At 40.5% G+C, this 108,523-nt stretch overlaps 15 protein-coding genes, 1 long non-coding RNA gene and 1 pseudogene across 39 annotated transcripts; 16 read left to right on the top strand and 1 right to left on the bottom strand.

Annotated features, from left to right (window-relative positions):
- The first annotated feature begins 513 nt into the window (after positions 1 to 513).
- LOC103968580 (serine carboxypeptidase-like 45) lies at positions 514 to 3,782 on the top strand. 2 transcript variants are annotated; one of them, XM_065171060.1, is made up of 13 exons: positions 514 to 633; positions 755 to 823; positions 956 to 1,235; positions 1,435 to 1,536; positions 1,652 to 1,747; positions 1,954 to 2,046; positions 2,136 to 2,215; positions 2,311 to 2,592; positions 2,721 to 2,845; positions 2,993 to 3,085; positions 3,177 to 3,294; positions 3,399 to 3,591; positions 3,661 to 3,782. In XM_065171060.1, exons 1-12 carry the CDS (start codon positions 598 to 600, stop codon positions 3,558 to 3,560), a joined length of 1,536 nt encoding a protein of 511 aa, XP_065027132.1. In that variant the 5' UTR covers positions 514 to 597; the 3' UTR covers positions 3,561 to 3,591; positions 3,661 to 3,782. The 2 variants fall into 2 exon arrangements, with proteins under 2 accessions (XP_065027132.1, XP_018675275.2); XM_018819730.2 differs by having other exon boundaries at positions 515 to 633; positions 3,399 to 3,782.
- Positions 3,783 to 6,545: 2,763 nt separating this feature from the next.
- On the top strand, positions 6,546 to 10,504 carry LOC103968579 (transcription factor ICE1-like). Its single transcript, XM_009381841.3, has 4 exons — positions 6,546 to 8,046; positions 9,230 to 9,466; positions 9,961 to 10,131; positions 10,240 to 10,504. Exons 1-4 carry the CDS (start codon positions 6,910 to 6,912, stop codon positions 10,318 to 10,320), a joined length of 1,626 nt encoding a protein of 541 aa, XP_009380116.2. The 5' UTR covers positions 6,546 to 6,909; the 3' UTR covers positions 10,321 to 10,504.
- A 1,501-nt stretch (positions 10,505 to 12,005) lies between these two features.
- LOC108951509 (uncharacterized) lies at positions 12,006 to 17,052 on the top strand. The gene is made up of 6 exons (XR_010501685.1): positions 12,006 to 12,145; positions 12,243 to 12,314; positions 12,683 to 15,071; positions 15,415 to 15,489; positions 15,958 to 16,422; positions 16,627 to 17,052. It is a non-coding gene; the product is annotated as an uncharacterized LOC108951509 (long non-coding RNA).
- Positions 17,053 to 18,431: 1,379 nt separating this feature from the next.
- On the top strand, positions 18,432 to 30,162 carry LOC135584083 (protein MEI2-like 4). 13 transcript variants are annotated; one of them, XM_065170707.1, is made up of 15 exons: positions 18,432 to 18,857; positions 19,246 to 19,310; positions 19,384 to 19,491; positions 20,458 to 20,799; positions 21,028 to 21,464; positions 21,577 to 21,735; positions 22,985 to 23,101; positions 23,216 to 23,367; positions 25,184 to 25,278; positions 25,398 to 25,835; positions 26,081 to 26,732; positions 26,821 to 26,905; positions 27,002 to 27,070; positions 27,378 to 27,557; positions 29,488 to 30,162. In XM_065170707.1, the coding sequence occupies exons 4-15, from the start codon at positions 20,472 to 20,474 to the stop codon at positions 29,647 to 29,649; spliced, it is 2,874 nt and encodes a 957-aa protein (XP_065026779.1). In that variant the 5' UTR covers positions 18,432 to 18,857; positions 19,246 to 19,310; positions 19,384 to 19,491; positions 20,458 to 20,471; the 3' UTR covers positions 29,650 to 30,162. The 13 variants fall into 13 exon arrangements, with proteins under 13 accessions (XP_065026779.1, XP_065026778.1, XP_065026777.1 ...); XM_065170706.1 differs by having other exon boundaries at positions 18,432 to 18,955; XM_065170705.1 differs by having other exon boundaries at positions 18,432 to 18,974.
- A 1,143-nt stretch (positions 30,163 to 31,305) lies between these two features.
- LOC103968575 (protein Asterix) lies at positions 31,306 to 33,977 on the top strand. The gene is made up of 3 exons (XM_009381838.3): positions 31,306 to 31,551; positions 33,369 to 33,469; positions 33,649 to 33,977. Exons 1-3 carry the CDS (start codon positions 31,399 to 31,401, stop codon positions 33,710 to 33,712), a joined length of 318 nt encoding a protein of 105 aa, XP_009380113.2. The 5' UTR covers positions 31,306 to 31,398; the 3' UTR covers positions 33,713 to 33,977.
- Positions 33,978 to 34,119: 142 nt separating this feature from the next.
- On the top strand, positions 34,120 to 39,276 carry LOC135651137 (extensin-1-like). 2 transcript variants are annotated; one of them, XM_065170977.1, is made up of 5 exons: positions 34,120 to 34,778; positions 34,980 to 35,478; positions 37,288 to 37,404; positions 37,518 to 38,506; positions 38,837 to 39,276. In XM_065170977.1, exons 2-5 carry the CDS (start codon positions 35,047 to 35,049, stop codon positions 39,057 to 39,059), a joined length of 1,761 nt encoding a protein of 586 aa, XP_065027049.1. In that variant the 5' UTR covers positions 34,120 to 34,778; positions 34,980 to 35,046; the 3' UTR covers positions 39,060 to 39,276. The 2 variants fall into 2 exon arrangements, with proteins under 2 accessions (XP_065027049.1, XP_065027048.1); XM_065170976.1 differs by having other exon boundaries at positions 34,120 to 34,875.
- An 85-nt stretch (positions 39,277 to 39,361) lies between these two features.
- On the top strand, positions 39,362 to 43,162 carry LOC135580736 (small ribosomal subunit protein eS19-like). Its single transcript, XM_065170978.1, has 5 exons — positions 39,362 to 39,482; positions 40,232 to 40,395; positions 41,391 to 41,481; positions 41,577 to 41,760; positions 42,877 to 43,162. Exons 2-5 carry the CDS (start codon positions 40,297 to 40,299, stop codon positions 42,968 to 42,970), a joined length of 468 nt encoding a protein of 155 aa, XP_065027050.1. The 5' UTR covers positions 39,362 to 39,482; positions 40,232 to 40,296; the 3' UTR covers positions 42,971 to 43,162.
- A 2,403-nt stretch (positions 43,163 to 45,565) lies between these two features.
- Positions 45,566 to 49,085, top strand: LOC135651830 (UDP-glucose 6-dehydrogenase 4-like). Of its 2 annotated transcripts, none has more exons than XM_065172314.1 (2): positions 45,566 to 45,721; positions 47,429 to 49,085. In XM_065172314.1, the coding sequence occupies exon 2, from the start codon at positions 47,447 to 47,449 to the stop codon at positions 48,887 to 48,889; it is 1,443 nt and encodes a 480-aa protein (XP_065028386.1). In that variant the 5' UTR covers positions 45,566 to 45,721; positions 47,429 to 47,446; the 3' UTR covers positions 48,890 to 49,085. The 2 variants fall into 2 exon arrangements, with proteins under 2 accessions (XP_065028386.1, XP_065028385.1); XM_065172313.1 differs by lacking the exon at positions 45,566 to 45,721 and adding an exon at positions 46,782 to 46,936.
- Positions 49,086 to 55,598: 6,513 nt separating this feature from the next.
- LOC135650921 (eukaryotic translation initiation factor 6-2-like) lies at positions 55,599 to 59,793 on the top strand. Of its 3 annotated transcripts, none has more exons than XM_065170615.1 (8): positions 55,599 to 55,737; positions 56,105 to 56,146; positions 56,567 to 56,663; positions 56,740 to 56,825; positions 56,898 to 56,942; positions 58,829 to 58,959; positions 59,231 to 59,341; positions 59,426 to 59,793. In XM_065170615.1, the coding sequence occupies exons 2-8, from the start codon at positions 56,137 to 56,139 to the stop codon at positions 59,681 to 59,683; spliced, it is 738 nt and encodes a 245-aa protein (XP_065026687.1). In that variant the 5' UTR covers positions 55,599 to 55,737; positions 56,105 to 56,136; the 3' UTR covers positions 59,684 to 59,793. The 3 variants fall into 3 exon arrangements, with proteins under 3 accessions (XP_065026687.1, XP_065026689.1, XP_065026688.1); XM_065170617.1 differs by lacking the exon at positions 55,599 to 55,737 and adding an exon at positions 55,754 to 55,844; XM_065170616.1 differs by lacking the exon at positions 55,599 to 55,737 and adding an exon at positions 55,809 to 55,873.
- A 370-nt stretch (positions 59,794 to 60,163) lies between these two features.
- On the top strand, positions 60,164 to 62,539 carry LOC135651208 (eukaryotic translation initiation factor 5A-2-like). Its single transcript, XM_065171119.1, has 6 exons — positions 60,164 to 60,316; positions 60,432 to 60,559; positions 61,240 to 61,362; positions 61,447 to 61,503; positions 61,587 to 61,661; positions 62,166 to 62,539. Exons 2-6 carry the CDS (start codon positions 60,437 to 60,439, stop codon positions 62,265 to 62,267), a joined length of 480 nt encoding a protein of 159 aa, XP_065027191.1. The 5' UTR covers positions 60,164 to 60,316; positions 60,432 to 60,436; the 3' UTR covers positions 62,268 to 62,539.
- Positions 62,540 to 62,692: 153 nt separating this feature from the next.
- On the top strand, positions 62,693 to 68,048 carry LOC108951457 (GDP-Man:Man(3)GlcNAc(2)-PP-Dol alpha-1,2-mannosyltransferase-like; annotated as a pseudogene).
- A 2,103-nt stretch (positions 68,049 to 70,151) lies between these two features.
- LOC103968567 (cytochrome P450 81Q32-like) lies at positions 70,152 to 72,205 on the top strand. Its single transcript, XM_009381825.3, has 2 exons — positions 70,152 to 71,185; positions 71,452 to 72,205. Exons 1-2 carry the CDS (start codon positions 70,175 to 70,177, stop codon positions 72,073 to 72,075), a joined length of 1,635 nt encoding a protein of 544 aa, XP_009380100.3. The 5' UTR covers positions 70,152 to 70,174; the 3' UTR covers positions 72,076 to 72,205.
- A 3,353-nt stretch (positions 72,206 to 75,558) lies between these two features.
- LOC135650484 (cytochrome P450 81Q32-like) lies at positions 75,559 to 77,610 on the top strand. Its single transcript, XM_065169868.1, has 2 exons — positions 75,559 to 76,521; positions 76,780 to 77,610. Exons 1-2 carry the CDS (start codon positions 75,598 to 75,600, stop codon positions 77,398 to 77,400), a joined length of 1,545 nt encoding a protein of 514 aa, XP_065025940.1. The 5' UTR covers positions 75,559 to 75,597; the 3' UTR covers positions 77,401 to 77,610.
- A 1,907-nt stretch (positions 77,611 to 79,517) lies between these two features.
- On the top strand, positions 79,518 to 80,620 carry LOC103968564 ((+)-piperitol/(+)-sesamin synthase CYP81Q2). The gene is made up of 2 exons (XM_065170431.1): positions 79,518 to 79,646; positions 79,780 to 80,620. Exon 2 carries the CDS (start codon positions 79,819 to 79,821, stop codon positions 80,401 to 80,403), a length of 585 nt encoding a protein of 194 aa, XP_065026503.1. The 5' UTR covers positions 79,518 to 79,646; positions 79,780 to 79,818; the 3' UTR covers positions 80,404 to 80,620.
- A 1,726-nt stretch (positions 80,621 to 82,346) lies between these two features.
- On the top strand, positions 82,347 to 84,726 carry LOC103968563 (cytochrome P450 81Q32). The gene is made up of 2 exons (XM_009381821.3): positions 82,347 to 83,393; positions 83,975 to 84,726. Exons 1-2 carry the CDS (start codon positions 82,437 to 82,439, stop codon positions 84,596 to 84,598), a joined length of 1,581 nt encoding a protein of 526 aa, XP_009380096.2. The 5' UTR covers positions 82,347 to 82,436; the 3' UTR covers positions 84,599 to 84,726.
- Positions 84,727 to 85,252: 526 nt separating this feature from the next.
- Positions 85,253 to 92,698, top strand: LOC103968562 (uncharacterized). Of its 3 annotated transcripts, XM_009381819.3 has the most exons (15): positions 85,273 to 85,629; positions 85,741 to 85,838; positions 85,913 to 86,013; positions 86,107 to 86,185; positions 86,363 to 86,423; positions 87,265 to 87,311; positions 87,413 to 87,505; positions 87,678 to 87,768; positions 90,681 to 90,729; positions 91,189 to 91,305; positions 91,385 to 91,532; positions 91,820 to 91,912; positions 91,983 to 92,051; positions 92,361 to 92,403; positions 92,482 to 92,698. In XM_009381819.3, the coding sequence occupies exons 1-15, from the start codon at positions 85,572 to 85,574 to the stop codon at positions 92,580 to 92,582; spliced, it is 1,248 nt and encodes a 415-aa protein (XP_009380094.2). In that variant the 5' UTR covers positions 85,273 to 85,571; the 3' UTR covers positions 92,583 to 92,698. The 3 variants fall into 3 exon arrangements, 2 of the variants coding, with proteins under 2 accessions (XP_009380094.2, XP_065026258.1); XR_670478.3 differs by lacking the exon at positions 92,482 to 92,698 and having other exon boundaries at positions 85,253 to 85,629; positions 91,806 to 91,912; XM_065170186.1 differs by lacking the exons at positions 86,363 to 86,423; positions 87,265 to 87,311 and having other exon boundaries at positions 85,275 to 85,629.
- A 229-nt stretch (positions 92,699 to 92,927) lies between these two features.
- Positions 92,928 to 98,125, bottom strand: LOC135650672 (uncharacterized). Of its 5 annotated transcripts, XM_065170188.1 has the most exons (11): positions 97,857 to 98,125; positions 97,661 to 97,767; positions 97,396 to 97,573; positions 97,273 to 97,306; positions 97,050 to 97,178; positions 95,965 to 96,145; positions 95,780 to 95,880; positions 94,277 to 95,197; positions 93,781 to 94,187; positions 93,448 to 93,675; positions 92,928 to 93,347 (listed from the first exon to the last, which is right to left on the bottom strand). In XM_065170188.1, the coding sequence occupies exons 2-6, from the start codon at positions 97,740 to 97,742 to the stop codon at positions 96,050 to 96,052; spliced, it is 519 nt and encodes a 172-aa protein (XP_065026260.1). In that variant the 5' UTR covers positions 97,743 to 97,767; positions 97,857 to 98,125; the 3' UTR covers positions 92,928 to 93,347; positions 93,448 to 93,675; positions 93,781 to 94,187; positions 94,277 to 95,197; positions 95,780 to 95,880; positions 95,965 to 96,049. The 5 variants fall into 5 exon arrangements, 4 of the variants coding, with proteins under 4 accessions (XP_065026260.1, XP_065026259.1, XP_065026262.1 ...); XM_065170187.1 differs by having other exon boundaries at positions 95,780 to 96,145; XM_065170190.1 differs by having other exon boundaries at positions 95,780 to 96,141.
- Between the last annotated feature and the right edge of the window lie 10,398 nt (positions 98,126 to 108,523).

Genomic DNA, 108,523 nt, shown 5'->3' with positions numbered 1-108,523 from the left:
TCGGTACGTATATCTCGAGTCTGCTACTACGCGCACCAAGCGTACGAAGCACGTATGTAAGTGTTCTTCTTCCCGGAGACAGACAGCACCGAGGTACATAATAATGGTGGCATCTTTTCAGAACAAAGCGGTGTCTCCTCTCCTTGGAAGACAGGTTTACTTTGCCACCCCTCTCTCTCTCTCTCTCTCTCTCTTTCAGAGAAGTAAAGCGGGAGAGCGGATCAGTCGGAACGAGATGTTTAGCTTAGCTTCAGTCTCTTTGGGAGTTCTATATTCAAAGTATTTCTTGTTGTTTACAACAGTCACAATGCATTCTCCCAGAAAAATGTTACAGATGTCAAGTCTAGGTTAGTACTTGATGCATCAGCCTGCAGCATCAATCAGTCACTTGTGGCAGTTCTTTTGGGGTGGGGAGACAAGACCAATGGAGGGCAGGGCCAGTCCACTGTCCTCTCTCTCTCTCTCTCTCTCAATTTCTTACAATGATGAAATCAGATAAGCAGGAGGAGGCAGCAGCCCCTTCCTGCAGCGTCAATATAAAACCCATTTCTGTGAAGAAAAAGAGAGAAACCAGATGGAGTAGGCCAACCTTTTCACATGTTCCGGGCTTTCTGCTTGGAACTTTTTGTATGCGTAAGTAATTGTTGTCCATTTAGAAAAAGGCTTTGAAGAAGGCTTTTCTGCTTGGGTACAGTCGTATGAGCAATTAGTTATTAACAAGAAGGTTTACTGAACTCATGATCGAATGCTGCAGGATTCAGAAGAGGGTGCTCATTTTTCTATCACTTTTCAGCACAAAAAGGTGTCGACACAAGAAGTTAAGGCAAGACAAACCTTCATCTTTCGACCCCATAACCTTCATCTAGTTATATATATGACGCTTGCCTAGTCTCCACTTAGCACTGACATCCTCCCCATCCCACTCTGTTTCTTCTCTCTCTCTTTCCTCGTTCAGTTTGTGCCTGGTGGTGGCTCCGGAAACATGCATTCTACGGCGTGGAGAGCCGTGGTCATGGTTGCCGCTCTAGTTCAGATTTGCTCCTCCAGGGAGCTGGAGTCCAATCTATCCCACCCAAACAGGATCGTCAAGTTGCCTGGCCAACCTCAGGTCAGCTTCCAGCAGTTCTCAGGCTACGTCACAGTGGATGAGCGGAAGCACAGGGCTCTTTTCTACTACTTTGCCGAAGCAGAGATGGATCCGTCCTCAAAGCCTCTGGTTCTCTGGTTGAATGGAGGTAATACAACATCTTCCTCCCTCTCAAATGGAACAATTAGCTCATATGCTTCTTTTTCAAAGGGAAAAAGAAGATGAACAAGGTTCTGCCTTTTTCATCAATAAGAGAAAAAGTTCTCTATAGAGATCAATATCAGATTTTTTTTTCTCATCTTTCTTTGATTTTAGTTTCTTCGTTGGTTGTGATTTCATCTTCATAGGGCCTGGTTGCTCTTCTGTTGGGGTTGGGGCATTCTCTGAGAATGGGCCTTTCAGACCAAAAGGTGAAGTGCTGGTGAGGAATGAGTATAGCTGGAATAAAGGTATGAAGCTGCAGCATCATTGATTTTATTCTTACAGCTTTTCTTTGTGCTGGATGCACTTTCCTGATGAGAGAAAAAAGAAGGCAGTGGTTAGTTACTTCTCTCCCATCTGCAGAGGCAAACATGCTGTATTTGGAGACACCAGCAGGAGTTGGCTTCTCTTTTTCAAGTGACTCTTCTGACTATGAGGGGGTGAATGATCGGATTACAGGTACTAATTTTGTAGCTTGGAGCTCGATAGAAGCTTTCTGTAAGAAAAAAGTTTCACAAGAGTTTTGTGCAAATTGTTTTCTTACTGATGCTTCTCAGAACACAATCTCTTGTTTCTTCTGGAAACAAAACCAATTACTTGATTCAGCATATCATTTAGCAAGCTGCAAGATGAGGCTGACTCTTCATTTGTTTTCGCTTGTGAAGCCAGGGATAATCTTGTTTTTCTGCAGCGCTGGTTCACAAAGTTCCCACGGTACAAGGGCAGGGATTTATACATCACTGGAGAAAGCTATGCAGGTGATGAAATTGCAAACCTTCACCTATTGTCTTGCTAGAAAAAGTTGGGCCTTTCTTAAATTTCAACAACTCATGACTCTGGTTTTCAGGCCATTATGTTCCACAACTTGCTCAGCTCATGGTTGATTTCAATAAGAAGGAAAAGGTCTTCAACCTCAAAGGCATTGCTGTGAGTACTAGAACAATCGAAATGATTCACCAAGTTGCTACATTTGTGCATAAAAGCAAGTTAATTCTTGCTGTTCTGTTTGATGTCTGCTACAGCTGGGTAATCCGGTTCTTGAGTTCTCAACCGACTTCAACTCAAGAGCAGAGTTCTTTTGGTCCCATGGGTTGATATCGGATACTACATACAGAATCTTCACTTCTGCTTGTAACTACTCACGCTACGTCAGTGAGTATTACAGAGGATCCCTTAGTTCAATCTGTCAAAGAGTGATGAGCCAAGTGACGAGAGAAACAAGTAGATTCGTCGACAAATATGATGTCACCCTTGATGTTTGTATATCATCAGTTTTATCGCAATCCATGGTTCTGAGTCCTCAGGCAAGTTTAGAACCTATATAACAATAACATCAATGCATGTCAGTTTATGTCCTCCGTTTAGTGATCTGCAGCCTCTCTGTATATTGTCTTTGACCTTGCATCTGAGGCATATTGTAACTGTGCTGCAGCAAGTTACCGAGCGAGTAGATGTCTGCGTCGAAGATGAAACCGTGAGTTATCTCAATCGGAAGGATGTGCAAGCATCACTGCATGCCAACCTTATCGGGGTGACAAAATGGACTGTTTGCAGCAGGTATGCAGAAACATTGTCTTGAGATAAAACTTGAGCTCGATATTTCTTGAATTCCTGAATTTAAGATTATTTCTGGTCTTTATCCTTGGTTCAATTTGCATATCTGGAACTATCCTTGATAACATGGTACATTTGGTGGTATTCAAGTGTTATCGAGTATGAGTTACTTAACTTGGAGGTACCAACAATTTCGATTGTGGGTTCGCTTGTGAAGTCTGGAATCCCGGTGTTGGTTTACAGGTAGTTTAGTCCCTAAAGTCCATCATCGTTGAACACATTCAGTGGTTTCAGGAACCAAAAGGATCTTATGCTTTTCATTTTCCGACTGTAGTGGTGATCAGGACTCTGTCATTCCTTTGACCGGTAGCCGAACTCTTGTGCAAAGACTGGCAAACGAGCTTGGCCTCAAAACAACAATTCCATATAGAGCTTGGTTTGAGGGAGAACAGGTAAACAAAATCCAACAGGCAATTTGTTTCACCATGTTCTTTTGTGATTTGAGTGATCAACTTGGAACAAGTGTGGAACTTTGGTGTCGCAAAATTTTCTGCAGGTTGGTGGATGGACTCAAGTTTACGGCGACGCGCTTTCATTTGCTACTGTAAGAGGAGCCTCTCATGAAGCTCCATTCTCACAGCCTGAGAGGTCTCTTGTGCTCTTCAGAGCATTCCTACAAGGCCGACCGCTACCAGAGACATTCACATATGCGCCCTGACAGGTTCTTCAGCAGCATTAGGGTGTGCATTGTAAGTATATGCGAGTTTCGTGTCGATTCCATGGTATTCCTGTGTGCTTGAGCTGATGTCTAGTTTTAGGTAATTAGTGTGGAAAAGGCACACGAATGTGTGTTTTGTCACCGGCTTTTGTAGAATTCTGTCTCGTGGAGAAGCTACTTCATCTGTTCAACATCAAAACAATGGAGTTCAAATTGCATTTCTTCTTTGATTTCAAACTTACTACAATGACAAAAGGATCACTGAAGCTGTTCTTGACTCAGAAGTCAGCAAGCTAACTGTAGCATGATCAGAAAAAGCTTTTTTATTCTTTTCAGTTTTTGCACTTTACCGTCGGTATATGATTGCATACTAATTCCTTAAATTATCTTCTTTGCATGTATATGTGATCTTAAAGGTTGGAATTTTACCATCTTTCTGTTTAGCTTTTCAGTATCAACAACTGCTGTTAGGTTCTGAGTTCATGTGAATGAGATTGAAGAAATTATTTCCAAGTAAGAATTTAAAAGGTTCAGATATTAATGTGCAGAACAAATCCTAACAAAGGGAGCATTTTCACTCATATTTGCAGATCAAAAGAATTCTTCAAATAAGAACAGGGCATATTCATTGAAATCCCGAACTCTAAGCTTCAATTCCTCAAATTAGCTGATGATAGTCTGATCAAACCCCCCATCAGCTTTGATGTTTCTTGCAATCTGATTCCTCCTTTTACAGATCGTAGCTGCCAAATTGCAATAGAGAGATCCAGCAGTAGAATTTGTAACAATGGGACTCAGGAAAATGAATGCCATTAAAACAAGAGAAGCAGCTTCAAAATTATGATTTCATCCTCCATGTCGTATGCACTGTGATATAGAACAATACATCCTTTAAATTCTTGAGATAGAACAAAAGACAAATGACATTGTGGCAGCAGACACGCATGCAGGTTAGAACACCACTCCAGACCTTGGACTGCCAGCTCTTAAATGACCCAACCTAACTTGTTCTTCTCCCACGAGTGTTCCACCGCCAAGTGGCGCTTCATGGATCTCAAAAGAAGAAGCACAGACAACAACCGAGTGCTACTCGAAGAAACACATTGTCCCAAGGCAGATTTGGAATCAGCCAGCTTCCTCGGCGTAAGCAGAGACGAAACCGGTTCTTGATCTGAATCCTGTGGCAAGTTGAAGAGTTAAAGAGTGGCGTGTGGAATCTTCTTAGGTGAGATGGAAAGAGGGCGATCACGAGAACCTTGGGCTTGTTTTCTACCCATTTATTCCTTGCCTGCATTACTTGCCTCCGCTCCCTGTGCTTGTCTCCTCTGTCGCACGACTCGCGCCATCTCCGCTTGCAGCTTCTCTCTATCTCCTCCTCTTTTCTAACCTCGTTGGATGATTGCCTTTTTCATGGAAAATTGGCACTCAAATATGATCTTTAATCAAATGCGACAAAATTAATTTAACTTTTTATTTTATTTTATTTTGTTGCATTTGAAAGTCGAAGTTATAATATGTTATAGAATATTATTTGTTTCTTATCTTACGTTTAAATTGTGTCTCACAGTCCTAAATCATTCATCAAAGTCTTCTCTTCCCTACTTGTGGTATACTCACTGATCAGACTGGAATGCATGGAGATGTATCAGCTGTGAGCAACAACAACAGAGGTTTGAATACAGCTCACTCAATTCCTTGATCTATTTCCTTCCGAATAAAAATAATATTTTTATTTTTTGTTGCAAAGTTACTGATCTCATTAATCTTAGTAGGATGAACTTATGGAACTAATATGACCCATAATTCCCTATATAAATTTTTATGTACAGTATATATATATATATATATATATATATATATATATATATATATATCCTTCCGAATATTTAAATCATCCATCTCTTTGATAATCATAACTACTCACAGTTGACTTCATCTAAAAATATAATAACAAATTTAAATTCCTAAAATACTCATTATTTTCACCTTTTAATGCAGTAGACTAAATTAATATATCTGAGAAATATTTTTATAAACCTCGAACATATATATACATACAATCTTGCCTTTTTTTTATAGATGGATTTGGCATGTATAGTATGTATGCTAATGATAGGAACAACCAAAACTTGCCTGACATAAGGTGACTGCTGCATTTAACTTTAGCTTTCCTTTTGGTTTTCACTGTGCAGATGCTTATCCATAGCTCTGTCGCCTTTGGTAACTGCTAGCAGATTATGGAAGCTGGCAGCCTCACATCCAAATGGCCTTCTGCATTCAACCCGGGAAGAAGGGAATGGCATTCAAGTCTTCCAAGAGATGGCTGGTCCAATCTCCCTCAGCTAATGCTACCCCCTTCTTGTCTTGTGTTCCTTTTTCCCCACCCCAAACAAAACCATTTTTAAGCACCTCATCTCACATCAATCTGACAGACCTTGTGTGATGATTACCGTAGCAATATGGACCACAAGCAAGCAATAATGCTTGCATGATCTCTACCATCTTGTTACCACTTTCTTTACATTTCATTTCATGAGAGATAAAAAAGAGGATAATAAACATATCAGTATATTCTTATTTCAGCTGTTCATGCAGCAGATGAAGGTATCAAAAATTGCATGAAAAGCTTCTGTAGTTTTGTCTGAGTTGTGCCAAAAGAGTTTTTAACTGTCTTCAGATGGAAACAGGGCTTGCTGCGTCTTATCTACATTCCTTTCCCCCTGCTTTGGGTTGGCCACCACCCCGATCTCCCTTAAACAAGAAGCGAAGCAAGATGGTTAAAGCCTCCACGATAACAAGACGAAGCCAAGTCTGTTTTGTGACATGGGAAAACCTTATGATCACTGAAAGAGAAGAGAAGAGAAGAGAGAGAGAGAGAGAGATCAAAACACCCCCTTTGTCACACGAAAGCTTCCTATTGCAGCAATGCCTGCTTGTGAAACCCAGTAAGTACACTGTCAAGGTCACATAATTAAAGAAGAGAGGCAAAGGACTGTGTGAAACTCGATAGTACACTGCCAAAATTCACATCATTTAACTAGCCATGAAGCTGTTTGAAGAAATTGAAGGAGAGAGGAAGGATGAATAGCCTTTACATTATTTCCTTCACGGTCATTTTGGGAGTTCTGTCAGCTAACATGACCAGCAACAGAAGCAAAGGAGAACAGCAGCAGTACGTCGCAACACGTTCCCTTGGAACGACGAAACGTTTCAAACCCATCGCCCTCCAGGTGGAGTGCGAGCTCTGAGGCTGAGAAGTGTTGGAAAGCATCAAAACCGGACCTGGTAGTTGTACATGCATTGTCTTCTTCCCTTCCGCCCGGAAAACAGGTAAGTGAGAAGAGCAGCGATGTTTTCGAGAATTGATGGCGGCTTCTGGATGGATGACGGTGGAGACGACGACGGCCCTGTCGCTTGGACAAGAGGAAACGCCTCCAGCTCTAGCGGAGGGGGAATGGGGGAGCCCAAGGAGGACGAGCTCGGCCTTTCCGGCTTTAAGTCCATGCTCGTGGACGACTGGTACGTCGGCGCCGCCGCCCACCACCCCTTCGAGGCCTTCCAGACTCAGCAGGACCTCAAAGACGTCGCCTTTCTCCCGAATCCCTCGCCCCATGAGGCCCTGTTGCTGCCACCCGTCGATAGCCTCGACCAAAGCCAACCCTTTTTCTCGTCGAGACCTGCCCTTTCGTCTGTCTTCAATGCCTCGAACCATTTCGGCGTTGGGGTTGATCTCAGGAGCGACGCGCCGGGGTTTCTTCCGGCAGTCCCGGTTTTAAATTCCCCTGACTTGATGAACGGAGGAGGTGGCGCCATCGATGGAGTGTTTGGCTTCGTCGGAATTGGAACCAGTGGACAACTCGGTTGTCCAGAGCTGAACCCCGCAAGCCAATTCTCCGGCGCCCTTCTGCTACCTCCTGCCGAGAACTGCTCCGTTTCCAGCTCTGGCACCGCCTTCTGCCCTGTGGGCTTCGACAGCTTGGAGAATTCACCGTTTCTCAACCGGTCCAAGGTGTTGAGGCCTTTGGAGATGTTCCCTACAGCGGGCTCGCAGCCCACCCTGTTCCAGAAGCGGGCGGCCGCCGCTCTACTGCAGAACTCGGTGGCTACTGCAGAAAAAGTCGGCATCTTGGGTCCTTGGGCGTCGAAAGGCAGCTGCCAAGGGAGCAGCAGTGTGGCTGCATTGGAGGAAGAGAAAGAGAGGAAGAGGAAAGGGAACGAGGTCGATGAGTTGGACGAGGGTAGCATTGACGGGTCCGGCTTACATTATGATTCTGATGACTTTGCCGGAGAGTGTGCCAAAGTTGAGGAGAATGCAGGGAATGTATTAGGTGGAGGAGGGAACAGTTCGAGTGCTGATGTCATGGTGGCCGACAGGGGGAAGAGGAAGGGTCTCCCGGCGAAGAATCTGATGGCGGAGAGGAGGAGGAGAAAGAAACTCAACGACAGGCTTTACATGCTTAGATCTGTTGTCCCCAAGATAAGCAAGGTGGGAATTATATGTCACCAGTTCCTTTACATAGCTTGCAAGTTCCTTTACTTTGTTTTCCCTTTCTATATGCTATTGCTTGAGTTCTGCTTTGACTATATGAGATTGATCTGAACTTACACTGAAGCTTTAAATTGTTGTAGTGCATTCAAAGTTTAGCTTCTACCCAGTCGTGCTTCATGGAGTTAGTCTTAAAATTCCATCCTATGAGGGGAACTACTGTCTCTAGGGGATTGTTTCGATCGTAATTTCATATGCTTATCATGTTACTTAAATTGATACTGAATTCTCATCTTCTGTACAAGAAACATAAATTTCCTGTAGTTTCATGTGAACTTGCCATGCTTATGTTTTGTACTTCAGGAATCTACTCGGTAGCAGTAGGCAACTATAAACTTGCATGTGTTCATCATCATCTCGGTTAATTTTAACTTAAGATGGAACTCTAAATCTTTTGCTTCTTATCTGAATCAACTGTTAAAATGACTGTTTCTTCTAGCCTTTATAGCGAATCAATTGTTGGCATTCCCCCTCTGTTATTGTAATAGTTGTCAGATCAGTGCTTGATTGGATGAATGGTTCCTCCTTGTCATTGTACATATTTGTCTTCTGTAATGAAACCGGTGTCCTGTGGGGAAATAATCCTGGCAGCTGCTGACCATTCTTCCTCGGGTCAGAATCTTTTCCATCTCAAATAGAACAAATTCAAAATCCACCTGCACATACATAGGGCAGGTCCCTGCATTTACAGGTGACACCTACCCATTCCAATGGATGGCAGATCTGACCGGGACAAGTGAACCAAATTGAGAAGAACATAACCTTCCTGCATGTGCTCTTTTTAATGTGTCTTCCAAATATTTAAATTAAGAGTTTTTCCGTAACATGCTTACCTTAAAGCCGCATCACCATCATGTAAAAGAATTATGATTGGAGTTCCTATGTCATCATGAATGAACAATACGCATCCTAAGTTCCGCCCAGAAAGTTCAGTACTACTTTCATTTACGATCAATATCTTTGTTAGTGTATTGTCATCAACATATATAGATATATGCTCATTTCATCATCAAGGACCACAAGATTTGGATGACAATGGTGGAATGACAAATTTTTAGCAGCTGTTCACCTCCAATCATGACTGTTTCTTTGTCTTTTGTCTTAATTTCTTGTGTCCTTACAGATGGATAGAGCTTCCATTCTTGGCGATGCGATTGAGTACTTGAAGGAACTTCTCCAAAGGATCAACGACCTTCAAAATGAGCTTGAATCAACACCTTCAAGTTCTTCACTGCCTACAACAAATGCAACGAGCTTGCACCCCTTGACTCCCACACTACCAACTTTGCCATGCCGTTTGAAGGACGAACTCAAGCACTGCTCGAGTTCTTTACCAAGTCCAAATAGTCAGCCAGCAAGGGTTAGTGCCATTAGCTTAAGCCAACTTTTTAGCATCTTGTTTGTTATCCAAAGTTTCAATTACCAACTTGGCTGCTAGAATTGGAAGTTATCTTAATGAACTATCATCATGATATTGTGCAGGGCATGCTTGTTATTTGTCAATTGCAGTCTTTATTTTTCTGGTTTACATTATATATATGTATATACATACATACATATATACACACACACACTATATATATATACATACATACACACACACTATTTTTCTGGTTTACATCACACACACACACACACATAATTAATATATATATATATATATATATATATATATATATATATATCATCAACTAATTAGATTGAAGATGACTTCATAGATCTTGGACATCAGTGGATAGTACCAGCCACGGTCTTCATTATCATGTATTATGCAAAACATAGTGCTACTCTTGATCTGGTTGAATTTGAGCATGGTAGACAGTGTGTAAACTCATCTTGTTGTGCATTCTATAGGTCGAAGTTAAGGCGAGGGAAGGCCGAGCCGTCGACATACACATGTTCTGTGCCCGTAGGCCTGGTCTGCTGCTTTCAGCTTTGCGATCACTTGACAGCCTTGGGCTTGACATTCAGCAGGCGGTCATCAGCTGTTTCAATGGATTCGCGCTAGACATTTTCCAAGCTGAGGTAAGTTCTCATTGGATGATGTTATCACCCCAACAAAGAAGTCACATTGTGTGTATGTGTGTATATATAGCTAAATATATCTCATTCATATGCCCTTATCTTTTTCAGCAATGCAAAGACCCGGGTGTTCTGCCTGAAGAAATCAAGGCTGTGCTCTTGCACTCTGCAGGTTTGCTCAACACAATGTAGTCAGCAATCAAGGTAGCAATTGCTTTGGTTCTCTGAGATGGATCTTGTATGCTCTCATCCCCAAGTGTTATCGGCAGCTCTTAGCATTAGTTATCCAGGGATGCTGCTGCTTGACCCTTATTCCTCTCTTTAATTCACTGAACTAAACTTTCTGTTCAAGAATAATGTATGAATCTTTTCTCAAGCCTTTACACTTTTGTTAATTATTTTTATTTTATTCCTCTTTGTGAACTATATATATATGTATATATATAATGTGGCTTCTTCTTCTTGGATGTGTTCATCCAAAGAAACGACACAGAATGAACAGTTCCTTCAAAAGGATCATTTGTAGGCTTTGTAGCTCACTGAGACTCTGATCCAACATCGGAGTTCTAAATCTATGATCTCACTTTGGACTTGCTCGGACCTTGCAGAGTTGCAGTACGTTTGTAGGGTTCGGCCAGGGGTGACAAAAAGCACTTTACGAGGATTGATGCAAGACCGCCATTGTCGAAGCTGATTCCCTTTTCCTCTTCCTTGTGACATCTGAGAGGACCTTCTTCTTGTGCCGAGAGACTGACAGCCAAAGCAATATTATGCTTATGTAGTTAAAGTATGTATGATATGCGTTTCTGGGAGCTCTTGTCCACATATTTTTGGAACCCATTCACCATCCAATCATCTGCTGGAAACTCGGATCATCAAGTCAACCATTCTGACTCGATATTCCTCTTTGCCTCGGGTTGTATGTCATGTCAGTCTTTCGAGATTTAAATCGTGAATAAAGTGGTGCCGGAATCATGAGGAATATATTCTCTGTCCAACTCTGATATCTTATTTTGTACATCGATTATTAATTTGAGGTGGTAAGTTCGAGGCTTTGAAATTCTTGTTTAATTATGTATATTTATATTCTAGAAAAATATCAAATTTATGAAGATATTTAAGTGCATGACTATTTTTGAATTAATAAATCTGATATACAATCATCAAACTAATATTTTAAATTTCTTTTATCAATGTGTGATGACCAGATATATATATATATATATATGTTCTCCACTAAATTACCTCGAGCAATGTTAATATGTGATTTACACAATGAATCATATTTTACTATGTTTTGCATCAATGATAATATGTGTTGTAATGATAAAATTTTGTTGTTTGATTGGGATGTTGACTTGGAGACAATCGAGATCTTCGTTTGCGTTCGTTTCTAAATGATATTAAAAAAAATTAAATCTTGTCTAATTATGTTAGAGTGTTTTAAGATCTCTTTGATGCTTAAATTAATTCAATAAATAAAATTTAAGTTTTTGAATCGTTAGGCTCATAGATACATTAATCTCAAATACGATTACGTGCATCTTTCATAGAGTCATGTTGCATCAAATGTGCGATAATTATAAGATGATTAATAATGTCTTGTACGAGATCATATTAGTCATATGTGGCTGAAGTAGTATTAAAATATCGACTGATCAAGTGTCGATCACGTCATTATTTTCTATTTAAGTTAATTTTTTTATGTTTTGTATCATTATGCGCGTTAAATTGCGAATATTTCGGGGTTTTTTACCTTTCTCTAAATGATAATTTATCCACCGTCAAAGCTAAGCCATCAAGACGATCAAGACCGTCGGATCCAGAAATCCTCAGAATTTTGTTCTCCCGCGCCAAGGATCGACAAGAGAGCACTCCGCTTCCATGCCTGTTCACTTCACACGACGACGACGAGGACGACGGTGGAGATGGCTTAGACCTGGAGAAGGAAACGGAGGCGGAGGAGAGGGCGGAAATCCTCAAAGACTGCTTTCTCCTCTTCGTGATCTCAGCCGAGGTTCCGTTTCTTCTGCTGCCCTTGTGCTCTCCTCTTTGCCCTTTCCCCATTGCAGAATCCTCATCGATCTTTCATCCGAATTCTTTCGTCGGAACAGCCAAGAAGGTCGATGTGGAGGTAGCGAAACCCATAGTTTCATGCATCCCCGACCTAGATTCTCAGTACGCAGGTGATTGCTGAAGCCGTTGCCCTCTTCCCATTGGTTTCGCCTTCGTCACCAATTGTTTTCTTATCGCTTCTAACGTTGATTTCATCTAATTCGTTGTTCATTGTTTTTCCAAATTCACGATAACGCTTCATGTTGCTGCAGTTTCAGATGGAAGTATGATGGAAATGGAAATCCTGCTCTTGTTATGTGATTAGGGTTCTAATTCTGTTATGTGATTGGGTGTTAATTTGTGATTTCAAATGCTGCTTTCAGTTTGTCTTTGTAATTAGGTGTAATATATCTGAGGACGCCCTTAAAGCTTTGGCTTTGCTCCTTGACATTGCTCTTATTTGGTAGAGAAATTGATGTATTTTCCTGGCATTTTGCAGACTTATCATCTACCGGACCTTTTTCTCCAGGGTGCTGGAAGACTTTTGACCTTGCTAAGATGTTGAGTTGTTTACACAACATGCTGGCCGAAAATCTATGGACATGGAAGATGTCATACATACTATCAGGTAATATGCCACATCAAACTCAGGCTCTCTTCTAATTTGTGTGCTATATGTTTTGTACCGTAATTCTATAGTTTGACATCCATTCGACGAGTGCTGCTTTCTGTTAGATTAATTCATCTTAACTAAGATTTGTCCATGCATAAGATTGTTAGCTTTCTTCCATTTAATATTTATGTTTTTGCGATATTTCTACATCTTTTTTGCTTCCAGGGAAGATATTACTTGTTTACTTGTATGTTATCTCACAGTGAAAGTAAATGTTTGTCTCCTTTCTGTATAGCACTTTGGATAATGGTAAGAAGTAATCTATGTGATGCCCCTCTTCCTGTTAAAAAGTCAACCATAAGACAGAATGAAACTACAAGTTTTTACTGCTGATGAAGGCAATCAAAGCATATTTACCGACATTTTCCTTTTAATTTCGTATAATTTACCCTTTAATACTAATGGCATGCCAAGTGCATGGGTTTCTGCCAATGCAAGGTCTAGGAAGGCAATATACATAATAGGTTATTTTCATGAATTGAGCCCTGATCTCTCAGGACACAAAAGAGCAATGTTGCTTGCCTTAGTTTTATTGTTTAATACTGTAAAATTAAAATTTCTCTTTGGCTTTACTTCTTTGGAGCTCTCAATAAATATACTGGAGAAATTCTTTGGCTCTAATTTCTTTGAGACTCTCAATATAGATATGGGATGGATAGTAGATTCTTCTTAATAATTTCTTATTGTGGCCTGTAAACCTTTTCTTCTGGTAAAAACAACTGTCTGCTCACATTCATTAGAGTTGAGTTGCAACCTGTTGACTACCCTGAAATTTTGATGGCCATAAAATCAGCCAACATTTGCATATAAGAATAATATTTGCTTCTTAGTTCCTATCAAATCTCTGTGTGTTGGGTGCCACGATTATGTTCTGAACATAATTGGTACTTTGCATATTTGCTTTTTATTACTTTTATTATTAATTGTGGGAAAATAAATATTTCCACTATGTTTACATGTGTCTCGCAAGAGAGGAACTATCTTGATATATTCCATAGCGGTGCTATCTTGATATATTCAAAAGGAAAGATGCAGTGTAATGCTACTATACTAAACTATGTATGTTTCTTGTCCTGTTTTAAAAGTTGGCATATTCTATAGATTCCAAAATTTGTAGTTCAGAATTCACATCACCTAGATAGGCTCTCTGGTGGTTTTGAGTGGGTGTACTGTTTGTTATATTGCTAACTTAGTTAGGTTTTAAGCTCCAATCTATGACATTCCGTATGAATCACAAGCTGTTCCGTTTTTGGTTTTAGCACTGTGATCAGGTATCGACATATTCTGTGACGTCTGTCATTTTGTAAAGGTTGTTGTTTGAAAGACTTGATTTTCATGCATGAAGATATAACTTTTATGCCTTATCCAATGACTTTTCATGTGACTTGGCAGACTATCATTTCTGCTTTTGGTTTGTGAAGTGAGGTTTGATTCAGCATTTGATGTCTGTCAAGCTGAAGTGGGTGTTCCTTGGGATGCCCAGTGCTCTTGCCTTTCCAATTATCTTGTATTTTGTTTTTGTTCATCTTTAGATGACAAATCATCCTTGAGGTAGTCTTTTCTATTACGTTTGTGCAATTGTTTTATAGAAGCAGCTGATATCTTGATTTGACATAGAAGCATCTGGCGTGGGGCTTGCAAGCTCATAGACTTGTAGTAGTGATTGAGATGTATCTGGTTGATCAAGCTATTGGATTTGTGGATAAATGTGAATTGGATTGGGACATTGTGGAGAAAGGTTGGTTGCAAATGTAGATAGATGGGTGGATGTGATGTGGCAGTCAAAAAAAAAAAAAAAGGAAAAAAGAACTGTGTGGTGAGATGATGTGATTGTTATATTTGAGCTGTTTGGTGGCTATTATTCAGTTGTCCTTCATGCCCAATTCTTCAAAGAAAACCTTGACCCTCATTCTTAATACAACTACTGTGGCAGTCTCATGTCATATGCTTTTTTAGGTTTATACCATTGTATATGTAATTCTTTAGCCTTTGCTTGGTACATATGATTCTTAATCCAGAGGTCACAATATGAGACTCATTCCTTGCTTTTGCTTTCATTTGAATCATAACATTTATATTTCCTTGGAACTAAACTCTACTGTGGCATTCCTTAATTTTAATTCTTCATATAACTAATATTTGCTTCAATAATTACAGCATGCTTTGACTTTGTTGACCTGTATGTAACCAAGCAGCAGATCTGGAGAAAGAAAAGGTTATCAATGATTGCTTCATTATTTTGTCTTTTTAAATCATGCATTTGTGGCTCTTAACATGTCATGCACATAGATAGCTCTTTATAACAGGGTATTTAATTTTGATAGCAATTGTTAAGACTTTTTTGTTTTAGGAGTACAATTGCAAAGGCTTCACATCAACTAATTAATTGGTATTTTTGGTGCTCTCTCTCCCTCTATCTTTCTAATTTTTGAAGATTCACATCAATTAACTATTGTTGGTACTCTCTCACACACAGACACACATGCACTAAATAATGCGACTGACTTTGATTTGAATCATATAGTTGGATCTGAATTCCTCTTTCATTTTTCCTGTAGGACTACTACATCTGTGTAATTGGATAAAATGGAGACACGTGATCTTGTACTTGAGTTTCATGGAGCACAAAGAAGGTAAGGAACCCTCATGCCGCCTTTAAGTGATGCTTTGACAACTCCATGCCATCCACGTGCACTCTCATTAGCATTCACCTGCAGAGGAACATAACATATTCCACGAGTAAACATAATATAACGGGTGCTATGAATCGAGCTACCTTCTGAACTACTCTGGGCAACAGCTTTGTGGTTATGAGGTTGTCAGTCTTCAAATATTAATTATATCACATTTTATGAATCTCTACGTATAGGTATAAAATATCTAAGCCTAGGAAAATATTTTATCCTGCATGCAGTGAATAGGTCCATATATGCTATCACAGCGCCCGTTTGGCTGTTTGAGATGAATAAAACAGTAACTCTTCTTCATCATGGAATTTGTCAATTTTGTACCAAATCTTTTAAATAGCTTCTGTGGAAAGATGTAGTGGAGAAAAATGTGATAGTAATTGCTAGCTACTAATTCTATTTATCTTTGAACAGGGAACTCTGTAAATTTCTCGAGGAGCTTCGTACTGTTTAACCGCAGAGGAAGATGGGACGATCTAATTGCTTGTTGCTTGTTAGGGACCAGCAGCATAAATTTCAGAGATGACCTTCTATTGGATGCAATGGTACCACCCCACCTGCTCGAGTTATGGATGCCAGAAAAGAAAATTAACAGGTATGACAAAACCAGTCTACAATTGCACCAGTATGCAGGTATGTCATCTACAGCTTAAATTCCTTCATAATTAATGTGACATAAGCCTCAAATTTGAATTCAAAGAGCTACTCTTTATCAGTCCTTTCTCTCAGAGACTCTAGTGCAGGTATCAGGAATCATGTAGTAAAACTAAAGGCAGAAAGAGCCGACGTTGGATCCCAGCACATGTTTCATGCTTCCTCGTTTTAGGGCTGCACGACGTTCCCGGACCACCCAGAGGTGACGAGGATAACGAAAAGAAGGTATAATTTTTTATATTACCGGCCTACTCTGGCTCCTATTTTTTAAAGACAACTAATTAATAACCGAAATAAGAAGAAGGTAAAGAAAGTTTAGTCCATTGTGAAGGACACTAACAAACAAACAAAAAAAAAGTAATTTACCAAATCTGATCCAGAAAAATATGATAATATAATCCTTCTGCCGTTTTCTACCATATAAAGCAGACCGGGAGGCGCTACAAGACAAAGGGCCGGGCTGAGCTTTAAGCGAAACCCGATGCGGGCACCCACTGGTGCACCCATCACTCGCGCACCGAAGCCCTCCAAATCATTTCCCGTCGCTTATTTAAACGCGGCTGAGCCAGGAAACGGGAAAGGGGGTCACCGGGTGCACCACCCACGAGGCGAGCGTGTCATCTGATCTTTTTCTTTTGCATACAGCCCGGAGAAAGAAAAAGCAATGTCTTTATCTGCTTTGTTATGTTCCGGCTTATTCTGGCGTGGTATTATGAAATAGGCGCCTCAGGTTTTACACGGAGATGCTAATTGATCGATCATTATATCATAAAAAATATACAGGACTATGAAATTTAATTTCTTAAGCACATGAGATAATATGAGAGAGCAAAAAAAAAACAAGGTTCATTGCAACAAAGCGATACGGGAGATGTGAGGAGGTGAGTGAACGAGATTTGTTGATTGAAGTGGACACGGATGACGGAAATGGGTAGGTCCCTCCATCTATACTTATCTGTCCTTCGTCAGACACTGTACAGCTTTTTTTCTTTCTTTTTTTCTTTTTTCGGGTGCTTTAGCAGGGAAATATTCACTTGTGCTGATATTTATTTTTGTGGGAACAAGTAATTACTATGGGTTGGAGAAATTGTTACGACTAAACAGAACAGATTCATAAATTAATTTGCAAAAATTATTTTGGAAACCAATCAGTAACATCGTCGATGTTTACAGATATTTTCTATACTATTCATATATATTGTCAATATTTGTAGAGATTATAGTAATGTCATATTCGTTGATCCACATAACGACAAGATTTTATCCACACACCTATAAACCAGTAAGTGGTTGATATGTTTTCGTACATCGTATTTAAGACTCATACATTGCATGCTTTCTTCCATAATGGTTGAAATAATTAATTTATTATTCTTAGTACTACAAATAATTCAAGTTGCACTGTTTGCAATCCATGGCACGATAAATATGTGATCATATGAGACAGTGGGAATAATTACGATTAGTTTGCTTAGGTATCATTACATGTAGCGCATATCAACGATACGTGCAGCAGAGCCAATGCAACTAAACTCTTAACCCAACATAATAGAATTGAGATTTGATCTGGTCCCTTCGTCCCCCATCGGACGGCGGTAGCGGGTCAGAGTTATGGCTTCCGCCGTTACAGCTTGTTGCCTCCCGTGCCTATCACGTTCACGCTACCTTCTCGAGATTCTTTGTACCGTCACGAACAGAAAGCAGACTTCCATCTCGTCGTGGCTACATCGAGAAGGACTAACTGCGGGACCCGCGACAAGGAGAATCCACCGCCGTTTTTGATACAGACAGCGTAGGATTTGGGGTTTCTGGATCCGCTGAGAGAGCGGGGGTTTTAATTAGCGGTCGGCCAGCTTTAGCAGGGAAAAACAGGAAACAGCCTACTTATGTCCCGCAGCGAAGTGCCACATCGAATGTTCGATCATTGAAATGACACTTATGCTCTTTTACGATACCCAAAATTTTCGTTTTGGGCTCAGGATGATGCACGTTCCACGGCCCCGTTGAAGGGTAAGTTAGTAATCTGACTGCAACAGTTGCTGGAGGCGGTAGACGCGCCGATCCGACCCACCCCCACCCCCGCGACCAAGGGGGCGACGCCGTTAGGACCGTAACGGCGCGCCGTCTCCGCTTCCGTCTCATTCTTCGCCGTTTACCCCCTTAATCTCCGCCCCGCCCCCACCATTCTCTCTCTCTCTCTCTCTGCCCCCGAGGCCTTAAATACCAAACTTTCTACGTCTCTCTCGTTCTTCTATCTCGTGTTCATCTCCCTTCGCCGGCCGGAGGAAGAGGCGGATCGCTGTAAATTCCGGCGTCAGCCCGCCTTAAGCCGCCAAGATCCCCGCGGAGGCACCCACTTCGGGGGATCATCTCGAATTCATACGAAGACAAGATAGTACTTTTTTATTCGGTAGCGGCTGGCGGGACGTGGCGTGGCGCTCTTGCTTGCGTTAGAGGGGAAAAGGAGAGGGCGGAGGGGAGATGGGTGGGCATCGGAAGGGTTGGATGCTCCCGCACGGCACGGATGCCGAGGTGATCCCTTAGGGGATTCTCCTTGGCCACCGCCTCTTTGCCTTGTGCAGGGGGGTCGTTGCCTTTAATTTCTGCTCCGCCCTAGCTCTCTTTGTGCCGGTCGGCGGTGGCTCTTGGTGAGCGAGAAGGTAAGGCGGGGTGATCCGGTGAGGAACCTTCTTGTCAACCTCGTTTTGTCGGTTCTTTGATGGAATTCTGATGTTCGTCTGCGATCTGCTTGGACTTGGTGAGGATCTTGACTCGAGGTACTTAATCTGGGTTTATCTGTGTCTTTCGATTTCTGTTCATCTCATGCGTTTTCTCTGAGTTCTCTTTGCCTCATCGGTTGTTGGCATTTGGTTTGCTAAGATGATCTCGCTCTTCTTTTGTCCTTAAAAACATTAATTTTGGTTTGGGATCTTCTCAGCGGGAAAAAGATTTGTATTTTTTTCTTTGTTTTTTGAATCTCGAGAACATCGGCTATTTGTATGTTGGAATTTACTTTCTTTTGTTTTCTTTTCCTTTCTGGCTTGATAGGGGTCAATCCTTTATCTGGAGAATTTTAAGGAGAGGGCCCTCCAACCGAGGGCATGGGGAATAAGGTAGGGCCATGTGAGGGACATCCGACCTTCTAAATTTTGAACTTAGCTCGCGTCTTTTGGTTCGGAGCTGCAGGATGCCAATTAAAAACATGGATCAGAAGCGGCTATCTCCATTCAGCTTGCACTCTGAGACATGATATTTCTTTTTCTCTGAGAAGCCGCACGTCGTGTTGCTGCTGAGGTAGCAACCGCCTCTCTATTTTTCCTTTTGGTTTTTGAGAATTACTGAAGCTTCAAACGCACATAATTGAACACTGTCTTCACAAGGACTTAAGCCTAAAACCTTTTCGAGATAAAAAGGGATCCGACCACTCGTTCAAGGCGTTTTTGGTCACAATTGCCTTAGTTTTGGCCTATGATGAGTTCTCTTCTGCACATTAAGAAACTCACCAATTTATCAGGAATCAAGTCATTTATTGCTTTTAGTGTCGTCTCGTTGTTTAATTTTTTAATTCATTGTTACGACGAGGTTTTTGAGAAAAAAAATGGTGGGGCTCCTTCAGTTCGCATCAAAGAATTGTTCTGTTTTTTTCTCCTTCCAAATATTTAGTTTGGCAAGGACTTCGATGCATGAATCATGTTTAGTGTTTGGCTTTGAAACTAATATATTTTCATTGCATCCTTGTGCAATAGAGCTCTATATATTGTTGTGTTTCCAAACATCTATTTATTACTATAAGATCTCTATCTTAATCATCTCATTGATTGAGACAGGAGGGTTTAACCCATCACGTCAGTTTCTATTAGCATGGCCAACTTCCGATTGCTTGGAACTCTTTCCAAGCATGCCTAACATTCTGCCAACTGCTAACCATTTTAAGAGATTTCTACACTTATCAATCTCCACTTTCAGTGTTTAGCATGAACATTTTGAGGGGTCCTTTAGATGAGTTTTGGGTTTTTGGACTGACCAAATAGTTCTACTTGAAGCCAGCATTCATATCATACTTTCTCTATCATTCGGGTTGGATAAATGTATGCTGGCCTGATATCTTCTATGTATTTGCCAGATAAAATCAGAGTGTATTGTCTATATCTTAGTAAACTGGTTCTAGATGCTGTTCAACTGTAGTCCATTGTTTTATTTGTTTCTACTATTGAACTATGGCAGATATGTAATATGTGCATTCCAATTTATCTTCTGCAGAGGGAATACAAGTAATGTCTGGGGTTAAGTCTGTTTCTTCTTCTCCATTTGATGAGCTTCATAAGACTGGAGCAAACTCCACACGGTGGTTAGGACTTCCGCAGCCTTGCATTCTCAAGGACCAGAAGACTGAATCTAGTCTTGAGCATTGTCTGGTCGGGCCACAAAGGATGACCAGCATATCTACCATGGCCAGAGTTGCTGACCATGTTTCTAGATCCCAATCTGATCAGTTGGTTGTACCTCCTTTGTTTAGCAAGGGAAACTTAATGGATCGTAGTGAACCACACCATGAAAATGGACTTTTCTCAAGCTCTTTGTCAGATATATTCGACAGAAAATGTTTGTTTTCCTCCTATGTTTTATACTTTGATACTTTATTTAGATAATGCTGCTAGCTAGATATCTGAGTTCTTCTGAGATTAATGCTGTTTTCTGTTTGAATAATTTCCTGGAGTAAAGTTCCAGAAATTACATGTTAAAATATCCTATATTTTCTCATAAAACTTTTTTGCAGGTTACCTTTTGTTTTGGATTGATTATGCTTATTATTGTTGAATTCCCTGGCAGTGAGATTGTCTTCAAGCATTGTTCCCTTGGATCAGTCTATTAATTCAGTTAACTCGAACTCTGGTGAAGATGAGCCTTTTGAATCCATGGAGGAAATTGAAGCTCAAACTATTGGGAATCTCCTTCCTGATGATGATGATGACTTGGTGTCTGGTGTGATTGACAATATTGGATATATTGGTCGACCCAGCAATGGGAATGATATTGATGATGACATATTTTACAGTGGTGGTGGTATGGAACTGGAATCTGATGATAATATCAATGGCAACAGAACATCTGAATCTGTTTGGGGAGGGACATCTAATGGTCAACAAGAAGAACCAAATGGCCCATTTGCTGGTGAACACCCATACGGTGAACATCCTTCTAGAACACTTTTTGTTAGAAATATCAACAGCAATGTTGAGGATGGAGAACTGCGGGCTTTGTTTGAGGTGCGTTTTTACTCAATCTGATTCTTCTTTCTTGGTAATTCTTTGATTTAGTGGTTTTGAGAGTGTCCATAGATTTCTTAATATCTGATTCTAATCTTCTTGATCTCTTCAGCAATATGGGGACATCCGCATGCTCTACACCACTTGTAAACATCGTGGTTTTGTTATGATATCTTACTATGACATAAGGGCAGCACGAAATGCAATGCGAGCACTTCAAAACAAGCCATTGAGGCGTCGGAAACTGGATATTCACTTCTCTATTCCAAAGGTAACAATTTCATGACTTGTCTTTTAAATGGTAATGGCGTTGCAGTTCATTACAGGTTCTAGGACTACGTTGATCCTCTAACCAGCCCTTTCAGATTATTTTTTAATATCTCCTGCTCTCTTATTTTTTATGAGGTCTTTTGAAAACTAATATGAACCAATTGATGGTTAGAAAAACGTTGAGAACCTGAATGTTTGAATGTACAATAGTACCAAATGGAGATGTGATATAATTTGTATAACCTATCACCTATTTTATTTTATTGAGGAAACCATCAAAAGTAAGTCATGAATAATAGAAATCATCAATTGTGATTGTCCTCATACTTATGCAAGTATAGTTCATACACTGGACTGTACTTCCTGGTCCATGGTTAACCTAACATAATCTGGAATAAAATCCGAATTGGTCTACTGCAAACCACTTTTGTGTCGATGTATGAAGCATATGAAGCTAAATGAGCCTATCTTCATTGTCTGGCTTCTTTATCAGTTGCTCAAGATTTTTGGCAATGACCTTGGGTGAATTTAGCTGAGATGGATCTGAACCAGCATAGACATGCAATCAACTAATTCACATGCCTCATAAACACCAGAGATCCAAATTGGTTTCCCTTTTGCAATCTATGATGGTGCTTCTGCTGGTATAAAAGTTGAGCTTAAGGCTAAGTAACAGTTCAACAAATTGTGTGTAAATAACATAACATATCTGTACTCAATTGTGCAAAGGGTTTGGTTATGATCAGTTGTAAGGTAATCTCCATTCTGAACCTAACTGGATCTATGTCCACCATTCAGCAAATAAAAAATTTATATCGTATATGACTGTATATTTTATATGGACACATTTATTAAAAAATATAGATTGCACATATTTAATTATAATTTTGTACAGACTTTATATTTTATATAAATGGACAAATAATGATGTCACTGTAAGTAATGTTGATTCTAACAGGATTTCAATTCTTATTTGGTGGTGAAACTGAGAATTTTATTTTCTTTTTCTTCAACTTCACTCAGGGAAAATGGAAAAAGTCCTGTTCTTATTATCATGATATTTCTTGTCATCTTTACACTGTCATTTTATTGCTTGCCAAGAATGTTATTGTGAAGGTCCAACCATACTAAGAACTTCACATACCTCTTGCAAGGCAGGGATGCACCTTTATTTCAGCTATTTCCTATGACATCTGTAAATGTCTATGAATTACAAATTTTCTTGTAGTGACATACCTATGTGATATTAGGACAATCCTTCGGATAAGGATATGAATCAGGGTACTCTTGTGGTATTCAACCTTGATTCCTCTGTTACAAGAGATGATCTCCGTCAGATATTTGGTATCTATGGTGAGATCAAGGAGGTGATGTAGCTCTTGTGCTCTCATAATGTCATGGCTTTGGTACTAATCTCAAGTTTTTTTCTTTATGTAATGGTAAAGTTGATATTAATGTTAATCTTGAATTTGATCTTATAGATACGTGAAACTCCACACAAACATCATCACAAATTCATCGAATTTTATGATGTTAGAGCCGCTGAAGCTGCTCTTCGTGCCCTAAATAGGAGTGATATTGCTGGCAAGAAAATTAAGCTTGAGCCTAGCCGTGCTGGAGGTGCAAGACGGTGGTACTATACAAACAAACTCACTTTTGCTCCCACATTTCTAGATATGTAACTGTAGCAAACTTAGCCTCTGAATATTTTTCTTTAGTTGATGATGTTTGGAAATAACATGGAAATGGTTATTTATAACTCCATTTAATTTCCTGCAGTATTTTTGTCTTAATTTGTAATTTTGTATTATCATTGTTATTAATGTTCTTAAGTAGAATCGGGTTGAACATTATCTTTATTTTTCACTTTTGAGCTTTAAATAGTCATTCTTTTAAGTTCTTTTTTATGTTGTGTCAGCAACTCAGCTCTGATTCATGTGATTGCAACCGTTGTTGATTAATTTGAATTACTAGAAACTTGGTGTTTGATCTAGGTTATGTCATTTTCTTGAATTGTATGTGTATGTTTATATTTGAAGTTCATCAAATTTTTAAATGTGAATCCATCTTTTTCGTTGGTCTTCCTTTTATAGACTACTCTAGGATTCAATTGAGTTTTCATGATCAAGGGTCGGCCGATAAGCCGACTAATGAATAGTGTTTTACCCTTCTGAAGCTTATATTCTTTTCACGAGAAGATTATATCAACACCATTGTGCAGGATTGAGGAAGCAATTTATAATAGACTGGCATTTTGATCATTATTAGAACACATTATATTATACAGCATGTAAAAATTATTGAAGTTATGACTTTAATTGCCTATGACATGAATATCACGGGACATCAAGGGTCCAATCACTGATCAATCTACAAAAAAAAAGGGCTCACATCTCTGAAGGTTAGGGAGCTCCTTTCGAATCTATGTATTGGTAGTGCATATAAGATGGCAGAGGTAGCCTGTCTATAGACCTTTTTCCATGTCAACCCAGTGTAGGAAAACATACAATGGTCAGATGACGACAATGATATTAGCCATTACATCAAAGAATTTGGAGGACAAAATGCACTTAATCATGGTCGTTAGTTAGATAAACTCGCAAAAATCGCTAGAGTTTTTGTTTGATGTAAGCATAGTTTATATTGCCAATTATTAGAACTTATTTTTGAATATATTAGCATAATTTTGGAGAGAAAATTTATACTGAAGCTTCAGGCAAATTATCTTCTCTTACAATATAACATATCTTATTTTCTAAGTTATGTTTTTTTCTCTGCATAACTATTAAATTTAGATCACTTCTATTATTCTCCTTTTCAATAGTAACAATAAATTATCTTTTTTTTTCATTATTTGTGTTCATCTACAGTTAATCTCTTATTTTTCATAGGAAATTAGTCTTTAACAGTTTGTTGTAGTTAGCTTTCTAAATGATAATTTCTTTCTAAGGCTTCTAATAATTATTGATCTAGAAGAACATATCAATATTTTTAAAATGGTATTTGAATAGTTGTCTAGTTACTTCTGGATTCCCTAGTGATAAATTCTGGCTCTCCTTGTGTAGTTATATTTATTTATGTTGGCATCTTAGATAAGATCCCAGTGATTCAAGTTCAGAGTTGTGTGTTTCTCAGGGCATACAATATTTTTTATTTACTAAAAAATAGGGCCAATATTTGAGGAATTCGAATTTTTATTCTGTGATATTGTCAGTATTCTGTATTGCTTTCACAATAGGAGCCACATATATCTACTATAGGTATTTGATTCTAAATGTGCTTCTCTCATGGACATTTCCCTAGAAAGATTATGCTTTATTACTATTGGCGGAACCTGAGGGTTGAAGACAGCACAAATTGTATTGTCATGGCTTATCCTACTAAAATTTGATGTTTGAATTTATATCTCTCTTTGGCTTATTAATCAGTGACAAATATTTCTTTACCAGCAGCTTGATGCAACAGTTATCTCCGGAATTGGTGCAGGAAGAATTAACTGGATGCTGGCAGGGAAGCCCTAAGAACTCTCTCCCTGGGTGCTTTGGTATGATATTTGTGAGTTTTTCATTTCAAGGGACATGTTGCTAGTTGTGCCTTGTATTTCTCATGTCAGGTTATGCTTTTGACCTATGAAGGTGACCTAATGCATGCCAAAATTTTCAGGTTTATCCTCTCTGGGAACAATAATACCCAACAGTCTTGAAAATGGAGCTATCCAGGGTTTAAACTCGGCGGTTCGGGCACCATTTACCCCACTTATGGGGGCCACATTCCATGGAATCTCATCTAGTGTGCCACAGAATTTATCTCCCCCTGTAAAGATTACATCTATCAGTGATCATACCAATCAAGCCACTCATGCTGATGTCAACCATTCAATGGGCCAGATGAATTTTGGATTTCAAGGCATTGCTGGTTTCCATCCTCACTCCGTTTCAGAATATCACAATGGAGTAACTAATTTTTTTCCTTACAACTCAAATACTATGTCACCCGTGGGTATTGGTGTCATCTCTAGACCGTCTGAAGGAATTGATAAAAGGCAACTACACAAATTAGGCTCCGGTAGCTTTGAGGGGCATTCTTTTGATCCTAATGAAGGTACCAAGTCGAACTGAGTTTCATGTGGTCAAATTACTGTTATTCACATTTATATATGGTCATTACCTTTTTTCAAAGTTGGAAATAGCTTATGGTAACTAATGGTGCATCATACTTTCTTGATATTCTGATGACATATAGTGAATGCTGGTAGTTTTGAGATTTGTGATTTTTTTTTTTTTTTTGAGATCCATTTCCCTTTATTGTTTGCTTGGTAATGAGCTAATTCATTCAATTAATTTCAGCTTTTGGTGTCTCCTCAAATGGAAGCTGTCCTCTTCACGGGCATCAGCATGTTTGGAATGATACAAATGCATACCACCAAAAAACCCCTAGCACAATGTTATGGTCAAATTCTCCATTTATAAGCAATATTCCAGCTCACCACCCATCTCAGATTCATGGAATTCCTAGAGCACATTCTCATACGCTAAACACAGTTCTTCCATTACACCATCATGTTGGTTCAGCACCTTCAGTCGATCCATCACTTTGGAATAGGAGGCCTGCCTATTCTGGGGATTCCATTAAACCTCCTGCTTTTCATCCTGCATCTCTTGGAAGTATGGGGCTTTCTACGATTTCTCAGTTGAAATCACTAGAACTTGCTTCTTGTAACATCTTTTCTCACTCTGGTGGTAACTGTCTGGACCCTTGTATTTCTCCCGCACATGTTGGAATTGCCTCACCGCAGCAAAGGGGTCAGATGTTCCATGGAAGGAATCCAGTTGTCCACATGCCTGCTTCATTTGATGGTCCTGACCGGATCAAGAACCGACGAAATGACACAAATACTAATCAGTGTGATAATAAAAAGCAGTATGAACTTGACATTGAAAGCATTATATGCGGTGAAGACTCTCGAACAACACTAATGATAAAAAACATCCCCAACAAGTATGTTGAATTCTTCCCTTTATCTGCATTTTCTTTCTTTTTGGCTGTGGATGAAACATATTTACTTGTTACCAATTGATTTATATAGGTATACATCTAAGATGCTGTTGGCTGCTATTGATGAAAACCATCGAGGAACTTACGACTTTATTTATTTACCAATTGATTTCAAGGTACAATAGCATCTTTTATATGACTCCCTATTGCTGTGTATATTAGCCTCCACCATTGATCAACTAATGGAATATGTTCACCCTTCTATTTTTCAGAACAAATGCAATGTTGGTTATGCGTTTATAAACATGATCAATCCTCAGCATATTATTCGGTTCTATCAGGTTTGTTTCTTCTCATGGATTAAGCCACTGAAGAAATAGGTTGGACTATCCATTAAATATAAGTATAATACTTATTATACATCTTTAACATGTTCAAGATGCTTCCATCAGTTAGCTTTTTCACCCAAGTTCTTGCCTACTTATTGGTAAGGTATTAAATTGTCTTTTGAGGGAACTATCTGGAATCATCTTTTATCTGTGTACTTTTGCTTCCTTGAATCATCATTCTGTTTATTTAGTGTTGCATGAGCAACTCATTTTCCAAATTTTAAGTTGTGAGTTGCTAAAAATGTTGGATCTTCTGCAGTCATTTAATGGTAAGAAGTGGGAGAAGTTTAACAGTGAAAAGGTGGCATCACTTGCATATGCCAGAATACAAGGGAAAATGGCTCTTATTGCTCATTTCCAGAACTCAAGTCTGATGAATGAAGATAAGCGTTGTCGTCCTATCCTCTTCCATACAGATGGTCCTAATGCTGGGGATCAGGTATGAAGCATCAATGCACTATTATTTTCATCATTCAGATTTCTCTCTTATCCTGTGTTGTTGATTGCTGGTGGTTTATCCTGAAATTTTATTTGTGGGTTGTGTTGACAAAAAATTGGCATGATTAACAAAATATGTTTATTTTATTTTATTTTTTCGTTTAATAATTACATAACATTTGTGCGACAGACACATACAATATTTTTATTTTTTTCGTTTAATAATTACATAACATTTGTGCGACAGACACATACAATATTTTTATTTTTTTCGTTTAATAATTACATAACATATTTAATTTTCGTTTTTCGAACCCCTGACTGTTTGACTGTGCATAGTAACCAGCAGAATGTCTCTTCAAAGACATTACTAACAAAATATGTTGACCACATTGTCCCTTCCATTGTCATAATCTTTTGCTATAGCAGAACTAACATACTTTGACTTTCATTCTATTATATATGGCTCAACAATCCAACATGTTGTCTTTCTGCCAGAGTCGGTTCTTGAGCAGTGTTAGGGCCAAGATTTCACTCAAGGGTAGCAACAAAATCTATTTGAGGACAATAAGCGTAGATCTCAACCATAGTCTGAGACCTTCTTGTTCGATTGTATTTGCATAAAAAAATTAGGTGAATGAAACTTCTGATTAAATAAAGTATATAAATACTCATCAATGAGAAGACAAGTATTTAACAAAATGATAAAAACAAATGAGTTCTCCAGCGAACTCAGGAAAAGAATATTATTGACTTGTCACATATAATAGTATGTGACTTAACCATAAGCATGTCACATATAATAGTAACCTACTTGACCAACTCAACTTATAAACTTGTATCAATCACTAGTAACCTTTTCGAATTATGAGATACATCCTGCAAAATCGTCAGCTCCTTCCTCTGCTAGACAGTTTTGTTCTTTCTACCAATGTAATTGAGCAAGAGCCATAAGGACAGTCACTTATATGGCAAACTCTTGGTAATTTGATAGAGTTCCATCTAATTATTAGCAAAAATAATAGATGCCTTTATTTTATGATGGTCTAATATGCTCCAGATTCCAGACATGCTCAAATGAAGCTGAAGCCACAATTATTTAAGTTAGACAATTACTCTTTATTGAAAAGTTAAATGGAACTATAAGCTGATATTTAATAATTAAAATTTTAAAACAACAGTTTAGCAATGGCAGTGTCATCCTTCCTCTTCTAATCATATTAATTGTGAAGATCTGAAAAAAACTTGTACTCAGGAATGAACTTCCGTTAATAATGTGCTCTGTTGTTGTCTGTGCTTCTTAAGAACTCCATCATCTAGTTTGCGATCTATAATGATAATTTTCTGTCAATATATTTCTCTATTTAGATGCTCTAATCATCATGCATCGTAACTAAAATGTCCATATAGGACATTAGTATACTGCATAGTATCCCCATAATTTGAGCAAAGTCATTTTAAAACTCTATATGGAGAAAACAGAAAACTAAAAGAGGGACAAGGAACTTTAGATTGAAAATTAAGGGGGTAAAACATCATTGGTTTTCATATAAAAACTGGAAAACCAGGGAAGAGGAAGGGTCTGGCCATTTTTCTTTATCATGTTTGTATCTTCGGATGTCTAATATCAGGGCAAACTCATTTAGTTGGTTCCTACCTATGAACCATATTGAAGTATACTGAACAACTTATAAGCTATCTCAGCCTCGTAGCAAGCATTATAACCAGTATCCTTCTGATGCTGCTTGATAAACACATTTAATGTTGGAAAATCCGAAAATACATCTACCTTCTAAGTCATATACTCCATGTTATGTGTATTAAAGAAGAGTTCATGCTGCAGGCCTGAATATGTCATATTATGCCTGGTCAGTCTTTTGTATTGCAGTTTCTCGGTATGGTATTTTTATGTGTTTGGATTTTTATTGTAGGAGCCCTTCCCTGTGGGCACCAGTATCAGGTCAAGGTCGGGCAGCTCGAGGACTGTCAGCGGTGGCGAAGAGAACCATCAGGGATGTCAGTCCACCTCCACAAATGGAGAAGCTTCTTGCGTTGTGAGTGCTGCTCCAGGATCTACAAAGGATTCAGAGTGACCCAAGCCACCTATGCTAGGTGGTACTGACTGAGTCCAAACTTGAAACACAATCTGGTTTCTCTCTCTCTCTCTCTCTCTCTCTCTCTTTATATATATATATATATATATATTGTTGACTAGTGTCTAGCAATTACTCCTGCAATATGGTGGGTTGTGGTCGCCCTTGGATTCTATTTTGGAGTGCGATACCGAGGAAGGGGCTTCCAATTTTCTTGTGTTATCAGTGGAAGTCAAATTGTGAAAGGAGCTGTGAGGGCCTCGAGATTTTGAACTGCCGTCGGAGGGAAATAACAATGTACAGAGATTTCAAGAGGACTTTTGCGGTTTTGGAAGACCTCCATATTTCCTCTCCTTTCTGTTTTTGCTTGTTGAGTCCAAAGCCCATTATTTGTACAGGGTTCTGCTAAATTTTTTGGAGCTGTGTTGTGAGTGTTGAGATCTATCCCCGGCACCTTGTCTGTTATATCATTGTACATGTCTATATATCATGAATTTTGAAGTGTTCTGAATCTTTTTGGTCTTGTTGTTTGTTGCAATTTATTCTTTCATTTCTAACTTATATTTGTCGTGCGTTACATAATTTGATAATGCTTCAGTTTTTTTTGTTTATAGTATCTGAGAAAGTTAGCTTAATATTTTTATCGTTTGTGGATATGAGTTTTAGCCGATAGGCTATCAGCACCTTAATCGATTACTTTGTATTTTCGGTGGAACCGGATTTGCTGGAGATAACAGCTTGGTGTTATTGTTATTGTTAATTATTCTTAATTAATTATACTTAAGTATAACTTGAATATTTTATAAAGAAAATATGTTAGATGAGATTTTGAATCCTTAATTTTTGATAAATGAGTCCGGTGTCAAATATTTTATGTGTTAAAATAAATCGAACGGAGGTTATGATTTTTAATCCTTTGGGACTGCTACGCTTTTATGTATTAAAATAATCTCCTGCTTTACAGAACATCTACACACAATCTTTTGGGACAGCTGCGGTTGCTCTAATAGGAGTGAGTGTTTACGAAGCTATGTCGAGTCAATCTACAAACAATTTCATGCCAGAGGACAGCTGAAGTGGTCATCCAAGAAGGTAAAAGAAATAATTAGAACATCCTCATGAAGGATTACTTCTTAAGATCCCAATCCCAATCCCAATCCTCATGAAGTTAGTCGTACATTCATAAAAATAATAAGCAGTTCATTTAGTAGGGTGAAAATTTCTACCCAAAAAGAAGGAAAAAAAGTTCACAAGGAGTGCTGTTTTATGCTTCAACCTTTCGAAATTTCGCATTTGCATCATCAGTCTTTAGATCACAAGTAGCCTAGAAAATGTGTCTTCTTTAGTTGTGTATATAAGATGATATTATAAGAGGAATATGTGATAATTGTTTTATGTAAGAGAGAAGCTTTGTGCTATGTGGTTGACTAGTTTATAGATTTAGGATAGATACCCATTCGTATTAGTTAATGCTTCTTTGTTCGACCAAAAACTATTAGTATTATGTATTATTAGTAAAGGCTTCATCGTACGTTTAGTCATTATCTATTACTCTCGGGTCAGATGGTGCCACGTGCACGGCTCGGGCCGGGTGGGTTCGAGGTTGTGGACCGGCGTGATTGGGCTCACTTATTAAGCTGGGGGGGGTTAGTTACATTACGCCCATCGCGTCCGGATCGGTTTGGGCGCTTTGTATCGAGATCTAGGACAGGAAAAGGCTAACCGGCGACGGGAGGAGAGCGAGCCGCGATGAAGGAGACGACCAGCTCTTCCGCGAACGATCCGAGGCTGCCGTCCGCCGCGAAGCCCTACGTCCCTCCCACCTTGTCGCCGCAGGATCTCCCCATCGACTACGCCGGATTCCTCGCCGTCGTCTTCGGCGTCGTCGGCGTCACGTTGCGCGTATTTCTTCTTTTCCTTTTCTCCCTCTCTCTCTCTCTCTCTCTCTCTCTCTCTCTCTCTCTCTCTCTCTCTCTCTCTCTCTCTATTACGTATTAGCTATTTATGGCATTAGATCAGAAATTTTATGCGTAGTTTTTGGTGTTATTCAATCGTAATACTAAATCTATTTGATGAATCGATCGATGAGCACAGACGGCTGGTGGCTCCACACAAGTGGATGAGTTGGTGATGGTTGAAATTGCGGCATTCCTTTCATACGAAAGGAATTTCGTTGATGAGCACAAAGGGATTGTTTTTTTCTCCGCGTTGTTGAAAAACCCTTCTTAAAGGGAGTTAGAATCTGGTCATTGATGCCCTGAATCGAGGTAGGACACCCTGATCCTTGTTCATGGGAAGAAAGGCTGAAAATGACATCTGACCGTGTAATATCAATTACTGATGGTAAACAAAATGGTCTCATTTCTCATACTTAGCTATGAGTTTTGACCTTTAGACCACACAATTCTGGACCAGACAAAATTAGCCATTTTGCTTTTTTCTTCTTCCTCTCAACCAATTCCATAAAAACAAATAATTTAGGAGTAGATAAAGGCTTAGGATGTATTCTTCCTCTTAAAGATGTTGATGCCCTAGATTGGCAGTATTCTGATTTTTTTTTCTTTTCATAAAGGGTAAGTCTCGAAGGCAGGATTTGAGCCCAGGTATTCTAATTCTTGGGCATGGATGAAGGCTTAGGATCATATTTGATCATCTTATATTATTTGTCTGCCTAAGTGAAATGGTTTCACAATCAACCACAATTGTTGACCTTTAATTTCATCCATTTTGGGCTCTCTCGTGGTTGAGATTCCACTAGTAGTTGTGTGTAATATAAGAAAAAATTACTAAAAGAGATTAATTAGGTACAAAGAGCCTTGATTTAGAGCTGACAGAGTGCTTTTACGAGTATACATTGCCTTAGTACGTAGGGAATTATGAAAGGATCAATTTGTGAAATTTTGTCTTGAATTAATCTTTCACAAATGAATTAGTTAAATATGTAACTTATGTGCTTTATCGAGCTGAAATTCTATTATGATCATTGGACCATTTGCGTGATGTTCTTTATGTTCTTTATTCTATCAATGGAACAATTTAGATGTAAAGTACATTGCTTTTAAGTGTTAGTGTCAGATGAAAAATTAAACTTCTTAAATGCCTAGTTGGGAACGATAGAATTGTAGGTACAATTTACCTTAGTTGTGGTGGTTGAGAATATCAACCACCTAGCAGATCAACATGTCATGGTTTCCTACCTCATGGTGATAAGCAAAATGTCAAATTAAGCTGAAATATTATAATAAAAATATCATTAGGAGATTTTAAAAGGGTCCAAATACTTTCTTGGGTATCTACCATATGTCATTGGCATATACTAGTTTTCTCCATATTAAGGGCATATGTGTCATATCGTCATTGTATATCAAATACATATACAAGACCATATTTTGTATGCTCTATTCAATCTAGGATGATTTATATAATTGCTGTACTTTATCATTTATAAAAATTGAGACAGAACTTTTAAACTCATAAATATTGTCATTATAGCGTTTGTGTTTTGTTATTTGGTGCTTCCGTAGTTCATACCATCTTTCTTCCTTTTCTCTCCCCAGCAAGGGGCCCAAGCTTGATTGCTCATAATCATGATTTCTGCGATCATGATCATTTTTGTTGAAGAAGCTCATTAGATGGTCAGCACTGCAACAAATTATGAGATATTCATGACTAGTTATTACATGTATACTTCACAGTAATGAATTTTTCTTTCTCTGCAGTACAAGCTCTGTTCGTGGCTGGCGATCATCTTTTGTGCTCAGTCCCTTGCAAACATGAAGAATTTTGAGAATGATTTTAAACAGTTATCTATGGCTTTTATGTAAGTGACTGTTTGGATCGAGTGCTCCTCTTCTTAAATCACTGTTCATTGGTTTTGCCAATGGTATCAGATATGCAAAATGTTGCATTGTGTGAATATCAATTGATGACTGATGTAGCAACCACAGCTTCCATGATGTTTTGCCAATATCAAACTAATTACTTTTAAACTTTTGCCAGGTTTGGAGTCATGGGGTTGGTTACTAATTACTTGGGACCTTCTCGTGCTGCTAAGCAACGCTAAATTCAATCTCATGCAATTATCAGCCATCGTCTTTTATGCGACTCATGAGAGTTAAATTTCAAGTAATGGTTTTCAGGTTTTAGACTATATAATAGCAGCATCAGGCTTCTTGTGGTGTATCCTATGCGTATCCACTGAACATTTTTCTGTGTCATGCAAAGCTACATATCTCATGAATATCCTATGCCTATCCAGAGAACATTTTTCTCTATGTCATGCAAAGCTACATACCTTATGCCTTATCCGATGTTCATAAATTTCTTTTTGATTTGTGTTTTCTCCTGAATATTCAACAAACATGTTTTCTAGTTAATTGTTCCTGTAAATCTGCAATTGGTGCCGATTGACATACTTTGCTGTCGAGGATAAAAGATTTCATGTGCAGGAGGTGCAGACTCTTTCTGGTATGTGGCTTGCTTGAAAATTATATCTGAGCATGCCCACAAAAGACTACTTTTGATGCTCATTTAATAAAGTTTGCTACTATATCTACTTGATTGATGATTTTTTGCCACCAATGCTTTTAGTTTGCCTTATGCTGCTTGACAGGATGCATGACAATGTACAGAATTGTGATTCACACACTATATGCGTGTTGTCGTCCGTTAGTTTGATCTTTTACCCACCTCGTACAAGATGGTTCACCATCATGCGTTGAAGTTAATGGATCTTCCAATGTTTTACTTGACTCGCACACATCATCTCTGCCCTCTTTTAACTGCTACTGGGGTTGGCGTTATTACGGGTTTCTTGATGTGCTACTTTTCTTGTTGTTTGCAAGCCATGGCCCCACGAGGACTTATGATCACAGGGTTTAAGATCCGAAACCGGGAGGTCACCTGCTCGGGGTGGCATATATGCATCCGATCCGTTTCGAACTCCGAACCCGCTAATAGGTTCCTAATTGCGAAGGGTTTTCGTCAGTACGCGCTCGAGTCCTTAGGGCTTCTGCAGGCCGGCGACGGGGAGTGGATACACGTGGCTTCCATCCGTTGCCAGCTCGGCCACTCGCAGCCGTTCATCGCCTCATCCCTGCTATATAGTTCCCCCGTCGCCAGTCTGCCGGGTTCGGCCACTTTCCGATCATCTCAGATCGTGCGCCCGCGCGCGCGTTCTTTCCGTTCCTTCCTTCTCTCATGCTTCCAACAATTTGAATCGTTTTGGTTCGCATTGTTTTTTCCTTCTTCGTTATGATTAGGGTTTACGTTCTTCTCCAATTTAGGGTTTTATAGAGCCGTTTTTTAAATCGATGTTGTGGTTTGCATAGGATGGAAAGAATCGCCGATCTCAGCGTTATTTGATTTGGTTTCTTGACGATCACGTATGCTATAGCGATGGCGAAAAAGAAAAGGAAGTCGAAGAATGGAGAAGCGGCGGCATCATCCGCTCCTCCACCTCCTTTAAAGAAGATAAAGAAAAATGATAAGAAGAAGAACAAAGGTGCAGTTGCAGCACCTGCCTCGGCGTCTACGGCTTCACCCGCTGCTAATAATAGCGCGCCTGAGGGTAAGAAACAGCAGGTGCCCGTAGAGAAGAGCTCGGGGTTCATCTTTATGTGCAGCGGCGGGACGAAGCCCGAGTGTTACCGGTACCAGGTCTTTGGGCTGCCCAAAGGAAAGAAAGAGTTAGTCGAGAAGATCAAGCGTGGCACCAAGCTTTTCCTCTATGATTACGACCTGAAGCTTCTTTACGGGGTCTACAGAGCGGCCTGTCAGGGAGGGATGGACTTGGAACCGGACGCATTTAGAGGGGGTTTCCCAGCTCAGGTAACTCAAGTTCTGGGGTGCTCCGCTCCCTCTTTAGCTGCTTTTTGGTATGTCAGTGTTTTTGACGTTTAAGACAGCCTATACAACTTTGATTCTCGGGTTTCTTCATATTTGCTGCGTCAGTAGACAGCAGCCTTTAGAGAGAAATTATCTGCATGTTGGAAGACTAGATGACCGGTATATGATTGACTGGTTTTACAGTAACTAAAAATCTGAACATTGCTTGAGATAGTAGGGAGAGATGCTTGTCTTTTTTATGCGGTCTTGGTGTTAGATATCACTGTAGATTGCTGATAGAGATAGTTGGAATAATTTTTTATGTATTAAAATATGAGGGTGATTGAGTCTCATGTTTTTGGCTGAAATGTCAACTACATGAAAGGTCACCTTAGTTTTTAAAATCGGCTGATTCTGATCCTGGTTGTCTGATTTTTGGATTCGGATTAGGCTTCTCGATCCAAGAAATCTACAGTTCTCAGGATGATAAATGGACATAGGTGGTTGGAACTCCTCAGGATCGGTTGATTTGTTTCATATTTAGCCAATTCTGATGATCTAGAAATAATTCCAATCGATTCTGTCTTGAAATCTTGTCATCTTGTTGCCAAACTGGATTCAGATCGAGTAAAGATTGGAAAAGAAAGAAGAGAAGAATAGGAAGAAAGAGGAGAGAAAGAGGGAGGGGTAAATCAAAGAAAATATGAGAAAGGAGAGACAGAGAGGAAGATGAGGGGGGCTGGAAGAGTTGAGCAGGGAGAAGGGCTCCAAAGGAGCGGAAGCAGAAGATTTACATCAACCTGTTTGCAAGGCATTCATTTGCTGCTCGCTTGCTGGTCACCGTATGCTTAATTTCTACTTCTCTGGCGGCCACTCTCCAGTCATTATCAAGCATGTTAATATATAAATTGTAATATAAATTGTAAATAATGTTATATGTATCTATATAATAATATATAGCTATATTCATGAACACAGATAGTCATGTGTAGGAAAATGTGCATTATTGGTTGATGATTTATGTAACTATGTACAACATAATTATATGTTATTAACTAATTATGTATATCATTAGTAACTTGCATTTATATAATTATTTTGGTAGATCCTGATCCCAGTTCCGATTTTATGGACTATGAAAGTCAATGAGGCATGATTTACTGTAGAAAAGTACTTGGTGTCTCAGATGCAAAGCATACTAAACCTGGATTCTTTTGGCTGATGCCTCAACAGGTAGGTAAGTTGCTCATTTTGATAACATCCAAAGTAAGAAGCTTTTGTGATTATAACAATATGCTAAAATAAGGATAAAAAAATAAACTTTGCTAGATAAGAAGGCGGCTGCAGACTTATTGGAACAAGAAGGAAAGATTTGTGCACATGTAGACTTTTTAGCATTTCCCCCTTTTATTTTTTATTGTTTAGTTTCATTTTTTTAGCCAAAAAACAAATCAGTTTCCAAGGTGACACAGCATACAACCTCATTGGGGCCCATGTATATCATGGGCATTCTCTTTTTGTATTTCATTTATACTTTTCATTCCTTTCCACTTACACTTTTCATTCCTTTCCAGTAAATTATTGATTTTAGAAATTCTATAGATATGAAAGTTATTGTCGTAGAAATTCTATGCAATATGTCTGATCTGCTTGTGTCAACATGGGTTCATGAGCAAACCATAATAAGCCTTATCATTTTTTTTAAAGTTTGGAGTTATTTATTTCTTCATGGCCACTCATCGAGCAGGAGACTAAATCTTAAACATTCATTTTTTAAGCTTATAGCAATTACTTGCTTTTGTTTCGTTGTAGGTGAAATTCAAGATTGATAAGGATTGCCTTCCTCTTCCTGAAGCTACATTTAAACTTGCTATTAGAGATAATTATAACTTTAAGGGCAAGTTTACCCCACAACTGAATTCAAAACAGGTACTTTACAATGTTCTATATTTTCCTTTCTTGAAGGTACTGTTACATGTCTATGTTCCACATTATTTGGTGATAAACTGCATTTTTTTGTTCCTCTTTGAATTGAAATTCAGGTCCATAAATTGTTGTCGTTGTTCCGTCCTGTTACTCTGCCACCTGAGCCTGCACCTGCCATTCATTATGTTGAGAATCACCGATCCCCAGCTCATTATTTACCTCCTGCGGATCCAAATGGGTCACAATATTTGGCACGTACTCCAACTCCTGAGCGGCGCTACATCTCTCAAGTTCCTCTTTCTGCCAGCGGTCCCTATGCACGCCTCCGAGTAGTTCCTGCAGTTGAACCTGGACGTGTGCTTTCATCTTTTGAGCCTGCTGCTGATCCATATTGCCCGGTACCTCCAGTCGCGTCATATTTTCCGGCACCTCCAGCCAAGTCGTATTATCTGGCACCACCAGCTGATTCATATCACCAGGCACCTCCAGCCGAACCATCTTATCGGGCACCTCCACCCGATCCATCTTATCGGGCACCACCAGCCAATCCATCATATCGAGCACCCGCAGCCGCACCTCCAGCTGATCCTTCTTATCAGGCATCTCTAGCTGATCCATCTTATCAGGCACCTCCAGCTGATCCGTCTTATCGGGCACCTCCAGCTGATTCTTATAATCGGGCCCCTCCAGCTGATTCTTATTATCGAGCCCCTCCAGCTGAACCGTATTATCGGGCACCTCCAGCTGATTCTTATTATCGGGCCCCTCCAGCTGATTCTTATTATCGGGCCCCTCCAGCTGATCCTTATTATAGGGCACCTCCAGCTGATTCTTATTATCGGGCCCCTCCAGCTGATTCTTATTATCGGGCCCCTCCAGCTGATCCTTATTATAGGGCACCTCCAGCTGATTCTTATTATCGGGCCCCTCCAGCTGATCCATATTATCGGGCACCTCCAGCTGATCCATATTATCGGGCACCTCCAGCTGATCCATATTGTCCAGCACCTCTAGCCGATCCATATTATCAAGCATCCTCAACTGATCAATATCAAGTGGAGTCTGTGCAAGCTTATTATCCAGAAAATCCTGTTCGATCTGCAAGGTAAGTAATTGTTTGGAGACATTGCCGGTGATGGCAAACGTGCTTGATTCATGCTTTATGTTTGTGCTTGTGCTGTTTCCTATAGATCTCTTTCCTCTCAGCACAATTTTAGATCATAAACACTTGAACAATTTTAAGATTCTAGCAATTACTAAAGATTCTTTTGTACCTTCTGGGTTTTCTGATTATTTTGTGACTGCCAGATTGATTACCTCTCATGACCTGTGCTCTTAGACTGGAAATACTATAGATGACATTGATTGATATTAATATTTTTGTGTTTTGTTTGCTTTGATATTCTTGATGCCAACTGAAGTTCTTCTGCATCAGGATTCGTTATAGGATGGTGCCTGAGATAATTCCAAGTGATCCCCTCCTTGCAAGGGACTATGACACTGTAACATCGAGGGAGGGAGGACTGGCTCCACAGACAGATCGTGCTGCTGACGATGAGCTCTACAACCCTGACCATGCAACCTCAAGCAGGGTGGCTGCGTCATCCATGCCTGTTACTTCACTCTACCCATTTGTTGGTGCAATGCCATATCGCTAATTGTTTATGACTGGTGAATGTTTTGATGCTGTCCCTTATCTGTTGCTTTCATATGTTGGACTCGACCAGTGTTATGTTTTGTAAGAAGGTAGCTAGCTACTCTAGATGTTGTGATTAAAGGTTTCCTGTGAACCATTGTTGCAAATTAGTGAAACAACTATTGTTAGGACAAAACCTGAACCGATTAAAAAAAAAAAAAATCTTGTTGTTTTCTTAATTATGCTGCAATGTAACTCGTTCGATTTGGTCATGTACCTGTTCAAAGAATTGCTTCACCATTTATGTTATTGAAAGCCTAATTTGACAGATGATTTTTTCTTTTATTTTTGCCTCTGCTGATGTGTCACAGGACCATATAAAGTTCCACTCCATTTTCACCTGAGAAGATGCATGTGGTATGCCTGGCAGGAAAAAAGAACAAAGGTTACTTGCATTCTCCTTAGTCTCGGTATAATTTTTCCTTTAATTGAGATAAAGAGCTGGTTTGCCATCAGTTAGACCAATGATTTAATAACAACTCTGATTAAAATTCTTTTTTGTCTTTTAAAGACTCGAAAGTTATTAGCATTTCTGAAGTTGGCTTCAGTTTTTTAGTTGCTGGTCATTATTGATTTGACTGAATAATTCCAGGAATCATTTGAGCAGCTAAATCTTTTCAATACCACAGAATTCTATAATTAACAGCACATAGTCTTTTAATCGATAAATACTATTTTTTTTAAACTTAAGATAATATATATATATATATATATATATATATATATATATTATATTGTTTCTGTGGCTTTTCATAAGTACTTCTATAAATTAGGTGCATAATCGTCTGGAAACCATTAATTTAGGGGACCTCTTCACTTCCTTTCTATTTTTTATATCCGATAGTAAAAATAGCTGAGATTTTGGTTTTTCTATTTACTAGCTGAGAACCCCTTTCGCTACCTTTTCTACTCTATACTTCGGTGAACACGGAGCAGTTAACACGCACGTCTTATGAATCAAAACTGCGTTTAGTAAATAATAATAATAATAATAATAATAATAACAATAACTGCGTTTTATTTTCAGTTTCGTGACCTCAAGCCCTGGTTCGTTTGTAGAGGGTATTCTAGTAATTAAGTATTCAGTTATTACCCTCTTCTATAAATTCGTAATTCTTGGTGGTTTTGACCCAGAGAAGCCCTAGTTTCGGATCTCTCGCGGGCGCCCTGGAAAGCAGCGAAGCGGTGGGGCAAGGCACATGGAGCAGACGCCGGGGGCCGTGTCCAAGACCGTGAAGGATGTGTCTCCCCACGAGTTCGTCATGGCGTACTCAGCCCATCTCAAGAGATCCGGCAAGGTTCCACCATATTCTTCCCTGTTCACGCGCCGCGCCCTCTTTTTTTTTGATCTATTACTTGAATCGTTTATTCTACTATTCTTGCATCTATCTATTTTTCCCCGTCACGGACAATGCAATGTCAGTTGAGCAAATAAAGGTTATAATGTACTGTTGATCTTGTGGAACCTTTATGATGAGTTCAGTTTGTGGCTGGGCGGTTTCCATGATTCTGGTCATGGCAAGAGAATTTCCAGCTAGAGGGATGGTACACACGTCTTGCCGCAAAGGAAGGATTAGGGTTTAGTCCCCAAAGAGAGGTACAAGGATTGACGAGGGATTTAATATTTGATATTCCCGAAAGTAATAATCAAGTGATGCCAAAAGTGTCTCGTAGCTTAAAAGGTCTTAGCTAGAAATTACCCCAGGTCTGATCGTATTAGATTTTCATCAATTTCCTAGTAGTTTTTCTCTGTATTTATAATTCACTTTTGCATAATTTTTTTGTGATACTTATAACATGCTTACTTCTCAAAATATCATATGATGATTGTTAACCTTAGGAATATGTTGATTTCTATCGAGCATTTGGCTATGTTGCCAATTGTGCCTTAGTGACAGTAATGGGGCATCATGTTTTCTTTTCTGGGGAGCCACTTTTTCTCTAATTTGTGCTACAGATGAAAACTATAGTTGTTCTGAACCTCCAGTTAGGTTGGCCTGAGAAATTTGTGTCATTAGGCATCTCTTTTGGATTCACCTAATTCTGTGCATTTGTAATGTTGGAGACTTCAATTGTTCTTGGAAAAGTGATGCATCGCCTTTTTAAAATGAATAAACCTTGGAAAAGCATTTGATTTAGCATTAATAGAAAAGTTGGCCATCACTTTTTGCATCAGTTCAGTTGCATGCTACATCAAAATAAAAGACAAAGCAAAGTTTGCTGCATGTTTCTGTTGCTTTATTTGTTTGTGTTATTTATATTTTAATTGATTTTTTGTCGCTTCAATCGATAGCTCGAGCTTCCTGAGTGGATAGACATTGTGAAGACTGGAAGGTTCAAGGAGCTTGCTCCTTATGACCCGGATTGGTACTACATCAGAGCTGGTAATGGCATGCTATTTGTAACTGGTTTCTTGAATTCAGTATGACCTCTTACAAGTCTTTTAAAGCCCTTAATTGTAAATTCAAATAATTGGCAGCTTCTATGGCGAGGAAAATTTACCTGAGGCAGGGCATTGGAGTAGGAGGCTTTCAGAAGATCTATGGAGGTCGCAAGAGGAATGGTAGCCGCCCACCACATTTCTGCAAGAGCAGTGGGGCAATTGCTCGGCATATCTTGCAACAATTACAAAACGTGAATATCATTGAAATTGACCCCAAAGGGTAAGCATCAATTGCATTTTGTTATTAACCTTCTGCTTAGGTTGCTCTTTTATTGGACTATTTACTTCCCATGGTTTATGACATTGGAAAACCGTTTTCTATCTATGTGACATACCTGATGGTGATATGGCATGTGTTGGAAGTTGAGAAACATCTGTTGAAATCTCGTAAGGTGATCATTTTATGGCTTATCAAATGTAATGACATTCAAGCACTTGTTCAATCTATTGGATTAGGTAGTCTCCATGTGTTTGGAAGGAAATGACTCAGAGGTTATAAAAACAAGTATTGCTATATAATCCTAATAAACTAGAATACCATAAGTGCATTTTAATATGGGTGAATACTCGAAAAAAGCCCCTAAGTTTGAGAATTTCTCGGATGGTGCCCCAAGTTTGAAAAATTCTTGCGGGGCACCCCTTTTCTTCAAAATGACCATTCTTTCCTTGTCGGCCATCGCCCTCCGCCTAGTCCTTGGTCATGCCTTCGCTCCGCCGGTCGTCCCCCTCCATCGGGTCGGCAACCCCCCTTCGTCAAACCTGCCCAGCGATGGAAGGTGTAGCATCCCTTGTTGGACCTGCGACAGAGGTGCAACCTCCGCAGCCCCTCTGCGGCCAGCGATGGAGACTGCAAGCGCAGTCAATGGCAAGGAGGGGGCACGAGGAGACCGTGATGGCGAGGAGGCTTTGCTGCCCCTCCACAATTAGCGATGAAGGTGTGACAGCGGGCCCTCGCGCAAGGGCTGCAGGTGGAGTGGGGCGGCCAGGATTGCTGGCGGCAACAGAGGGCCCTCACACGTGGGTTGCTGGCGATTGCGGTGGTTGTAGGTGGTAGTGCAGGGCAGAGGTGGCAGTGGCAGCGGGTCTGGAAAGAAAGTATTTTTTAAAATTTTCTAGGGGTAAAAGAGCCTTTTCATGCAATCAGGGATGCATTGCGGGAATTTTTCAAACTTGGGATGTTATCTGAGAAATTCTCAAACATATGGGCTTTTTTTGAGAATTCACCCTTCTAATATTACAGAATTTGTACCCTACTCTATACATCATGTCTATGCTTACTCGTCAATATCGCTCTATACAACATGTCTTCTTACATCATGTTTGTTAAATGTTTCAGTGGGAGGAGGATTACTTCTCAGGGGCAGCGAGATCTTGACCAAGTTGCTGGATGTGTCTGGGGTACAAGCATAACTTTATCATCAGTAACGTAACTTTCTTTTTATCATGGATTATCGGGAATCTGTTTAATTTATCAAATGTGAAATTCATTTTCTTGGCAGTTTCGACTTGATTTTGTTTCTTATATTCAACTTTGTGAGAGGCTTGAGGTTAATATAGGTTTTGTTTCAAAACTATGCTCTTTACAAGAATGTTGCTTAAAATCCTGAAGCTTTAATGACTTATTGTCACGGACAAACTTTGAAACAGGGTGTTTGATGTAATGCTTATGTATGTCCGTGTCTTTTGGCATGTTCATGCCTTGTACAGAATGTAAAGGGGCGGCCGAAGGCTTAATAGTCCCATTTTAGTTGGGTTGGTGGTCTCTTTAGGCTTGTAAATAAAGGTTGTGTCATGTGGACATGTGCGAGAGCTTTTCGGTCTGTAATGGACCATTTTACCCTTTGTTGTGCCACTGTTCAGAGCTTGTAAAGTCTGTTTGTATTTTGCATTGTCTATAAAGTGTTTTTCGGACATGTCTGCTTGTGGATCCCGATTGAGGCGTTCTTTTTAACCCGTTCTCTCTTTGGTTGATCCTAAGGGACAATGGGAGGCTTCGGGGAGGCTGACCTTTGCGGACGGACACGCAAGGGTGTCGCACGACTTAGGCAACTCCAGCTAAGTCTGTGTCATTATGGTAAATGTAGCATCAACTTATATTCTTTTCTCGATGATGTCTGTTTAAATTCACACCTAGCATCATGGATTAGAATTTTGCTGCATGGTGGGATATTGAGCCAACTTAGTAATATAGGGCACATGATTTGATTGTGATATGTGAATTGTAGCCTTTAATAAGTGAATTTGGTGGTTTCATTTTACAGCATATATGATGTTGTGAAGTGAGACAATATCAAGGTGAAGAACTTGGGTAGTAAGGATCAAAATAAAAGTAGCATAAGGAAGAAATGATGATTTCAAGAAGAGCAATTTGGGGGGGTTACAATTTATTACAATCATTTAGTTGCGATGCTCAGTGTTATCTGCTGTCGAAACCTCTTTGGATGGCCAAAATAATGCTAAGTATATTATTGAATCTCATGCAAGTCGAAACCTCTTTGGGTGACCAAAATTTCCACCCCAGATTTCTTGTATTCATTGAAAATCTCTGTAATGACATTTTGAACGAAGCCAAACGCATAGTTGATTACCTTGCTTGGATTTTGGATTCGCTCGAAGTTTCTGCTGGTGAGAATTATTTCGTCATTTTTTCTTGGTCCTTGATCAACTATGTTATGTTTTTGGTTGTCATCTCTGAATCGTATGAGCATATAGCCAACTCTGTAACTATCATATGATCAATCATCTGGACGCGGACTATGATCAATGTGAGTGAGTAGTAGTGAAGATTTTGCTGTTGGAAAAAGCTCGTTGGCAGCCATAAAATAGAAGTCATACATAACACAATATTATTGCCTGAGACACTCATCGTCAACATCAATGCCTGCTGTTTGTTTCCTCCATTTTTTGTCTTAGAATGAAAGTGACCAAAATGCTTTATAAATGGAACTGCATTACTCCTGACAAAACCCATTCACCAAGACTTGCTGGGTCTTATCGAATCCCAATCAAACACCTAATAGTAAGGCACACTCCCAAGTGTGGTAGGTTGCGACACCCTGGAATTTAGTAGACGAGTGACCCACCACATGGTCTCTTGCAAGTCAGCCAATTCAGCTGCAACTTGCAGCAAGCGGCTGAGTACTGTTACCAGGCTGTCACCGCTTGTTTGGCCGTGGCTGCCAACGGTGGACTGCAGCATTATTTTTCATGTCGCTCCATGTACGGTCGTTGATCTTAGTACAAGTACAAAGTTTGATTGCACATGGCCATGGGATTCGGTGGTGCATTTCTTAGTAGTCCCATTTGGCGGTCGCAAACGCGCACTATATTTTTGGGGGGGCGGGGGTCGTCAACACTTAAGACACTGTTGACAAGTGCAGCTACTGCTTATCTGCTTTTATATAAAGAACACCTACCTATATGATGTCATTTTTTTTTCGGATTAAAAAATATTTATTTATTTTTTATATCAAATGTTTAGGCATATAATCCTCTCAAGTTCGATAATCAATGATAATATCTGTGCTAAAAAAAATGAATTAGATCCAAAACGACAATTGAATCCGACATAATTGACTTTCAAATATATTTTAATAACATAATTTTTTTATAATATTCTAATATTAATTTTAATATGTCCACACACAACTCTATAATCGTAGGAAATGCTATTTGAGTGGAGCAAGTGACTTGTCAAATTCCTACATAGTGATGCGCTTATCTTAAAACCCATATTTTCTACCCAGCCTTGTTTTGCTCGATAAACGCAAGTATATACACGTGCGTGGAATAAGAATAGTCTCTCCCAGTAAAAAGCTTACCCGCCTAAGCATGGTGAGAAAGAAAGAAAAAGAAAAAGGGAAAACATAAACAGGGAAAATGACATTTTGGGATTTCTTTCCCTTTTTTTTATTTACATTTGCTCAAAATTCACACCACTGGCGTGACCGGCATTGTGAGGAAACAAAAAAACAAAAGGATTAAGGCCCTAAATTTACTCGTTTCCAAAACCACACAGGAAAAGAAGGGAGAGGATGGCAAGAGAAGCCTCGGCGATACATCTCTCGGAACACCGTGCGCATTAGTAAAAGCCCTAAATCTCCATCCCGGCTGCCGTGCCGCAGACCAGAAACTCTAATCTCATCACAGATCGCTCTTTTAATTTGCCTGAAGAAAATAAGGTGCCTCTTTTCGTTCTCAATCTTTCCTTTTTTGTTTTCTCTTTTGATTTACTTTTCGGTTTCTTTTGTCCATCCATTGCGGTCGATTTGGTGGCAATTACCTTCCGGTCATCTTGAAATTTGGGTTTGTAAACAAGTGATACATTTGATCGCTTACATCTTACTCAAAGACCCAAGTTGTTGCTAATGTCAGGTTTGGAGTCGCTCTCTGTTCTTGAATTTGAAGTTTGGTAGCGGCAAACGTCTCTTTGTAGCGATTTCTTTTCATAATTCACCTGAATTCATAGCGATTTCTCCTGTCTAAAAGAAGGGTATCGGTCGCTTATCTTAAAAAAATTGCACCTTTGGCTGTTCTATGCCAAGGGCTTTGTTGGCAGGGTTCATTTTTACTCTTACCCTCTTTTCTCTCTGTTAATATTTATTTCCAAGTTGCAGTTTCCATGGTTTTTAGTATTATTTTTCCTGTCAATGATTTCTCCAATTTTTGTGTGTGTGTGTGAATCAAGTGTTGTAGTTGGACAAGGTCTCTGTTGTACACTTGGAATGTGTCTGTTGGTTGGTGTGTGTCACAGAAATAATTGTCTTTTTAGGAACAGGTACACTGTTTGGATTTTGTATTTGACTGTGAATTGTAAAAGGATAAATTAGGATGTTTGATCTGTATCCAGACGGACATTTGCCTTTGTGAAAGCTTTGAATTTGATGTTTGATGCTATTTGATTTCTGTCTGCAGTTCTTGTTGATTTTGTGTGCATATATTACCATCTTATACTTGATGAATTGTTTGGCTGTAGAACAGGACAATAATATGGCATTGCAGTGTGTGTTTATGGTAGATATGGATTAGAATCATATGTTTATTGATTTCCTTTGCTTCTGAATGCTACTGCTTGTTGGAATGCGTGCCTAAATACCTAACCCTTTCCCATTCAAGTTTGGTGGACTGTGATGGATGCTCAAAAGCGTGTTGAACTGTCTTCCTATGCTGGTAAAACGTAAGGCTTTTCATGGTTAGTTTTTGGAAAGCGAGAGAGTAGATCTCGATGAGACTCTGTGTATTTAAGGAGGGGAGTCACCTCCTCCTTTCGTCACCACAAGTCATTTCTTTCTCTTCTTCCCTCTGGTAGCACCTTTCTCTCTTTCTCCTTCCATTCTCTTCTCTGTACCCCCTTGTTGGAGCCAGAGCCAGAGCCAGAGTGTGAGCACTTTGGGAAGGTGATTTCGTTAGCTAATTCCTGCAATTTGGTTTTATGATCTCAAGTTGCCAATTTCACGTACTCAAGGGATTTGTTCCTTTTCCTTGGACTGTTCTTTGAACTTTCTGCTGGCTATGTTGATTTATGGTAGATGCATCTTCTTTTGTTTTCATTTTCTTCTTCAAACTGTTACCTTTAACATCACAAGATCTCTTGCAAAACGAGACGGATTCAAGTTTGCTAATGCGGATATGCTGGATCTGTTTTCAAGTTCTGTTCTTGCCACCGGTTTCATTTACTGAGTGAAGCTTGTTGACTTGTTCTGTATTTGACTTATGGAGATGGGAATTCTCTGCTTATTTCCATTGCTGATTCCTTGTGATCTTTTCTGCAATCAGAGCTGTGTTCATGGCCAGCCACATCTTATGGATCGAAATCCCATTTTGGAGATTTTTTGTTAGTTCCTCCCACACGAGTTTCTGAGCATTTTTTCTGAAATCATTCTTTCCAGGCTCTCGAGATCACAAACATGGTGAAGATATGCTGCATCGGAGCTGGCTATGTAGGTGGCCCGACCATGGCCGTGATCGCCCTCAAGTGCCCCTCGATCGAGGTGGTGGTGGTCGACATCTCCGCCAGCCGGATCGCTGCATGGAACAGCGATCAACTCCCCATCTACGAGCCAGGCCTTGACGACGTCGTCAAGCAGTGCCGAGGGAAGAACCTTTTCTTCAGCACTAACGTCGAAGTGCACGTCGCTGAGGCTGACATCATCTTCGTCTCCGTGAACACCCCCACCAAAACCCGCGGCCTCGGAGCGGGCAAGGCCGCCGACCTGACCTACTGGGAGAGTGCGGCCCGCATGATCGCGGACGTCTCCTGGTCCGACAAGATCGTGGTCGAGAAGTCCACGGTCCCGGTCAAGACAGCGGAGGCCATCGAGAAGATCTTGACCCACAACAGCAAGGGAGTCAACTACCAGATCCTGTCGAACCCGGAGTTCCTCGCGGAGGGCACGGCGATCCAGGATCTGTTCACGCCCGACCGAGTCCTCATCGGTGGTCGGGAGACCCCGGAGGGCCGCCGGGCTGTGCAAACGCTGAAGGATGTCTACGCCCACTGGGTACCCGAGGATCGCATTCTGACGACCAACTTGTGGTCCGCGGAGCTATCCAAGCTCGCCGCCAACGCCTTCTTGGCGCAGAGGATCTCCTCGGTCAACGCCATCTCCGCGCTCTGCGAGGCCACCGGCGCTAACGTCTCCGAGGTGGCCTTCGCCGTGGGGAAGGACTCCAGGATCGGGCCCAAGTTCTTGAACGCCAGCGTCGGATTCGGAGGGTCCTGCTTCCAGAAAGACATCCTCAACCTGGTCTACATCTGCGAGTGCAACGGGCTGCCGGAGGTGGCCAACTACTGGAGGCAAGTCATCAAGATCAACGACTACCAGAAGAGCCGCTTCGTGAACCGGGTCGTCTCCTCCATGTTCAACACCGTGTCGGGGAAGAAGATCGCGGTTCTCGGGTTCGCCTTCAAGAAGGACACGGGGGACACACGGGAGACGCCCGCCATCGACGTCTGCAAGGGTCTGCTGGGGGACAAGGCCAGCATCAGCATCTACGACCCGCAGGTGACGGAGGAGCAGATCCGGCGTGACCTCGCCATGAACAAGTTCGACTGGGATCACCCTGCGCACCTGCAGCCGACGAGCCCGGCCGCCGTGAAGCAGGTGAGCGTGACGTGGGACGCGTACGCGGCCGCCAAGGGGGCGCACGGCGTCTGCATCTTGACGGAGTGGGACGAGTTCAGGGAGCTGGACTACCAGAGGATCTACGACAACATGCAGAAGCCGGCCTTCGTGTTCGACGGCCGCAATGTGGTGGACGCAGAGAAGCTCAGGGCAATCGGCTTCATCGTCTACGCCATCGGAAAGCCTCTGGATTCATGGCTCAAGGACATGCCCGCTATTGCCTGACACTAACAAAGGAAGAGAGGGAATCACAAGAGCGTCAAATTGTCAAACGGATGATTCTTCATAGTTACTGCTTCCCTAATGTTTTCTTCACCCAATAATTTATTTGTTCTGGAATTATAGTCAATTAGGCTGCTTGTATTTTTGGGTCAACGTCGTGTTTCTTTGCAACGTCATTAAGTCAATCTAATTGTACGCATGTCTGTGTCAGTACGACGAAGGGTTCGAAGCTGATGGGTTTCGCACTGTTACGATCCTTGTTTTGCAGATGCTATCGGCATTCTTGCTTTAAATTGCGTGCAAGATATCTAAAGTTGGTTGAAAAAAAAATGTCCTTATATGAAAAGTTAATTTTTTAAAAAACGTTTTTAAGTTTATTATCGGAAGGTGTTTCCGACTGAGGCAAATAATAAGAATGCATTTTGCTTCAACACTCCTATTATTAGTAAGAATAATGTGGTCGAAATGTCAATACGTTAGCTCCATTTCGATGCCTCTACTTCGCGAGGTTGATACAAAGAAGCAATCTAATCGACATGATGAGGGGATGTGGTTGACAAGCCGACTTGGTCGAAATGTCAATATCATGCACTCCGCACGTTAGCTCCATCTCGATGCCTCTACTTTAGAGGCTGATATGAAGAAGCCATCTAATCGACATGGCGAGGGGATGTGGTTGATAAGCTGATTTGGTCAAAATGTCAATATCATGCACTCGGCATGTTAGCTCCATCTCGATGCCTCTACTTCGTGAGGTTGATACAAAGAAGCCATCTAATCGACATGACGAGGGGATGTGGTTGACAAACCGACTTAGTCGAAATGTCAATATCATGCACTTGGCACGTTAGCTCCATCTCGATGCCTCTACTTCAGAGGCTGATACAAAGAAGCCATCTAATCGACATGGCGAGGGGATGTGGTTGACAAGTCGACTTAGTCAAAATGTCAATATCATGCACCCGGCACGTTAGCTCCATCTCGATGCCTCTACTTCGTGAGGTTGATACGAAGAAGCCATCTAATCGACATGACGAGGGGATGTGGTTGACAAGCCGACTTGGTCAAAATATCAATATCATGCACTTGGCACGTTAGCTCCATCTCGATGCCTCTACTTCAGAGGCTGATACAAAGAAGCCATCTAATCGACATGGCGAGGGGATGTGGTTGACAAGTCGACTTGGTCGAAATGTCAATATCATGCACTCGGCACGTTAGCTCCATCTTGATGCCTCTACTTCACAAGGCTAATACAAAGAAGTCATCTAATCGACATGGCGAGGGGATGTGGTTGACAAGCCGACTTGGTCGCAATGTCAATATCATGCACTTAGCACGTTAGCTCCATCTCGATGCCTCTATTTCAGAGGCTAATACGAAGAAGCCATCTAATCGACATGGCGAGAGGATGTGATTAACAAGCCGACTTGGTCGAAATGTCAATATCATGCACTCGGCACGTTAGCTCCATCTCGATGCCTCTACTTCATGAGGCTGATACGAAGAAGCCATCTAATCGACATGGCGAGAAAATGTGATTGACAAACCAATCCCACATGTCGATATGATGAACCCACGTAGAGGATACATCAACACATCATGGTTCATCATGGTTGATCGATTAGCCGCCATGTGGTTCACATAGCGGAGTCATGTGATCGACACCTCAGCTGTATGTGATCAACATGACATGGCCTCGCGTTCCACCCCTAAGTGCCGCCTCAACATTGCACGGATGCCAAGTAGAGTGGACCCAGTTGGCCATGCCTGATCGATAACATGTGCTGGAAGCTTATGCTATCTACATAAGCAAGTGACAATTACGAGCAAATTTCACGCTCCTGTAATCATACGATCCACGCAATAGATGATTGTGATGGCTCCGAACACCCACTATAGAAGGAGGAGGGCTCATAAGTACATTCAGATACAACGAACTAAATATATTGGTCTGATTTATTCAACTAGTCAACTGGCTTAGGCATGGAATGGAAGAGGCATCGTCAAAGTTTTATAGGATTTAGATGACTCTCAAAAGAGTTCATCTTGAGATCGACTTAAAAAGGAAACAAGATTGGATCCGAATTAGCTTCCAACTTGGTTAATCAAAAACTTCTCTAACAGTTTGGCACTATAAAGAGGGTTTACCATGATGTCTCAAGCGAACTTTGCAGCTGTCTCGGTCGAATCCCAAGGCCCTAAACCCAAATGGGTCAAAGTCTGATAGCACCGAACTTGCTAGTATCAATGACTTAACCCCGTTTAAGGTTACTCGGGGTGTTCCGATTCCATCTCCAAATCCTTAGATGACTTTTCCAAAGCTTGACTTTTAACTAGCCACTTCCATCCTAGCAACCAGCACGAATAACCCATTCCTTCTGAGACCATGCACACTCTAGTTTAAATAAGTGCAGGATTTAACAACCAGAATCATCCATACCATAATTTCATATCTTCCCCCACTCAACCCAGCTAACCTAACATGGGAAATAACCAGAGGTGGAGTTGCACATATGATCCCTCTTTATGAAGAATATAAATAATGAACCGATTCCTCAAGGTTTTCGATTACCCACTCTAGACTTATATGATGGAAAATCCAACCCCTCGAAGCACATTATCATGTTCAACTCCTAAATGATGCTCTCTAAGACCACAAATTTTCTCATGTGTCAAACCTCCTTTCCCATGATGCTAAGAGGCATGACCTGTGAGTGGTTCACTAGGCTCCCTCTAGACTCGATCTCATCCTTCAATTAGTTGGTGAAAGAGTTTAAACTCAACTTTGTCACCACAAACTCCTAAAGAAGCCTATCACTTTCCTTCTCACCGTACAACAAGAAAAAGGAGTCATTCGAGAGCTACACAAGAAGATTTAATAAGAAAGTTTGATTGGTCACTGACCCAACTCCCTCGTCCTCATCAATGCACCATCGGTAAAAAGGAATATGTCAAAGTATCATCGTTTTCATCAAAACAATGGGTCGAAGCCAAACCCCTTACATTAATTACGGAGAAGTAGGTTGAAAGATTCATTTAGAGAAATATTATCTCTCGATTTGGAATTTTGTATACTTTTATAACTCACGATAGGACACAATTTAATAATATCAAGTTTAAAGAGTTTAACGACTTTTAAAATCCATTTGAAGTTCACTTTGGTGGTGTAGACATAGGCTAACGGTCAAGTAAAAGTCACCAATTAGGCTATACTAGAATGATTGAAGAAAAGAATATGTTAAGCTAAGGGTGCATAAGTATATGAGCTCCCGAGTATTTTATAGAATTATTGGACTATACCAAAGGTCTCTATTGGATAATCGTCTTTTCGTCTAACATATGGAACCAAGATTGTGCTCCCGACCGAGTTAATATTATCAACCATCTTAACCTAACACATCTCTAAGGAGGGGTTGGATAACAAGTTAAGAGCAAAGTTAGGATCTAACTGATAAAGTCAGAGCACAAGCCTATCTTAGAAACTTAGTTTACAAAAAGATCGATGACCAACACTCTTCAATGATCAAGTTCAACCTTGTTAGTTAATGGCGACAGACTTGATTTTGAGGTGAGCCAAAATCAACGATCTGACTCATACCAAGAGTAAGTTGGTACCGACCTATAAAGGCTCATATCGAATCTCAAAAGAGGTCGGATCAAGAACTTATCGACTCCAGACTCTGGGTAGATCGGAGATCCCTCGAACATGGCATATATCACATATGAAGAAGTACTATCTTTAATTTTGCAAGATTTTATAACAATTGCAGTGCAAAGTTTGTAAAAACACTTTAATTAGAAAAAAAAGGATAATTTCATATGTAAAAGAGTCTTTACATTATTTTTGAGAATTCTTACATTCCAAAACAAACCTCCCGATTATAATAATAATAATAATAATAAAAGATAAATTAGATAAATCAACTTGACTACTCCTCTAGTATTTGTACAATGCCATCTTCAGGGGTTTGATTTAAAACTAGAGTCATAGCTAATGGGGTTGGGATTTAAAACTAGATGGCAGCATCTAGATTTGGCTTGTTAAGTGGGGCACCACCCGTTGGGTCCTGCGTCGTCGACAAATCTTCAGCCTCATCACCAACCTCAACCTCCTTATCTTTTGCATAGACTGTTATCTTAGCTTTGATCATCTATGCCATCAACTTTGACCATTACAATCTTGCTATCAGTGGGATACCCAACAATGGAGTCCTCGGGAAGTGCAATATCAAGATGGTCATACTTAACCGGAGAGATAATTAGTTAGTCTCCGAAGGAGTTAAGCCCCAACCACATCAACCCCATTTTTGAACCCCCAAAAGGCCTTGTACTTAGACCACCCATTGGGTTTCTACCTCTAACTCATGTGCTTCAGCCTCCTTCAACTACCGACTCTGCTCTTCTATGGTGTATTAGAGATTATCAACCTCTATCTTCTTCAGTATCGACCTCTCCTATCTAAGATGATTAAAGATTGTACAAATGTTCCCCTCCTCCATCAACTATCGCATCATTAACTCGTAGCAATAGAAGCTTTGCTAGATCGAAATCCCAAGCACTAATAAGGTTGGCACGCCATTGCGAGTTGTCGATGGCCTCGCACCTGAATCATCCAAGAGATGAGAGGTGGGTTGGTGGGATGATTGTTGTTGCTATTGGTGCCACTATTGGGAAGTCTCGAGCTTATATGGCTCGTCTGGTTGAGGCTCCCGACGAGACTCCTCACACCGATCTCTCGAGCATGGAGATTTGGATCTCCTAGGAGGCCTCACCATTGAAGGAGCATCTTCCTATGCCTCCACTGGCTTGGAGGCAGTGGCAATGAACCCCTTGCCTAACTTGGGTGCTAAATGAACCCCTCCTATAATAGATTAGTAGTATTCTCTACCAACCTCCTCCTCCCTTCATGCTCGGGCTGACTCAAGATTGGAGATGACCTATTTCATCCTCGCACCTCAGCGATAAGCATTCATCTCGAGAATATTTTCATGAAAGTCCATACTTAAAAAAAGAGATTAAAGTTCAGACATCCCAAACATGCCCTCGAAAAATGAACCATGATATCTTACCCTGAGGAGTAAGGCTAAGTCTTACGTTAATGAGTCACTACTTGCTCATCTGAAGGATGGTAGTGGACTCGGACATGGATATAGCGAATCATTAAAACTTCTCTTTTTTTGACCCATAAAACCTCAGGGTGGCATTAAATTTTTTTTGAATGAACTAATCTAAGTTGATCGTCTACTTGTTCCTCAAAGAAAAGAAAAAAAAAAATCTTCTCTTCCAACCCTTCCAAGAGTTCAGTGCCCCATTTACCTAGTATCCGGGTCATATAAAAAGAAAGTACGTCGATCCCTTAAAGCATAGAATATAGCAAGTCATTAGGAGGGTTAATGTTAGGGGGATGTGGAGCCTTCAACACTTCTCGACAAACATCACAAGAAAGCTTCACAGATTTGGCACCATCTAAGTAGGTGAGAACTTCCAAAAGTTGAAAGTCTCAATAAAATAAAGAGTGGAAGTGAAAATAATGCCCCATCTCCAATACATCTATGCATGAGCAAAACAGATAATGTGATACATAAGGTCGATCACCCGCTCGAGGAAACACCAAGTCGAACACTATTAGTATGTGATAGATCATCTAAAATACCTCTAAGTCAAAGACTGATGCTATGAAGTCCAAGTTAGAGGACTATGTCATAGTTGGTGGAGCCACACCACTAGGTGGATTCGCTTCCGAAGGGATAACCTCTATATGACCGACTCGACTCCCTTTAAGGATAAAACACTTTCATAACACCGAGAGTGGTGATGGAATCGATAACCTATCCAAGAGGTATGTGTATAAGAAGGTTTAAGGAGGATGACATCACGGACCTTTAGTTGTTGAGTGGTCGAAGTTGAAGTCGTTGTACGAAGATGTCTGAGTTGCATGCAGGTGCAAAGGAGCAAGTGTTGCGAATAGGCCATGATTTATAGAGGCCGAGAGTGACACTTACACTACCCGGCCACCTGTTCAACTTTCAATAGCCTCTAAGAGAGGGAGACACATCGATTCAATCCAGGATGCCTCCACGCAACTGCCACATGGAGCCTTTATACTTTGTCATGCCAACCCAATCATAGATGATTATGACATGTGGTTGGTTGTTAAATCACACTTTAGATCCACCTTGATTTTTTCTCCCATCGAGAGAGAGAGAGAGAGAGACATACCGTACGCCACACTCGGTCGTGTCGACCCAACATGTGCCATAGCGGCCCGCCGTGTTGACCCACTCTGTGTCACCACGCCCGACCTCATCAGTCCACCATGCGCCTCGATACCAACCTCAATAACCCACTACCCTTTCCTTTGGCCCATTAACCATTTCCCCGACCCTCGGCCTGGTCGAAGACCGTAGCAACCGCCTAACACTACCCTGGACAATGTGATTCTCATCAATCGTAGGAACCAAAACACTACTTCCCAACCTGATTCAAGTGAGAGACCTGATCGGATCCGACCTCTTTTCTCGATCTCTCGAGTTAATGGGTCGGATCTTTTAAGCTCCCGCACCGATCCGACTCTTATCTATCTTGTGTTTACGACAACATACGCTACCCAAGTTGGTCGCTTCAAGGAGCCCATGATTCCTTTCCAATCACGGCTCGGGTGACCCGTTATGCGTAACAAAAGAATTAAACAGTGTAATAACCAGATGCGCGAAGACGTGAACCCCAACCCGAACCCTGGACGAACCTCCAAACCCTAACTCGCGAGCGGCAGTAGCATCGGCATCTTACCTTCCCTTTCACCCCCTCGGCGCCTGGATCTCTTTGGGATTCGGATCCTCCTCTTTCAGGTCCCTCCGATTCGCGTTCCTTTTTTTCTTCGTTTTTCTTTTGGGATTATTTTGTATTTCTTGCGGTTTACGCGGTGACAAGTAAAATGATCGAAACCTTCTAGGAGGTGGAGTCTTGAATCCTTTAGTTGACTAGGTTCCTCCATGAGCCTAAAATTTACAACTATTTTTCATTTGTTGTTAATCTGTGATGTTTTGATCGATTGGTTTCGTTCTCTCGCCCGTCGCCACCGAATCTGTTGATTTAGCGCTGCTAAATTTTCATTTTTCTGGCATCTTTGTTGATGATTCAATGAAATTTGTTCCAGTTTATCCTTACACTTCATGAAATGTTCCAATTCTGTCTTCTTCTTTGCGGTGATCACAGGCCAATAAAGGGTTTTTTGGCAGCCAGCTGTCATGGCTACTCGTAAGTACCAAAATCCGCTGCTCCACTAAATAGTTATATTATCTTTTTCTTTTTTTCAAAGATTTCTGTAGTTAATGAAAACGAAGAACTAGTGTGCTAATGTAAACTAAGATACTAATGAAGGTAAATAATTTGGCATATTACAAAAAATTGACAAATCCGCTTAACTGTGTGATTTCTTTAAATCCTTATTATTCAATTGAAACTCTAAAATTGTTCTACAATTCTATTTTTCTTCCATTATTGAAAGATCGTTAGATGGTGAACTGGGTGGACAAGCAGTGCTCACCTTTTCATGTAGCTACTTGAAGATAACAACTCCATGCTTTTCTAAATATGCTATATGATGCTTGCGTTATGTTGTTAAACAGTCTGACTCTTAAAAGATCCCCTATGAGATCGTCATCTAACTTTTTACAGGTATTCAATTTGAGAACTCTTGTGAAGTTGGGGTTTTCTCAAAGCTGACCAATGCCTATTGTTTGGTTGCGATTGGAGGATCAGAAAACTTCTACAGGTTTTAACACTTCCATTCTTTCTCTTGCAATAGTTCCTGTATCTGTCGCTGATGATCTAGATTGGATGACATGCAGCATGTTTGAAGCCGAGTTGGCTGATGTTATCCCTGTTGTGAAGACCTCTATAGCAGGCACTAGAATAATTGGGCGACTTTGTGCTGGTAAGTGCTAAGTTTATCCAAAGTTTATATGATGACTACATATTTCTCATGCATTATCCCACTTCAATGTAGGAAATAAAAATGGGCTTCTCTTGCCTCACACCACGACGGACCAAGGTAAGAATTCATTGTAGATGCTTTTGCAATATAAATTAATCATAAGTGATGTTGAATTTTGGTAGCTATTTGCCCTAGTAGTTTTAAGTACGTGGACCCTGCACATTCAAGTCTAGCCATTTAAAAGACAGAGAAAAACATAATCAAGGTGGTGTGAGTTGTTTCCTTTAGAAACCCTGATTGGAAAGAAAACACTGATTGGAGATGAAGCCATTGGGTTTGCACAAGGCTTGCTACCTAGCCTATAAGGTAGGTCCATAGTTATTGTTTGTACTTGCATTAAGAAATAACATGAGGTGATCTTTATAAAATGGTGGTTTGATCCATTTTATCACTGTCACTTAATAGCATGATCGGTCTAATACTGGAACGATGGAGAAGGGATGGAGCCGTCTTTGAGACTGGAACTATTCTATTGCATGGAATTGTATTATCTTAACTGAAATTTATACTGGTGTCTTTGAAATCTTACAAGGAAAGTAGATCCATAACAGCCTCCCACGTTTGAGAAAGATAATTATTACTATGTGGCACAACCTTGAAATCTATCCTGTTCGCCAAGGATGTAGCGAAAGCCTACTCGACCCTGTCGTAGCCTTCTCGATTGTTAACAAGACTCAATATTGAGCGAATTCAACTTTCTTCTACTTGTGACAGCTTGTTCCACCATTTTGATGCAAAATCCACCACAGGAGTCCAGTCCATATTGGCTTGAGTCATGGCCAGCCTCGTCATCTCTCAGTAAAAACTGTTCTACATAGTTTTGAAGAAGGAATTTAAACTTATCTAAATATGCAAGAAAGTGGCCATTAACTTTACCCCCACAATTTTATATATGTGTGTGAATTGTTAAATCTTAAGACCATGATTGGATATTGTTCCATTTTTATGCAATAAATTTATCACAAACAATAGTTAACATATCTAGTTTTTAGCTTTCGAGATCAATATGTGCAGTCTTATTTTGGCAATCAAAAATTATGTTTACATGACTTGAATCAGCAATATAGGCTTTGGATTTTGGCAACATTGTAACATCTTTTGGCTCATTTAAGATGTTTATCTGATCTAAAACATTGTGTTGATGTTGGTTATGAAATGTAGCTCTGTAGTCAAAACAATGATGTACGATCAAATTTTTAAATAAATCATATGACTCTGGATATTTTTAATTTGAATTTTTCTAGGATTGTGTATCTTTAAGTCCTTCTATTCAGCTGCAGTAGTAACTTCATATCCATCAAAGGATCTTTTTTTGCTTATCTTTTGACTTTGAAAAAATCTGTTGACTTAAGTGAATTTTAGGTGATCCTTTCATGTATCTAACTAAGGAAATATCAAGTCCAAAAAAGAATTCTCTTTTCCTTTTTCTTTTACATGTCAAAGAAGAGGTTGGACTGCCAATTATGAGTGCATAATTGGTGATTGAACCGGCAGAGCTGGATAAGTTTTTGCAGCAATAGTTGGTGATTGGACTACCCATTAGCTGTTCACAGATCAAAATCAACAATTTTTGCTAAGGTTAAAAAGTCGAGGCTATTTGACTGACAATTTGGATCCCTATTCTCAATGAGTATATTTACATGGTTGTGTAGGATTAGTAGACAGTGAAGAATAATTTGTTAAATAATCTTCTTTCAGGAATCATATTTAGTTTAGGGGAGGTTTAGACAGACTGCCTTTCTTAGAAAAACCGTTTTCTTCTCATATGATTTCTAATCAGGAAAACAAATTATCTGGGGGCTTTTTAAATGAAAGAAGGAAGAGAATTTTATCTAAATATTTAATATGATTTCTTTTTTTTTTTAAATTATGTTATCCTCCAAAGTCACTCATGTAACCAAAGGGGACTATTCTAATTGATTTTTGTTTAATTGTTTTTTCAGAGCTCCAACATCTGAGGAATAGTCTACCTGATCAAGTGGTTGTTCAAAGAATAGAGGAAAGACTATCTGCTTTAGGCAATTGCATAGCTTGCAACGATCATGTTGCTCTCACACACCCTGATCTGGACAGGGTAAGCTATTTTCGTACTTACAATTTGCGAGGGGATGGTATCCACAGATATGAAACATGACATGCAACTAGTTTTTCCTAGAAAAGAGAAATCAAATCCTGACATGACTTCCATTTTCGCCCTATATGGTTCAGTTCACATGTTGCTTTTCTAATCCCTAGTTACCTTTTTTACTGTACCTTAAATCTTGTGTCGCAGCTAATTCATTTTTTTTCCCTCGATGTACTCCATGATCGGATAGGTTACATCATTATATGGTCTTTTATTTCAGGAAACTGAAGAGCTCATCGCCGATGTACTTGGAGTAGAAGTATTCAGGCAGACAATTGCTGGGAATATACTGGTTGGCAGTTATTGTGCAATTTCGAACAGAGGGGGTCTGGTAAGTTAGTGTGGCTTCCACTGAAACACGAGGCAGACAAGTATTGTTATTGATATCATCTTCTTATGTTGGATTTCCTAACAGGTTCACCCGCATACATCCATTGAAGACCTCGACGAGCTCTCCACTCTTCTCCAAGTCCCACTCGTTGCCGGAACAGTGAACCGAGGCAGTGAGGTAATTGCTGCTGGTATGACTGTGAACGACTGGACAGCCTTCTGTGGATCCGACACCACTGCAACTGAGCTCTCTGTCATTGAGAGCGTTTTCAAACTAAGAGAAGCCCGGCCAAGCTCTATCGTTGATGAGATGAGGAAGTCACTCATCGACAGTTATGTTTAGGATTCTGAGATTATATTTCTTCCAAAGTAACTGCTTGTATTTATATAACTAGATGTGCGTTACCAATGTGCTGACATTCTCTCAACTACAGCTTTCATTGAACTCTTTCACATTATTTTCTCACCTTGCTCGATAATTCCTGTTATGGTTCATTCAACTCATCCTTTCATTTCTTACACTTGTTACCCTTAACGAGCGACAAGCAAGCGAGTGGCGTCTTTAACAGAAAAGCAAATCCCAAAGCGGGATAAGTGTCGATACTGGATTCGATTGAGGGTCATCAATTGTATCCATCTGGGATTACCCGACGGGCCCACCCGCCTTGGGATTGGAAGCAGTGAATGGGTCGTATTCGGATGGGTATCGATGTTTTGCGTATCGGTAGAATTGAATTGCCTAAAAGGTCGCAAGCGTCCGATGTCAACACAGATGGAACGCAAAACAATGCTTGTACGTATCAGACCGTCCACGTGTCGTACTCGATCGCACGGCCATCGTTACTCGGACGCCACAACGTTGGAGTTATTTATTAAAAGAAACCCTAGCCCGCGGCGGATTCCGGCGTTCTTCTTCTTGCTCCCCGTTTCCATTCGCTGTTATATTTCTCGCTCCGCCTCCGTTAACCACGAGCAGGTACGAAACCCTTGTTACCATCTGCCGGTTCGATTCTTTTTCCCCCTCTATCGATCATTCTTGTTGTCTTCTTGGATCGTGATCTGTTTTTTGTTTCTTCGATTCTTTGAATCAGCGATCATGTCGGATGAAGAGCATCATTTCGAGTCCAAGGCCGACGCTGGAGCGTCCAAGACCTACCCGCAACAGGCTGGGACGATCCGGAAGAATGGGTACATCGTGATCAAGGGGAGACCATGCAAGGTCTCTTGTTCATTCCGTCGTTTGAATCAATTACTATTTCTGTCATATCTTGATTTCTGGATTTGTTAATTCTTTGCATGGAATATGTGTTTCTCCGTTAAACTTTTGGGTCTGTTTATCCGTTAATTGGTGTGCGGTTTTCCGCGATTGTTTGCAATGAGATATTGTATAACGTCTTCTGGTTTTCTTTTACTTATATGCTTTCATTACCTCCATCTACATTAGGTTGTGATGGTTCCAATATGGGTTTCTTGGTTAATTACGGTTTTGATAGTGTTGATGGATCTGATTCATTTCTGTTAGTCTTGTGTGACCATCGATTAAAACTAGTAGATTTGTATTGACGAAGATTTGATATATGGAGGTCAGGAATCTGACGAAGATATGCAATTTTGTCATATGATCTGGTCCCTTAATTCATATGATCTGTTTGTATTTTACTACAATTCCAAATGCTATCTGCAGGAAGTGAAAAACAAGGACATATTTTTCATGGACATAGGGAATAAACTGAACTCATGTAATGCACCTTATTCCATGATTTTTGGGATTGTTCCACTGTAAAGACAATCTTTGTAGCAATCTAGAATGCGTTTAATGTATGTGTTTGTGGTTCTATAATTCCATGCCCTTTTTGTTATTATGATTGTAAACAGCATATTCTCTCTTTCAATTTTTAGGTTGTTGAAGTTTCAACCTCCAAGACTGGGAAGCATGGCCACGCAAAATGTCACTTTGTTGCCATAGACATCTTTAATGCAAAAAAACTTGAGGATATCGTGCCATCCTCCCACAACTGTGATGTTTGTCCTAGAACATATCATATTGGATTTTTTTTTTATTCGGTAGTTTTTAAAAAAAAATTAATTTGTTTGGTTTGTCTGCAGGTTCCTCATGTTACTCGCACTGATTATCAACTGATCGACATATCTGAAGATGGTTTTGTATGTTCTATCTTCGTTTATATGTCATGTTTCTCCTATTTGATTGATGGGTTTTGTAATTAATATTTGGTCGCACATGGTAGGTGAGTCTTTTGACTGAGAGTGGCAACACCAAAGATGATCTGAAACTCCCAACTGATGAAAATTTGCTCGCTCAGGTTTGTCATGAGGATTGATATTTCCAATTCATTTACTTCTAAGAAACCTGAAGAAAGTTACGCAAAATGAAATTAACTTGCAACATCCAGATACTTAGTAATTTATGCTCTGCGTAAATTGCACTGATGTTTCAGAGAGACTGAACGTAGTTAGACAAAGACGTACTACATGATTTGCGACTCCAATCGTATTGTACTCTAGAGGCAATTATATGAAATTGGGAACATTAGATTTGATGTTATTTGTTATGTTAATTGTGTGTATCATATGACATGCTGAAAAACATGCTTAATGATGCAACAAATATCACGAGTAAAAATCTGACATGTAGAGTGAGTCTAACTAGGATTTTCCAGTGCATGAGACACCTTCTGATGTGTAGCTTATGAGTTTCTCCTACTCATCCTTCTGTGGTATCATGGACTAGATAGAAAAGCCTCTGAAAGGGATACTTCCCCTTAGTCTGACATTGTTTAATGTTGGGCCATCTGAATGCATTGCAGCTCAAGGATGGGTTTGCTGAGGGGAAGGATCTGGTTGTTACTGTGATGTCTGCAATGGGTGAAGAACAGATCTGTGCTCTGAAGGACATTGGCCCCAAGTAAGTTTTTCTTGCACGCTGATTTTTATGCAAGCGACCCTGTAAGAGATGTAACGGAGATTCTTCAGTCTTGAAAGAATACTACATGGTTTGCTCCTTTTACTGCCTTGCCTCTGTAGCGAAAGAGAAACTCATGCTTTTGGTACTTCTATTGGTATTTCTGTACTTGGTTCAAAACTGTTTTCTTTAATCCAAGTCCTCTGAACCGAGCATTTGTAGAAACAATTATGTCATCACTTATTGTTTCTAATAGTTTACGTTTATCTATCTTTTTAATCTCTCGGTTTTTCTCATTGCTTTGACTCTTAACTTCATTAACAGCTACTTCTTGTGGTATTTAAAGTTATTTAATCTCTTTATCCTCCAATAGAGCGCTGCCCGAGGATCGCGCTCGTCAGTGTGAGAACTGTTTTGGCTATTGAAAGGATTCAGGATCTTTAACACAATAAAAAGTGACCGAGGACGGTTCAGGTGACAAGAGAGGCACGATACTACTATGATCCTACAGGTGCATTGGTTGCATGATGCCTTGAAATTGCTCGAGCGAAGAACGAATAGAAAAGTCTCCGCTGTTGAAGAGGCTGTCTATTCGCGCGATCTTGTTTGGACGTTACCTGAGTGGGAATATGGCTATAGAAATCTGAAAAACCCGTCGGTAGTCATCGTCGAGGCCAATGCGGTTGTAATCCTTCCCCTCACAAACACACGGACGTCAACGAGTGCAAACTGCCCACTTCGCTACGATCGACGGGCTGTATATCTCGGATGCATCGGCGATGCCTACAACATACATAATGAAACCGGCGGCGGAGAGCAAATGGGCAGAGCTATTCGAGGTGAGGCTAGCAACATCCGCGGCACCAGAGACAAGGAAAGCAGCGAGCATCGTCAAGGGAGTCGAAGAGATTAGTGTGGAGGAGAAGACTTTTCGGAGGCGCAGGACGTCTTGCAGCTCTGGCTAGCCACCGGCAGCGATCGGAGAGTAATATGGAGGATGAGCGTCGAAGAACACCAAGCGCAAGCGACCGTCAATTCTTCAGGGTGAACCGGTCACGCTGATTTGTGCTACTCCGATGCGACCCACTTGTGGGGTCGCTAGCTGCATCCAAGCACAGTGTGGGTGGATGGTATTGTGGTCCATACGTGTACGAAGCACGGATGGTTTCTTTTCGTGTAAACAAGACCACATACCTCGCCCGCCGAGACCCAAACCCGGTGGGCGGCGAGAAGTCCGAGAGTGATCCATGGCGCTCTGGGTCTTGTTGTCGACCACCCTGCTTTCTTCCCTTCTATCCCTGGTACTCTTCTCCGCCGTCGCGGCCGTGATCTCGGGGCGGCGGAGGGCAGTGTGGTTCTTCCATCCCTACACCAACGACGGCGGCGGCGGGGAGAGGGTCCTGTGGTGCGCCGTGAGGAGCTTGCAGGAGGAGAACCCCGATCTCGACTGCGCCGTCTTTACTGTTGACGATGCTTCCCCTCAGAGCCTGGCCGCCCGCGCCATCGATCGGTCCGGCGTCAAGCTCCTGCGGCCCCCTCAGGTAGCCCTTGCGCATTCTGAGGCGAGGCCTCGCCGACGTCGTTTCCGTCTTTAATTTGTGCTGAATTAAACTCAGAAATCGACCTTTGCTCTTTTCGTTTAGTCCAGCGTCTTAAATTTGCGTTAAATGTCAGGACTACCAGCTAGTTTCAGATCCATCATATCAAAATTCTTATTGGTTCTTGATCTGTGGGCACGCACTAGTGTTTTCCTGATGGAGGCCGTTCACTTTAAGGAGACATTCAAGAACCATATGTACTAATGACATATAATGAATATAGGCCTTACGATTATTTTTTGGTGCTGATGTTGGGATGTTCTATCCTTACAAATAATATATGTTAGAGTCAGACACCAACGATCAGGATGACTAGTAATTTACATTCTGAAATTGGTGAGGATGTTAGGATGTTTTGTTGCTAACCACCATTACCTTTGACCTATGAAACGAAAGAAGGAAGAGTGTTTAAAATCTTAGGTTTTAATTTGATAAGAAGGAAGAGTCCATCATCAGGACCTATTGTTCTTTTGTATTTTTTTTGCTAAAAATAAGTTCATCCTTTTCTGGCACTTCAGTTTTTGTTAAATGATCTCATAGTTTAACTTGCCAACCTGCACTGTTAGGTCGTTTGTTTGTACAGAAGGAAGTGGATTGAAGAAAACACACATCCTCATTTTACTGCGATAGGACAAAGTCTTGGTTCAGTGTATCTTTCGTGGGAGGCTCTGTGCAAATTCACACCTCAATTCTATTTTGATACTAGTGGTTATGCTTTTACCTACTCACTTGCTTCGATTTTTGGGTGCAAAATTATTTGCTATACTCACTATCTGACCATCAGCTCGGATATGGTTTCTCGTGTTCTCCAGCACAGCTCAATGTACAATAATGATTCTCTAATTGCTAGCAGGTATTTGCATAGATAGTATCTTCAATTGACAGCAGAAATAGTTGCTTCCTTGATGTTTGAAATCTTTATCTCTAGCAATTTGTTTATAAGAACTGGTACAGCTTAGACCTTTGTTCTTGATCATGTTCATGAGCTAAGTTCTAAAAATAGTTGCTTATTTGGTGTCCTAAGCTACCTGTAAACGTATGTTGTTTTGGCAATTGAGTATCACTCTAAAATCTGTTTCACAAGATATGACTTCTGGTAATGTTGCTTAAAGGTCATGTTTGTTAAATTTTTATTGTTAAATGGACACACTTTCTGCTTTAACCTCTGGATGCAACTTTCTTTGTAAGTTCTAGTTAATCTGTACTATATTTTCTTAGAATTGTGTGATGACATGACATTTGGTTTATTCAACAATAACGGGAGTTTTTTAAACAAATTGGAGCACACATATGAGAACATGGTCATTCTTTTTACTCCATGTCCTGCTTTTTCCTAGTGCTTATTCTGTATTGTATGTATGTCAGAATTTATTTGCAACCAATTTCCATGTAAATATTTTATGCGATGAACACTGCTTGTTATTGTTCTCCACTTTGTAGACGAGGTCAGAATGCTGATACTCTGACTTAAAAGAAATAAATAAGCATTAAATTGCATGGATTTGGCTGTTTTTGTATAGGAAATCTAGTCTTGGATGGAATAAGCAGAAATCTTTTTTTCTTTGACTAGTGGTGCTAATCATCTTATGTCTTCTTTACTTGTGAGGCAGCATTCTGCTATCAAGGTGCAAAGTGGTGTACTAAACAATATTTAGTTGGTTGTATGGGTTGCTGGGATCCTATGCACATCTTGCAATGGTAAGTTCCTCATGGACCAGATCACATATAGATTATATGTGGAAGATTCCTCAACGCATTAAGAGATTGTACCCTCCCTGTGATACTTCATCCCTGCAGGTATATATTTAGTTCTTGTAAATTGTCAGCCTGGCTTATAGCTGACTGATGCTTAACAATTTTAGCATTCATGACAAATTTCCAAGCCAATTATATTTAATTTTGATGTCTTATTTCTTTATAAAACTAACTTTAGAGAGTTAAGTTTCACGGTTTAACTAAATGTGTCTTATTGCCTGCAATTGTTTAAAAGAATTAGCAATTTGGACATTTCAAAACATCCTATATTATCATCTGGCTCCATTTAATTGTTCACTGCTAGAGATTTATTCAACCATCTTTGATGAAAGAAAGTCCTGAATGTCCAAGCAGATGCTTCCTCTGGAAAAGCCAGTTAGGAGTCCTGTGATCATATCAGTTGCCCAGTTTCGCCCAGAGAAGGTAATGTCTGTGAATGCCCTCATCATGTGGTCATATGGTTAGTTGATTTCACAATATTAACTGTAACACTTGATTCTCATCAAGGCCCATAGCCTTCTGCTGGAAGCATTGCACATGCTGTTGGAATACTAGATCAGGGCATGCCTAGACCAAAGCTCCAATTTGTGGGTAGCTGTCAGAATAAGCAGGATGAAGAAAGATTGCAGAAGCTCAAAGAGAGATGCAGGGAACTAAATTTGGATAATTTTGTGGAGTTCCGCAGGGATGCTACGTATAGGTTCGATCTGCAGTACTAGTTTTCTTTCAACTTGAAAATTCCTAGCTGCTAGTATATTTAAAGTTTTGGATTCCCTTTCTTGTCTCTAGATTTGTTTTCACTGTACACAACTAACAACATTCTCTGGTTTTTTCTTAAATTTTAGTGGATCTAAAACAGAGTTAGTGACATCTACATTTTTGTTTAGATGCACCAAGTAGAATTTCCCATATAAGGACTCCATTATCCTTTATATACTGTTTGGTTTTGTGCTACCCTTTTATGTTATTGACTAATCGAAGCATATCCAGAAAAAGCGTAATGAGTAGCTTGATGCTGGAGATGTGCAGGAGGATAATGACTTCAACATTCCATATGTTCCTTCTTTGGCTCTTTTTATTCTAGAAGGCCCAGGGTTATTTACTAAAACAAAGCTGAACTTATAAAGTTTTAGTGGATCTTTCTTTTCTACCCTTACGGAAACCAGAGGTCAGTTCCATAGTTTGCAGGTGGAGATGTACGACGACAGATTTTCACTCCACCATTAGCATGGATGGAACTCCCATTAATGGTCTACTCATTTGTCTGCCATGTCAGAACTTTGACCAGTGGTCAATTTGAAGTTCCAGTGGAATCGATCTAGAACTGTTCTAAGCAATACCATTCTTTCAACTAGTTTGACAGTCTCCTGCAAACTACAACTGACCCATTAATGCACAACTGAATATAATGTCCAAAGGATAACAAGTTATTGGATACCTTCAAACTCGAGGGAATATCAAAGGTCTTCTGAGAGAGGGAACAAGAAAGTTTTAGATTCGTGGCTATGCATCGGAGGTGAAACTTTGACATACTATTCGCAGAACATGCGATTTTGGATGTCAGCATATGCCTGAACTTTATGTTTAGTAGTTCTTGAGACTGGAGAGGAATCTTCAGTACATTTTCTAATCCTCTACTACCGCCAGTGCACAAATGATACACAGTTTCTTCTATTGTATGCCATGTTTACAGCTGGTCTCTTTGAATTGTTCACCGTAACAGGGACTTGGTCCAACTTCTGGGAAGTGCTGTTGCCGGACTTCACTCCATGATTGATGAACATTTTGGAATTAGTGTTGTAGAGTACATGGCATCTGGTGTGATACCAATTGGTTGGTGCATGTGAGCTCCCATCCTACTGTTTATCCGAAAGCTACGCATGTTATCCACTGACATTCTTTTCTTCCCATCAGCTCATAATTCAGCAGGTCCCAAGATGGACATAGGTTTGAATGAAGGTGGACGTCAAACAGGATTTCTAGCATCAAACAAAGAGGAATATGCTGAAGCTATCCTCATGGTGATTAAGATGCCAGAGGCAGAGAGACTAGCAATAGCTGCAGCTGCTAGAAAGCATGCTCAAAGGTGTTCAGAGCAGAAATTCTTCGAGGACTTCCAAGGCTGCAGTTCAGCCTATCCGATGATACTGTATTCTTATCCGATGATAACATTTTCCATGCATGCTGAACATGGAAAAGAAAATTATTACCTAGAGAACAACACCGATTTTTGATAGATTTAGTAACGGTGATGACTATTTTATCAACGACTCTTAGCAACTGGAAGTAATACTTGGCATCAGAAGTTGTTTGTGCTTCAGCTGCAATTGATGCCTAATGTTAATTTGAACTGTATTGATAATTAGCCATAGGCTGACAATTTGTAAACTATATGTATATTACTAATGTAGCTTCTTGGAATTGTTGCAGCTTTACATCCTTTTTGAGGAAATCCAAGCCAAGTTTTCTGGTTAGACGATTATGTGGGTATATTTGCAAATAATCCTTCTATGTATCTCTTTTCCAAAAAAATATATATATTTTGAGGATATATTTGTTATCATCACTGAGTTTGAGAGTAATTTTCTTGTGTTGAGGCTTGTTCTTGGGTTATATTCAAACTGATACTTTTTGTTGGAATTATTCTGTTTCAATTTTATATTTTTGTTGTAGAATATTCCTTTTTCATTTGTTTGCCTTTATAATTATTAAAAGGCTACATTTAAAATATAAAAATTTAACATATTATAATGATATATTTTTTAAATTTTTAATCGGGAAAAATTAAAATTATTAAAATGATGCATTTTGTTTAGTGATATCTGAGAATTAAGATATATATAGATTTGATTTGTTTAGTGAGGGACAAAACCTAAGCGGTAATCATATGTCATTCTTGAGGATCCAAAGTCAACACTCAAACCTCATTCTTGTGTAAAAAATTTAACGAAAAGAAAAGAGAATCTTTTGAAACTTCTCTCAAAAAAGACGGCCCAATGGCTAACGTCGTTTTTGGCTCATACGGAATACAAGGAATAGGAATAATCAATGAGATCTAATTACATATATTTATTTTGATTTTTAGAATTAAAAATTTTATAGTAAAATTTATATAGTTATAAAAGTGAAATATTTAGTTCTATTTATCCTAGTATGTTAATTTTACTGACAGAATTATACAAATAATGAGATAAAATATAATTTTAACATTCCAATTATGTTTTCGATATTGGCGGACAACAATATCGCTAGGACCGCGAGCGGTTATTGTGGATGAGAAGGGAGAGTGACGATGTTGACGCTTTACATTTGTATCGGTATCGTTCGGTAATTGCATCAGCACCGACAGCACCGACGTAGATGTAGAACAACAAAAGGGTTATTCAGTATCTACTTTGTCACTCGGATACAGAGGGCAATGCAATTATCATGCGACACCGACCCAGAGCAATGTCACCCTTCCTTACATCGTTGTTAGTGCCAACAAAGATACTATGCATTTGCATCTACATCGATGTCAATGTAGATATCGAATGACCCTTTCGTCACTTTGCATTAGTGTCGATGCTATCATCGACATTTGTACTCTTCCTCCTCTTCTTTTGCCTCAACTTTTATTATGGCTCTCTCTTCTCATCCACAATAGTTAGCCTTCGTCACCATCCTTAATCATTAAAAACATAATCAAAATGTTAAAATTATCATTTTATCTATTATTTTCATGTTTTCGTCGGTAAAACCGACGATGTTATGATAAATAAAATTAAATATTTAACTTTTATAACTATAAAAATTTAAATATAATTTTTTTTAAATCTAAAGATCGAAATATAAAAAAGTTTAACTGTAGGATAATTTATAATTAGCCTCTCGGTCGTGACAATCAAGTCTCATCCTATTGGTAAAGACGAATTCTTCACTACCTGCTGGGATAAGCAGGTAGGAGTCATCCTAACTGATGGAGGTAGGAATCCAAATCTTCAAAGCACCCACTGCAATATTTAAATGTTAGCACGCACGAGGGCAACGAGTTACTCATTGTTGATGATCGATAATGGTGTGGAGGCATTATACCATAGCGCTTAAAGGCAACCTCTGTCGGCAACCATTTCAGGCAAACCTTTCATCATCGGGGGACATATCATGATGCCGACGACTCCTCCTCTCTCCCTCTCCGCTCTTATCTTCTCTTCTTATCCCTCTCTTCCTCTTGTTCGCATTCCCGTCATTTATGAATTCTTCGCTACCTGCAGGGATAGGAGTCATCCTAACCGATGGAGGTGGGAATGCAAATCAGTCAAAGCACCCACTGCAATATTTAAATTTTGGCACGCGGTCAACGAGTCACTCGATGATGATGATCGAAAATAGTATCGACACAAGGAGGCATTATCCTATCTGCTGGGATCGGAGTCATCCGAAACGATGGAGGTGGGAATCCAAATCTGTCAAAGCACCCACTGAAATATTTAAATGTTGGCACGCGGGCATCGAGTTACTACTCATTGTTGATGATCGATAATGGTGTCGACTCAAGAAGGCATTATCTCATCGCGCTTAAATGCAACCTCTGTCGTCAACCATTTCACGCAAAACTTTCATCCTCGGACGACATACCATGGCCGACGCCTCCTCCTCTCTCCCTCTCCTCTCTTCTCTTCTTATCCCTCTCTTCCTCTTGTCCGCACTCCTGTCATGGCGATGGACCAAGAGTGTTCGCAAAAACCTCCCGCCAAGTCCCCCTTCGTTCCCCATCATCGGCCACCTCCACCTCATCGCCAAGCTCCCGCCTCATCGCGCCTTGGCTGCCATCGCCGCCGCCCGCGGCCCCGTCGTACTTCTCCGCCTCGGATCACGCCCCGTCCTCCTCGTCTCCTCCGCTCCCGCCGCGGAAGAGTGCTTCACTGCTCACGACGTCGCCTTCGCCAATCGCCCCAACCTCCTCGTCCCTGAGATGTTAGGCTTCGTCTGCACAACCATGGGCTTTACCCCCCACGGCCCCCACTGGCGCGACCTCCGACGCATCTACGCCGTTCACCTCTTATCCTCGGCCGCCCTTCGCTCCTCCTCCGACTCACGGACCCGCGCGGTCCGGTCGCTCGCTAAGGCCCTCTTCCTCCAGCCCGGAGATTCTGAGCCGGACGGTCCGCGGCGGGTGGAGATGAAGTCGAGGTTCTTCAATCTGGCGTACGACGTGATTATGACGATGGTGAGCACGGCCCTCAAGGAGGGGTCCGCGGAGGAGAGGCAGCGTTTCCGGGAGATAGTGCAGGAGACGTCTGCGGTGAGCGGGGCGGCAAACGTGGCGGACTTCTTTCCGGCGCTGCGGAGGCTGGGGTGGCGCGGACCGGAGAGGAAGCTCGCGAGGCTCCAGCGGACCAGAGACGCACTTATCGGAGAACTGATCGAGCGTCGTCGCGTCCGCCGGCGTCGGAGTGGCAGCAACGGAGAGGCAGCGGCGGCGATAGGGAACGGAGATAAGGGGAGGGCAACGGTGATCGACGTTATGTTGTCTTTGCAGGAGAGCGATCCGGGAACTTACACCGACGTCACCATTAAGGGCCTCATTGCGGTACGTGTCGTTTCTTCGGTACTCGTAATCTTGCGGTTATGTTCATCTCTCCCCGCTTCGACTCACGACTAAAGTTCATTGAGGGACGCAGAGCGGTAATAGAAGCGCGATTACACCCCTCGCCACAAGTTAGTTGTGATGTCGAGCAGCTCTATGCTTTTAGTAACGTAACAATAATTAAGTTCTAAGAATTAGTAAATAATCATTTATTTTGTATTCACTAATTCCTAAATAGTAACTAATACACACACTACTATCATGTGTAGGAATTACTGGCAGCAGGAACAGACACGTCGGCCGTCACCATGGAATGGGCCATGTGCCTCCTGCTCATCCACCCCGAAGTCCTGCACACGGCGAGGGCCGAGCTCGATGCCAAGATCGGCCAAGGGCGGATGGTGGAAGAAGAAGACATCCCCAATCTCCCCTACCTCAACTGCATCATCTATGAAACCCTCCGGCTGTACCCCGCTGTGCCGCTCCTGGTGCCCCATGAGTCTTCCCAGGACTGCACCGTCGGTGGCTACGACGTGCCTCGCGGCACGATGCTTTTGACGAACGCGTGGGCCATCCACAGGGACCCTAACACATGGGATGAACCCGAGGAGTTCAAGCCGGAGAGGTTCCAGTGCGAGGGAGGGAAGGAGGAGGCAGGGCTTAGGATGCTTCCGTTCGGGTCCGGGCGGCGCAAGTGCCCCGGGGAAGGCCTCGCCATGCGAGTGATCGGGCTGGCACTCGCGACCTTGATCCACTGTTTCGAGTGGGAGAAGCTTCCGGGGGAGGAGGTGGACATGACTGAAGGGCAGGGGCTATCCATGCCCAAGGTAAAGCCATTGGAAGTCGTGTGCACGCCACGCCGCACCATGCTTCATGCCCTTACACAGCTCTGAGAATTGGCAAAGAGTATGGCAAATACGTTCCTCCTATTCAAAAGCTGCTTGTGGGTTCGTTGTTGATACGTGTGCTTTTGTAGTTATCCACGCTTTTGTTCGTGTTGGTTGGCGTCTTACCTGTGTTTGTGGCCTAATTAGTAATTTACAGACTCAGATAGGTGTTAGTGTAAATAACTTTAAGCCGTGGCCTCGGGGCCGACGCGGCTTGGTTCAGGTCCGGATGATGGGGGATCTCCCTGGGACGTTCCTCGAGACTACTGAGGTGGTCGATTACGGTGGTCCGATCGGGACGGGGTCACCGTTTTCTCTGTGAAGGGGTTCCTCGCCTGGGCATTTAGTGGGAGACTTCTGCCTTCGCACCTGCATAAAGGTCGGGTCGGGGAGTTCGGCCCGACCCCTCCGACGATCAAGTTAGTGGATAGTCGCAGGGGGTTTTGATAGCTAAGTTGTGTCTTCTTGTGTGCCTCTTTTTTTTCCTCATTTCCTCCGAGCGCGAGGGTTTTTATAGTGAGGATTACCGTTGCCTGATGTGCCTGCCTGCAGAGAGCAGGGTCGTACTTCTTGTTGCGTCTGACATCGTCGGTGGCGTGGCGTGGCGTGAGGGATTGAGCTTGAGCAGGGTGTTAATGTGCCTTGGTCGGCGTTCCGGTCCAATTGACCAGGTGCTGACAGGTCAGCAGAGGCGTCATTTGGGGCAACTGACGTCACCCGAGTCTTATCGCCATTATTACACTCATCAATAGGTATGACCGTCACTTGTATTATTTATCTGACTCTATATAAATCTAAAAACGAGGTTGGTGCAGTGTCATTCTATTTGAGTGTCCTGTTACATCCATTGCGACAAATCCATCAAAGAATGTCGTACTTTATTCCCTTCTATAATAGGGATAATTCTATATTGCTTATATATGTACTTAGAACTTATTAGTATCATGATTTTTTATATTTAAAAAATTTATATTAAAAAAAATATATTTATGAAAAAAAATATTTTTATTTTATTTTTTTAACATCACTAACTGTACTTAAGAAAGACGTTGCACATGACATTAATTTCAATAGAAATGAGGTGGCTTTTTGTACGGCGACGATAATGTTGTTGCTACTATTGTTGTTGTAACGTCGGAGTTTGTCAACGAGGGTGTTGGGTACTCCTTTGCCTACATCTACCCTGACATGCGCCACCTCATTAGTTCTGATACCAACACCTCCTCCACTCGCATCCACCGCTCTCATAAGGGCACTATCATATTCGATTGCATCCGTAAGCACAAAAATTGGCACCCTTCTTAATTTTATACCGTTCATTCTTCGAAATGAGCTGGCCTACTCCTATCCTCTTTCGTCTTCTTTGAGAGCTCCTCCTCCTTCACCTACGTCCCTCGACAACCCCAACACTCCGTTTCACTCTCCCACCCCATCAGATCCAATCGCCTCATGTCTTTTTGAATTGTTCACCGTAACAGGGACTTGGTCCAACTTCTGGGAGGTGCTGTTGCCGGACTTCACTCCATGATTGAGAACATTTTGGAATTAGTGTCGTAGAGTACATGGCATCTGGTGTCGTACCAATTGGTTAGTGCATGTGGACTCCCATCCCATGTGGACAAACAGTGATTAAGATGGCAGTACCAATTGGACTGCCATCTTAATCACTGTTTGTCCGAAAGCTAAGCATGTTATCCACTGAGAATACTTTTCTTCCCTTCAGCTCATAATTCAGCAGGTCCCAAGATGGACATAATTTTGAATGAAGGTGGACGTAAAACAGGATTTCTAGCATCAAACAAAGTGGAATATACTGAAGCTATCCTCAAAGTGATTAAGATGGCAGAGGCAGAGAGACTAGCAATAGCTGCAGCTGCTAGAAAGCACGCTCAAAGGTTTTCAGAGCAGAAATTCTTGGAGGACTTCAAAGCTGCAGTTCAGCCTATTCTAGCACCCAAATCTTCTTCATGAACTTGATTCAATGATACTGTATTCTTCTCGGATGATAACATTTTCCATGCATGCTGAGCATGTTCTGTGGGTAATAATTTCCTTTTCTTTTGATAAATCTTGAAATATACAACACCGATTTTTGATAGGTTTAGTAATGGTGATGACTATTTTATCTAAGACTCTTGGCAACTGGAAGTTATACTGGGCATCAGAAGTTGTTTGTGCTTCAGCTGCAATCGATGCCTAATGTTAATTTGAACTGTATTGATAATTAGCCATGGGGTGACAATTTGCTAACTCTATGTATATATCTAATGTGGCTTCTTGGAATTGTTGCAGCTTTACATCCTTTTTGAGGATATCTAAGCCAAGCTTTCTGGTTAGACAATTTTGAGGGTATATTTGCAAATAATACTTTTATGTATCTCTTTTCCCAAAAAAAATAATATTTTGAGAATATATTTGTTATCAACTCTGAGTTTGAGAGTAATTTTCTTGTGTTATAGTTTTTCCTATCATCATTTGTTGTCTTAGCCGGTCTATCGTTGCTGGACAGTATCAAATTAAATCCTTAAACGTTAGAATTAGTCGGTTTCAATTTTATATTTTTGTTATAGAGTATTCCTTTTTTATTTGTTTGCCTTTATAATTATTTAGATGCTACATTTAAAATGTAAAACTTTTAAGATTTTATAGTGATATATTTTTTAAATTGTTAATCAGGATAAAATTAAAATTATTAAAATGATACATTTCTTTTGGTGATATATGAGAATTAAGATGTAACATATAAGATTTTATTTGTTTAATGAGGGACTAAACGTAAGCGTTAATCGTATATCATTGTTGGAGGATCCAAAGTCAATAGTAAATAAATAATATTTTGAAACTTCTCTAAAAAAAGATTGCGCATGTCATGACCCGAGCCCGATGGGCTAACTAACCTATCGACTTCGTTTGGTCTAAATCATTGATCAAAATGCTTAAGCTAAAGTTAATAGTAATACACTTATCAGATCCTTATAAGTCAATCTTAGTATTTACCTCGTTTTGATGTGAAACCAATGGGATGTTACGGATCATGACAGCCCATCTTCTGCTACCGGCCTTTTGAAACTTCTGCTGAGGGGTCCACTGGATCAGCGAATCCAACTTTGTTAGATAAACGTAGGCATTCGGGCAACAGTCTCTTTCCAACGTTTGGGACAAGTCACTCGTTGATGATGATTGATCGATACCGGTGTTTGACTCAAGGAGGCATTGTCCCATGACACTTCAGCAACCTCTGTAGGAAACCATTTCACGCAAACCTTCCATCATCCGACGTGTTCTCCTCTCTGCCTCTCCTCTCTTCTCTTCGTATCCCTCTCTTCCTCTTGTTCACATCCGTGTCATTTATGAATTCTTCGCTACCTTTTGGGATAGGAGACATCCTAACCGATGAAGGTCCGAATCCGATTCTGTCAAACCGCCCACCGATGATGATCCATAATAGTGTCGACTCAAGGAGACATTATCCCATGGGGCTTATAAGCAACCATTTCGCGCAAACCTTTCATCCTCGGACAACATACCATGGCCGACGCCTCCTCCTCTCTCACTCTCCTCTCTTCTCTTCTTATCCCTCTCTTCGTCTTGTTCGCATCCCTGGCATGGCGATGGACCAATAGTGTTCGCAAAAATCTCCCCCCGAGCCCCCCTTCGTTCCCCATCATCGGCCACCTCCACCTCATCGCCAAGCTCCTGCCCCATCGCGCCTTGGCTGCCATCGCCGCCGCCCGCGGCCCCGTCGTACTCCTCCGCCTCGGATCCCGCCCTGTTCTCCTCGTCTCCTCCGCTCCCGCCGCGGAAGAGTGCTTCACTGCTCACGACGTCGCTTTCGCCAATCGCCCCAACCTCCTCGCCCCTCAGATCTTAGGCTTCGTCTGCACCACCATGGGCTGGATGCCCCACGGCCCCCACTGGCGTGACCTCCGACGCATCTACGCCGTTCACCTCTTATCCTCGGCCGCCCTTCGCTCGTCCTCCGACTCACGGACCCGCGTGGTCCGGTCGCTGGCTAAGTCCCTCTTCCTCGAGCCCGGAGATTCTGAGCCGGACGGTCCGCGGCGGGTCGAGATGAAGTCGAGGTTATTCAATCTGGTGTACGACGTGATGATGGGGTTGGTGGCCACGGCCCTCGAGGAGTCCGCGGAGGAGAGGCATCGTTTCCGCGAGATAGTGGAGGAGACGTCTGCGGTGAGCGGGGCGTCAAACGTGGCGGACTTCTTTCCGGCGCTGCAGAGGCTGGGGTGGCGCGGGCCGGAGAGGAAACTCGCGAGGCTCGTGCAGAAGAGAGACGCACTAATCGGACAACTGATCGAGCGTCATCGTGCCCGCCGGCGTCGTAGTGGCAGCAACGGAGATAAGGAGAGACCAACGATGATCGAGGTTATGTTGTCCCTACAGGAGAGCGATCCGGAAACTTACACCGACGTCACCATTAAGGCCCTCAGTGCGGTGCGTCTCGTTTCTTTGCAATTCGTAATTTTCGGTTATGTTAGTCTCCCCGCTTAAATTCGTGACAAAGTGCATTGATGGACGCCGAGAGGTAATAGAAGCGAGATTACATCCGTCGCCGCAAGTCGGTTATGATGTCAAGCTGATCCATTTTTTCAGTAATAATAATTAAGTTCTAAGAATTAGTAAATAATCGTTTATTTTCTATTCACTAATTCTTAAAAAGTAAATAATGCACACAGCACTTTTCATGTATAGGAATTACTGGGAGCAGCAACAGACACGTCGGCCTCCACCATGGAATGGGCCATGTGCCTCCTGCTCATCCACCCCGAAGTCCTGCACGCGGCGAGGGCTGAACTCGATGCCAAGATCGGCCAAGGGCGCATGGCGGAAGAAGAAGACATCCCCAACCTCCCCTATCTCAACTGCATCATCAATGAGACCCTCCGGCTGTACCCCGCTGTGCCGCTCCTGGTGCCCCATGAGTCTTCCCAGCACTGCACCGTCGGTGGCTACGACGTGCCTCGCGGCACGATGCTTTTGGCGAACGCGTGGGCTATCCACAGGGACCCTAACACATGGGACGAGCCTGAGGAGTTCAAGCCGGAGAGGTTCCAGTGTGAGGGAGGGAAGGAGGCAGGGCTTAGGATGCTTCCGTTCGGGTCCGGGCGGCGCAAGTGCCCCGGGGAAGGCCTCGCCATGCGACTGATCGGCCTGGCACTCGCGACCTTGATCCACTGTTTCGAGTGGGAGAAGCTTCCGGGGGAGGAGGTGGACATGACCGAGGGGCCGGGGCTAACCATGCCCAAGGCAAAGCCATTGGAAGTCGTGTGCACGCCACGCCACACCATGCTTCATGCTCTTTCACAGCTCTGAGAGTTGGCATACAGTGTGGCTAATACGTACGTTCCTCCGGTTAAAAACTTGCTTGTGCTTTAGTAGTTATCGACGCCTTTGCTCGTGTCGGTTGGCGTCTTCCCTGTGTTTGTCGCCTAATGAATAATTTACACGCTGAGATAGGTATGTCCATCTCTTGTATTATCATAATCCATATAAATCTAAAACCGATGTTGGCGCATTGTGTCATCCTATTCGAGTGTCTCGTTACATCCATTGCGACCAATCCATCAAAGAACGCCGTACTCTATTCCCTTTAATTACATATCACTTATCCCTTATTTAACATGATTTTTATATTTAAAATATTTATCATTGGTGCATCCGTGAGCGCCAATGCAGCACACCTTCTCTCCTTTGCACCGTCCATCATTCGAAACAAGTTGACCTGTTCCTCTCTTTCACCTTCTTTGAAAGCCCCTCCTCCATCTTCGTTCCTCTACAATCCCAACATTTCAGTTCACTCTCCCGCCCTATCGAATCCAACCTACTTTAGCTTGGGACACGTTGATCTGGGATTCCGTTTTGGCCCCATAGAGAACCAATACATTTTTTGTGTCTTCTCCGGTTTGCTCGACTACCTCCTTTCATTGTCGTCCTCCTTCAATCACTTCTATCACACTCTATCCTAGTGCCTCCCAATCCATCGGACTGCCAATCATAGTCTTACTTTGCTTGCCCTCATCCTTTGCTTTACCAAGGACCTCTCCAAAATTGCCACTAAGTTTGGCTGTATAGCTATACCGTTGGAGACCTCTAAGAAATTGGACAACAGCAAAGTTCCCAACCTCATCGCTAACCTCAACGATCAAAGAAAATAAAGAAGGTTAGGAAATAAATAAGCAGTCAAAGGAACAACTTGCGCACCAATGGTGTGGCCGACCATAGGACAGTACCGAAGGCAATCTCAAAGGTCTTAAAAGAACAAAGGAGGCATATTGGCATATGGCTAACAAGATGGCGTATGCAAACCTCGAGCCGACATTAATGGGATAATGTGTTCTTTTGATGTTGTTGGGGGAGGACATGTGTTCATATTCTATAGCTTTTCTTATCATCACTTTTGTCTCATCCGATCGATCGCTGCTAACACAAGGAGCACCATATCAAATGATAGAGGCTCTCTCCAATTACATTCAAACTGATTTTATTTTTTGGCGAGACAAATTAAATCCTTAAGCGTTGGAATTATTATGTTACAATTTAATATTTTTGTTGTAGAATATTCCTTTTTTATTTTTTTTAATCTTTTTAATTATTAAAATACTATATTTAAAATATAAAATTTTAAAATGATATATTTTTAAAATTTTTAATCTGGATAAAATTAAAATTATTAAAATGATACATTTTTTTTTGTGACATCTGAGAATTAAGATGTAATTCTTATATAAGATTTCGTTTGTTCTAATAGGACACATTCTCGTATACTCCAGTGGTAACAGTCAACAGTCATGTCAAAGTTAATATGGAGCATTAAGACTGATATGACACATGCATCGACACAACACCTCAGACTTAGATGCGACAACCACCTATTCCTACGTTGTTCGACCTATTCCTACGTTGTTCGAAGCCGTACAAGATGCGTGGGCAATGAAAAGTAAGCAACGGTCTCTTTCCAACGTTTGGGAAAAAGATTGCCCATCTGCTAACGGCCTTTTGAAACTTCTGCTGAGGGGTCCACTGGATCAGTGAATCCAACTTTGTCAAGGAAAACGGTGTTGACTCAAGGAGGCATTGTCCCATGGTGCTTAAGCAACCTCTGTCGGAAACCATTTCATGCAAACCTTCCATCCTCGGACGTGTTCTCCTCTCTGCCTCTCCTCTCTTCTCTTCGTATCCCTCTCTTCCTCTTGGTCACATCCGTGTCATTTATGAATTCTTCGCTACCTTTTGGGATAGGAGACATCCTAACCGATGAAGGTCCGAATCGGATTCTGTCAAACCCCACCGATGATGATCCATAATGGTGTCGACTCAAGGAGACATTATCCCATGGGGCTTATAAGCAACCATTTCGCGCAAACCTTTCATCCTCGGACAACGTACCATGGCCGACGCCTCCTCTCTCCCTCTCCTCTCTTCTCTTCTTATCCCTCTCTTCCTCTTCTTCACTATTCGTAGTCTTCCGGTTATGTTCCTCGCCCCGCTTCCGTTCACGACTAAAGTGCATTGATGGACGCCGCGCGGTAATAGAAGCGGGATTACATCCCTCGCCACAAGTCAGTTGTGATGTCGAGCAGCTCTATACTTTTAGTAAAAATAATTAAGTTCTAAGAATTAGTAAATAATCATTTATTTTGTATTCGCTAATGCCTAAATAGTAAATAATACACACACTACTTTCATGTGTAGGAATTACTGGCAGCAGGAACAGACACGTCGGCCGTCACCATGGAATGGGCCATGTGCCTCCTGCTCATCCACCCCGAAGTCCTGCACACGTCGAGGGCCGAGCTCGATGCCAAGATCGGCCAAGGGCGCATGGCGGAAGAAGAAGACATCCCCGATCTCCCCTACCTCAACTGCATCATCAATGAGACCCTCCGGCTGTACCCCGCCGGGCCACTCCTGCTGCCCCGTGAGTCTTCCCAGGACTGCACCGTCGGAGGCTACGACGTGCCTTGCGGCACGATGCTGTTGGTGAACGCGTGGGCCATCCACAGGGACCCTAACATATGGGACGAACCCGAGGAGTTCAAGCCGGAGAGGTTCCAGTGCGAGGGAGGGAAGGAGGAGGCAGGGCTTAGGATGCTTCCGTTCGGGTCCGGGCGGCGCAAGTGCCCCGGGGAAGGCCTCGCCATTCGACTGATCGGCCTGGCACTCGCGACCTTGATCCACTGTTTCGAGTGGGAGAAGCTTCCGGGGGAGGAGGTGGACATGACTGAAGGGCAGGGGCTATCCATGCCCAAGGTAAAGCCATTGGAAGTCGTGTGCACGCCACGCCGCACCATGCTTCATGCCCTTACACAGCTCTGAGAATTGGCAAAGAGTATGGCAAATACGTTCCTCCTATTCAAAAGCTGCTTGTGGGTTCGTTGTCTGATACGTGTGCTTTTGTTGTTATCCACGCTTTTGTTCGTGTTGGTTGGCGTCTTACCTGTGTTTGTGGCCTAATTAGTAATTTACAGGCTGAGATAGGTATGACCGTTACTTGTATTATCTTACTCCATATAAATCTAGTAATTTACATGCAGTGTCATCCTATTTGCGTGTCATGTTACATCCATTGCGACAAATCCATCAAATTATGGACTACAATAAGGAGGGTTCAGAAATAAATAAACGGTCGAAGGAACAACTAACAGAATTGAGCAATGATGATTATTTGTACCCCATTTTAAACTATAAGATCAGTCTGAGAGTTGACAAGGTGAAGCTGCTGCAAGTGCAATGGCCGGTCGCCGTCCAGGTGGACCAGCCTTTGGTGGCCGTGGTGGAAACGGCACCCGGAGACGGTGGCTTACCATATCAGTTACCGTCGTGCACGATTTAGCCTCATCCAGAGGCGCGTATGTGGGTGGCTTCTCCCTTCATTTTCGACTTCACAGCTTCGTCAATGTCTCGAACGTCATTCCAATGGGAGTCGTAAGTCTTTGCCTCTTCACAATCCATCTCCGTCTAAAACAAGTCTATTGTTCTCGACGAAGCGGCATCAAAAGACTTTGAGCACCACTGTGTCTTTTCCTGGTTCGATTTTATTTTTTTTCTCATTTAAGTTTTATTGCTGCTTCATATATATATATATATATATATATATATATATATATATATATATATATATATATATATATATATATATATATATATATATATATAACGAAGATAATTCGTTTTGTTTTTAAAAACAAAGGTGTTGATGAGGGTAATAATGGCAACATGACGCGCCACGACGCCAGCCATGCCTGGACGACACTCTGTCGGAAGAAGGCAATAATACCGACGCGATGTGCGCTGACGTCACCCGCTCTCAGACAACGACTTCATCGTTGTATGACCCAACACGCTTGGTCGAGACAGAGGAGAACGACGACGGAGGCACGCCCATGCCCTACGGCAGTTCGGTTCTTCACGCAACGCCAACAACAATGTCAGACGCCATCAGAGGTACGATCCTGCTCCTACGAGCAGGCACATTAGGTAACACTAAACTTCCCTATAAATACCCCCGAGTTCTATATGAAGGGGGGGGGGGAGAGAAAAAGAACAGACCACTTCCCGTCACTAACTTGATCGTCGGAGGGGTCGGGCCGAGCTTCCGACTCGACTTATGTGCAGGTGTAAGGACGGGGTTGCTTCTTCCCGACACTGCGGAAAAGCTTCCCACCCGACGCAACGTCCCGACCGGACCACCGTAATCGACCACCTTGGCGGTCTCGAGGAACGTCGTATAAGATCCCCGCCTATTCGAACCCAAACCAAGCCGTGTTGGCCCCGAGGCCACGGCATAAAGTTGTTTACACTAACGGATGTGATCTTTTTTAAATTAAAAAAAAAAATTAATTTCATTCCCGTGTCAATTGATGTTTTCTTATCAGCTATAAAATTCCTGCTTATTTCAGTGGCGTTTAGTTATCGACTCTGAGATTGCGAGTAATTTCTGTAGCTTTTCTTATCACCACACGTTGATCGTTACCAAGACATGAAGCACTGCATCGAATGGTTAGAGGCCGTTTCTCCAAATATATTCAAACTGATTTTTTACAAGAAAATGTTCAATTTTTTTTTCATTTTTGTCGTAGAATATTCAAGCACGGCAGACGGTGACTGCATCAGGGTGAAATTAATTTTTTAAAATGATACATTTATGGTGATATCCGATTTTTTAGATAATAGATGTGTTCCAAGTGGGACGAAATCAGACATGCTTCTGTTGCCCAGGCGTTGATCAGACGGTGATCTCGGAGGACCCACGTCAATAACCTAACCCCATCCTTGAGCATACAAGGCAGGGCTGCTTCATCATTTTGGTTTCAGCCCATCCCTGCAAAACCGCTCATCTTTGGACAAGTATGGCCGACGACGCCTCCTCTCTCACTTTCCTCTCTTCTCTTCTTTTCCCTCTCCTCGTCCTGTTGCTCGCATCCCTGTCACGGCGATGGCTGAAGAGTGCTCGCAAGAATCCCCCGCCGAGCCCCCCATCGTTCCCCTTCATCGGCCACCTCCACCTCATCGCCAAGCCCCCGCTCCACCGCGCCCTCGCTGCCATCGCTGCCGCCCGCGGCCCCGTCGTACTCCTCCGCCTCGGATCCCGCCCCGTCCTCCTCGTCTCCTCCGCTCCCGCCGCGGAAGAGTGCTTCACCGCCCACGACCTTGCCTTCGCCAACCGCCCCCGCCTACTCGCCGCTCAGATCCTAGGCTACGGCTGCACAACCATCGCCTGGTCCCCCTACGGTCCCCACTGGCGCAACCTCCGCCGCATATCCGCCGTCCACCTCTTATCCACGGGCGCCCTCCGCTCGTCCTCCGACTCACGGACTGGCGCGGTCCGGTCGCTCGCGAAGTCCCTCTTCCTTGAGGGCGGCGATTCGGGGCCGCCCGGCCCGCGGCGGGTGGAGATGAAGTCGAGGTTCTTCAATCTTGCGTACGACGTGATGATGGGGGTGGTGGCCACGGCCATCGAGGGGGAGTCCACGGACGAGAGGCAGCGATTCCGGGAGGTGGTGGAGGAGACGTTTGCGGTGAGCGGGGCGGTAAACGTGGCGGACTTCTTTCCGGCGCTGCGGAGGCTGGGCTGGCGTGGGCATGAGAGGAAGCTCGCGAGTCTCCAGCATAGGAGGGACGCGTTAATCGGGGAACTGATCGAGCGTCATCGCGTCCGCCGCCGTCAGAGTTGCCGCAACCGAGAGGCGGCGGCGGCGGCGGGGAAAGGAGACGAGGGGAGGACAACGGTGATCGACGTTATGTTGTCCTTGCAGGAAAGCGAGCCGGAAACGTACACCGACGTCACAATTAAGGGCCTTATCGTGGTACGTGTTCTTTCTTATTTCTTCGTCATTAACCGGCTATGTCACCTCCCGTCTCGGAGCCGAATTACCGGCTATGTTCATCTCCCACCGAGCAGCGGAACTATCGCTGTCGCCATTTCGAGGGATTAGTTATCTTTAACATTGATCTTTATAATTTCAAAAATTATTCATTGTTCTAATAAAATTTATTTTTTATTTTTTATTTTATAAAATTATATTTTTAAATTTATATAAAAGTATTGATATTTTATTTTATAAATATAAAATTCTTAATATTATCACGTAAAAAATTATATGTAAAGATAATTAATTACGGAAGGATAATGTATAATTAGCTTCACTTTAATAAAAATATTAGTCATGGCTTAAGTCGGCATATGAAGCAACAGTCTTATTAGTTAATTTTGTACCGTGCCCACTAAATATTGACTGCCATAAAAAAAAAGAAAAAAAAAAGAGTATATGACCCTCAACCTCCAATGATAACATACTAACAAATGATAGAATTTGATCCTATTGGAGGGTTGTGATAGAGGCAGACACGAGGAGAAGGAAATAATACACGCTCTTTTCATGTTTAGTCACTATTGGCAGCTGGAACAGACACGTCGGCCGTCACCATGGAATGGGCCATGTGCCTCCTGCTCAACCACCCTGAAGTCCTGCACGCGGTGAGGGCCGAGCTCGATGCCAAGATCGGCCAAGGGCGCATGGCGGAAGAAGAAGACATCCCCGATCTCCCATACCTCAACTGCATCATCAATGAGACCCTCCGGCTGTACCCCGCCGGGCCGCTCCTGGTGCCCCATGAGTCTTCCCAGGACTGCACCGTCGGTGGCTACGACGTGCCTCGCGGCACGATGCTGTTGGTGAACGCGTGGGCCATCCACAGGGACCCTAACACCTGGGACGAGCCCCAAGAGTTCAAGCCGGAGAGGTTCCAGTGCGAGGGAGGGAAGGAGGAGGCAGGGCTTAGGATGCTTCCGTTCGGGTCCGGGCGGCGCAAGTGCCCCGGGGAAGGCCTCGCCATGCGAGTGATCGGGCTGGCACTCGCGACCTTGATCCACTGTTTCGAGTGGGAGAAGCTTCCGGGGGAGGAGGTGGACATGACCGAAGGGCGGGGGCTCACCATGCCCAAAGCAAAGCCACTGGAAGCCATGTGCACGCCACGCCACACCATGCTTGATGCCCTTTCACAGCTCTGAGAGATTGGGATACTTGGCAATGTAATAATAGGTCGGGTATGATCTTTACATAAAAGTGTCGTATGCACACGATTAGTCATATCTCAACCAGACTAATTAATCCTAATGTAGTTCAAAGTCTACTTCTATTGTGTTGTAACCATACTGCTCGCTACATTACCTTCCTCATATTACCTCCTTTCGAAGCCTAATTAGCGTGCTGAGATATCGACATCTTACCTCGCTACATTACCTTCATCCTCTTCTTTTTCTTTTTCTTTTTTTCCTTTTCCTTTTCTCCAAATTAGTCATGGCATCTTCTTTTGTTCCTTTATTGTCACCCCCATCTCCATCCTAGTTTATGATTCTACACTCCCATCAAAAGAAGTCATTATTATGATCTTTATCATATGCTTTTAGATACTGTCTTATAATTCGAAGTATTTTCCTATATGTCTACATATGTAGTTCCTTATAATCCTAAGTATTTTTTCCTATGTCATATATTGTACTTTACGTGTACAATACCCTCAATCGATAAGAGCTACATGGTTTTGTACACCACTGATACACGACGACAAGAAAAAGAGAGAGGGCAACGCAGTATTTACTCGAAATGGAAGACATTGGATCAGTGATCAAGAAAGAGCTTTACATGTTTGATGAAATGAAGGACAACACAATACATCATTCTCTCTCTCTCTCTCTCTCTCTCTCCTTGTCGAGTAGTTTGGTTCTTGGATCCTCGGATCCCACATAGAGCGACTACTCGCGAGTCCGTGGGCGGTCGGTGGCCACCAGCCCATCAGGAGCGCCGTACCTGGGATTGGACTTCCCACCCCATTCGCACTCCACCGCGTATCCTCTCTTCCTTTGCCCTTTCGTTTCGTTCCATGAAACTGTTTCTTTCCCTCTTCCGCCGCCACTGCCCATTCTTGGCGGCCCCGAGTACGTCCTCTCCGTTTCTTCTCCTCCTCGCCGCTACCAGATCCACATGGCGAGTTCCCAAGAGAAAGCGGTGGCGGTGATCTTGATGGGAGGTCCGACCAAAGGTAGGTCTACGCCTCCCCCTCCCCCGTGTCCGATCCTCTCGTTGCTCTTCTCCGTCAACTTGAGGATCCAAGTTCTTGATTCTTGCTTTCGTCGTCGTCGTCGTTGTTCAGGGACCCGGTTCAGGCCGCTGTCGTTGAACGTCCCGAAGCCGCTCGTTCCTTTGGCGGGGCAGCCCATGATTAACCACCCGATCTCCGCCTGCAAAAGAGTACTTCGTCGTTCACTCGATGCTCTCTCTTTTTTATGCATTACGGTGTGACGCATGTTCTTGGAAACCTTTAGATCCCAAATTTGGCGCGGATATACCTGATCGGCTTCTACGAGGAGAGGGAGTTTGCTCTGTACGTCTCGTCCATCTCCAACGAGCTTAGGGTTCCCGTGCGGTTTGTTCTTTGCTATGTGTTTGCTATGGCTTCTTGTAGGTTTAGTTGATTCAAGAATCTTATTATTGTGTACTCTTTCTTTTTAATCGTTAGGTATTTGAGAGAAGACAAGCCGCTTGGCTCGGCAGGAGGGATCTACAAATTTCGGGACCATATAATGGAAGAGAACCCGGTTAGGCGTCTTTTGATCTTGGTCATAGATTTTTGTTGATTCTTGAAATTGAAAACTAGTTTGATCTTCTAGTTTGATTTCATACCTTGTAAGTTCTGGCGTGCTGTATTGATAAGTTAGAGAAAACGCAATACGATTGTTTTCTGATTTGTCTCGTGTTTTTCTTTTGGGTGACAGTGTCACATATTTCTGTTGAATTGCGATGTTTGCTGTAGTTTTCCTCTGTCAGAAATGCTAGGTAAGTTCCTTTTGAAGCTGTAAGATGTTTTAGTGTTCATGTTTCGATCGATCTTGTTCTTAGATAGTTAAATCTTTCATGCTATTGAACATCATTTATGCAAAAACAATTGTCTGTAAAATCTTATTGGGATCTGCAAGTTTTAGGCCAAGAGAACTCAATTCCACTCGCATACTCAAAATTTTCATAATGTTCAGAGTTGCAGCGTGATTGCTTCACGAGTCTCAATTGAATATAAATAAAAGGATATCGAACATGTGAGAAAGTAATAAGTAGAACCAAAGGTAACGAGAGACGTGAGAGATTTATGTATGTTTTAAAGAATGATAGAATTGTAAAATGAAAAAAAAACTCTTTAAATGTGACTAAATACAATGTTTGTGATAGGTTTCATGATAAGTCAGATACTAAAGTTGGGGGAAAATCATCCATTAACACATTAGAACTAAGGAAAAGATAGTAGATAATATTAGATGTAACAAGGATGAAGATCAAATGGTGTTTGTTAATAATAGATAGGTTAGGGAAATGTGGAATATTTATTTTTATGTTTCTAACAAGCAGTCTAAGGTAATTACTATCTGTGGCAGGAGGAAGTGACAAGTATAAAAATAATAGATTTATTCCTTGGACTAAAGCAAGTTAGCCAAAGGAAGCTTCAAGGAGGATTAAATAGGACTTTGATAAAAAGAAAATGTGGGGAAGTAGCCAATTCTACTTTCAAGTATACCATAATATTATACAATTATGTAGATTCCGGAGAATATCATATTGCTGGACCATACCTCTTCCTCATGTCACATTTGTATGGTTTTACATTCAATTGTCTAAATGAACACAGATGCACATAGAAGACATGGTGGTATGGGTACTATTTTAGTAATCAAGGTAAAGTGTGGTTAGTTTCGAATTTGATTTCATCTTATGCTGCTTCCTTTAGGCAGCACCATATGACTTCTCAATATGCTTGCATTGGCTCCTCTGTTTAGGTCTCTGCTGAAACAGCCAACCAGTTTGGTGAGCTGGTTGCTGATCCTGTCACAAATGAAGTCTTGCACTACACTGAGAGGCCTGAGACTTTTGTATGTATGGGTTGTCATGTCATTTAATTTTGACTTCTTTCTTTGGGAGTTGCAAATTCATCTTTTTCCAGAGACTCATAGTGCTTATACGCATGCACATGCATCTCTAGGAGGCAGTTTAACTGGTAGTTGAATCATACCCATCTTACTTTTTATTGCTGTGTCTTTGCAGGTAAACGATCTTATTAATTGTGGTGTATATGTATTTACACCACAGATTTTTACCATCATCCAGGAAGTCGTTTTGCAGGGGAATAACACAGGTGCCACTCCTTTATGCATATTCAGTATTAACACAGTTGCCTAGTTAGTAAAAGTACAAAAGATTAATATAATTGTTTAGTCATTTACTTTAACTCCTCAGGCTACTATCTTTTGCAGTAGTTTGAGTCTCATTAATGGTTGGTTCTTATGGAACTTCTCTATTTTATGTATAATGCGTGTTTTTAGCACAGAGTAATCTATTTTAGCTTGTAGGTTTTACTTGATTGTTCAATAATCTAGCAAAGTTGTCTATGGTAACATAATTTTTGGTTTTAGGTCTTGTAAGTTATTTATTTAAGCAAACTAAACCATTTCAGAAATAGTTTGTATAACACCTTGTTGGGGATATTATAGATGCCTAAAGTAACCTTTGCCTCTCAATTAGTGAAGCCACTGGTTTATGAGAATTGATGAGTTATATGAATATTTTATCTAAGAGAATACATACTAAAACCATGGTTCGCCTTATCGGTCCATACCGGTGTACCGACCGACAATTGGTATGGTATATACCAATGTATTGACACATGGTACGATGAGGTGTACCAATCTCTTACCAATAGATTGGTATGTACTATCCATGTCGATCTCCTGTTGAATCGGTATGTACCGCCTGTACCGAGTGGTACATCATGGTACGACGAACCTTGACTAAAACTAATTATCTAACTTCCCTTTGTCTTGTCTATAATGTTACTCTGTCTTGATGCATAAATTGGCATTTCCACATTAAGTATGATGAATAGTTGAAGAACTGTAAATTGTTGATCTTGTCTAAGTTAAATTTGAAGTCACCTGAGAATATAGTCCACATGTTTAAGAAAATAAAATTGAGCTAGAATTGTGGGCTGATAACCTACTAACTTTAGGATTTTGGGCTATAATACTGTCTAAATTGCCATAATAATTCAATTGTCAATTTGGCATACTCATAATCAATAATTAGTACTAGAGCCCATAGTTTGACTTAAGCTTGGTGAATGGTGGACGCTATGCAAGTTAAGGGCTGACTTAATTGTGGCTGTATGTTGAACAATTGATGATTGGTTGGTGCTTAGTTCAATTGTTAAATTGAGGAGAATTGAACATATACACTATGCAAGATGAAATTTATGCATATACACTCTCTGTGGATGAGTTAGCAAGGATGCATATAAGGCCACATTTCATTGGTGAATTGGTAGGTTCCATCCATTATGGCAGTGATGCTTTTGCTCTCTATTTAAAATTCACCTACCAAAATCTCAACAATCTAAACCCCTTCCTGTGTATAAGATAATTGACCATGATTAGGAGCATTTTGGTTGTTTTGGTAATATTTTTAGTTAACTCATCACCTATACCAAGTTAAGTGCAACTTTAGTGAATGGTAGCTACAAGTTTAAAGTGTAGTGTCTTTTGTTTCAAGGTAGCTACAAGTTTAAAGTGTAGTGTCTTTTGTTTACAGGGTCATACAAAATACTTGAATCTTTGCAGCGGTTAAGAGGTTTTTATTGATATTTGCAAAGGGGAATTTAACCTAGAAATTATGGTTCCACATGACTGAAGTGATTGAATTATTAACTATAACTTTTTTTGGTCTTAAAACCTACTAACTTAAGATTTTGAGTTAGCATTTGTCCAGATTATATCAGTTCAGTGCATGTCCTCAAAATATTTTTTCTACCAGTTGGCATAAGATCCATGGTTTGGTCTGGGCTCAGAGATCATTATTCTATGTCGATTTAGTTTTGGATGCTGTGATAGGCAATTCGGTATATTTTTTTTCAATTTTTCATGGACTAAAATTCTCATTAGTACCAGTAAAGAGAATGACTTTATGGCCACAAATTTATGAATTCTTGGCAGGGATAAAAATCCTCTCTAACTTCCAGGAAGTGAAAAATATGCAATGATCTATTCGAGGAAATTCCCAACAAAAATCCCACTATTTCTTCTATTGATTTGGTCATAATCGCTACCTACACTCTGTGGAACTGTTCTCCAAAAATAGGAGCTAACAATTAGACCCAGGTTCCATCGAAAGACATCCCAATCCCTAGGTAACATTGCTCGAGTATGTAACCAGAGATGGATACTAGATGGCAAAATGGATTTTGGATTCTGTCTCATTCCTCTGAACAGGAACTGTTAGAAATTTTATTAATACTGCAATCATTAGAGGAATACCCGATGCTTATTGGGTGTGAGGTATTTCAAGAAAAAGAAGTACCACTCATGTAATGTTTCTATTTGCAATTGCAGATGATTCTGTTGGTTCATTAACAAATGATGTTTTCTAGCATCACTAATTCTACATCATAATCTTGTGTTTAATTATTTTTTTTAATAATTATGTGACTATCCTTTTTCCTTGAGATAATAAGTAGCACAAGTTGCTAGACCTAAGCCAATAAGGAAGTATGTGGTTAGCTCATTGTTGTTTGGTGTGACATTAGTTTTCTAGTGAGGAGAATTTTATGATTTTATGCTGAAGGTAATAAATGATAGGCTACAGATATTGATGTTGACCCATAACTCTCTAGATTAAACCTTTTGGTTGCCACATTGCCGAATGTCAACCTGTAGTGAAATCTCCTCCAGCAGTTACAAGCGAATATTCTAGATGATAATATACGATCTTTTCTAGATGATAATATTCTAGATTAATCCTTTTGTAGTCTTTTCTTTTATGCTCATCAAAGTTAATTGAGATTTTTGATCTCATATCTTAGATGGCATTTCTTTTCTTTGGCACTGTTGCCACTGCAAGTATTATGGTCCATAAATACTGTTTCTACCTTTATTTGCATAGTAAGATGTGTAGTTTAATTTGCTTTTGTTTTAGCTAAGCAGATAATAATATAATGCTACTCTACTTATATGAAAATTAATCGAATGTTAATGTATTCCCTACTTTCTTTTGTTTCAGTTAATTTGCGCCGTGAAACCAGCTTAGAAGCATTCCAGTCAGTGGCTAAGTATGAATTCGTGGAACTTATCTGCAGTATGAAAATGGAATAAGCCTGTATCGACAAGTTGATTCATTGTCGTCATTTGCTACTATAATAGGACAGTGCTGGATATTTCTAATGGACAAATATATTTTTAGGATGGGTAATTATAATAAGGTCTAGGAAATTGATCGTTGTTACTATTATGTTGTCTGCAGGGCAAAAGTAACTTGGGCAGAATCAGTCATGATGTTTTAGACTTAGGAGCAAGGCACTTCTTCCAACCTACCCACCACCCTCTTCCTTAGGAAACTATTGTGGATAGGTTGCTGGATGTTTGTCATAGTCATTGTCAAAGATTAGGCTCCTCTCTGGACAGTGTCAAAATATTTTAGTTTTAGTCAACCAGTTTGGTTGTCAAAATAGTCTTTTTAACTTTTGAAGAGGCTCAGTTGTGTTGGAATTGGTACTGACATCTCTTAACAGGGTGCTACCGCCAGAATTTGTTCGGCTCGATCAGGATATCCTGACTCCTCTTGCTGGAAAGAAAAAGCTTTATACATATGAGACTGTTGACTTCTGGGAACAGATCAAGACTCCAGGGTTTGAACGCCATGGCCATCCCACTTCTTATGCCTGATCCTGCAACAGCTGAATGCACTGACATTTTTTCTTCCTTCAGGATGTCTTTGAGATGCTCTGAATTGTATCTCTCCCAATTTCGTCGTACCGCTCCACATCTCCTAGCAACTGGAGATGGCACCAGAAGTCCAAGTATTACTGGTGATGTTTTCATCCATCCATCAGCAAAAGTGCATGTAACTGCTAAGGTAATGTTTTTTTCTTGAATATTACCACATAGCCAACTCGGACCCCTCTCTGAGTTGTTCCTTAACAAAATTTGATTACTGAATGTTGTGACTGTGATCCATAAAGCTTGGGAATGCATCTTATATTTCTGCTGTTTAATTTACATCCAATGATAGTCAAGTTAAAAATGTACAATAAAAGTGTTTATGTGAAGGAAAAAAGGGTTGACTAGTGTGCTGAATGGACCAATGACAATAATTGTAGGCCATATGTGTTGTTACTAACTTGTGCAGTTAAAAGTGAACAGATTGGACCTAATGTCTCTGTTTCTGCAAATGCCCGTATCGGAGCTGGTGTGAGACTTATCAGTTGCATCATCCTAGATGATGTTGACATTAAGGTATGAAACTTACAATACTAACTAAGCTCAGTCCTGCATCATCTTTTACACATTTCTGTTCTTATTACAGGAAAATGCAGTTGTTATTAATTCCATTGTTGGTTGGAAGTCATCTATTGGAAGATGGGCTCGTGTGCAGGCAAGCTTAGTTTATTTGTTCCATTGTTTTGATGATAGTTTATTTCTGGACTAAAAATTACAGGACAGATAATAAAAAATTATATGGAACTTGTTAAGATAGAAACAACCACACGAACCTCTTGAAAAAGAAAGAACAATTATTGAGTCCTCTAGGAAGCACTGGTTATATAACAACCATAGTTGTCTTGCACTGGTTGTAGAAGTAGGATTACTTTGATTGCACTTGCCTAGGTGGTTGCACGAATTCGATTGTAGAACAACCATAGTGTTTTAAGTGAATGATTGGGAAATACCGGCTGTCTTTCAGGGTGAAGGAGACTACAATGCGAAACTAGGGATAACCATTCTTGGTACTACTACTCCTTGTCCACCTTCTTTTGTTTTTTGAAAATTGTTTTGGAGATGTTACTGTTAATTCTAATTTTCAGGTGAAGCTGTAGCAGTTGAAGATGAGGTGGTTGTAATCAACAGCATTATTCTACCAAACAAAACCTTGAGCATTAGTGTACAAGAAGAAATCATCCTGTAGTTTGGTTTGGAGAACAAAAGTTGCAGGAGATGTTTTGAGTTTGTATTTCTGAATAATATTTTTTTGAGGAAATTTCTTACTGCAAATATATCTCTCGAGGAACCATTCAAATTGCATGACAAATTTCTCATTTGAAGCAAATTTACATAATTTTATTTTAAATTGTACGAAATTTTTTTTATTAGTTCCGAGGAGTCAAACTTCTATAAGTACGAAATAAATAAATTGCATGAAAACATTTCTCTATAGCATTTTTCAATATTGCAAGAAAAAAATTTTCAATATCTTTCAGTATAGTTTTCCAATTACTACTCTTTTTAAGTCTCTGGATTAACGAGGGAATTATTGGCAACCCACAATAACATCTCATTCAGCCTTCTCAGGGAAACTACCCTGGGTTAGAATAACCTGTCAACATATATAGATGTAGTTCTGTATGAAAGATAAAACTTCGTCGCGACAGTATCTGTTGCCCATATAGTGGGATGTTTCCTCGTTCAAATGCAAATCATGACATGCAAACTTGAGATCAATCACATAATAACGAGTGCACGGTTTCAAGTTTTGGCATCCAGCAAAACGCACGACACTTTGAGTAAACTGAAAGTGTCTTACCCAGGGATGACTTCTCGGATCGAGCGTGAATCTAGCAACGAAAACAGCAGAAGCTGCAACTACCGATGCCAAGAACCAAAGACAGCCATAGTCCATTAGAGTCAACTCTCCAAAGTAGCTCGCCAGGAATTCTAAGTTCGCATACAAGTACTGTTTCAGAGTTAATATATACCATCAGAATTGAAGCTATAATGTAACTATTTGGAAAGAGATTGCACCCTACAAGAAGAACAAACAAACAAACACTCACTTTGCCATCGTCTCTACCAGCCTGTGTGAATCTCCTATAACCACAATATAGCAAATTTAATTAGCGATCAAAGTTATAAGAGAAGAGAATTCACCAGACGCTTAACGCTGCGCAAAATCTCATGACACTATAAGGACTCGAGAAAGGGCATCCGAGAAATGTCTTGACCGTGGGACTGCCCATATCAAATCTCATATGTCTTAGAATGCTGATCTCCATGTTCAACACCTGCACGCGCATGAGCACCAAAAAAACACAAAAAAAAGAAACTGCCATAAGTATCACCTTTAAGAACAATTAACGAATTCAAGAAGAGGGTGAACAGAAGGTTACTTCGTCCTTCCGGTAAACATCATGAGCTATATGGCACATGTGTTTCATCCCAGGGTTTTTCTGCTCTGCGTACTTCCTGCATGCATTGGTGGAACCCCATGCAACAAGTTCCATCAACAAGATGACCAAATGACGCAGCAAAAGATATTCAAGGGGGAAAGAAAAAGTGAGTGAGAGAGAGAGAGAGAGAGGATCTTGAGACAAATAACATTCCATGCAACGCAAATGGCAGAAGCCCCAAGCAGTTGAAGACGAGGTCCTATAACGGTGAATGAGGAAAGGGATCTATCAACGTAAGAGACAGCAAGGCAAAGGATATCTTAGCGCAGACGGAAGTAGTTCCTCATCGTGGCTGTGATTCCGATCTGAACTGCCTCCAAGTAGTTCATTAATGGCCTCAGCTTCACCTGAAACCAACAAAGAAACACGAAGAAGAAGACGAGTTGTGGATAGAAAAGCGACATGATTTCAACAATCTATGTCGTGGAAGACTAACCTCCCTTGATCTGAGGTAACCATAGATATCAGACACGTAAGGTATGCACATCTGCGAATCATCAACATCTACGTAATCTCCTTGGGTGCAGTCCGCACAGGTCGAGGGGGCAGTCGCTGCCTGAGAGGTGCCAGGGAGATCCGATGGCCTGAAATCGTCTTTCTTGGAATCCTAATCTCCCGACGCTCCTTGGGTGCAGTCCGCACAGGTCGAGGGGGCAGTCGCCGTCTGAGAGGTGCCAGGGAGATCCGATGGCCTGGAATCGGCTTTCTTGGAAGACTGATCTCCCGACGCTCCTTGGGTGCAATCCGCACAGGTCGAGGGGGCAGTCACCGCCTGGGAGGTGCCAGGGAGGTCCGACGGCCTGGAATTGTCTTTCGTGGAAGATTGATCTCCCGACGCTCCTTTGGGTGCAATCCGCAGAGATCGAGGGGGCCGGCTCCGCCAGTGAAGGTGCCGAGGATGTCCGGCGGTCCGGTGCCATCTTTCTTATGGCTGGACTGATTACCCGACGCTCCTTGGATACAGTCGGCAGCAGTCGAGGGGGCAGTCCCTGCCTGCGACATGACGGGGAGGTCCGGCTTCGCCACCTCTTTCTTGGGAGACTGAAACCCCGGCGCTCTTTGGATGTGCTCTACAGTGATGGACGGGGTGGCACTCGGTGCCTGGGGCGTAACACGGACGTCCTGCTACATGACCACGTCTCTCTTGGGAGACGGATCCCCCGACACTCCTTGGACGCGGCCCGCAGTGGTTGAGGGGAGATCTCCTGCCTGAGAGGCGGCATGGGAGTCGGGCGACCTGGCCACGTCTTTCTTGGGGGACTGATCCATCGTCGGCGCTCCTTGGATGTAACCCGCAACGAAGGAGGACCGGCGATCTGGTGTTGCCTTTCCTTATATTTCTTGTTTCTTGATTCCCCTACATAGATCCCAAGAAGAGGAAGCAAAATATATATATATACATACATATATATATATATATATATATATACATGGTGATAATAAACCAAACATATTAATACTTAAAACTAAGGTACATGTAACTGAATAATCACTCACTTTGCCATCTTCTTGATTCCCCTACATAGATCCCAAGAAGAGGAAGCAGAATATATATATATATATACATACATACATACATACATATATATATATATATATATATATATACATACATATATATATATATATATATACATACATACATACATATACATACATACATACATACATATACATACATACATACATACATACATACATATATACATACATATATATATATATACATACATATATATATATATACATATATATATACATACATACATACATATACATACATATACATACATACATATACATATATACATACATATATATACACACATATATATATATATATATATAATATATATATATATATACACACACATGGTGATAATAAACCAAACATATTAATACTTAAAACTAAGGTACATGTAACTGAATAATCACTCACTTTGCCATCTTCTTGACCGGTCCGTGTCAGAAAGCTTTCCGATGCTGGTTCTCCCACGATGCAGCCACGTCAGCTTCAGTGTGGGCTCCCCCTGCAGGCATCTTCAATCCCCCAATACGGTTATTAAAGAATTACTGATTAGAACCATTTGGAAATGGTTTCACAAAATAGTAAAACGTAACAACCTGATAGAAACTAACTTTCTCGAAGTAACTATCGAAATCAAGATTAACTTCGATCGAATAATTGCTACTCTTAAGTTCTATTCGCTCACAACGCAAATAGATAGTTTATGATGCGATGCCTTCTCGAGACTAACCGTAGGTATTTCTTCAGATATGTCAAACCCAACTGACTGCCACCTGGCTAGTTTGCAAGAAACAACCAATGTAAACTGAAATCACAGTCCATTATATAAACAGATTATAGCGTTTGTCAGATGGTTTGGCTTTGAAGTGTGAATAATAATAGTATGATCAAATAATTTTTAGAATTCAAACATAACAGATCCATGATCGAATTATAAGGGGAGAATGTGTTCAGTAGAAATTCTAATTGGATCAATCACTAACAAGGACTAAATTAACAGCTGCCAGCCAAAACAAAAACAAAAAGCATCTCAATACTATAATAATGAGAAATGAATTCAAGCACAGATGTTATGTCAAACTTCATCATGTAAAGCAAGAAGTTGGAAGGAAAATTCACCAATTGTAGAAGTTGAAACGGATGACAAAGAAACACATGCCAGTGATTAAAAATGACAAAATGGTTAAAGCTAATTGCAGTACAAATAGACACGATTCTTATTTTAATGCTAAGTATAGTCAACACGCTGAGAAAAAAATGTCTAATAAAGCAGCTGTGAACATTGGGTTCTCACTTGGAGACCCATGCAAATTTCTAGTAGTTCCCTGCAACATAGCTTCATACTTGAGGCTATGCTTCTTGTGTATTTTCTGGTATTCTCTTTTTTGTGGGTTTGGCGTTTCTAAACTAGAGGCTCTTAGTCTGCAGGCTGTGATGGAACCCCTAGAGAATTCCCTCATGGGAGAGAAAAATGGATTGTTCAAAATCATGCGCAATTTTATATTCTGTGTCAACATTAGCATTCTTTGGGGCTCTCTTGAGGGACTCAAACACACCTTTAATTTTAAGATGCGAGAGGTATCAATAGGCAGAAGAACACAGTCAGACAGATGCAATGAGATCAAGATTGTTGTACATGTATCCATCACATAGAAGTATTTTTTGCTTGAAAGACATGTACCTGAGGCTGCTTGTATTGTATTCTGGTAGTCTTCCATCGGATTGCTTTCTCGTTCAGCTGCAAATCATAGTCTATCAAACTCAACTCACCGAGGTTGCTACCTAGAAACTCTAACAGCTGGCTTGAAAACTGTGTCAGATTAGCGTAATAAATCATGAGAAATGCAGCATGCAAACCAACCAATGGGCACCACTCATTCTTGATTAGCCTAATAAACACTCACTTCGCAATCTTCTTGACCACATAGAATGAACTTCCTACAAGAGTTCAACATTAACTTTGATTAGCCTAACTGGACTGCGAGGAAACCGACATGCTTTCAAGAATCCTCTTGTGGAAGGCCAACCTCCAATGATCTGAGGTAATCATAGATATCAGTCGCGTAATGAGTACACGTTTGCGGATCATCAACCTTGGATGTAGTCTCGACAATGATGCCCGCAAGGTCTGGCAAACTGGCCTCGACTTTTCTTGGGTGACTGATTTCCCAACGCTCCTTGGATGTCGTCCTCGATTCCTACAACCTAGTGAAATTTGAGTTTAACCCAAACGAAAGAGAAGGAAGAGGAGATGAAAAAAGTGGCGTGCGCGAGGGAAGCATGAGCTCGTACATGAAGAAGAATTAGAGGAGAGAGGCGACGATGATGGCAATTTCTTTTCTTCTTTTGGTAGGCGGTGATGTTGTTCCTCCATATCTTTCTTGCAATTGCTATTCCTCCTGAAGAAAGAAGAAGAATAATTATAAGAGAGAAGAAAAAAAGAAAACAGATACAGCATCATCTAATCCAAACCATTGCATGTCAATACCCAGGATGACTTCTTGGATCGATGGTGAATCACCCAACAAGCGCGATCGAAGCAGCGATTACAGAAGGCAAGACCTAAAGACAACCATTATCTCCGAAGGGATACAATCTTTAAGTAGCCAAAGAATTCGCATCGCCGTCGAGAGGACGGAATGAATGCACAGAACCGCGCGATCCGTCTCCAGCCCTGTTCGCCACCATCTGGGTGAGGCGGGGGTCGGCGTTCTTCTTGTCCGCCTTCGAGTCGGGTCTCTCTCACCCTCTATTGGCTTCTTCTCTGGGTTGGAGGTTACGGCACCCGCAGCATCACGTTTTATGCGTTCGGAAAGTTCTAGAAATTGGAAATGAATCGGTAGGAACACGCCGACGTGGCCATCTGACACGACTATATCAGTGGAGCCCGCAGTGACCTTAGATGTGGGCTTCGCCGGTCAGGTGAGCGAGTCGGAGAGCGCAACTGCTTCCCGACTCATGCTTTAAAAATCGCGCAATTGCTGATTTCATTAGATCTCGATCGAGGTTTACGTTGTGTAACGATAATGATACTGACACATCGTGAAACGAAATCATATATACGCTTGCTTCTCTTTTGGCGTCGGGCAATACTTTGATTAAGCCTCTACTCGATCTTAAAGTCAGGAGGGAGTTTTGATCTCAATAGGATGATCGAGAACCTTAAGTCATGATTTTGTGTACCAGCTAAAAGTTTTATTCATAATTTTGCTAATGCTAAATAACTCCCAATGAGATCCATTACTAGCAAAATCAGAAATTTTATACACTTCCTCGTGCTCTAGAAAAGTTCATGAAAAGACATTGTTGAACTAAAATTATGATAATATCAAAAATAATTTTAAAAAATATATTGATTTTAAAATTCATATTATATATGGGATCACACATCCTAATTAGATATTGATAAGAACATTTAGTGTCACATTAGTTAAGGAGTAAGTGAACCAAAAGCTTACCCTTAGAGACGACTTTTAAACTTATAAGTCTCCAAAGACAAATAGTGCAAACACATTTAAAACAAATAGTTCCTCGAAAGCCTAAAGAGTCACACATCAAATATGATAATAAAATATTAATAATTTTTTTAAAAATAATATGAAACTGAGCAACATATATTGCTTAAATTATGAGAATGATTCTGTTTATCTATGAACCTCAGTGTTCTAATCATTAGACTTGGATTCCTCATCCCTATGATATTATAATCTTTTGATCAAATCAAATAAAAAAATATAAGGATCTAAAAATGACTCGTCACTATTTTTTAAAGATTATTATCAAATAATTTACCTTGTCATAAGTGAATCACTAAGCACCAACTTCTATATGTGTTTCTCACTTTTCTTTTTAATTTCCAGCTTCATATGTTATACTCCAATGAGCATGGACTGCACGATGACACAAACAACGAAAACTTCATCTATTATCAGGATCCGTAAAAAACATAAAGCCTAATATAATTGTCAATATAAAAATTATTAACATTCAGAAGGATTCCATCATAACCATTCAAGAACGACTCAGAATGGTACTATGTCAAAAGATTAAACGTCCAAATATCTCCAAGCCATTTAAAAAAAGATCTAATATAGTTGTCAACTATCCCTATGTGTTACAACTGCAACCGTCAGTTGATATGGATAGATCCTGAATGTAATTTTGTTTGTCCTACCTATGTAAGGCCATGTTATATATTGCAATTAAATCAGTGATCTTATGGAATCCAGAGTGAGATGTCATAATGTTATCACAAGTGATCCGTCCTAGATGAAGAGCAAACCTCATCGGCATTCCACAAGTTTAAAATACCACATGTACAGGTTAGCTTCCTTTGCTAAAAGATCTAAAATGGAGCATGTAGAGAGTAACTAGCTTCGAAAACTTTCTTCTGTGTGCCCTGATCAGCATAGCTTGGGTTGTTATAGACAGTTAGGATACAGTTATGTTAATTAAATAAGAGATTGGCACAAATGATCGACGATTAGGATATAGTGTGAGCGATCGGATAACAGAAGCATATGCAAAGTTCCGATCAAGGAGCCAAAATTGCCGACGCCCGATAATGGTGATCGATTTTGATACTTTTTTATTAGTCAAGGCAAAAAAAGAAAATCAAGGTGGTCTATAAAGAGTCAACTAATTAAACGACCAAATTAAGCCAATTTGTTACAACAAAGCAATGCAATTTTCCATTTCGAATAATCAAACAAGGGTTGAACCAGGCATTTTATGGATCATATGTAACAGGAGTTTTACATGTTCTCCATTTCCTATTTTGATGATTTTTAATTTCTCAAAAATAATGACACAACAGAAAATAGTAAATCATAAACCGATCCAATTAGTCAGATTTAACCATAATTAGTAACTATGCGCTTCATAAAAAATTAAGTTAAGTCATAATAGGACAACAAATTGAAGGAAACAATATAATAATGTACCCTTTAATATATTTTCTTGATATACGATTTAACCTATTGATTCACAGATCTAAACAATTATCCAATAAAACTAAGATTGGTCGAGTCAATGATCAATCGGTTTTGGTAACTACGATTCAACAATTGGAACTGTAACTGTTAAATCGAAACCATCGACAGAAAAAAAAAAAAAAAAAAAACTACTACGTGAACAATTGGTATTGTGGATAAGACTGCCGAAATCATTGGTCCAAATGAAAAAAGACGTGAGATGCAAACAAATCTATATGGATGTGAAAAATATAAGCTAAATAACTTAAAGTAACGAACGTGTCACTAAATTGCATATGCGGACATGGTTTTTACAGAGTACGTCCACCAAAACAGTAACAATCCAGCAATTATTTTTCCTAATGACTGAAGAAGAAAGCCAAAAAAAATTTACCAGCAACTAAACTATATATATCAAAAGCTAACAATTTAAAGGTACAAAAACATTCACAAATCCCTTGTATAACATAATTTAATAAGATCATTCACAAAACCAATCATATGAAGATATCCATAAAAATTATCATTATGCTTACAAAGTTGATGCATTCATACCAATCCCTTATATATCACAATTCAATAATATCATTCATGAAAACAATCGATGATGATTCTTATGTTTGGGGAAGGAAAGAAACATGTGAGCACCTTGATTGACACATTATAAAATAAAAAATTATAATTTAAGAGAAATTACATTTTGCATCATTTAGCTCACCATTATCAACACCACAAACTCAAACCCTAAATTTTAAACAAACATATGACATATTATAAACAAAGATGCATCTGCTCGGTATGTGGCATATCATTCAAGCAAACCATAATATTTAAACAAACATATGACACATTATACAACAAAGATGCATTTGCTGGGGCATACCATTCAAGCATTCAATAACAAACACATAAAATCCCACATATGCAGCTATGTAATTACAACTCATAAATTTAGGATAAAATCACCTTCAATAACAAACACATAAATCCCACATATGCAAACATGTGATTATAACTCGTAACTTTAGAATAAGATCGCCGCTATAGTAAATTAGTAATAATAGACTATACACAATTGCACATAAACATAACAGGTTCACCACTGTAAGTGCTCTTAAAAGAGAGAATATAGGTGACCCTCATGTTTGGGCCAAATAAAAAACTCATGACCCTTAATTAAAGTAAACTAAATTCAATATGAATCTCAACTGAAAAACAAAAAATTACTGAAGAAAAGTCGTCTAGAGCAGACATTATGTTTTACATCATCAAGCTCAACAGTATCACTAACACAATCCCAGGCCCTGATAACAAAAAAAACATTTGTGCAAATTATACAACGATGCATTTGATGGGCATGGAGCATACCGTTCAAGATTTCAATAACAAACACATCGTATCAAAAGCTAACAATTTAGAACTACCCAAACATTCAATCAAATACATCGACGGAGAATGTAAATTATGTAGTGTCACAAACATTGCAATGAATACGAGCATGCTAAGGTGTCAAAACATCTTCCACAATCTCAAGACGAAAGACATTCACATAAATCCCACATGTAGCTAGGTGATGAAAATGACCAACACTTGTTTCGACAAAATGCACAAATGAAAAAGCTACCATATTTTAGGTCCTTTAGATATACATAACACTCGATTGAACATTTACATACCAATACAAAACCACAATATCTTACTCACATATCGGTGCAGATTATTTTAACTTCAACGTTGAGGGAGGGGCAAATGGATCACAAGAAAAGAATTAAGTAGCAAGATATCCAAACTTAACACATGGATATATTTGGACCCACCATTATTGTAGGACAATTGAATGTGATCATTGGAACAAAAGAAGTTCCTAGTAAATAACCATAGATATGTAGCTACTCAATTAAAGATTTTCAACCTTACAACTAAAATGGAGCAATCTTCAAATGTAACCATCCACAATTTCTATTCATTTAAATAAGGATTCAATATAAAATTTGAAAAACTAGAGAAGAATATGTTGCTGAGCAGACAACATTCACCAGTTTACATCATCTAGTCCAACCAACAAAAGAAAAGAGGGGAATGATTTCATCATTTATACAAACCATAAAATGGATCATTTACTTTATGAGGTGTACCATCCAAACCTTGAATAACAGACAAACATCAATAGCAACACAACAAACAAAATAATAGCTTATCTGAAACAGAGAGGAAGCAGCCAACAACGACACACACACTTCCTCTAGATGCCTCATTACTTCAAACAATAATGATGCATCCAAACATAAGCTTTGCAAGTTTAGATCCATGAGGAAGTGAACAGAAAAGACCTCCCAAGGAACGTTCATTCAAACAAGAAACCCTATTACCACAGAACACGTCACACATTCTGCGTATCGAGTAACAACTAGAGAGAATATTAAGCTAGACTTGAGCCATTGGTCTCAACTTGTTTACTTTCCAACAAACTCATAACAAATAGCCAAAGCAACAGAGAACCAGAGTAGCAATGTACTGGACACCCAAGTTCGAACAGCAACAACAAAACGATGCAATATTTTTTATCAAAAAAGGTGATATAAACCTGTGTCAAACATATGTATCTAACATAACTCATGGTAGTATAAGACACTTATCAATCACACAATATGCTCAAGTTTCATTTAAAAAAAAAAACATATTCTAGAGCACTATAACATATCTGCACAGACACAATATGCAGGCACTATGCATAATTCCAACATGAAGCTTATCAGAGAAAATATCTGAACAGCATGTTCTGCAGCACTCCTTTGCAAACAATGTCTTTTTTATATGAATCTCAAAATGACAAATACTACATCCATGGAGAAGACATTACGTTTTTCATCATCTAGCTCAACAATATTATCAGCACAATCCCAAGCCCTAATAATGTTGAAAATAACAAGTAAACTTTTTCTTAAAAGCATATAATGAACCGAATATTAGGAAAATAACAAAATTTAAGAAAAAGAAGAAATATATAAAGCACACCAAAAATATAAACAATAAAAAATAATCCTATTATTGAAAAGTAAACAAAAAACAAGTCTTTAAATTGACATGTAACCTTTTCTTAAAGGTCCATCAGAACAAACTACAAACAGGAATAACATAACTTCAAGAAGCATAAATTATAGAAGAACAACGATCATGAAAATGTTCAAAGTAATTTATCTTAAAAGAGATAAAAGGAGAAAAGAAGGATTGATTGGGTATCAAACTCTTTTATAAATTTGAAGGGTAAACATAATCGAAACAACAATTAAAAAAAATTGTAAGAGGTTCAGATTCATTTTCGTCCAACATGAGAAGAAGACATCATATGTCTACCTTCTTCTTGCCTAGATCCAACCTAAGAGGTACACATGGCTGCGGTGGTTGCTACATGGGCCATCCAAACTGCCCCGCCATCAACCTGTTTTGGTTGGAAAACAGAGCATTGAAGAGAGCAGACAATGATCATGCTTCATCCATACCATATGGATCTAGGCTTCAGCATCACCATGAACAGTCAATCGAACACCAAAATGGTGAATGATCGAAACCATCATTTATTTTAATTTCATCATCATCACCTCTTAGTGAATCAACAGAAGTAGTAAGAAATTAACCAAGCACTATGAAGAGAAAATTAGGGAGAAAATAAATCTTCAATATTAGAAAGAGAAAAAAGAAGAGCGAAGTCAATTATTTCAAAAACATCAATTATTTCCTCATCGCAAGACTACATCTTCAGCATCACCATGAACAACCAATCTGAGTTCGAACACCAACATGGTAAATGGTCGAAACCATCATTTATTTTAATTTCATCATCATCACCTCTTACTGAATCAATAGAAATAGTAAGAAACTAAGCAAACAATGTGAAGGGAAAATTAGGGGAAAAATAAATTTTCAATATTAGAAAGGAAAAAGAAGGATGAGAGAAGACAACCTTTTCAAAGCTGTCAATTATTTCCTCTTCGCAAGACTACATCCTCTGATCCCCAAATGTCTTATGTTGTGTACTAAACTAACCAGCTAGCAAGGATGACATCACCACAATCCAAGCCAACCATTGTAATTACCTTTCCTTCCCCCATTATCAGATAGATCCCTTTGATTATTAACAAATATGATACTCCCAATAGATCCTCCTCTTTTCCATTACATTTTTAATTGTAGTAATCATATGAGTGAATAGACAAGAAAATCTTGGTTCCAACAAATTAATTCACAGAATAAAACAAAAAAACAAATTCTGCACAAGAGAACAACAAGACCAAATCGACATAATGAGCAGAAACACCACAGACTAACCAACCGAATTCCAAAAACAAAATCATGATACCACAAAAGTTTTCACTGATATCATGACATGGACTTATACCAAACTTTTGCATACGATAGCTCATGGTATAAAAAGATAATAATTTTCCCAAACAATATGACCAACTGTTGTTTCAATAAAATGCACAAATGACAGACTATAAAATTTCATGTCCTTAAGAAATACACAACACTTAATTGCACATTTACATAACAATTCACCACTACACAGATATTTAACTTAACACAACTGCAAGATCATATGACGTAATAAATTCTGAATAGTATATAAACTCCAAACAGCAATAAATTCTGTACTACTTTGCAAACAGTGTGTAGATTCACAAACACTAAAATTATGTGTCAAACCTTCACTCAAAGGGCATTATTTGTTGTCAATTCCAGACAAATTCCTAGGAGTAACATATATTATGGCCAAAACAACTACTATTTATAACTTGCATCAATATGTCTTACTCACATATCAGTGAAGATTATTAGAAAAACTACATTGTTGAGGGAGAGGCAATTGAAAGAAACAAGAAGAATAAGTAGCAAACATCCAAACTTAACACACGAATGTATTTGGACCCACCATTAATGAAGGACAATTGAATATGATCATTGGAACAGATGTTCTTGGTAAATAACCATAGAAGTGCACTCAATTAAAGATTTTAAACTATACAACTAAAGTGGAGCAATCTTCAAAAGCAATCATCCACAATTTCTACTCAATTAAATAAGGATCCCATATAAAATTTGAACCACTAGAGAAGAATATATTGGCTGGGGCAGACAACATTGATCAGATTATATCATCCGGTCCAACCAACAAAAGAAAGAGGGCAACAATTTTATCAACACAATTCCAAACGACGCCGACTGAACAAACATTTATGCAAATTGTAAAAATAATCATTTTACTTATGAGATGCACCATCCAAACCTTAAATAACATATAAATACCAATAGCAGCACTACAGCAAATAAGAGAACAGTTCATCTGAGAAAGAGAGAAGCAACCAACAACTACCTGCACACTTCGTTTAGATGCCTCATTGCTTCAAACAATAACGACACATCCAAACATGAAATCGCTTTGCAAGTATAGCTCCGCGAAAAAGTGATAAAAAAAAAAACCTGCCAATGATAGTTCATTCAAACAAGAAACCCTATTACCTCACAGCACATCACACATTCTGCATATTGAGCACCAACTAGAGAGAATAACAAGTCAGACTCAAATCATAAGTCTCATCTTATTTACTTTCCAACCAATAACAAAGACCCAGCTTAATAACATACAGCCAGAGCAACAAACAACCAGAGTAGCAATGTATGAGACACCCAAGTTCTAACAGTGATTAAAATAGCATAATATTTCTCATAAAAAAGGTGACATGAACCTGTGTCAAACATATGCACATAGCATAACACATGGTACCATAAGATACTGATAAAGTCACACAATACGTTCAAGCGTCATTTCAAAGAAATAGCATATGCTAGGGTGCTATAACATATGTGTGCAAAGAGAACAGATTATCCGAAAAGGAGAGAAGCAACCAACAACTACATTGACACTTCCTTTAGATGCCTCATTGCTTCAAACAATAACGATGCATCCAAACATGATATTGCTTTGCAAGTATGGTTCCACGAAAAAGTGAAAAAAAAAAAATACTTCCAATGATAGTTCAAGAAACCCTATTACCTCACAGCACGTCACACATTCTGCATATTGAGTACCAACTAGAGAGAATATGAAGCCAGACTCAAGTCATAAGTCTCAACTTATTTACTTTCCTACCAAAGAACAAAGACCCAGCTTCATAACATACAGCCAAAGCAGCAAACAAGCAGAGTAGCAATGTATGAGACACCCAAGTTCTAACAGTGACATTAAAATAGCACAATATTTCTCATCAAAAAGGTGGCACGAACCTTTGTCAAACATATGCACATAGCATAACTCATGGTAGCATAAGATACTGATAATGTCACACAATACGCTCAAGCGTCATTTCAAGGAAAAAAGCATATGCTAGGGTCATATAACGTATGTGTGCAAAGAGAACAGATTATCCGAAAAAGAGAGAAGCAACCAACAACTACATGCACACTTCCTTTAGATGCCTCATTGCTTCAAACAATAATGACGCATCAAAACTTGAAATTGCTTTGCAAGTATAGCTCCATGAAAAAGTGATAAAAAAAATACCTCCCAATGATAGTTCATTCAAACAAGAAACCCTATTACCTCACAGCACGTCACACATTCGGAATATTGAGTACCAACTAGAGAGAATATGAAGCCAGACTCGAGTCATAAGACTCAACTTATTTGCTTTCCAGCAAAATAACAAAGACCAAGCTTCATAACATACAGCCAAAGCAGCAAACAACCCGAGTAGCAATGCATGAGACACCCAAGTTCTAACAGTGGCATTAAAATAGCACAATATTTCTCATCAAAAAGGTGACACGAACCTGTGTCAAACATATGCAACATAGCATAACTCATGGTTGTATAAGATACTGATAATGCCACACAATACGTTCAATCGTCATTTCAAAGAAAAAGCATATGCTAGGGTGCTATAACGTATGTGTGCAAAGAGAACAGATTATCTGAAAAAGAGAGAAGCAACCAACAACTACATGCACACTTCCTTTAGATGCCTCATTGCTTCAAACAATAATGGCGCATCGAAACATGAAATTGCTTTGCAAGTATAGCTCCATGAAAAAGTGATAAAAAAATACCTCCCGGTGATAGTTTATTCAAACAAGAAACCCAATTACCTCACAATATGTCACGGACTCTGCATATTGAGTACCAACTAGAGAGAATATGAAACAAGACTCAAGTCATAAGTCTCAACTTATTTACCTTCCAACCAAATAACAAAGACCCAGCTTCATAACATACAGCCAATGCAGCAAACAACCGGAGTAGCACATACCATTTCGCTCGACAGCAGAGACTGATTGTTTGTGTGTGTGAGACCTACTTGCACTTCTTCAATACAAGCATTGTTGGTCTTAAATATTTGATGATGTCAATACAAGCATATGCTAGGGTGCTATAACATATGTATGCAAAGAGAACATATTATCTGAAAAAGATAGAAGCAACCAACAACTACCTGCACACTTCCTTTAGATGCCTCATTGCTTCAAACAATAATGACGCATCAAAACATGAAATTGCTTTGCAAGTATAACTCCACGAAAAAGTGATAAAAATATACCTCCCAATGATAGTTCATTCAAACAAGAAACCCTATTACCTCACAGAACATCACACATTCTGCATATTGAGTACCAACTAAAGAGAATATGAAGCCAGACTCGAGTCATAAGTCTCACTTATTTACTTTCCAACCAAATAACAAAGACCCAGCTTCATAACGTACAACCAAAGCAGCAAACAACCAGAGTAGCAATGTATGAGACACCCAAGTTCTAACAGTGACATTAAAATAGCACAATATTTCTCATCAAAAAGGTGACACGAACCTGTGTCAAACATACGCACATAGCATAACTCGTGGTATTATAAGATACTGATAATGTCACACAATACGCTCAAGCATCATTTCAAAGAAAAAGCATATGGTAGGGTGCTATAACATATGTGTGTAAACACAATCTACAGGAATATGCAAAATTCCAAAATGAAGCTTGTCAGAAAAAATTTCCAAACTACAAGTACTGCAGCACTCCTTTGCAAACAATATCTTTTTTAGGTAAACCATAAACGTCTCCTTAAAAGCATACAATGAACCAAATATCGGGAAAAATAATAAAATTTAAGAAAAAGATGAAATATATAAAGCAC

The sequence above is a fragment of the Musa acuminata genome, chromosome BXJ3-10, assembly GCF_036884655.1.
Source record: "Musa acuminata AAA Group cultivar baxijiao chromosome BXJ3-10, Cavendish_Baxijiao_AAA, whole genome shotgun sequence".
NCBI lineage: Eukaryota > Viridiplantae > Streptophyta > Magnoliopsida > Zingiberales > Musaceae > Musa > Musa acuminata.
The sequence above is the reverse complement of the archived record's forward strand: the minus strand, read 5'-3'. Positions and strand labels throughout refer to the sequence as shown.

What these genes read in the sequence shown, in the direction of transcription:
- LOC103968580 (XM_065171060.1), top strand. Translation starts at nt 598, where the DNA reads ATGTTCCGGGCTTTCTGCTTGGAACTTTTTGTATGC. An exon ending in GGTGAATGATCGGATTACAG is followed by an intron (nt 1,748 to 1,953) that starts GTACTAATTTTG and finishes TCGCTTGTGAAG; the next exon opens with CCAGGGATAATCTTGTTTTT. An exon ending in CTTGGTTTGAGGGAGAACAG is followed by an intron (nt 3,295 to 3,398) that starts GTAAACAAAATC and finishes AATTTTCTGCAG; the next exon opens with GTTGGTGGATGGACTCAAGT.
- LOC103968579 (XM_009381841.3), top strand. Translation starts at nt 6,910, where the DNA reads ATGTTTTCGAGAATTGATGGCGGCTTCTGGATGGATGACGGTGGAGAC. An exon ending in TTGTCCCCAAGATAAGCAAG is followed by an intron (nt 8,047 to 9,229) that starts GTGGGAATTATA and finishes GTGTCCTTACAG; the next exon opens with ATGGATAGAGCTTCCATTCT. An exon ending in CAAATAGTCAGCCAGCAAGG is followed by an intron (nt 9,467 to 9,960) that starts GTTAGTGCCATT and finishes TGCATTCTATAG; the next exon opens with GTCGAAGTTAAGGCGAGGGA.
- LOC135584083 (XM_065170699.1), top strand. Translation starts at nt 18,928, where the DNA reads ATGTTCGTCTGCGATCTGCTTGGACTTG. An exon ending in CTGCGATCTGCTTGGACTTG is followed by an intron (nt 18,956 to 20,457) that starts GTGAGGATCTTG and finishes TATCTTCTGCAG; the next exon opens with AGGGAATACAAGTAATGTCT. An exon ending in TTCTTTTGATCCTAATGAAG is followed by an intron (nt 25,836 to 26,080) that starts GTACCAAGTCGA and finishes AATTAATTTCAG; the next exon opens with CTTTTGGTGTCTCCTCAAAT.
- LOC103968575 (XM_009381838.3), top strand. Translation starts at nt 31,399, where the DNA reads ATGAAGGAGACGACCAGCTCTTCCGCGAACGATCCGAGGCTGCCGTCC. An exon ending in TCGTCGGCGTCACGTTGCGC is followed by an intron (nt 31,552 to 33,368) that starts GTATTTCTTCTT and finishes CTTTCTCTGCAG; the next exon opens with TACAAGCTCTGTTCGTGGCT. An exon ending in CAGTTATCTATGGCTTTTAT is followed by an intron (nt 33,470 to 33,648) that starts GTAAGTGACTGT and finishes AACTTTTGCCAG; the next exon opens with GTTTGGAGTCATGGGGTTGG.
- LOC135651137 (XM_065170977.1), top strand. Translation starts at nt 35,047, where the DNA reads ATGGCGAAAAAGAAAAGGAAGTCGAAGAATGGAGAAGCGGCGGCATCA. An exon ending in GAGGGGGTTTCCCAGCTCAG is followed by an intron (nt 35,479 to 37,287) that starts GTAACTCAAGTT and finishes GTTTCGTTGTAG; the next exon opens with GTGAAATTCAAGATTGATAA. An exon ending in CACAACTGAATTCAAAACAG is followed by an intron (nt 37,405 to 37,517) that starts GTACTTTACAAT and finishes ATTGAAATTCAG; the next exon opens with GTCCATAAATTGTTGTCGTT.
- LOC135580736 (XM_065170978.1), top strand. Translation starts at nt 40,297, where the DNA reads ATGGAGCAGACGCCGGGGGCCGTGTCCAAGACCGTGAAGGATGTGTCT. An exon ending in TTGGTACTACATCAGAGCTG is followed by an intron (nt 41,482 to 41,576) that starts GTAATGGCATGC and finishes AATAATTGGCAG; the next exon opens with CTTCTATGGCGAGGAAAATT. An exon ending in ATTGAAATTGACCCCAAAGG is followed by an intron (nt 41,761 to 42,876) that starts GTAAGCATCAAT and finishes TAAATGTTTCAG; the next exon opens with TGGGAGGAGGATTACTTCTC.
- LOC135651830 (XM_065172314.1), top strand. Translation starts at nt 47,447, where the DNA reads ATGGTGAAGATATGCTGCATCGGAGCTGGCTATGTAGGTGGCCCGACC.
- LOC135650921 (XM_065170615.1), top strand. An exon ending in GGATCAGAAAACTTCTACAG is followed by an intron (nt 56,664 to 56,739) that starts GTTTTAACACTT and finishes GATGACATGCAG; the next exon opens with CATGTTTGAAGCCGAGTTGG. An exon ending in TTTCGAACAGAGGGGGTCTG is followed by an intron (nt 59,342 to 59,425) that starts GTAAGTTAGTGT and finishes ATTTCCTAACAG; the next exon opens with GTTCACCCGCATACATCCAT.
- LOC135651208 (XM_065171119.1), top strand. Translation starts at nt 60,437, where the DNA reads ATGTCGGATGAAGAGCATCATTTCGAGTCCAAGGCCGACGCTGGAGCG. An exon ending in ACATATCTGAAGATGGTTTT is followed by an intron (nt 61,504 to 61,586) that starts GTATGTTCTATC and finishes CGCACATGGTAG; the next exon opens with GTGAGTCTTTTGACTGAGAG. An exon ending in ATGAAAATTTGCTCGCTCAG is followed by an intron (nt 61,662 to 62,165) that starts GTTTGTCATGAG and finishes AATGCATTGCAG; the next exon opens with CTCAAGGATGGGTTTGCTGA.
- LOC103968567 (XM_009381825.3), top strand. Translation starts at nt 70,175, where the DNA reads ATGCAACCTCTGTCGTCAACCATTTCACGCAAAACTTTCATCCTCGGA. An exon ending in CCATTAAGGGCCTCATTGCG is followed by an intron (nt 71,186 to 71,451) that starts GTACGTGTCGTT and finishes TATCATGTGTAG; the next exon opens with GAATTACTGGCAGCAGGAAC.
- LOC135650484 (XM_065169868.1), top strand. Translation starts at nt 75,598, where the DNA reads ATGGCCGACGCCTCCTCCTCTCTCACTCTCCTCTCTTCTCTTCTTATC. An exon ending in CCATTAAGGCCCTCAGTGCG is followed by an intron (nt 76,522 to 76,779) that starts GTGCGTCTCGTT and finishes TTTCATGTATAG; the next exon opens with GAATTACTGGGAGCAGCAAC.
- LOC103968564 (XM_065170431.1), top strand. Translation starts at nt 79,819, where the DNA reads ATGGAATGGGCCATGTGCCTCCTGCTCATCCACCCCGAAGTCCTGCAC.
- LOC103968563 (XM_009381821.3), top strand. Translation starts at nt 82,437, where the DNA reads ATGGCCGACGACGCCTCCTCTCTCACTTTCCTCTCTTCTCTTCTTTTC. An exon ending in CAATTAAGGGCCTTATCGTG is followed by an intron (nt 83,394 to 83,974) that starts GTACGTGTTCTT and finishes TTTCATGTTTAG; the next exon opens with TCACTATTGGCAGCTGGAAC.
- LOC103968562 (XM_009381819.3), top strand. Translation starts at nt 85,572, where the DNA reads ATGGCGAGTTCCCAAGAGAAAGCGGTGGCGGTGATCTTGATGGGAGGT. An exon ending in CGATCTCCGCCTGCAAAAGA is followed by an intron (nt 85,839 to 85,912) that starts GTACTTCGTCGT and finishes GGAAACCTTTAG; the next exon opens with ATCCCAAATTTGGCGCGGAT. An exon ending in GAAGATGGGCTCGTGTGCAG is followed by an intron (nt 92,052 to 92,360) that starts GCAAGCTTAGTT and finishes GCTGTCTTTCAG; the next exon opens with GGTGAAGGAGACTACAATGC.
- LOC135650672 (XM_065170187.1), bottom strand. Translation starts at nt 97,742, where the DNA reads ATGGAGGAACAACATCACCGCCTACCAAAAGAAGAAAAGAAATTGCCA. An exon ending in CTCCTCTAATTCTTCTTCAT is followed by an intron (nt 97,574 to 97,660) that starts GTACGAGCTCAT and finishes AAATTTCACTAG; the next exon opens with GTTGTAGGAATCGAGGACGA. An exon ending in ATTACCTCAGATCATTGGAG is followed by an intron (nt 97,307 to 97,395) that starts GTTGGCCTTCCA and finishes GAACTCTTGTAG; the next exon opens with GAAGTTCATTCTATGTGGTC.